General features: G+C 40.3%; 2 protein-coding genes across 5 annotated transcripts; both read right to left on the bottom strand.

Moving 5' to 3' along the window:
* Positions 1–40,558: 40,558 nt before the first annotated feature.
* COQ2 (coenzyme Q2, polyprenyltransferase) lies at positions 40,559–66,217 on the bottom strand. 2 transcript variants are annotated; one of them, XM_015542298.2, is made up of 7 exons: positions 65,937–66,217; positions 61,015–61,181; positions 51,753–51,874; positions 50,396–50,481; positions 48,620–48,753; positions 46,478–46,666; positions 40,559–44,338 (listed from the first exon to the last, which is right to left on the bottom strand). In XM_015542298.2, the coding sequence occupies exons 1-7, from the start codon at positions 66,181–66,183 to the stop codon at positions 44,174–44,176; spliced, it is 1,110 nt and encodes a 369-aa protein (XP_015397784.2). In that variant the 5' UTR covers positions 66,184–66,217; the 3' UTR covers positions 40,559–44,173. The 2 variants fall into 2 exon arrangements, with proteins under 2 accessions (XP_015397784.2, XP_042840198.1); XM_042984264.1 differs by having other exon boundaries at positions 51,753–51,796.
* A 13,070-nt stretch (positions 66,218–79,287) lies between these two features.
* Positions 79,288–118,212, bottom strand: HPSE (heparanase). Of its 3 annotated transcripts, XM_042984261.1 has the most exons (12): positions 117,883–118,212; positions 104,735–104,880; positions 102,644–102,769; positions 97,143–97,316; positions 94,978–95,146; positions 94,603–94,650; positions 93,948–94,041; positions 92,977–93,083; positions 91,159–91,273; positions 87,298–87,416; positions 86,290–86,436; positions 79,288–80,213 (listed from the first exon to the last, which is right to left on the bottom strand). In XM_042984261.1, the coding sequence occupies exons 1-12, from the start codon at positions 118,107–118,109 to the stop codon at positions 80,054–80,056; spliced, it is 1,632 nt and encodes a 543-aa protein (XP_042840195.1). In that variant the 5' UTR covers positions 118,110–118,212; the 3' UTR covers positions 79,288–80,053. The 3 variants fall into 3 exon arrangements, with proteins under 3 accessions (XP_042840195.1, XP_042840196.1, XP_042840197.1); XM_042984262.1 differs by lacking the exon at positions 86,290–86,436; XM_042984263.1 differs by lacking the exons at positions 92,977–93,083; positions 93,948–94,041.
* Positions 118,213–132,343: the final 14,131 nt, after the last annotated feature.

Raw genomic sequence — 132,343 nt, 5'->3', positions numbered from 1 at the left:
GAGAGAGAGAGAGAGAGAGAGAGAGAGAGAGAATCCCAAGTAGGCTGTGCACTGTCAGCACAGAGCCCGACCCATCTCATGAACTGTCAGATGATGACCGGAGCCAAAGTCGAGAGTCAGACGCCCAACCAACTGAGCCACCCAGTCGCCCCTGGTTTTATCATTTTTAAGTGAGGTCATTGACTATAAAAACTCATGCCCCCTCCTCACAAGGTTCCTGTGAGAGTCACTTTTATAAAGTGGTAAAGCTCTATTTAAATGGAAAGGGTTATAAAAGGTACCACATCTACCCTTGCTTTACTTCCCAGCCCAGCCTTCATCCCACAGGCCTGTTAGCAACCTCTCAACAGCATCCTCCTTCCCTCAACCTCTGGACTGGGCTGGAATCTACCTTGATACTCTCTGTACTAGGCCTCACTCCAGGGCCCTACCTGCGTGTAGCTGCTGCCCACATACCTGTCACTCACAACCCAATCTAGCCCTGATCCCCATTCTCTTCTGTTAAAATTCGGAGCAACTCAGACTGAAGGTGTAGGCAGAAAGAGTGAAAGGTCCCCAGAAAAAGAAAGACAACACATAGCTTTCTTGACATAAGAAAAAATCATTTAGGCCTCCAGCCATCTTGTGAAAGAATATAAGAATAGGAGATAATCTAATCGTATCAGGGACAAAAAAATCGGTGATAAAATTCTGTGTTGGTTCAAAGATCGGCCTGACACACATTCTTAAGCCCTCTTTGTAGGATCTAAACCCATTTGAAAACTTATATACTAGACCAACTAAAAGCAGAGAATTGATGATGCTGACCCTTCCGAGCGCTCGTGACTTCAGCTTGGACTCCATCTCCTTAAGACCACTTTTGCCCTAATTCCGTGCTGAATTCCCCACTGCTCAAGCCCCTTCATGAACATGTATGCGCCCTTAGCTTAAAACTTCCCTAATTTTGTTCAGGGAGACACTGCTTTGGGAAATATTCCCAGTATCTCCTTTACTTGTTACAAATAAAACCCTTCCTTTTCCTATTCTTTGACTTGGTTCTGTCTTTCAGCTCAGCAGCCACCAAGAGGTGGAGCCGTTGTGGGTAACAAAGGTGCCCCCAGGTAGCATTGCCAGATGAGATACACGAAGCCTTGTTAAATGTGAATTTCAGATAAATAATGAACACATTTTTAGCACAAGTATGTCCAAAATATTGCATGAGACATACTTAGAGTAAAAAATATTTTATTATTTACCTGAAACCTAAATTGGACTGGATGTCCTCTGTTTTTATTTGCTAAATCTGGCAAATTTATACCCAAAAGGGGGACAGATAAAAATACACAGGAGGAGGGGCGCTGGGTGGCTTAGTCGGTTAGGGGTCTGACTCGGTTTCAGCTCAGGTCGTGATCTCACAGTTTGTGAGATTTAGACCTGCACTGGGCTCTGAGCTGACAGCAAGGAGCCTGCTTGGGATTCTCTCACTCCTTCTCTCTCTCTGCCCCTCCCTTGCTCTCTCAAAAATAAATAAATAATAACTTAAAAAAATACATAGGATGAAATGGAATTGGGAAGATGAGTAGAACGAGGGAGTGAGAAAGTTGTGTGAAAATTTCCTAACCCATTACTCTCCTCATTTAAAAAAATCCAAAGCCTGTGGCCCACTGTAGTGCACATTTCTCTGAGCTATTCTGAAGAAAGAATAGGGAAGACATAAACTCTTTCCACTACATTGTCCAGAGTGATCTTTTGAGAGTGAAAATGTGATTACTTCCCTGCTTTAATCACTTTTGATTTTTCAGGGGTCTGCAATCTATGGCCTCCAGGCAAAATCCATCTGCCTTCTTGTTTTTGTAAATTAAGTTTTCTCAGAGCACAGCCATGCTTATTCATTTACTTTTGTCTGTGTCTGCTTTTGTGCTACAGTGGCAGAGTTGAGTGGCTACAACAGAGATTGTCTAGCCTGCAGAGCCTGAGATATTTCCTATCTGGCATTTATGTTTTTAAACCACCCAAATGTCCTTCTTCCTTCTCTTTTTTTTCCCTAGTGAAATCCTGCCCTAAATGTGCAATTTCTTTCTACTTGTAACCTAGAATCCCTGCTTCTCTGTGCTCCCGTAGTATTTACAACTCTTTAACACTTAAGAAAAAAGCATTTGTAATTACAGGTCTGGTATCTGTCCTCTCTATTAGCAGTGGTTTCCTTGGATTCCAGGACCATATTTTGTTTTCCTTTGTAGCTCCCTGAGCTACATAGGGCAAGTACCTAGTGGGTATTTGTTGAATGAATGGGAAGGTAGCTACGATGGGAAGAGTCTGGGTGTTAGATCCAGAAGGACTTATTTCAAGGTCCAATTTCTTCCTCTTTTTTAAAATGCATTTATTTTATTTTTTGAGAGACAGAGAGAGGCAGAGAAGAGGGAGAGAGAGAGAATCCAAGCAGCTCTGCACTAATAGGGGCTCAAACTCACAAACCATGAGATCATGACTTGAACCAAAATCAAGAGTTGGATGCTCAACTGACTGAGCCACCCAGGCACCCCCAATCTCTTCCTCTTATTAACTGTCTATTTATTTAACATTGATTGAGCAAGTTACTTAACTGATCCTTCGTTCTCTCAACTGTAACATGGGGATAGTAATACTTAGTGAGGCTTCAATGAGATAATACATATAAATCACGTGGTATATTATTTCCTCTTTCTCCACCCCCCCCCCCCCGCCTTTGAATGAGGGAAGAGAGTAGAGGGAAGAAAAGGGAGCAGTGGTTTCCAAAGAAGGGGTAGGTAGAGGAAGTAATAAGGAGACCAAATGGACTGTCTCTCTGCCTGGGGCTAGTTCTCTCTGAGCTTGGGGACAAGATTAGGTACAGATACATCTGTGCTATGCTCTGGGGATAGTCACGCACCACAAACCAAAGTTCTGTCTGCACAGAACCACAAATAGACACAAGCCTCAAGTGGAGATGGTGATCAAGATGCTCAAGCACCATGGTCTCCACAGCTGGTTCTGATGACCCTTCTCCAAACTGGGCATCTCACAGGCTGGGTCTTCCAAGTCCATGCTGTGCATAAGGAGAGCTCTGCCCTACTTTGCCCCTGGCCTTCAAATCGTTGAGATAGAAACATCTCCCCACCTCCTCAAATTAGGAAGTTAGCTCTTGAACCAGTGAGTCAGAGAATAAATCACAAGGGAAATTAGAAAATATTTTGAGAGAAATGAAAACAAAAGCACAACGTACCAAGACTTGTGGGTTGTAGCAAAACACAGCTAAGAGATAAGTTGTACAGTGAAAAATGCCTGTATTAAAAAAAAAAAGATCTCAAAACAATAACCTAACTTTATTTACACTTCAAGAAACTAGAGAAAGAATAAACTAAGTCAAAGTTACCAAAAGGAAGGAATAATAAAGATTAGAGCAGAAATAGACAAAATAGAGAGTAGAAAAACAATAGAAAAAAATAAACAAAATTAAGAGGTTTTTTTAAAGATCAATAAAATTGACAAACCCTTAACTAAACTAAGAAAAAAAAGAAAGAAGACTCAAATAACAAAAATCAGAAACAAAAGAGGAGGCATTATAACTGATACCACAGAAATAAAAAGGATCATAAGAGACTGAGACTCCTATCAACAATTATATGCTAACAAATTTGATAACCTAAAAGAAATGGATGATTTCCTGCCAACATACAACCTACCAAGACTGAGTCAAGAAGAGTTTAAAAATCTGAATAAATCTATAATTACTAAGGGTTTTGAATCAGTAATCAAAAACCTCCTGGGGGTGCCTGGGTGGCTCAGTCGGTAAACATCTGACTTCAGCTTACGTCATGATCTCATGGTTTGTGAGTTCGAGCCCCGCATCAGGCTCTGTGCTGACAGCTCAGAGCCTGGAGCCTGCTTCAGATTCTGTGTCTCCCTCTCTCTCTGCTCCTCTCCCACTCACAATCTCTCTCTCTCAAAAATAAATAAACATTTTAAAAAATCTTAAAAAAAACCCAAAAAACCTCCCAACAAAGAAAAACCCAGGACTAACTGGCTGCATTGGAGAATTCTACCAAATATTTAAAGAAGAATTAACACCAATCTTTCTCAAATTATTCTCAAAAATTAAAGAAAAGGGAACATGTCCAAATTCATTTTATGAGTCCAGCATTACCTTGAGATTAAAATCAGACGAAATACTAAAAGAAACTCAGGCCAATATCCCTGATGACTACTGATGTAAAAACCTTCAACAAAATACACTAAAAACTTGGATTGTGAATAACTTGCGCTGCGAGTGTTCCATAAGATAAGCAAATGTTTCTTTTTTATAAAAAATTTTAAGCTTATTTACTTATTTTTGAGAGCAAGAGAGAAAGGGAGCAAGAGAGAGAGTGTGAGCATGAGCAGGGTAGGGGCAGAGAGAGAGGGGGACAGAGGATCTGAAGTGGGCTCTGTGCTGACAGCAGAGAGCCTGATATGGGGCTCAAACCCAAGAACCACAAGATCATGACCTGAGCCAAAGACAGATGTTTAACAACTGAGCCATCCAGGGGCCCTGAGCAAACATTTCTAATAAATTTCAACTTGATAAATGAGCAATGTCTTGCAATACAAATAGCATGTGATGCTGAATGTCACATGATCACAACTGAGCCAATGGTTCTTGAACTTTGCTTTGATATATGAGTACTTTGGATTACAAGGATGTTTCCAGAATGAATTATGCTCTCAAACCAAGGTTTTACTGTACTAGCAAACTGAATTCAATAACACATTAAAAGGATTTTCTACTATGACCAAGGGGGATTTATCTCTGGAATGCAAGGATGGTTTAACACACAAATCCATCAAGGTAATATACCATATTAGCAGAACGAGGGAAAAACCCCCACATGTTCACTTCAATTGATGCAGAAAAATATTTGACAAAATTCAATACTCTTTCATTTACTCAAAAAATTAATATTAGAAGGAAATAACCTGAACATAATGAAGGCTATATGTGAAAATTCCATAGCTAACATTATACTCAATGGTGAAAAACTGAAAGCTTTCAGGAACAAGGCAAGGATGCCCACTATCACCACTTCTGTTCAACATAGTACTATATGTCAGAGCAATCAGGCAAGAGAAAGAATTAAAGGCATTAAAATTGGAAAGGAAGAAGTAAAATCATCCTATTCAAGATGACATAATCTTATATGTAGAAAACCATAAAGACACCACCAAAAAACTGTTAGATCTGAGAAGCTAATTCAGCAAAGTTGGAGGATACAATGTTCACATGCAAAAATTAGTTGCATTTCTATATACTAACAATGAATAACCTGGAAAGGACATTAAGAAAATGATACTATTGTAAATGGCATTAAAAGTAATAAAATACTCAGAAATAAACTTAACCAAAGAGTCAAAGAACTTGTACATTGAAAACTACAAAACATTGCTGAAAGAAATTTAAAAACATACAAATAAATGGAAAGACATCCCATGTTCATGGATCAGAAGACTGAATATTGTTAAAATGTTAATACTACTGAAAGTGATCCACAGATTCAATGCTATCCCTATAAAAATCCATTTCAATGACATTTTTTTTTTGGAAAATAGGAAAATCTATCTTAAAATTCATATGGAATTCCAAAGCACCCTGAATAGCTGAGACAATGTTGAAAAAGAAAAATAAAGCTGTAGGCCTTGTACTTTCTGATTTCTAAACATATTAGAAATCTACAGTAAGCAAAACAATATGGGACTGGCATAAACACAGAGATATAGACCAGTAAAACCGAATACAGAGCCGAGAAATAAACTCTTACTTATGCAGTTAACTTATCTTCAACACAAGTGTCAAGACATCACAATGGGGAAAGGATAGTCTCTTCACTAAATGGTTCTGGGAAAACTGGATATCCACACGCAAAAAAATGAAGTTGGACCCATCATATGCAAAACTTAACTAAAATTTAACTCAAAATGAAAGACCTGAAACTATAAAGCACCTGGAAGAAAACATGTGATACATTATAATGCTGTATTCTGGAGTGATTTTTTGGGAATCACTGTGCCAAAGCAGTCAATAAACGTAAAAGTAGGCAAATGTGAATATATCAAACTTCAAAACTTCTGTGCAGCAAAAGAAACAATCAACAGAGTAAAAAGGCAATATATAGAATTAGGAGAAAATATTTACAAATTATATATCTGTTAAAAGGGTAATATCCAGGATATATTCCTACAGCTCGACAACAAAAGCCAAACAACCCAATTAAAAAATGGATGAAGGACCTAAATAGACATTTCTTCAAAGAAGGGCAACAAATATATCAAAAGATGCTCAACATCATTAATCATCAGGGAAATGCAAATATAAACCACAATGAAATATCGCTTCACATCTAACAGGATGTCCCATATCAAAAAAAAAAAAAGAAAGAAAAGAAAAGAAAGAAAGAAAATAGCAAGGATGTGGAGAAATTGGAACCCTTGCACATTATTGGTGGGAATGTAAATTGGTGCAACCATTTTCGAAAACAGCATGGAATTTCCTTAAACACTTAAAAATAGAATTACAATATGATCCAACAATCCCACTTCTGGGTATGTATATATTAAAAAAACCCTGAAAACAGTATCTCAAAGAGATATTTGCACATCCATATTCCTCGTAGACTATTCACAATAGCCAAGAAGTGAAAGCAACCTAGATGTCCTTTGATGGAAGAAAGCATTAAAAAAATATGGCATATATATAAAATGAAATATTTTTTAGTCTTAAAAAATAAGGAAATCCTGTCATATGATACAATGTGGATGAACCTTGAAGACATTATGCTAAATGAATCTAGTCACAAAAAGACAAATGCTGGGTGATGGCACTTATATGAGGTGTCTAATGTGGTTATATGTGGTTAAGTTCATAATGACGGAAAGAATGAAAGTTGCCAATGGCTGGGGGAGAAAAGAATGCGGAGTTATTGTTTGATGGGTGCAGAGTTTCAGTTTGGAAAGATGGAAAAAGTCTTAGAGATCTGTAGAGTGAAGCCGGCTGCACAACAATGTGAACTTAATGCCACTGAAGTGTACAATTGAAAATGATGAAGATGGTGAACTTTATGTTATGTATATTTTACCACACACACAGATAGTCCTGAATGTCATCTCCAGAGATCCTGAGACTGTAAACCCTGGGGCCCAGGAATCTGCATTTTGAGCAAGCAACTGAGGTGATGTGGATAGGGGCAAACAAGGGGTTAGACATACAAGGAGATAAATTACCATCTGGGAACGCTGCCTGGAGGACATTTGGCAAACTGCCCTATGGAGCTCTGGGTGACTGAGAGACACTCAGTTTTTATTGTGTTGATAACTCACGGTTGAACACCACCTGTGCACAAGGTGTCTCGTTAGGATATGGGCGGGGAACACAGAATCCAGTTTTAAACTCAGGGGAGATGGTCAAACCAAGTATAGAACCAAGAAGCGCAAAGGCACCCTTTGTGACTTCTAGCACTTTGACACTCCCTTTCTTTTCCGAGCATGGGGCAATGACGCCCAGTTCACAGGTCGGTTTTGCACACAAAATGAGATAAAACATGGGAAAGTGTTGTTTTTTTTTTTAATTTTTGCAATCAATTATTCAGTGTTTACTTTCAGGGTGAGTGCTGGAGTCTTGGCTCCATAAAGTGCCAGGGCAGAAGTTCTTAGTCCGGAGTACATATTTAACACTACCTGGGGAGTAAAAAAAAAAAAAAAAAGTCCCTGTTAGTCTCCTCCCCTCGCAGATGCTCATTCAGTTGTTTGAGGAGGGGCCTGAGTATGGACATTCTTTTTAAAAAGCTCTTAGCGTTTTCAACTGGCAGTCAGGGTTGGGAATCATTGTGCACTGTAACACACAGGAGAGAATGGTGCATTCAAACTGCTTGGATGAGAAACACTCACAGAGAAGGTTATGTTCGTGCTAGACTTTTAAGGGATATGTAAAATTTGAGGAATAATGTTTTGGGCTGGGCAACGTGTACACATGATATAAAATTCAAAAGTCTGAAAGTATCTATCGTGAAAAGTGTATCTACCTCTCTCTCTCCGGGCCCCCTCCTCTATTCTCTCTGGAGCAAAAAGTCTTACCGGTTCTTGTTTATATTACTAGAGACACTCTCTCAGTTGCTATTAGGAAATTTGTCAGTTGGCAACGGGAAAGGAGAAAAAAGGAACAGGTATTATTTTCTGTTATACCATCTTCCAGTAGGCACAGAATGGCATCTAGATAAGTATAGCTTGATGGGGAAGTTCATCTTAATAAAAAAACCAAAAAGTGGATTCTCAGAATGAGTTTGTTTTTGGGTTTTTTGTTGTTTGTTTCTTTTTTTGGAGTAGTGGGGTTGTTCTTTCTTTCTTCCTGTCATAGTACATTCTGAGTAGCTTGATTTTTAAAATTGCACTTTTTATTTTGAACGAATTGTAGATTCACATGCAGTTGTAACAAACAATACAGGGATAGCCCACATACCCTTTGCCTAAGGGGCTTAACTTTAATCCTGGTGCTAATCAAGATATTTCAATCCAATTCTCTGGCACACTAGGTTTTTAATGTTTATTTATTTTTGAGAGAGAGAGCGCGCGAGCAAGCAAGCAGGAGTGGGGGAGGGGCAGAGAGAGAGAGAGAGAGAGAGGGAGACACAGAATCCCAAGCAGGCTCCAGGCTCAGCTGTCAGCACAGAGCCTGACATGGGGCTCGAACCCACAAAACCCAAAATCATGACCTGAGTGGAAGTCAGACCCTTAGCCAACTGAGCCACCTAGGAGCCCCATGGTACACTGGGTTTTTAAAAACTGAGAAACTTAACAGAAACCCATGGGGGAGGGGAAGGGAAAAAAAAAAGAGGTTAGAGTGGGAGAGACCCAAAGCATAAGAGACTCTTAAAAACTGAGAACAAACAGGGTCGATGGGTGATGGGAGGGAGGGGAGGGTGGGTGGTGGGTATTGAGAAGGGCACCTTTTGGGATGAGCACTGGGTGTTGTATGGAAACCAATTTGACAATAAATTTTATATATTGAAAAAAAATAAAAACTGTGCGTGGGAACCGAGAGTGAGTAGCAGGGAGGGGTAGGGAGTGAGGGAAACAAAGTGTTTCGGTTTCCCTTGTTTCTGAGAAATCAAAACTAACATACTAATGTGCTTATTTCTCCGTGGGACAGGTGCTGCCCCTCTTTGTTAACATACTTGTCCGGGGTGTGTGTGTGTGTGTGTGTGTGTGTGTGTGTGTGTTCGCGCACGCTGTAAATCATGGCCGCACCAGGTGAGGGACACCAAATGGAGCATGACGCTTTCTCTCATGAGGTTGGTTGAATCAGCAATTTCTACTAGCTGTGCCCAGGCTGCAGGTTAAGAGCTGAGCCCTGCTGTTGCAAATCCCATCTTTCTGATTTCCAGACTCTCAGGAACAAACAAATGTAGGCAGCAAGCCATTCTTGACTCTTGGGTTCCCACATCGTTTCTGATTTGTTACTGGATTCCTAAGTAACGCATCCCCTCTGTTAAAAGAATCACAAAACGGTAACGGGGTAGCCCCAGTCCCTTCCTGCCTCTTCCTTTTTCAACTGCATTGGCAAGAAGGGACACCTAGTTGGAAAGACTGAAAGGGGGTTGATCTTCCCCCAATTCACCTTCCACTATTTATTGGTTGTCTTGCATCGCAGGTGTTTTATTGATTGAAAATGCAAATTGCCGGGGTTGAGATTCTGTCAGTTCTTTGTGACTTCTTGAGTTATGTATACCCTCCCTGTGGATGAACTTGGCCCAGCATTTGGTTCTTATGCTGTCATTGTTTGTGATGATACTTCTGGTTACAATAATACTATTTATATGTTACTTTTTGTGAGGAAGCAGGCACAGACAAATTGGGCTTCATGACATACATTCCTTAAGATATTTAAGGTATACAACAGGGGAAAAGAGTGGAACCCAACCATTAATAAACATGATCCCTGGGCTTTGTAATTATGTGAAATAGAAAACTAGGCAGATATGTGAAATTCAGGCACATTCTTTTCTATATTGATAAAAGCTACTATTTATTGGATGTTTGATATAATCTGGCAGAATGTTTAAAATAAATCTTTTTTTAATGTTTATTTATTTTTGAGAGAGAGCGAGAGAGAGAGACACAGAGACAGAGCATGAGCAGGGAAGGGGCAGAGAGAGAGAGGGAGACACAGAATCCAAAGCAGATCTGAGCTGTCAGCACAGAGTCCTACCGATGGCTCGAACCTATGAATTGTGAAATCATGACCCGAGCTGAAGTCAAAGTTTTAACCAACTGCACCACCCAGGCATCCCTCAGTCTCATTTAATCCCTGCAATAGGTCTGGGACACATGCTGTTACTGTCTCCATTTTATTGTTGGAGCTACCAGTGTTCAGGAAGGCCAAGTGATTGCTCAGGGTCCACATGGCTGGTGGGTGAAGCAATGTTTGAATCCAGATCTATCTGGTGCAAAAGCAGGGACTCCTAACCTATTGGTGCTACCTACAGCTAGAGAAGCCTTTGGACCCCTTCTTAGAAAAAAATGTTTTTAAACTCCAAAAATAAAATACAAAGATTTACAAAGAAAAGCAGTTCTATTGGAGCATAGTTCTCAATTGTGATATGCAGCCTTGGGGGTGACCCTCAGTGATCCTGCTTTTGGTACTCGTGCCCTGGAATAGTTCCTTCCTCCTGGGTTTGAGCTGGACCTAGGATAATGACTCACTTCTAATGACAAAATATGGCAGAAATTATGGGATATCACTTCTGAGATTAGGTTGTAAAAAGACTGTGGCTTCTTGGCTGTTTCTCCTTGCTCTCCCATGGATTACTTGTACTGCAGGAAGCCAGCTTCCCTGTCCTGTGGCAGCTCTGTGGAGAGGTCATGTGGCAAGGAACTGAGGCTTGCTGGCAATCACATGCGTGAGCTTTGAGGCAGATTCTTTCCTGTCCAGCCTCAAGAAGACTGAGACCCTGGCTGACACTTCGATTATAGCTTTGTGAGAGAACCTGATCCAGAACCACCTAGCTAACCTGTACCTGAAGTCCTGACCACAGATACCGTGACAAGTGTTTGTCGTTTTCAAGCACTGGTTTTGGGGTAACTTGGTATACAGCAATATCTAGCTAACACATCAACACGTTAAAATAAAGCAAATTCGGGATATACGTGTGGTATTTGGTGATGAGAAAGTATGTTTCAAATATATGCAAATTAAAGTTAAGATTGCATAGTTTATAAGACACAACAATATAAAGGCTGTTGTTCTTTAGCCTGAATAAGAACATTAAAAAGTGGGCCAAACTTTGACATGGGTAGTAGCCACATTTCTGTATTTGATGCTATGACCTCTCCCAGGGCTAGCCACTTCCCAGAGACGGTAAGTGACGGTAAGTGACGTACCTCTCACATGCAAATCGGTCGATCCAGAGCCCATACCCTCTCATACTCCAGGCTGTGTCCACTGGCCCTTATCACCCAGACCAGGTACCGGACAACTAGGGACAGCACTTACACCCCAGAAATCACTGAAGTTACTGAAACTAACCAATCCTAAACCTGCTTACCCTGCCTCACCTGTTCCTTCCCGGGGAAACTACAAAAGGCTCTTGTTCATGTTTTCTCCTTACGAGCTCTGCCTCCTGACAGACTCCAGGGCTTTCCTTGCGACCCTCCCTACCCCCCAACCCCATGGTATGATGTACCTTTTCTCTTGGGACCCATAAGTATAACTGTTATGGACCGAATGTGTGTCTCCCCAAACTCTTGTGTTGAAGTCTTAATCCCCAGTGTGTCTGCATTTGGAGATGGGGCCTCTAAAGAAATAACATTTAATGAGGTTATAAGGGTGGGGCCCTGATCTGAAAGGATTAGTATCTGATAGTCCTTATAAGAAGACACAGAATATCCTCTCTCTCTGTCTGTCTCTCCTTTTCTTTTTTCTTCTGGTGTACTTGCACTGAGGAGAGGCCCTGTGAGCACACAGGGAGAAGGTGACTGATTGTCTACGATGCAAGGGGAGAGCTTTCACGAGATACTAACTCTGCTGGCACCTTAATTGTGGACTTTTACCCTCCAGAACTGTAAGAAATAAAATTTCTGTTGCTTAAGCCACCCAGACGGTTTTGTTTTGTTACAGCAGCCTGAGCAGATCAATAATCAACTATCTTGTCAATGGCAATCGTCTCCTGATATCCTGGCCTTGCCATGCTCTGAATAATTATTTTAAATATTAATTTAAATTATTAATAAAAATAATAATTCTAAAACCCTATTTTAAAAGAATAAGGCGATGTGCATGTCATAATAGACATTCAGTGCATTTTCATTTTTGGTTTTGATATTACGAGGGTTAAGAATGCTGTTCCACAAAACTGTATTATTGCAAAGGAAGTGAAAGCTTCCATTTTTCAAACCAAATGTAGGAAGCTTCTTGCAAGGAGTGCCAGAATCATCCAAGACTTAAGTACAACTCTATTTGAAATAACATTTTATCAAAGATCAATAGAGTAACATCAACAGTTCCTCAATAGATGAACTTCTATTAAAAAGAAAATGATTCTAAATTCATGGTCAGCTTCGATGCCATGACAATAGAAATAGGTCTTGAGAGTTTTACTAAGTGTTTCTACATGTTCTCAGCTCAGTTCAGATGCTCTCTCTTTTTAAAGAAATAGGGAATTTTGTAGGTATGAAATGACCAAGAAGCAATGTACACCTCTGGACAGCCAATGTAGAATATAGGACATCTGGGCTTGTAGCTCAATAGCAACGATACACAAGAACTGCTCCACGGATGATCTATTAGGGATCTGAACACCTCAGTAGATTTGAAGTAGTGATGAGTGAAGTTATACTTCAAGATATTTCTAACAAGTGAGTTGGATATGAAAATATCTGTGATTTCTACCGGTGAAAATGTCATGGGTTCTGTGAAAACTCCTGGAGTTTGTTGCCTGCATTCATTATTGAAAGAAATGCTCAATTTCTTTTTCAGGCTAGTGACCATAAAGATGTATTTTCCCCTCATTCATGTTCTTGGGACCCAGTTTAGGACTCTGTCGTAGAGCTGTGCCACTCATACTTCCTTTTCCATGGTTAGGCACTAAGGTGACAGTGAATGACCCATGAGCTTAGTTGTCACAGTTATAAGTACCTAACCATGGTGATGTCAAGAGTAATAGATCACAAGTATATTTCTAACATAGGATTACAGAGAAGGGAAATGTAGGTATGCTCCCAAACGTGTGACTGTTCTTTTTTTTTTTTTTAATGTTTATTTATTTTTGAGAGAGAGAGAGAGAGACAGAGCGTGAGTGGGGGAAGGCCAGAGAGAGAGGGAGACAGAATCTGAAGCAGGCTCCAGGCTGTCAGCACAGAGCCTGATGTGGGGCTCGAACTCACAGACTGTGAGATCATGACCTGAACTGAAGTCAGACACTCAACCAACTGAGCCACCCAGGTGCCCCGAAGTGTGACTTTTCTAATAGTTCCAGAGTATGCAGGAGAGTGATCATACAGGGTTAACCTGAGCTGGGCCAGCAAGGGAAGGATGCTCGGGACATTATAGGGGCATTCATGGCCAGAGTCCTATTAAGACCAGCAGAGACCTTGAGACTGAAAAAATGATTTCTCCCTTCTTCCCCTTCTATGTAATTAAAATTTAAAACTATAGCAAATCATAAAATAATTATTAGGCAGCCAAGGTTTTAATTTTTCCTGTGGTGACAAATTTGATACTTTGGGGAAAATATCTAATTATATTACCAAAAACATTGGATACCTCTGCTTTAAGTAGCCTATTGGGTAATTCAGCTCTGGTTAGGGTATTGCAAATGAGAGAAATCCAGTTTCATTTTGGAGCTCAATCAAGCTCACTGCCCAAAGGAGCAGAGTTCCAGTGATGGTACCTGGCTGTGATGGTTTCTCTTCCTGGATCAGGCGTCTGCTGGGTGGCCTGGACAGGGAGGGCTAATCCAGAAAGAGCACACTTTGGTGTGAGGTGTTGTTCCTGTCATAACCAAGGCACCAGGACCTGTGTTCTCCAAAGGTGATGGAAGAGCATAAGCTTTACAGAAATCAACAGATAAATGGCACTTAAGTTAAACATTGAATAATCACATTGAAAAAGCCCAAGAAAATCTGCAAGTAGTGGTAAGAGCTACGAACCAAGGAGGCCCATCCCAGTGTATTTGACATAAACCTTGGGTAGCTTGACAAACACCTTATCAAAACTGAGAGAGGGCAGTCAGCAGGATCGGAGTAGTTCACCTGGAAACAAGGGTGATTCCTTTAGACCCCCAGGAGACTAGAAGAAAGGTTCCCACCAGTTCCTAATAGGAAAATACAGATATGTACTCTAAAGCCAGCACTTCTCAGGCGCCTTAGGTGGGTCAGTTGGTTAAGCATCTGACTTTGGCTCAGGTCATGATCTTGTGGTTCCTGGGTTTGAGCCCTGCTTCCGGTGAGCATGAACCCCGCCTCTCTCTCTCTCTGTCTCTCTGGCCCTCCTGGGATTCTCTCTCTTTCTCTCTTCCCACCCCCTGCCGTGGCTCACTTGTTCCATAGATCTGTCCACTGAAAGAGTCTAGAAATAATGATGCTCCAGTAGCAAGAAGTATGACTAGTATCCAGGTCTTGGTCTTTAAGAAAGATTCCTCTCAGTAAAAAGAAGCCAGACTTACTTGGAGAAATGGCTGATTCCATGTCTGGGGCAAGGAAGGTACAATGTGAACCTAGGACATTTTCTTGTGCCAGAAAGTAAGGAAGGGTTAAAAACAAAATGATGAAAACTTCAAAGGACACAAACTCCAACTTGAAGGGGTCTTATTGACCAAATTTGGAACAATTTAAGCATTAAAAAAAAAATGAATGAATTATAACTCATTGAACCAGTAACAACCCATGAATCTATAACGTTACTTAAAAAAGGAAGTGGGAGAGGTGCGTGGGTGGCTCAGGCAGTTAAGCATCTGACTTCTGCTCGGGTCATGATCTCGTGGTTCATGAGCCTGAACCCCACATCAGGCTCTGTGCTGACAGCTCGGAGCCTGGAGCGGCTTCAGATTCTGTGTCTCCTTCTCTCTCTGCCCCTCCTCTGCTTGTGCTCTGTTGTTCTCTCTCTCAAAAATAAATAAATATTAAAAAAAAAAAGGGAAGTGGGGGGAGAAAAGAGGGATAATAAGAAAAGAGAAAAATAAAAGGGACAAGAAGAGGGAGAAGAACACCAATTAATAATATAGAAAGAATAATAGAATTTAACAAATCATTTTGTGCTCCAAAATAGATTTAGGCAGTGACCATCAGTGGATTAGGTTAATTTTCTTAGGGAATGGAATATCCCCATGGTGCCAATGGATCACCCCACAGATTGTTTACTAATTGCAAAGGGGAAAAGTACTGTTACCATAGACAGACCTGGCACTCATCATCTTAGACAAGTGACTGAACTTAGTATCATTAACAATGGGGCATTTTGATCTTATGCTTCCCGATGAAGTGCGGCATGAAGCTCAGGGCATCAGTGATGGAGAGCAGGCTTCCCCCTCTGTCTGAAAGTAGACTGTTCCTTATGAAACCTTTTGTAAACCCAGATGGCTTAAAGTGGAAAGTATCTCCCACTTTCTGAAAGTTTGCCTTATGCCTCTTCGCCTTTTTAAAAGACCGTGCCATTAGTACAGTAATAATTCTTTACATAAAAGAAAAATTCCTCTTCGAATTTCTTTTGGTTAGCTAAACAGGTACTACGCTAGGTCTTTCGTGAAGTGGCATAACGTGAACTTTCAGAAAGTAGGGAATATTGTATCCCCCCCCCCCAAATTAATTTAAATCAAGTTAAATTAAGCCTTCTGACCTCACTTCTAGTTTGAAGTTTACAGTCTTGTGATTCCATTTTAAAGAATCAAAGGCTGGGGCACCTGGGTTAAGCATCTGACTGCAGCTTGGGTCATGATCTCCGGTGTCTGAGCCCCATGTCAGGCTCTGTGCGGACAGCTCAGAGCCTGGAACCTGCTTCAGATTCTGTGTCTCCTTCTCTCTCTGCCCCTCCACCACTCACGTCTCTGCCTCTCTCTCTCTCAAAAGAAAATAAACATTAAAAAAAATTTTTTTTAATGTCAAAGAGAGTAATTATTTACACTTTTGGTTTTTAGTCGGATTCTTATTAAATCTCTTAATTTAAAAATCACTGTATTTATAAGTTTGATTTATTAGATTTGTATTCATTATTTAGATTCCCAGGAAAGCTTTAATATTAATCAAATTGTTATATACTTATGAGGAAAATAAAATATCAGATTTATAAATGTACCTTAAAAGGTGTTAGGGAGTTTATGTAATAACATTTATAAATGAAACCAAATAATATTTAAAGACCTTCAAAGTCATTTTTAAAATTTGTTATATTTATAAAAGAACAATAAGAATTCTAAGTTGAACTTAAAACCTTAAAGTAAGCTAAGTTTTTAAATTGCAACACCAATACATTAAATATTAATTTTTAAAACTGAAGTAACTTCTGGGGCACCTGGATGGCTCAGTCGGTTGAGCGTCCAACTCTTGATTTCAGCTCAGGTCATGATCTCACAGTTTGTGAGATGGAGCCCTAGTCAGACTCTGTGCTGACAGTGTGGAGCTTGCTTGGGACTCTATCTCTTTCCCTCTCTCTCTCTCTGCCCATCCCCCCCATAAATATAAATAAATAAACAAATAAATAAATAAATAAAGTGTCTCTAAACTGTAGCCACCACAAACTCCGGACTTAAAAACAAACAAACATATAAAAACAAAAACTAAAGTAACCCCTGAATAATCTTTTTCTTTTTAAAAAAAATTTTATTTTATTTTATTTTATTTTAATATGAAATTTATTGTCAAATTGGTTTCCATACAATACCCAGTGCTCATCCCAAAAGGTGCCCTCCCTTCCCTCCCACCCCCCATCAAGCCTCAGTTTGTTCTCAGTTTTTAAGAGTCTCTTATGTTTTGGCTCCCTCCCTCTCTAACCTTTTTTTTTTTCCCTTCCTCTCCCCCATGGTCTTCTGTTAAGTTTCTCAGGATCCACATAAGAGTGAATAATCTTTTTCTATGCACAAAAGCTAACCTCAAGGGCATCATAAGACTCACACTGACAATTTATGCTTGAGGTCTGTGGCTTCTGGATAATGTGCACAGCATTGCATGCTGGAACAGGAGGGGCCGGGTATAACGGGTTAAACTGCGCTCAAAGGTAGAAAAACGCAGCCTTCCTTTTTGTAATTATTCTCTTGTTCTGAAAGTCCCATTTCCTCTCTGATGGGGAAGTGGGATGGTGGAATTAGGGCAGATCACCGAACATAAACTTTCCAATTCGTGATAACCAAAGACAACTTTTGAGTTACCCAATATTTTCTGGGTTAGGTGCTCGGTCTTTCAGGTATTTTCCTCTCTCCCCTATCCCTTAGCCAAGATGGCGTCTGGGAGGGGAAACGTTTGGGCATCCACATGGCATTTGGCGAAGTGATGACTGGTCCAAATCAGGATTTTGTTTTTCCCAGTGGACCCTTACTAGGCTCTGGTTGCACTGCTGTATCCCATTTAGACCAGGATATTGGTCCCTGCTCTTGCTGAATCCTCTTGGCATCCAGTGGCAATCTGGCATTGACTTGGGTCTCTGCAGGTTCACTAGGCCTTTCTACTTTTGATGGCACACAGGAGGCACCCTACAACAGGACACCTCCCATTGTCTTAGGGAGCCCTTCCAGACTCTGCTTCTGAGCTACTCTCTTTGTTCTGCTTATCTCCTACTCCAGACATTTCCCTCGGGATTAAGTTCTCCTGTCCTTGAACCATGTCCTGTGTATCAGACTGAGAGGTGCCTTATTGGTCAGTAAGTCTTAAGTCTTCCTTTGCTCCTGCCCCAGAGTCCGGGGCCAACCCTTCTTATTCCAAGCAGAGTCCCTGGCCTGGCTCTGCAGAAATAAAATATATCAAATCTATGAATGTCCTGCATTGCTTAAGAATTCACAAAACAGCATTTGACAAAGATGTAATAAAAATTGTTAGGATCTATGAAAGTTATAGGATATTAATTCTTTTAAAATAAAAATGCTAACTTTATTCCTGATAAAATTAAAACAAAAACAAACACTTAAATGTGAAATAATTTGGAAGAGACGTTTACCTATAGACCAGAGCCACTATTAGCCAAATCATGCCTCTATGAAAATTAGAGAGGAGCTGTTGCCTCTGAGGAAGATTGCAGCCTTAAGCAGGGCTCCCACGTTGGCAAAGGAGGTGGAGTCCACTCTAAATTCAGTTCCCACTCAGCCTTCAGCTGGTTGCCCCTAGGCAAAACATCCAGCCCAACAGTACACGGTGGCCTGATGAAAATGATGTCTCAGAGCAGAGTTTTATTAACTGTCTGCCTTTGGACAAACACCTCAGCCCTTAAGACTTTTCTATGTTTCATATAACAAAGTGGAACACTCATTACTGACCTCAAAGGCCCTTTTTATCTAAAAAATACCATGTTCTAAGCATCAGCAATTTTTTTTAAGTGGAAATCGTCCCAGAAAGCAGAGGAAGTAAGTACCAAACGCTAGCCACAAGAAGGAACTGATTGGAGAAGTAGAAGTGATATGAACTCACAGGAAAAAAGTGATCCGGTTCTTCTAGGGTTCATGGTAGTCAGCAAGAATTGGGGGTGATCAGATACATGTCCTAGACTTCGGTGAGACAGATTTGAAATTTTTTGATAAATGTGAGGAGTCCCTGAACAGAGACCCGGAAAAGGAAGATGACAAGTGTCCGGAAGAAGTGCTTCAAAATTAAATTCTAAATCTTGTAAACAAGGATGATGTTGGGTAGGAAGAAAAGGAAGAGTTATCTAAAGAGGCATGCTTGGCAGCCTAGCTCTCTAGAAAACTCAGATATCGGGGCGCCTGGGTGGCGCAGTCGGTTAAGCGTCCGACTTCAGCCAGGTCACGATCTCGCGGTCTGTGAGTTCGAGCCCCGCGTCAGGCTCTGGGCTGATGGCTCGGAGCCTGGAGCCTGTTTCCGATTCTGTGTCTCCCTCTCTCTCTGCCCCTCCCCCGTTCATGCTCTGTCTCTCTCTGTCCCAAAAATAAGTAAAAAAACGTTGAAAAAAAAAATTAAAAAAAAAAACAAAAAAAACCTCAGATATCAAAGAACATTTGCAAAAGATGGAAGAGGATTAATTTCAACTGGCCCTGAACTGAAAGGCAATTGTCAGGCAACTCGATCCTTAGAATGATGTGATACTTGTGAAAAATTTCAAAGGCAATAAAAAGGACTTACAAATCAAACTTATTGAGATATAATTTATATACAATAAAACACATACATTTAAGCGGGCAGTCTGATGAGCTTTGACAAGTGTATACAGCCGTCAAAATACAGAACATGTGCAATGACCTGAAAGTTCCCTGTGCCCTATTGCACTCAGTCCTCCCCCAGGCTTCCTGGGAGACCACTGATCTGGTTTCTATCACTATAGATTAGTTTTGCTTATTCCAGAATTTCCTGTACATAGAATTATATTGTCTGCATGCCCCCCTTTGTTTTCTTAGCATAATTGTGGAAAGAACTAAGAACAAAGAAAGGTTTTACCCTTGGGGCTGAGGATTTGGAGTTCATCAAAAATGAAGAAATGTGGAATTCCTTTATATTGGGTTAGGATGCTCTGAGATGAAGGAGGACTTTTGAGGCCATGTGTGTAAAGCCCATGGACCTTAAAATTGAAGCCTCATAAAACTTCATCAGCCTCTGGCTGCTGCCCAACAAACTTCCACCATTTCCCCATTGATAAGAGGGAGGGAGGAGTTGGTAAGAGATTATTTAAAAACAGTGTGGTACCACCAAGGCCGGCTGTTGATAGCTGGTTTCAGAGTTTTGACCATAGATATAATATAAGGAAGAGACATCCTCTAATCTAGTAGATTTTCAAGAGGAGCTGACTTGGTTTTTTTGTTTGTTATTTTTAAAGTAGGCTCCATGCCCAGCATGGAAGTCTGGCCTTGAAGTCACGGCCCTCAGCTCAAGACCTGAGCTGAGATAGAGAGTCAGACGCTTAATCAAGTGAGCTACCCAGGCACCCCATCAAGAGGAGGTGAATGTTCATGCTATTTGACCAAACCAATTGCAATTGAATGCAGATACATTTTGCTGTGAGTGTCCCCTAAGAAATTGGAAAGAAGCTTCCCATCTTGTCCCTTGCCCTGAGTACAAAGACACTTAGAGTTAAGAAATCCAAAGTATCTCAACTGGGAATGATGGCTCAGGTAACAAAGGTTCTAGGACCTCACTTAATGGATTTCAAGGCAAGAACCAAAGCTAATGTCTTGTATGGTGGAGCAGTGTTCCCATGGGACACCTGGCTCTGATCCCAGGACTGCAAGCCTCACATAGGATTTGCCACTGAGAAAGCCAAAGAAATATCCTAGGACAAGGTCCAAGAAATTCTGAATATTCTAAGGCATTAGAATTTCACGAGCGGATTTTCCTCAGAAGAGAAAAATGAACAGTTAACCAATAGCAAGTCACCAAAGTGTCATTCCTATTTTCTTAACTTTTCAAGTTTGTTTTGAGATCAGGAGACTTGGAGTCCTTATCTCACTGTGTCCCCTAATTTGAAGAGTGTGATTGATTAAGGTGTCAATCAGGACATGGTGAACCATCTTGAGATACCTGAATATTTTGCCATCATGGAAACCCACAGCTACCTCTGGACTAATTATTGGGAGGGAATTGTGAGAGAGGATAATGGGAAAAAAGAATCTCTAAGGCATCATCTTTGGGTAGAAAGAATTTCTTCAATAAGAACTTACATGTGTATATATGTTTGGCATGGAAAATACTTTTTTTTTTCCTGTAACCCCATTTTTAGTATTAGTTTCTTGTAAAGAGTTTCCTAGAAACAAGGTGGGGATTTTACTAGATTATGATTTGAGGACTATCTTATTTTGTGATGCTTTGAAAGATTGTCCCCTACTTGGTCAGTTTTGCCATTAAGACCTCTATGTCTTATTTCCTATCCTTGTTCCCACAATAAAGATGGGATTTCTGTATCATTAACTATCTTCCCAGCACACAAATATCTAAAAAATAAGGCTTTCTCGGAAAACAACAACAACAACAACAAAAGAAAAGCTAGACTAGGAAATAGGAGCTTTGAGTATCAGTAGGTGCAATGACAGAGAAAATATAAACATGGCTGCTGCTCCCAAGGAGTTTATAATTAGAATTGTAATGCATATTGAGAGTTATCAAGCCTAAGAGTGTACTAATTAGCAGAAACAGAATATTATTCACTTTCTTTCAAAATTATAAGTCCTATTAATGTTAACCAATTGCCAGATTTTAGTTACCACTTCTAAGAGAGCATTGTCAATACCACAATTAATTTATTCTAATAGCAATGTTAAGTGTTGGATTGTCACAGACTATGAGTCTAGAGTTCTCTCTTGTCCAGCAAGAGAGCAGATGCAGAACTGAATACAAGAGAGGCTAACGTCCGGGAGGAGACAAGAACCTGGAGCAGGGATTTTTTCTCCGTATTTGTTGAGTTCACAAGCTATTACCCATGTGGTGAACGTGAAGAAAACAAGATCTTGCACACATGAACATGGAGAAAAAGTCAGACAGTAATCATTAAGTTGTGTGTAAGAAGCGAAGGGTCTGGGGGGGGCAAGTGGAGTTTGTGATCAAAGTACAGTAGTATATTGGTGTCAGATGGAAAGTACTTACGGTCCCACTACAATATCTTGCGAGCTAACCTTGGGTGTTTTTGCCTTGTGGTGGAGGCTTTCTGCCCTAAGCTTTTCCTTAACCCATTTATGTAAGTAGCACCTATTTCTGCACATTGGATAAGTTTACTTGGTAATGAGAAGACATTGAGATGCAAACATTTAAGTTGGCATCGACACCATTGGAAATGATATGAATGTAAAGATTCAACAAGATGAAGGGACTATTTTTTAGATTTATGTACACCTGACACAAACTGAGATTAACATATGTAACCTGTCTGCCAACCTTACCCTCCCTCCAAACCCATCTTGGAAAGGGGCGATCATCTAAAATTCAGCTATTTGCAGACAAGTTTTCTTGGGAATGTAACAGTAACTGAGGTCATTCTTTTACTATAAGGTTTAGAAGAACCAAATCTAAAGTATGTGATAAATCCCATGCAAACTATTAAATCTTAGAAAATGTAGGCTTTTGTTTTAGGTAGCTTGAAATAGCAGAAACAAACTATCTTATTTTTATAGTCTATTTTTGATATGTATACTTAAATGTTTAAATTTATAAGAACTGTTTCCAAAGAGATAAATTCATAGAAACTTTATTTATTTATTTATTTATTTATTTATTGAGAGAGTGGGTATGTATGAGTGTGGGTGAGGGACAGAGAGAGAGAGAGAGAGAGAGAGAGAGAATCTTAAGCAGGTTTCACACCCAGCATGGAGCCAGTCACAGGGCTTGATCTCCTAACTGTGAGATCATGACCTGAGCTGAAATCAAGAGTTGGACACTTAACCGACTGAGCTACCCAGGCGCCCCACAGAAACTTTATTATTGACTTAGTTTTAAATATTATCTTTAGTAATTTTTTAGATTTTAATATATGTTTTTATTTTCTCAAGTATTAATGTTTATTTTTGAGAGAGAGAGTGACAGAGCATGAGTGGGGGAGGGGCAGAGAGAGAGAGAGAGGGAGACACAGAATCCTGTGTCCAGGATGTCCACCAATGTCACCAAGACACCCAGCAGACAGACTCTAGGAAGGTATTTAAAACCAGCTTTCAGAACCTGGGCTCAGAGGCAGATACCCAAGTGGGGGGCGCTTGTTGCAAATGACAACTGTCGTCTCATGATAAAATGAATATTGGATTTCTCCTCACATTGGACTCCTTTCTTTAGATGTTTCTCACAACATGGAAGCCAGGTAAGTGACCGTGATGAGCTTTGTACGTCATTTGTGGAGCTGGTAAACAGGGATGACAAAAGTCAGCTTTGCAGTTTCAAAAGCCTCCGAATATCCTCTCTGTTTTGAGTTTATCATCATCATTAGGGTTAATTATCTCTAGACCAAGTTATTTATACAGGCCAGTCTGCAGTGGAACAGGCGGGAGATGGTTTAAATTCACTACGTTCTCTAGAGAAGAATGGCAAATTTGGTTGTTGTTGTTGCTGCTGTACCAAATGTGGTTTTATTGATTCAACAAATTTGTTTAAAAGAAATACATTGAGGGGCACCTGGGTGGCTCAGTCAGTTTAGCCTCCGACTTTGGCTCAGGTCATGGTCTTGGGGTTCGGTTTGTGAGTTCAAGCTCCACATTGGGCTCCCTGCTGTCAGCGCAGAACCCACTTTGGATCCTCTGTCCCCTTCTTTCTGCCCCTCCCCTGCTCGCACCAGCTAGGGTGAAGAATCAGACTTCAAGCACCAGAAGATGGTTGTACAATTATTATACATCAGTGAGAGGTTACGTTGTTCCTAAGAGGAAAAAGATGGGAAAAAGGGGAAGAGACAGAGGATGTAAAGTAGAGAGGCAAGAAAATGCTGCAATACAGGACAGTCGGGTCTCTATCTGTGGGTTAGGGTAGGGGTGTGACGGGCCCTGACTGGCCCTGGAGAGATGGCTGTGCACTTCCATCAGTGACATCATGTGGAAAGCTCAAAATAACCCAAGCTTGAAGTATTTATACCACAGAAATCAGTGAATGCTACAAATCAAGGCTCACCAACTTCACCCATCCTCCAAGTGTTTGTTAGAACACTTCTGGGTCTGGGGTAGGAGTATAAATAGAAGCCAACATAACATATGTCTAAGTATTTAAGAGTTGTAAGTCAGGGGCGCCTGGGTGGCTTGGTCGGTTAAGCGTCCGACTTCGGCTCAGGTCATGACCTCACAGTCCGTGAGTTCGGGCCCCGCGTCGGGCTCTGTGCTGACAGCTCAGAGCCTGGAGCCTATTTCAGATTCTGTGTCTCCCTCTCTCTCTGCCCCTCCCCTGTTCATGCTCTGTTTCTCTCTGTCTCAAAAATAAATAAACGTTAAAAAAATTTAAAAAAAGTTATAAGTCAGGGTTTATTTAACAAAACTGTTAAATGAAATATATGTTACCCTCCTACTTTGACAAGTATACTTTTAGAATGATCTGGAAGTGTAGGTTCCAATTTAGCATCCTCAGACTACTTGGGCTCCATAACAGAATACACAGACCCACCTGGTTCCCTGTATGAGCCTCCCTAGGTTGTAGGCAGTGCCTCTTCTATTTCTACCCATGGCCCCATCCCACACTGTGAAGGGCCTTGTGTGCACATATAGGGACAGCCTGAGCTGCATATCTAAGCTCTATCTACACCCCCTTCATAAAACATGTGTCTGTGGCACCATTGGGGTCTATGAGTGTGTACTGTCTCTGGGCAGCCTGCCCTTGTGAGGACTGAACCAAGAAAGAGGCTGTACAAGTCCCGAGGTAGGCTCAGAACTGTTTGGGCAGATAATCCTGGGTTCTCGGGCACCCGGAACATGATATAGAAGGGAGTGGTGCAGGACCCACGTGGGCATGTCTCCTCAGCTTCACAGACTCCTTGGCCTGTAGGGAGGGTATAGTCAGAAGAGGGCCAGAGTAAGTCTCTCTAAAGCACAGGGTATATAGTGTAGGCTCTCTTCCTGCTACGTCTAAGGAGGTATTGTGCTGGGCATTGCTCAATGGACTCCTCTCTATGGATCCTCCAAATTCTAAGCAAACTGCACACAAATTATGAAATGCCTGGGTTGCTAGGTCACCCCCCCCCCCCCACACACACACACTAGAAACTGGAGAACAAGTGAGTTCTGGGTCCTTGGTTGAGACAGAATGAAATAGAGGCCATTTATATAGACACATAGAGCATCAGGAGCTAGAAGTTCCAGCTAACCTGAATTGAAAAAATTTATTTTTTTCCACCTGTTCTTGCTTTTTCGGGGACCTCAGTCCACCAACCATCTTCTTCCCTATATCTTCCACCCTAATTCTTCAATGGTCCCTTCCCGTCAGTATTTACATATGTTTAAACTTTTCTCATTTGAACTCAACAACAACAAAACTTCCTTAGACTAGTTCTCTACTGTCAAGTCTTGTCCTATTTCTTTCTGAATACTGAGAGCCAAAATTCTTGAAAAGTTGCCTCTATTTCTTTCTTTAACTCTTACCTTAAATCTGGCTCTTACTGTCATTATGCCATCAAAATTCAGAAGACGTTTTCCAGCCCTTCCTTTGTTTGACTTCTCTCTGGAATCTGGAACGATTAACTGTTCTCTCATTTCCTGATATGCCCCCTCTTAAGCTTCCAGGAACTCATTTTTCTGATTACTTTCTAATACCCTACCACCTCTCCATCTCCATGGCAGCCTCTCTTCCTCCCCCGTGCCTTAAATGCCTCCTGTCTTCAGGGCTCTGCCCCAGCCCCTCTGCTCTTTTCACTCCATTCTGTCTCTAGGGCAATCTCTATGTGTGGATGAGTCCCCAGCTTTTATCTTTAGACCAGATCTCTTTCTTTTGATTTCTAAGCCTGAATATTCCACTCTGGGTCCACCTGGAAATCTTGCAGTCACCTGAAACTCAACATATCCAAAACTGAACTCATCTTCTTTCCCCTTCACTTAGCAAATGCCATCCTGTCTCCCAGTTGCTCAAGCCAGAAACCTGTTCCTGGTGTCCCCCTCTCTCTCACTGAGCTCAGACTGGGCATGTTGCAAACTAACCTAAATCTAATTGGCTTTTAACAACTGTTAGATTCTCAGTGGCAGATGTTGAAGGTCTTTAATAGTTAAGAGGCTGGTGAGGATTGCATGTTGTTGTGCCTGAAATTTACTTAAAAGTTGGCATGTTACTCTAGTGTCAAGCCTCAGACTAAATTCCGCTCCACCTGTCATTTTAGCAAGCAGGCACCCTGTTTCCATAAGCTCAGCTCAATCCGTTAGGTATTGTACTAGTTGAGATAGGGCAAAGCTGATGTAACAGAGACCCAACAATATTATAGTAGTTTAAAGCAACAGTTTAAGGTGAACATTTCAAGTTGGCAGGTGGCTCTACACCATGCAGTCACTCAGGGACTCAGGTTCCTTCTAAAATGATGCCCCACCATCTTGAGAGACTTTTGTTCTCCGCAGGGCCAAGGTCCTAGCCATTCAAATGGGAAGAAGGGAAGTCTTAGGTCTTAGGGTTTAGGCCCAGAAATCTAGGCACACATTCTTTTACTCACATTCCATCAGACAACATATAGCCATGTGACCACACCTATTAGGCAGGCTGTAATGATTGTGTAGCCACACACCTAGGAAGAAGGGCAGAATGGATTTTTTGATGGGCAACCGGCTGTTTCCACCACTGGCACACTGCCAAATTATCTTGTATGAAAAGGTTAATCAAAGCAGATGCAATAACATTGTACAGGCAAGTTCAGCTCAGTTACGAGTCAGAATAGGTAGCAGAATCTTCCTTCGGGTCTAGATCAGAAGCAGAGCCAAGAATACCATTATAAATGAATTGGTCTTCTGGGCTTATAAATTCATATCTTCCTGTACATAAAAGGGCAGAGGTACCTTCACAGTATTGCTAGTTGATATACATATCTTAAGTATCACTTGTTTTGCCAATTAAAAATTATCCTATCATTTCTTAAGCTTACTAACAATTAGTCTATTGAAATGGAAAGTGTTGAAACACTTCTAATAGGTCCTCTGGAATATGAAGACCCGATAAAGGCATTTCAAGTATAGCCTGGAGAGTAAATTCCTGATTAAGGGAGTTTAAATGCTGAATTACTTTCTCTAGATTAAAACTAACACACACACACACACACACACACACACACATGACAACATTGTCCATGCTCTTAATGTATATCGAAAACATTTACACACACACACACACACACACACACGGGAAATATAGAAGATAAGGTATCACAATAGAGATAGTAATTAGCAGGTAGGGTCTATTCTGTCCAGTTATCAACATAAAAATATTTCTAGAGAGATTGTATAATTCAGGGTCTTATGAAGACAAAGATCTATATGGAAATATGTTGTGTTTCTATACACTAATAATAAAGTAGCAGAAGTAGAAATTTAAAAACAATCCCATTTACAACTGCACCAAAAAATAATAAAATACGTAGGAATAAGCGTAACTAAAAAAGGCAAAAAACCGGGGCACCTGGGTGGTTCAGTCGGTTAAGCGGCTGACTTTGTCTCGGGTCATGATCTCACGGTCCGTGAGTTCGAGCCCCGTGTCAGGCTCTGTGCTGACTGCTCAGAGCTTGGAGCCTGTTTCAGATTCTGTGTTTCCCTCTCTCTCTGACCCTCCCCCATTCATGCTCTGTCTCTCTCTGTCTCAAAAATAAATAAATGTTAAAAAAAAAATTTAAAAAAAGGCAAAAAACCTATACTCTAAAAACTATAAAACATTGATGAAAGAAACTGAAGGTGATACAAAAAAATGAAAAAATATTCCATGCTCCTGGATAGGAAGAACAAATATTGTTGAAATGTCCATACTACCCAAACCTATCTACAGATGTAATACAATCCCTATCAAAATGCCAACAGCATTTTCCACAGAATGGAACAAATAATAATAAAATTTGTATGGGACCACAAAAGACCCCTAATAGCCAAAGCAATCTCGAGAAGGAACAAAGCTGGAGGCATCACAATCCCAGATTTCAAGATATGCTATAAAGCTGTAATCAAAACAGTATGGTACTGGCATAAAAGTAGACACATAGATCAAGAGAACAGAGAGCCCAGAAATAAACCTATGCTTATATGGTTAATTAATTTATGAAAAAGAAGGAAAGAATATCCAAAGGGAAAAGACTTATCTTCAACAAATGATTCTGAGAAAACTGGAGAGCTGCATGCAAAAGAATGAAACTGGGCCTTTCTTACACCACACACAAAAATAAACTCAAAATGGATTAAAGACCTGAAAGTGAGACCTGAAACCATAAAACTTCTAGAAGAAAACATAGGCAGTAATTTCTTTGGCATTGGCCGTAGAAACATTTTTCTGGATCCATCTTCTCAGGCAAGGGAAACAAAAGCAAAATTAAACTATTGGGACTACACCAAAGTAAAAGGGTTTTGAATAACAAAAGAAACCACTGATGAAAAAACCCAAGGCAACCTACTGAACTGGAGAAGATATTTGCAAATGATATATCCAATAACAGGTTAATGTCAAAGTATATAAAGAATTTATAGGGGCACCTGGCTGGCTCAGTCTTTTAAGCGTCTGACTTTGGCTCACTCAGGTCATGATTTCACAGTTCATGAGTTCAATCTCCATATAGGGCTGTTAGCACAGAGCCCACTTCAGATCCTCTGTCCCCTTCTCTCTTTGCCCCTCCTCTGCTCATGTTCTCTCTCTCAAAAATAAATAAACATTAAAAAAAATTTTTTTAATGGACCTGAATAGTCACTTTTCCAAAAAGGACATACAAATGGCCAACAGACACATGAAAATGCTCAACATCACTTATCATCAGGGAAATGCAAATCAAAACCACTATGCAATTATCACCTTACATCAGTCAGAATGGCTAGAGTCAAAAAGATAAGAGATAACAAGGGTTGGCAAGGATGTGGAGAAAAAGGAACCCTCATACACTATTGATGAAAATACAAATTGGTACAGCTACCGTGGAAAACAGTATGGAGGCTCCTCAAAAAATTAAAAATAGAATTACCATATGATCCAATAATTCCACTATGGGGTATTTATCCAAAGAAAATGAAAACACTAACTTGAAAAAATATATGCACCCTTCTGTTTATTGCAGCATTATTTACAATAGCCAAAATATGGAAGCAACCCAAGTGTCTATCAATAGATGAATGGACAAAAAAGATGTGGTATATAAATACAATGGAATATTACTCAACCATAAAAAAGAATGAGATCTTGCCACTTGCAACAACAGGGATGGACCTAGAGGGTATAATGCTAGGTGAAATAAGTCAGTTAGAGAAAGACAAATACTGTATGATTTCACTCATATGTAGAATTTAAAGAACAAAACAAATGAACAAAGAGAAAGAGATAAACCAAAAAACCAAGACTCCAAAGAACAGAGAACCAACTAGTGGTTACCAGAGGGGAAGGGGGTGGGGATGGGTGAAATAGGTGAAGGGGATCAAGAGTACACTTGTCATGATAAGCACTGAGAAATGTAGAGAGTTGTTGAATCATATTGTCCACTTGAAATGAATATAACACTCTTAATTATACTTCAATTAAAAAAAACTGGAAGAAGAAGATGAAGAAGGAGGAGGAGGAGGAGGGAGGGGTGGGGAGGAGGAGGAGGAGGAGGAGGAGGAGGAGAATGAATCCGCTCCTCACTTTACACAATTCTAAAGGTCTTTTTGTCAATTTCCAGTTCCTCTCCTCTAAGGAACTGGCCATAACTGTTAACCTCTGTGGCCAGAGGAATATTTCCGGGATGGCCTGGATCCTCTTTTCATTGTTTTACACAGTTCTCATTGCAGTTTGGGGATGTCCACTTCCTATTTCTGGATCTTTATTATAAGTAAAAAGTGGTTCTTGCTTTTTTCCTTCAACCCTTGCTCAAAATACTCTGCAGCCGCTGAGTCCTTCTTGATTCCTTTGTGTGTAATTGTATTATTGCCTCTGAAGGGGCAATCTGACTGATGGTCAAAGCAAGGACTCTGGACCCTGATCACGGGTGGCAAAATCCCAGTGTTGTCATTTACTCCTTGCATGACCTGGTGCCATTACTCAACTCCCTCTTCCTCTGTTTCCTACCTGTGAAATCAATTAATAAGTGCATAGTGGTTAGCACTATAAGGGTGTTGGCTACTTACTTTCTCCTGATAGACCTATAGGTTGTGAGACCTTAAATCTTCTCCACATTTTACTTTTATTTTAAGAAGTAAACCAGTAACAAATACTTTATACTTTATCAGTCTTAATATGTCACATGACCTACCTCTCCATTAAGTAGCTGCAGGGTGTAGGTGATGGCTGCTGGGGTTTTTTGAAGTTTAACAGGCTTGAACATGTAATTCTAGCATGAAAGAAAATTGCTTTTTTATTGCCCTTTATCTGTTGTTTGTCTTCTAAATATTTACCTGATTATTAGTCTTTCTATATGAAGAAATAAAGGGGTAAAAAAAAAAAAAGAACTGAAATAATTTTTTAAAGAAAAAAGCCTCAATGGGCAGTTGTTGAAAGAAAGTCTGAAAGTTTCCACGTTGCCTGTGCATTAAGTTTTCCTATATACTATTTGTTCCCCTTAATAGTCGTAGACTTTTACTGGTGTTAAGATATGCTGAAAATTCTGAGGACATTATTTTGAAGTCAAGTTTGTATATGATGGACTTTATGTAATTTGGGCCATGAGGCTGCTTCACATTAACTATTCATCCATTGAGTTTATGGTAAATATTTTACTATCTGATTGGAACCAGTACTAATGGCTAAAAGATATATAAAATTTACAGTGTACTTTATCAAAGAATTACACATAGATTAACATACGTAATTCAATTCTGAATTAGAGCCCAAATCAGGTAAGATCTCTGCAACTCATTTTTCTGTTTTCTTGTATTCCTAGGCAATGCCGCTGTTGGAATCATGGCAGGACAATGGATTAGAAGGATTCTGGTTTGCCTGGGATTTCCCTAGTGGTACCACAGAAAGTCTCCTATTGCAGGAAATCCCTCAGTCCCAGGCAAATCAGGACCTCTGGTCGCCTAGCTAAAGGGTAAGGAGGCCTTGCATGCCAGCCTCAAAAGGTCTGAGTTTATTGGTACAGCAGCACTGTGAACAAATAGGCATCAGGTACTGTCCTCCAAACACAGGTTCCTAGAAGCCTCTTCTCCCGAAGGAGAAAAGAGGAGAAGTAGCCATATTTATTTCCTTCCAAATTGCAAATTTGCCCCCAAGGATCTTGAATGCCGTGTACCTTCCTCAACACTCACATCATGGCAACCTTCAGCTGGACTTACATGTCTTTCAGACCAGGGCTGAGGTATTTATCACCTTGTGCCCCACATGGAGACAAAAGATAATAAAGGTTAAGAGTAGGGGAACTCAAGCCCCTGCTCTGCCTCTTACTAGCTCAGAATTCCTCTTCCTATGAGGCTCTGGTTAGATCCACCCTGCATTTGAGGACCTCTGAGTCTGCAAATTCACTTGGCTCAAGAAACTGAGTAAAAAAAAGGCAGTGACTTGCCACTGAAATAACTCAAGCCTGGTTTTGGCTTCCACACTTAGAGTACTCCCTGTGGTGTAGCTCAAGCCATATGGCAGCTGTCCATCTATTTTGATCACTTAGCTGCTGCCAAGATGTTTACGAGCCAAAGCATTCTGATTACTGATATGTCCCTGCACCCTTTGTGATAAATATGGCCACACACCTTGCCTTTGGCTATCAAATGCTGCCAGTTGGCCTCTGATACTCTGGGATCCCATCATCCCCGGTGAAATCGGCCGACGCTTCCTCATGATGACACCTCCTACAGTCACGGCTCGCCTATAGAAAGAGAGCAACGGCACAGCTTTTCAGGGATGCAGTTGCCTCAGTGAAGGGAGTTGTCTTCCAGGCATTTTCCCGGAACACAGATGGGAGGTGGATGTGCAGGTTGTATACCATAAATCCAGTCCAACATTCCTAACTCTCGAGGGGTTTGCCTGGCTTCCTCTACATCATGCCAGGAAACTCTTAGTAAGTGCACTCCTACCAGTGAACTTGGCCTGACTCGGCATTATATTCCACACTTCTTGTTCTCATATTTTTAACATGAACTCCCACATACGTTCCTCGGGTTTCTGAAGCTATATATTAGAAAAATATGGCCGTTCTTTGGGCATGTAAACTATTTCTTCCTGGGTCAGAGTGTGTACCGGGCCTGTTGAATATGCTGAGATTTAACTCTAGTTATGCATCCAGTCATAATAGGAGGTGGTTGGGCTGGGCCTTGAGGAGAATGGAGTTGAAGATCGCTTTCAAGAAGTCTGCCCTAGATGAGGTTTTCACAGGTATTTAAGCAAAGGAAGGTTAGTTTGCTTGGACTTAGTTTGCAAGCTGCTTCCATAGGACAGAGGCTCAGAAACTGTAAATTCAACCATTGTCTTAATTCAGCAACCCACGCAATTAAATTTTATGTTAGTTTTCAGCAATATCAGCCCTCTGAGTAAAAAGAAAAGATTATTTTAGGGCCGTCAAGGAAGTTTTCTGGTTCTCCAACTGTGACTTGAGCTGAGAGCTCAAAGAGTCGAGTTTGTCATTTTCTGAGTATTCAAGTGCACTCCCAAAACTCGATCTCACACCACACTCCTTAGAGCCGTCAATTGCTACAACAGTCAAATGCGATGACCGCTTGGGATCCTAAGACACGCTTCAGTTTGCATTTCATCACAATTAAACACAGGTGATAGTAGGCCTGTGAGGTCCCAGCATGCCAGGGATCACTAGCTTCCCATCTCCCATTGGCAACAAGCTCAGCGCTGTGCTATAACCAAAAGGCATGACGAAGCCAACCCCCACATCCCACCTTTACAGGTCTACCTCCTGGGGCTGTGCCCAGTGCCAATTCTGTGTCAGTCAGACTGTACCGGGAGAGTCCAAGCAATATTCGACTAGGGAAAAGTTTACTATAAAGAATTATTCATTATAACAGGGTGATAACTATCAGGAATAAGGAGAATGCGAAAGAATGCCCTAGGGAGGAAAGTACCCAAAGAAGACACCAACTTGGAAGGAGTCCCTCTCCTGGAACTGGGACTCAAATCTGGTTGGGGAGTGGTTTCAGCCCACTAGATGGTGGCCAAGTTGCTGGGTGGCCCTTGGCCGAAGCTGGTCTATAGATACTGGACAAGCAGGGAAAACCCTTCTGGAGGGTAGGAGAGCTGGACTGGCAAGAAGGAAACATCCTCTGGGGTACATGTGGATAAGGCTGACAAACCACTCCAGAGTGCAGAAAAATGGAGGCTGGTGGACAGGACCGTGCAGGATTTAGGCCATCACGAGCCCATTTTCCAGCTGAGAGTCTTGAAGCCTAATGTCAGGATGGTTGCAGCTAGGTGGTCGCTGCGATGGGGCTGACAGCTTGCTTTAATGTGCACTCTGGTTCAAGGCTGATGCTCTTGCTGTTCTTTCTTCCTGGAACCTTGTTGCTCCGGCTTTCCCCGTCACATCATTCAAGCCTCTGTCCAGCTGCCGCTCAGAATTTGTTCCCTGGCACTCTATCAAACAGCCTGTGTTCCCTGTAACTCTTTCCCTTTATCAAGCCTTGTATTTTTCTTCATGAAAACTTACCACTATGCCAAAATATATTATTTTAAATAGCATATTTATTTATTTATTTATTTACCAATGCACATTTATTTAATGGTTCACTCATTCACCAGCTCTAGGAAGGAAGGGACACATCTTGTTTGTTGAGGCATCTTCAAAACCTAGAACAGTTCATGGTATGGAATAGGTATCCGATAGACATTGATTATGTGAATGACTGTAGGTGTCAGAAAAGGGGTAGTTCTTCTGCAATATAAGGCCATATGCAGACAGACCTATAGCAATAGAATTTTAGCCCTTAACTGAATTAGCACAGCAACGAAGTGTTTGCACTTCGGTTATTCTCACCCCAACTTGATGAAAATGAGTTCCATTTGCTTTGTGTGTGGTATAATTAATATACAGTAAAATTTACTTTTGTGTGTGTGTGTGTGTGTGTGTGTACAGCTCTCTGAGTTTTGACAAATATATACAATTTTGTAAAATCTCTGCAATCAGGGTATAAAACAGGGGTGCCCAGGTGGCTCAGTTCGTTGAGCATCCGACTCTTGATTTTGGCTCAGGTCATGATCCCAGGGTCATGGGATCAACTTCCAAGTCAGGTTCCATGCTGGGTGTGGAGTCTGCTAAAGATTCTCTCTCCCTCTGCCTCTGCCCCACTCACCCACTCTCTCTCAAATAAAATAAATAAATAAATAAAAATTTTAAAAAAGATATAAAACAGCTTCATCATTTCCCAAATTTCCTTGTGCTCTTTTGTGTTTAACCTTTCCCTGAACTCCAGTTACTGGCAACCACTGCTCTGTCTTCTGTCCCCACAGTTTTGCCTTTTCCAGAATGTTCTAAAACTGGAATTCTAAAGTGCATTGCTTTTGGAGCCTGGCTTCTTTCACTTAGCATTTGAAATCCACGCATGTGACTGCATGTATCATCAGTTTGTTCCGTATTATTGCTAATACACACACATACACACAGCACAGCACAGTTTGCTAACCTTTCACTAATTGAAGGACATTTGATTTTTTCCAACTTGAGTGATTATGGATCAAGTTACTATTAACACTCATGTACTGGTTTTTGTGTGAACCTAAGTTTTATTTCCTCTTGGGTAAATACGTGGGTGTGGGATTGCAGGGTCATATGGTCAATGCATAGTTAACTATAAGAAACTCTTTTTTTTTTTTTTTTTTTTTTAAATTTACATCCAAGTTAGTTAGCATATAGTGCAACAATGATTTTGGGAGTAGATTCCTTAGTGCCCCTTACCCATTTAGCTCATCCCTCCCCACCAACAACCCCTCCAGCAACCCTCTGTTTGTTCTCCATATTTAAGAGTCTCTTTTGTTTTGTCCCCGTCCCTGTTTTTATTGGACTGTTTTCCAAAGTGACCACATAATTTTGCCTTTCTACCCGCATTTTCACTACCACTTTTTATAATGTAGCATGGCTATGGAAATAAGATCAGAAATGTGACCTTTTTGTTCTGCTTGATTTGTCCCTATTTCAAGGCTTTACACTTGTGGTTCCTTCTTTCTAGGACACATTTACATGTGTTTTTGTAACTTTCATTGACTTTTGACTCTAGACAAGGGCCTGTCTACACACATAATAAAGACCAGCCAGAAACAAAATGAAGAAAACCAGAAACATGAATGGGGAAAAATTATAAAGCCAGATATCTTTTTCCTAGATTCTTCTGCATATCCTGAGACCACAACAATTTTCAATGAATAATTAGTTTGTGCTAAAAACTTTCTCATTGGTAACATGTTTTAAAGTGAATTTAAAATATTTATAGAGTATTTAGTTTTAGTACTAAAATACTGATCGCAGGTAGAAACTCACTCTTGATTCTAAAGTGTTAATGTTGTCCTTATCTATCTTGGAGGAAGTAACATAAACCAAAAGCAATCTGTGTTTATGAGGCATTCCCGAAACACGGCCTGACCTTGGATACCAGTAATTCTTTCCCAGATACAGTTTCATATTTTTGTGGCCTAAGTATAAAGGAAGTAAGAGTCATGATAACTTACTTTCGTTACATTGCTCAATGATGCCTAAGGAAAAAGTTAAATAATAACCTTAATTTTTACAAGAAGATTCTTAGAGCTTCAAACCAAGGAAAACAAATCCAATTAGCATTTGCATTGTTACTTTTGATTTCTTTGCACTGAATTTACACTTTATTAGTGAGTTAGACTATCCCCTTGAAAATTCATCCATCATCTTAACAAGTTCTTCATTTTGTGTTCCACATTCCCCATTGCCAATAAACCAAAACCATTTAAGAAGGTCAGGCTTAGGAACTGAATGTAAAACTGTTCTCCTAAAATAGCACCTTGAAATCAGCTGTCTCTTAAGTACTTCTTCCTACATGTGTTTTAAAAAGAGAGAGAGTTTGGACAGGAAAGCAAACCTGAAAATGCCTGCAAATGGAGACAATATTTAATGAACACATCCTGCGCTATTAAAAGCTTCACATATATGATTCATTCAACAAATATTTAGTGAACACTTCCTCTGTGCTAGGCACTACTCCAGACTTTGGAGATAAAGTATTGATCAAGACAGAAAACATCTGTGCCCTCACGGAAATTAGATTCTAGATGATGAGGTCAGACAAGAAAGAAGTAAAAACAAATTATATTGTATGTCCCGCTATGGAGAAAAGTAAAGCAGAAAAAGAGAAAGGGACATCTGTCTATGGAAAGTGTGAGGTTTTAGAGAGGGGAGACAAGGTTTCACTGAGATGATGCTATGTGGGCAAAGACTGCAGGAGGGGGAGGGCAGCCTGGATGGAAACGGGGAGAAGCCCCTTCGTGGGAAGGACAGTGATGTGAGGGAAGGCTGGAGCCGCTCTACAAGGCAGAGAGGGATGGGGTGGCAGAGTCAGGAGGTAACAGGTGGCTGGGGCAGACGGGTCCTGAGGGCCACGCATAGGACTTTGGCCTTACACTGACAGAACTTGGGAGCCACTGAGAGGTTCTGAGTGGAGGCATGGCAGGTGCTGGCTTATGTTTTAACAGGATCCCCCTGGCTCTTGTGGTGAGAACAGAATGCAAGGGGCAACAGAAGACCAGTTAGGAAGTGCTAATCCGGGGACAGAGGGTGGTACAGTTGGTAAAGGGGAGGTGCTAAGAAAGGTGTGGTTCTGCATACCTTCTGAAGACGGAGCCAAGAGGCTCTTCTAACGTCTTGGATATGGAATGTGAGAGAAGGGGAGGAGTCGTGGACTAACCCAAGGTTCTGGCCAGATCAATGGGAAGCATGGATGCCACTACTGAGATGGAGTGAAGGGTGGGAGGAGGTGTGAGGGGGAAGGTCGGGAGTTCAAACAGGTTAGGCTAGAGGTGCCTCTTTGGCATTCAAAGAGAAATATCAAGCAGGCAGTTCAGTATCCAGTTCTCCCCAGTTCAAGTTCAAGGGGGGAGTATAAGCCAGATTTAGTTGGGATTAATAAACATACAGACTGCATTTAGTCCCGAGACTGGAGTTTATTTTCTTGTGCAACCCTCACACTGCCACCGTGAGGTAGATATTATTTTAATCCTCATTTTAGATATTAAAGAAATTGAAGCCAGAAAAGTTTAAATATTTTGTTTCAAGTCATACAGTTAGTGACCATATGAACTTAAATGGTCATTCTTGGAGTGCCCAGGTGGCTCAGTCAGGTAAGCCATAGAGTATTGATTTTGGTTCAGGTCGTGATCTCAGGGTTCCCGGGATTGAGCCCCTGAGGGGCTCTCTATGCTGGGCATGGAGCTGCTTGTGATTCTCTCTCTCTCTCTCTCTCTCTCTCTCTCTCTCTGTGCCTCCCCTGCTTGCTCACTCACTCTCTCTCTCTCACAAAATAAATAACCTTAAAAAAAAAAAGCTCATTCTTACCTCAATTCTCATCTGACAATAACTTGTGATTCTAAGTAAATTATTTCTCCAGGCCTTAGCTTCCTCACAAACAGAATTAGGGGATAAACAGTTTTCAGATGGGACTGTGTGAGAATTAATTTCGAGGCTCCCGAGAAGCCCAGCGGGGGCTTTTTTCAACAAGAAAGGGGTGCTCAGAAGGGAGGATTCGGGTATCTCCATCCTCTGCTTTCATCTGGGTTCATACATTAGGGCCATATGTAAGATTTTACTTGAAAAATGCATTTCTGCTGCCTGTTTCACAGCAGTTAGAGAAACCCACTGGTCTAGGTGGTCTCTATGACCTCCACCCGCTGCAATAGTTCCATTTCTTCACCCGAGAAGCAGTCAGTGCCTGCTCATGCTGTTCTAGTCACTGTGCTCTCTGCTCTTACGATTCTCGCTCAACGTTGAGAGTGAAGGAAAGCTGGGGAGCGTTTCCTATTTTCTGATTAAAGTGTCAATAGATGAGGAGGAATAACTGAATATCTTTATATCTAAGTGGCACAATGCACTATCTTGCCTTGTAATTGCCAGGGATTCAAAAATTGTGTCTTAGTGTTGGCCAGACTCTGAGGAAAGAGGCCCTCATGTACCACAGATAAAAATATAGACCCTTTCTTAAAAATGTGCACACCACCATGTCTCACCCTCTACCCCCACCCTACACTCCCTGGAAATACGCACACAGAGATATTCTGCTTCTAGGAAGTTATCCTATGGAAGTAACCAGAGATGTGCCCAAAGATATGACTCTATTCGCAGCACTAGTGTTTGTGAGGGAGGAAAAAAAGTAAAAATCCTATGTAATCAATAATACGATTAATTAAATAATAATAGTACATACATATGATAACCTATGCAACCAATAAACGCTCATATTTTGAAAGGTTTAGTGACATGGGAAAACATTAAGTAAAAATAGATTTTGAAAAAGAAGTGCAATGTGACTCCAATTTTATTAAAAATATGTCTATATGCCTATTAAAAATCTAGAAGAGTATCAGTCTGGTAATAGTGCATACCTTTGGATGATGAGGTTAAGCCACCAATTTTTTGTGTGTGTGTGTGTGCTTTTCTGTATTGCTAGACTTCCCACAATGTACATGTTACGTTTGCATTAGGAAAAAAGTGCAGTAAATATTATTTTAAAAAGAAGGAAAGAAAGCTATGGGCAACATTTTATCTCATGCCTTTTATCAATTTTTCCCGAGGACAAGAAGATGGTGTTGCTATTTCCTGTCATATGTTTCTGATAATAAGGAAGGTGTGGCGATTCATTGCCCAACATTACAAGAAGACTTTGCACATCATTGGTTAAGAAACTATGTTGGCTTCACAGGGAGATGAGGAAGTGACTGTTCTACAGTGTGACTTACTGGTAGCCTTTAAAAGCGTGTCTCAACTTTGGTACTCTGTTGGGGGTTTATTTTCTTTGTTAGAATTATAACTCTGCTGCAGATGTGGGCAAGGATTATCACTTAAAGGAAGACATGGAAGTCTGAAACTGCAGTTCCAGACCTTCCGTTAGTACGCAATCTCATGTTTTATTTTGGAAAGAAGTTACTAAAATAATGATAATCTTCTTTCCTTTGTTTTTATAGGGGTTACAAATAGGTTGTATTGAAGTCTATTTTTTAAAAGTAAATATTAAAAAATGAAAATAATACTGGAAGAACTGTTACATTCATAGATTAACTTGAAACATGAAATTTAGGGGGCGCCTGGGTGGCTCGCTCAGTTAAGCGTCCGACTTCGGCTCAGGTCATGATCTCACGGTCGGTGAGTTCGAGCCCCGCGTTGGGCTCTGGGCTGATGGCTCAGAGCCTGGACCCTGCTTCCGATTCTGTGTCTCCCTCTCTCTCTGACCCTCCCCTGTTCATGCTGTCTCTCCCTGTCTCAAAAATAAATAAATGTTAAAAAAAAATTTAAAAAGAAACATGAAATTTAGGACAAATGCCCCCCTAATTATATTATAAAGCATAATAACTTATTAACCCATGACATAGCTTTCTATCTGCTTCTTAGGCCTTCATTAGATAGATATTTCTACATAGTTCTAATCATGTGTACATGAAAATGTGTATTTTTATTATGGTGTCTCACATGGTGATTTTTTCATATGTTGTTGAATGGCATTAATAATTTAAGTTTATTTTCAGAGAGAGAAAGAGTGCAGGTCCACAAGCAGGACAGGAGCAGAGAGAGAAGAGAGAGAAGCCTAAGCAGGCTCTGTGCTGTCAGTGCAGAGCCTGACATGGGGCTCAATCTCACGAACCAGGAGATCGTGATGTGAACCCAAATCAAGAGTCAGTTGCTTAACTGAGTCACCCAGCCTCCCTGGCATTAATAATTTCTAATGGTTGTACCTAACACTAGGTCTTGGAAGTACTCAAATATTAGCACAGTAGCACTGCGTAATGTATAGAATTGTTGAATCAACTGTGTTATACACCTAAAACTAATACAATGTTGTATGTCAACTCTATTTCAATAATAAAAATTAAAAAAAGTTAGTAGACTAATGTATGATAAATTACAAATACTTATTGAGTGCTTACAGTATGGTGTGTTGGGGCTACTTTAGTGACTAAGACGAAGTCCCAGTTGCCATGGAGTCTATATTCTAGTAGATGGAGACTGATGATTTCCATGAGAAGGGTAGCCCCGTTTGAGGAACTGAACCCACAGAGAGATCACTAACTGACTCAAGTTCACCCAACTGGCAGGCAGAGATTCTAACCCATACAAGCTATTTCCTGGACTTGCATTCTTAGCAATTGTCCCACTGGTACCAACCAAGTGCTCTGGCAGGTCAGAAGACAGGTCAGTCAGAGCTGGAATAGTTGTTACATTAGTTTACTTTTGCCTCTATAACAAATTACCACAAACTTAGTGACTTAAAACAACACAAATTTACAATCTTACAATTCCAGGGGTCAGAAGTTCAAACTCTGTTTCACTGGATAGAAGTCAAGGTGTCAGTTGGGTTGGTTCCCTAGAGTCTCTGAGGGGAGACTCTGCATCCTTGTCTCTTTCAGCTTCTAAGAGCCACCTGCATTCCTTGGCTCATGACTCACCCTTACTTCACTCTAACTTCCTACTTCCGTCGTTTGACCTTCTTGCCTTGCGATTACGGTGCGCCCACCTAGATAACCAGGATAACCGCCCTCTCTCAAGATTCTTCTTAATCACATCTGCAAAGCCCCTTTAGTATATAGTACATATATATACATATAAGTACACATACTATACATATACATATATACATATACTATATATGTACTATATACATATATAGTATATATACTATACAGTTAGTATAGAAGGTAACATATAGACTGGTTCTGGAGATTAGGACACGGACACTGGAGGATTTTATTCAGCCTACCACTGTTGGGATTGCTTTAAGGGCTAAAACATGTGCTTTAGGACAAGAAGGTAGGATTGGGTGGAAAAGGAAGAGCTTTCAGGTGAACTGCATTTGAAGAGTTGTCTTTTCCATGCTAGGCTTAGTACCAGGACTTTGTATTGTTTGCTAGGGCTGCCATAACAAAATACCACGGATTGAATGGCTTAAAAAACAAGTTTATTTTTTCAGTTCTGGACGCCAGAAATCTGAGATCGAGGTGTGGGCAAGGTTGGTTTTTTTCTGAGGGCTCTCTCCTTGACTTGTTAAGTGGCCATCTTCTCTCTGTGCCTTCACAGTCATCTCTGTGTGCGAGTGTCAATGTTTTCAGACTTCCTCTTATAAGGACACCAGTCACAATGGATTAGGGCCTACTCTAATGCCTCATTTTAACCTAATAACCTCTTTATTGACCTCATCACCAAACACGGTTACATTCCAAGTTATTGGGGGATAGGACTTCGATATATGAATCTGGGGCAATACAATTCAGTCCGTAATAGGCTTTAACATATATGCCAACTGTTTCACACTCTACAACTACCCAGTTTGGGCAGGTGAGAACGAAGCGGCGGAGGGCAGGTCATCACTTGCCTGAGGTCTCCAGCTGGCAAATACTACAGGGAGGACTCATGCACGGGCCTGCCTGCTCCAAAGGCCAAGCCCTCGTCATGGACCAGCTTCCAGGACAGTGGCAATGGCAGAGCTGGGCAGATGAGTGTGGCCTGTGGATAGCGAAGAGTGGGTGAGAGTGTGTCGATTTGGGGGAAATAGTAGGGTGTGACCTGTGGAAGGCTTTACAATCTGGAAGAGGCATAGAGCGATCTCACGAAGTCCAGGAAGAGGAGAGCTAGCACTTGTGACGTGTTATTTCTTGATTCTGTATTTTCTATAGAATAGAAATTTTCTATAGCTCGTATCCCACGTCTACCCTCACCATAAACTCATACTAGGTAACTGTTCAGTTTACAAAGTCCTTTCACATGTCTTTCTGTTTACAACCTCACAACGATTTTGCAACAGAAAATTAGGGCAAGCACCTTCTCCACTGAATGAATCTCCCAAAATAAGACTGGTAATTTCACTATCTGAAGTTACAGTACCTGCCATGGCCAAGCGGGAGACAGACACCCTGGCACTAGATCACTAGATGGAGGACAGCTGCACTTCCTTCCAATGCTGAATTGCTTGAAGTCCATGATTTTAGAGGCTAATAATCTACTTCCTCTCCCCCCTCCCCCACCCCAATCTGCTCCTTACTTATTAATACTACTTTTTCAGCTTTATACCTGGGAGAAGAAAGAAGAAATGAAATGAAAAGGAACCAAAATAACTCTGTTAAGTTTAAGCAGCTTTTTGAGAGCAAGGCAATCTATGAATTTTAACCTATATTCTCCTGTTCCTATTTATCACAAATGACTGCAGCTTTGCCGATTCTAGGATTTGTCCCATGTTCACTTTCATCAACCAACTTAGGAAAATAAAATCAAAACACGTTGTACTTACCCTCCGTTAATTGGATCAGCGCTAATGGGTTAAGATTCTAAGCATTTTAAAATATAGGTTGATCTGCAAATTATGTAGCTAGTCCAGAACAGATTACATAGACTTTGGCAAATTATACAGCCAGTTCTCAACAGAACTATTGCCCCTTTTAGACACTGGAGCTTTTTCCTACATGCAAAAGGCATTCTGCTTTAAGGTTTCCTTTAGGGTACAATGTAGGGGATGCCACACCAGGCCTCTCTGTGCTAAGCACCGATCCCCATTGGCCAGGCTCCTCCACCATTTATCCTGGCCAACATTCTTCTAGAGCCCACGCATGGGAAAAGGCATTCAGAAATCAACATTTTTTGCTATGAGAACTGGTATATTTTTAAGAGGCATAACCCTTTTCTAAGCTCAATTTTTTCCATTTCTCATTTCTTTCAATATTGAAGACATCCCTCCATCTGTATATACTCCGTATTTCTATTATTGCATTTTTTAGAAAAATTGTGTAAAAACGAACAAAACCCAGAAATCAACAGATTTAAAGTTTATCTATTCAGATGCAAATCATAGGAGCTAATCATATTTCCCTAAAAGTAGGGGACATTTCTATTCTCCCCTTCAACTCACTGTTGCTATAGCAGAGTAGAATCATGGATGCTACTTCTATTAAGTCTAAACACTCCTGTGGTTCAGTATTTGCTGAATAAACAGTTCACTACATTTTCCTGTGCTTATTTATCAGGGCCTGCCTGGTGTGTCAGCTACATTTACCAACACGACCATTATCACCAATATGCAATTTAGTGTTCACTGCTGCCCACAATCCACACACACAAATAGCCGCCTGCCTTACATCCCACGGTCCACGAGAGCCACTTAAATCCAGTAAAATATATTTTAGGTGAATACTGCTAGGTTCTGAAGAGAAAAAAACAATAAAGAACACGGAAATACAAAGTGTAGGTAGCATTTGTTATGAAATTTTACAAGCAGTGGCTGAGAAAAGCCCGAGAAGGTAACATTTAGGAAAAGACCTGCTGTGAAGGACTGACATAATTCAAGGACAGCATTCCAGGCAAAGGGAAGTATACATGCAAAGGCCCTGGGGCAGAAGTCCACCAGCCTGATGAGGAACAGTGAGGAAGCCAGTGGAGCTAGAGAGGAGTGTGGGAAAGTAGTCTCAGATGAGGCCAAATCATGAAGGGCCTAACAGGTGACAGGAGTTTTGGTTTGTCCTGAGGGACCTCAAAGGATCCTGGAAGGTTCTGAGCAGAGGAATGACAGAACTTCGTATAGGTTTTAAGAAAATCACTCTGGCTGCCGTGCTGAGAATATGCCGTGCTGAGAAGACAGCAAGGGAAGAAACTGTTAGGACATTTAACCAATATGCCATTATCCTATAAATCATAATCAAGTAAGATAAAAAAGAAATCAACAGGAATTAAAACAGTCCCTGGTGACTGCCTGCCTATTTTGGTTACCATGGCTGTACCCAGAGACCGGATGTGTGAAATAAATGTCAGGACTGGTAACAACAGAAGTCCGTATGGATATTGTAGATAAAAGCTTTTATTTACTTAAATTCTCCTAAAATATAAAAAACAGAATGGTTTCCTAACTTACAGCTTTTGGCAGTGAGTAAAGGTCATAACAAAGCACAATAAACCCCAACTTGCCAGCTTTTAGTTTTCCCTAAAAGTAAAGTCCATTTTCCTACATTCATTCATTTAGATGAGATACAAATCAGGTGTCTTTTAAAGTGCCCAAACTCCTACCATTACCGTAACTGCAGATGGGAATTATGAGCAGTTAGAATGCATCCACTTAAGTACTCAAGGTCACTCAAATCCTAAAGAGTTCCTGGTTTCTGAGACAGGGGAAGGATATTCCTAGAAAATACTTGAACTAAATCCAGGCAAATATGGTGTACGTCTTCATCTCGTGGTTCTTAATTCTTTAACATATTGCAAGACTGTTTATTCAAATCTAATTATGTGGTAATAAGACCTGAGAGTGTTTTGTAAAATTTGTTTTAAACATTCCTAGATCCACTTCATTTGCTAATTTTCTATTCTACTATCCATACTTTCCTTTGCTTCATCTGTCTTCTTTTCTTTCCACAAATTCCCGAGGACAATCCCTAACAAAACTATTAGTCCTAGTGTTCGGTTGGAGGTAAATTTATCCCAACAATCCTCAGGTCTGTGGATATCTAGAGTGTAAATCTGTAAGAGAAGATCACAATGCTGCATTAGTATTTAATATAAATTTTCTGGCATCACAAATAAACACATCAGTACAGAGAAGAAAATTGCACTCTCTTACAGGATTTTAAGCAACGGGAAGCCTTTAATGTACCCCAAACTGTTTCCAGTGTAGAAAAATCTACCGTTATCTCTCACTGGCTAGGTATTATCTAAGCTGTGTCCTAAAAACTTCCACTTGAGGGGTGCATGAATGCTTTGAAAGGCAACCCACATTATTTTTAGTTCTAACTAATTAGAAAGCTCTAAATATTTACACTGATCTAAAATCTGCCTCCTACAATTCCTACCCTCCAGTTCTAGCGTTATTCTTTGGAGCAATGGTTCCCAGCAGGTGAACAAATCCCATTTGGGAAGGACAAGTCTATTGTGCAGGGCTGTCTAGAGCACTGAAAGGTATTTAACATACCTGACCCTCACTCACTAAATGACTGTGGATACCCCGCCGAGTTTATTTATGATAACTGAAAATACCCCCATGCATATGGAAATCTCCTTCCCATCCCCACATAGAGAAGGGGATCTGGCAATCTAGACCTGCTGTTAGTGACCTAGAACAAATACATGCCTTTTTCTCCACGGCAGTCCTGCAAATATATCAAAAAAGTGTCATGTCCCTGTCTTATTCATTCCTAGGCTTAACCGTTAGCATCCCTCATTTCCCCAAATATTCTTTATTATGTGGCCTCCAGACTTCAAATCATCATGATTTCTTTTTTTCCAAATACTAGAAGTCTATGTCCATCTTAAAATATTGTGGCAAGGACTGGATAGAAGACCACAAATGCAATTTAGAATTTCAAGATGGGTTTAAATATTGCTTACAGTATTTGTAATTGCCCTCGTAATTTTTGCCTTTGTCCACTAATATCCAGGTGCTTAAATATGGCTAAACATCCATTATCCTGGCCAGACAATCAGTTGATGGTGACAACCCCCACAGTGCTGTGTTATGAGCAAAAGGGGATGTTAAGAAATTCTGAGGAGGAAAATGGTGAAATCTAGAGAATTCTGGAGAATCACCAATTCCTACCGTTTAAAATTTCATTGTGAGGAAAACCATGAAGGTGATACAGCATGAGGTTTACTTTGTGGACATTAGGTTTTGGTTTCCTTCTTACTATGTTATGCAAGTCTTGTTTACACTGATAAGTAATTTGCAACGATGTGTATCAAACAGATCATCTACAGAGAGGCTAACACCCTTTTGAATCCATTCAAAGAAAGTAACAGTAACACTGATACAAAAATAGAGTCCATTTAGAGGCGCCTGGGTGGCTCAACTGGTTAAGCGTCTGACTCTTAATTTTGGCTAAGGTCATGATCTCACAGGTCGTGAGTTCGAGCCCCACATCAGGCTCTGAGCTGACAGTGCAGAGCCTGCTTGGGATTCTCTCTCTCCCCCCTCTCTCTGCCCCTACCCTGCTTTCTCCCTCTCTCTCTCAAAATAAATAAATAAACTTGAAAGTTTTAAGGAAAAAAAAAAAAAAAAGAGTCCATTTACAAGCAACCTACTTCATTAAAATTAGATTTGGTTCATTCATTTTACAAAAGTAAATAATGTAGATCCCAATATAAGCTTGTGGGTGGTGGCTGAACACGCTGAAATGACAGTTTCCCACTATGTAGGCAGAATTCTGTCTGACATGTGAGCACTTCATGTCCTATCTGGCCTTGACTGCTAATGCCAGTGGAACCCATCCCTATGAATGATTAGTTTGCTAACCATCACAGCAGCCCACATATTGAAAGTACAGTTATGTTGATCAGTTTGGTTTCAGAGCAATTCAGCTCAACCCACAACCTTCAGACATAGCTGAAATTTTCCCAGACATCAATCAGAAGTAATTCCAGAAAAATCAGAGGGGAAAAAAAAATCTAGGTTTAGTTTTAGATTATTTCTCTAAACTAATACAGTGAGCTTTTTTAGATGATATGTTGAGGCAGGGGAAGGGGTGGTTCAAGATAGTATAAGCCAAGTAGTTGTTTGTTTTAAAGAAGTACGTTGCTTGGTAAACAAAGAGGTTGTTTCTGTTTAAATAGTTTTTACAATTTATAATCCAAGGAAAAATGAGGGAAAGTGTAAGAAAACGGTCAAACCTGGTGTGCCAGATGGGCTCCTACAGCAGCCAGAGCAGTGTAGTAGGGCACGGTCTGAGCACTGTTCACTCCCACCAGGCTCAGCGCCCCCAGCATCGCCACACCGAAGCCACTAAGCCACCGCTTGGTGTTTTCACGGAACCGCAGCGCCGTGGACTTAAGACCAATCAGAGCATCATCTCTTTTGTCCTAACATCAGAAAGTAATAATAAACTGTGTGGTTTTTATTGACATACCACAAAATTCACCATTCTGGTTGTATAACTATCACCATTATCTAATTCCAGAAGAAAGGGTCTTTATCTTCCTCCCCCTATCCCCCCAGAAGAAACGGTCTTTCAAAGGACATACGCTGTGAAAGCTGACAGTAACTTAGAAACACAGGCTGATCAGTAATGAATGTGCAGGCCAAATCCAGGTTAAATGTCACTGCTAAAACTATCTTCCAGCTCTATACATTGCTACATGTCACTGTATTGCTTACCACCCTATGAATGACTTTTAACTCTACACGGACCACATTAGAGTAAAACTCAAGTCTAACTGTTTACACAGCTCCTTCTTCCCTCTGAGTTCTCAAGTCTCAACAACTTCTTGTACATTTTAGTTTCAATCTTGAAGCCGCAGATGCAGAAAAACGCTTCACTGGTACCTGACCACATCTATTCACATTTCACTACTAGTGTGGTTTATTCCTCACCTCTCCCATCAAATCCTCTAAGTAAAGGTCGATTCTGGTGATACACTCCCATCTACCTGCCCGATCTCTTCCAGCAATTTTATTTCTAAGAACTTTCACATACTGTTGTGATTACAGCCACATGATGTCAGAGGCTGTAATGCCCAACTCTGCACCCAGATAGCTATCTGACAGGCTATCTTTTGGGCTTCCAAATCCAAGTAACAACAAATGCAGGATTAATGTATGTTTTTCCCTTCATACTGTAAGCACCTTCAGGTGCAAACTGTCTTTCATTACACGCAGTACCAAAGTGTGAATGAGTATGTGGTGTTTTACTGAAGAAGTGAATCTAACTGGAGTACAGATATCCTCATCATTGGTTCCAGACATTACTGTGAAAAGTATAGGCATCTCTTCTGAACTGTCAGTCAAGTTTCACTTCAGGAAATCAGGCTGATTAGGGACCTAGCAATCTTCTTCATGACAATACAAACTCAGTGGGGGAGAGGGGTAAATGAAAGAAAGCAGGATGAATTCCAGACTGGAATATCAGAAAACATTCCATCGAACCAACACATATTCTTCAAGTAAATAATTGAGAAGACAGTTACATTTCAGAAAAATACTGAGAAGGAACTGTTTCAAAGTTCGTAATGTAAAAGGAAAATTAAGAACATAAATCAAGAAAAGCAAAAGTGGGGTTTTTTTATTAGCCGTATGAAAAAGGCAGTATCAAAAGCTATAAAAATGTTTATATTCCTTAACTAAGTAATACACTCCTAAAAATTTATCCCCAAACACATAAAGATATTAGTGATTAGAACATTATTTATAATTGCAAAAACTCTCAGAACTTAAATGGCTCAAATGGACAAATTATTAAAAAGATTTATGGCAAAAAAAAAAAAGATTTATGGCATATTAAATCAATGGATTATTATTCTGCAGTCTTAGAGTGGTAATGACAAAAAATATGGGAAAGTGCTTACTACCCACACGACTAGGAAAAAGATCTGCCTGGTAGAGGCCTCCACAGAAGGGAGGAGAACGTGGCAGTTAAAAGTGCAGACTGTAGAGACTGTCTGGGTCTGAATCTCAGCTCTGCCATCCACTAACTGTGTGACACAGAATGGTTCTCCTCCACATGTTTCCTCATCTATAAAATGAGGATAACAAAAGCACCTTCCCTCCCAGGTTGTTATGAGGATTAAATTAGTATTTGTAAGGTTTTTTTTCAACTGTGCCTGGCAATACAGTATATACAATTTAAATGTTTGTAAATTAAAGAGTTGATCTCTTTGGTAAACATACATATACAGGAAACAAAAATATCTTGTTGGTGCCAAAGAAGTGTGAATGATTTTCTTTTCAGAAAACATACTTTCCCTTTAATGTGGTTCATAAAGTTCCTAAACGGCGATAAAAACTAAACCAGAGTTAAGAAAAAAGATATTTTTTACCTGGTGAGCGTAGATAGTATCATAAATTAGCGTCCACATAATTCCAGAAAAATAAAGAGGCAGACAAACAGATGGGTCGCAGGAGCCCTTGATAGCAGACCATCCAAGTAATGCTCCCCAATTAAAAGTCAACCCTACAATTGGTGAGACAGAGGGAGAGGGCAAAGACACTTTAGACTCCCAAAGAGGGGAGGGGGCATTGGCATGTACCAAGTGCTTCTACGCATCAGGCTCTGTGCACTGTTTGCTACTAGGTCGATTCCTGAAATTCTCTCAGCTCTCTGTGGTGGTGACGAGCTACTCTGCACAAAAAAGGAAACGGGTTTGGAGAGGTTAATTGACAATTCAAATAACACGGGTAATAGAAAAAATACTATCACCCTAATAGGAGGTTTCACGAGAACATTCCCCCTACCTAGCACGGTGCCTGGCAGTCAACGAATGGTAGAAGCTGGGGTTTCAACTTAGACCTAGCTGAGCCAAAACCTTGTGGTCTGTCCTTTAATCACTCTCCTTCTCCCATAAGTGACAGAAACAAGAGTACAGACGGGAACACTTATTCATTCTGTAAGCCCATCCTCTCTGAGGACTGTAAACGAACATCGACATGCGGACAACTCCCAAATCTCTATGTGCACTCTGATCGACTCTACACTTCAGACTGGACCTGGAACTGTCTGCTTGACATCTCTACCTGCAAGTCCCTCAGGTACCTCATACTCAGTGGGTCCCACAGGTCTTTTCTCAGAAACCCCCTTTCTTCTTTTATTCACTGAAAAAAATGGTTCAAGCATCTAGAATACCTTTAGGAATATTCTAGCTTATTCTAGTAGAAGGTATTTTTGCAATAGATTTTGATTTACCTACCCGTCTTTTGTTTGCTCTACCAACAAATATTTATTGAATACCTGTGACGTGCCAGGTGCTATGGTAGGTGGTGGGCCATCCACATGTAAAGAAAGCTTTATCTGTTAGGCATTTATTATTTATAACTGGGGAGACAGAGGAAGCCCCCAGCATCTTCTTGTTTAGTTACTGCTGGTGAAATGAGGAAGTGCCACTCCGGAGTGTTGTGGGAGCCAGAGGCGAAACTGGCTAACTTTCTCTGGGAGGGCTAAGGAAGACTTCACAGACAGGGGCTGTCTAAGCTGTCACATACTAACCCTTCCTGCCTGAGTGTGCTTTTCACCCCAACCCTCCAAGTGCTCAGGGCATCCAGGTCAGTCACCTAAAGAGAAGGGTATGGTCAAATCTGTTAATTTTCTTCTTCATGACATACCAGATTTTAAAAAAAGCATTTCAGGAAATAATAATGATGATAATCTTTATTATTATTTTTTTTTATTTTTTTTTAACGTTTATTTATTTTTGAGACAGAGAGAGACAGAGCATGAACGGGGGAGGGTCAGAGAGAGAGGGAGACACAGAATCTGAAACAGGCTCCAGGCTCTGAGCAGTCAGCACGGAGCCCGACGCGGGGCTCAAACTCACGGACCGCAAGATCGTGACCTGAGCAGAAGTCGGATGCTTAACCGACTGAGCCACCCAGGCGCCCCTGGATAATGATGATAATCTTAATAAATATATAAGGTTTCTTAGCCAATAAAAATGGCTAATTACCCTCCCTTAAAATATCAAATTCTATTCTTGGTTTAGAAAACTTTATGACTGACTGGACATTTTATCACTGCCACATTACACACACACACACACACACACACACACACAGAAGTTTGAGGGTATCCAAGGAAATACTTGTAGTTATTTCAAGCTCACCCAAGGCTAATTGAGGCCAGTATGTAATTCTTTTCATTAGCGGGTAGATGATGACAAGAAGTACGGATGCTGCTCCCAGAGCTATACTGAAATCAAGCAAAAACATTAAAGATTAATGTCACCATCTCTTAGAAATTGCTAAATAAGACAACAGTAATAATACTAATTGGAAAATGATTGATCTTAAATTATATATTTTGTTGCGTAAAATTATTTTCCTGGACCTTGATTAGGATAAAAGATGATTAGAAGGTATTTTAAGTATTATAAAACAACCAAACAAAATAATAATGCATATAGTGCTTTCATACATTAGGTGCTGTTCTAACTGCTTTGCATATGCTAACTCGTTATAATCTTCACGACAAACCTAAGAGGCAGACAGTCTTATTCTACTTGCTTTTGCAGATGAGGAAACTAAAGCACAAAGAGATTAAGTACTTTCTCGACTGTCACAGAGCCAGTCAGTAGCAGGGGCAGGATTCAAACCTAAGGCAGGATGGCTCCAAAGTCCAACTTAACACCCACTCTATGCTAGTGCCTCTCTAAATGTTGTTTTAGATTACTGGAGATGTCCAAACAGAATCAGAGTCAACACACTCCTCCCTATGTGCACGATGGGTGCTACTCCTCAGAAGAGGACAAGGTCACAAAGCACCTATAAAAGGATGACAGCATAAGATGTTATTAGGCACCAGCTCATCTAACACCGCCCTCTCAGGACAGACCTTCCAAAAGCATTTTCATGTGATGCTATCAGGGCAAAGTATGCAGTTAAGTCTAGTTTCTATAAAGTGACACTTATTTTTTGTCCTTTTTTTTTTTTTTCTCATTTAAGTACTTTCTAAGCAGCCATCTGACGCACAAAAGTTTAATTCTGTCTCTATTTAAGAGACATAAGAATGAATTCTTCCATTTTTTTTCCTTTGTCATTGATAATGAACATGACTCTCGGAAAGACCCAGTTAATCTTTTTTGCAAAATGAGTATAATTACTTCTATCTACTTTAGAGATACTGTCAGGATAAAAAAAATTTCACATAAGGGTATATACGCACATCCATGTACGTATCCGGAAAAGCTATGAAGGTGCCGTGTGTTCCCCAGGGAACATGCAATGAAAGTATAATGGTGGCTCAGGATAAATTAAATGCTGGTCTTCCAATTCCTTTGGCTGAAAACATTCCTGATTTTACAACATGTGGCGACTTATTTATACTTGCTAACTTACAGATGCTCAATAGGTAACCAATAAACAATTCTGTGACAAAGATATTTCTATTTTATTTATTTCTACTTTCTCCACTTCCAAAAGAGAGATTTTTATACACGATTCTGAAAGAGACATTCACTATACCTGTAGTCATTCAGACACAGAAGAACACCCAGTGCCAAGGTCAGCTGTCCCCCGAGGAAAACAAAGGATTGAAAAATTGAGATGTCTCCAGCAGCTATTGGACGATTTGCTGTTCTTACAACCTTAATACATAAAACCAGATACCTTAGCCTCATGTAATGGTTCCATCATGGATTTAAACATGCAATCAAGAGAATGGCCATGGCAAGCACTAAAGCAAAAATATGAATAAAAAGTGAAATCAACATTGGAAACACTGCCAAAAATGAAAACTTCATATTTAAAACAGCTTTGAAAAGTACCAAAAATTCCCACCACTCATTCCACTTCCTTTCCTTCTCCCATCTCCATCTCCAAACAGACAAAACAAAGCAACTTCCTTATCTGGCTATTTAGCTACCCAGCTTATTAGCAAGTATATGCCTAATTTTCAGAGAGCAAGGAGAGACAATAATAATGATAATTCTCAGGAAAAAGGAAATTGCAATGAATGTTTTGATTACAGGAAGCACTGCAATTAGAAATCAAATGTAAATACAGAAAGAAGACAGATTATCTGGGTTTGAAACTGGGAGTGCTTTTGCCAGGCTATTTAAGAATGCGCCTATAATCTAATATTAATTGTACCCAAATGTAAAGAGCAGACTCAATGTAAGAATATGAACAGAGCTATTATTTGGACAAATAATATACATTATTCTTTTCCTGTGTAGAGATCATGAAATGTGATTATTATACACTGAACCATTAAAAAAAAGAAAAAGAACATAACCAAAATTGTCATCATTGTTAGAAGAACTCAGGATCTGGGATCCAAGAGCCCAGTGTTCCATCACCTACTGGCTGTATGAATTTTGGCAAATTACTTAACCTCTCTTGGGCTTAGGTTACTTTCCTGCTAAAAGAAAAACAGAAAGAGAGGAGAAGAAGAGGAGAAAGGGGTACTAAGAACACCTACCTCATACAGTAAATGCAGTGTCTAAAGCATGTAAGTATGTAATAAATGTTACCTACTATTAATATAACATATTTTTGTTTTGATTCTGATTTATATCAAGGGTTAGCAAACTATGGCCTGTGGGCCAAATCCAGCCTACTGCCTATTTTTGTTTGGCCCATGAGTAAAAAGAATGGATTTTACTTTTTTAGACAGTTGAAAGTAAGTTAAAAAAAAAAAAAAAAGAGTAATGTATTATGATATGTGAAAATAATACGAAATTCAAATTTCAGCATCCATAAATAAAATTCTATTGAAACGAACATATTGTTATATGGCTGCTTTTGTGCTCCAACAGAATCAAGCAGTTGCAACAAAGAAGGTATGGCCCACAAAGCCTAAAATCTTTACTATCTGGTCTTTCACAGAAAAAATTTGCTGACCCAATTTATAAGCATGCCTCACTGTGCAGTACAACAGTTTGTCAAAAGCTACAATGACTCACCTTGGTTTGAGTGCCAGAATCGGATCTTTTATCTCTGATTTTGTCCCTAGAGTCTTAGTTGGAAATATATCTATGTCTTATATTTGTTGTAGGATGTTACAATTATTCCGGCTAGTACATGAGTGCTCACAATGTGACACTATTCTGACAACTATGTATTCATCACACCACTGGATCCTTACAACAACCCTGACTTCTAGCCACTCACAAGTTCCTGCCATTTGTTTTAGAAAACTGAGGCAGAAGAAGCTCGGTAACTTTCCAAGGTCACAGATGGTTAGTAGAACAGTCTGTCTAGTCCCACTGACCACACTACTAACCACAGATTATACTGTTGCTTCAGTGGTGATAATTAATTAACCTAGCTAAATTCGAAATAATTAACCTAGCTAAATTCGAAAGCTGAAAATAAACAAGCACTCCATCAAAAGACTAAAAATGATGTAATATGATGATCAAAACATATTCCATGTGGTTTTTATGAAACCAGATTGCTCACAGCTTATAAAATTAAATCATTAATACCTGTGCCTTGAGATTATTTTAATGTTTATGGACCTAACGTTCATTGCATGGTTGGCAGATTATATATGTCAAAAAAACACATTAACCCATATATCCGAATAGTAATTCAACTTATCATTTAATATATGAGCAATTTACTTATTATCTAATGTACTAAACAAAACCCAAGCCACAAACATATCTTTATTGATATAGAGTTTTTAAGAAACTATGAGATAAGCATGACAACATGGCCAAGCTTTTTAACTCATCCTTTAACATGCAAAAATCTGTGGGAATGCAAGCTGGTGCAGCCACTCTGATAAACAGTATGGAGTTTCCTCAAAAAGTAAAAATAGAACTACCCTATGACCCAGCAATTGCACTACTAGGTATTTACCCAAGGGATACAGGTGTTCTGTTTCGAAGGGACACATGCATCTCAATGTTTATAGCAGCACTATCAACAACAGCCTAAGTATGGAAAGAGCCCAAATGGCCATCGATGGATGAATGGATAAAGAAGATGTGGTATATATACAGTGGAGTATTACTCGGCAATCAAAAAGAATGAAATCTTGTCACTTGCAACTACGTGGATGGAACTGGAGGGAAATTAGTCAGAGAAAGACAAATATCATATGACTTGACTCATATGAGGACTTTAAGAGACAAAACGGATGAACTAAGGGAAGGGAAACAAAAATAATATAAAAACAGGGAGGGGGACAAAGCATAAGAGACTCCTAAATATGGAGAACAAACAGAAGGTTACGGGAGGGGTTGGGGGAGGAGGGATGGGCTAAATGGGTAAGGGGCATTAAGGAATCTACTCCTGAAATCATTGTTGCACTGTATGCTAACTAATTTGGATGTAAATTTAAAAAAAAAATGCAAAAATCTGTTGTGTTCCTTTAGGCTAATAATGAACTATCTGAAAGAGAAATTAAGAAAACAATCTCATTTACAATTGCAGTGAAGAATAAAATACCTAGAGACAGATTTAACCAAGGGGGTACAAGACCTGTATATTGAAAACTACTAAACATTAATGAGAAAAATTAAAGAAAACACAAATAAATGGAAAGATGTCCCATGCTCATGCACTGGAGGAATTCATATTGTTAAAATGTCCATACTACCCAAAACAATCTACAGATTCAATGCAATCCCTATTAAAATTCTAATGGCATTTTCCACAGAAATAGAACAATTCTAAAATTTGTAAGGAACCATGAAAGACCCCAAATAGCCAAAGAGAAAGAAGAACAAAAGAAAGAAGAACAAAAGAAAGAAGAACAAAGCTGGAGGCATCACACTTTCTGATTTCAAACTAGACTACAAAGCTACAATAATTAAAACAGTATGATTTTGGCATAAAAACAGATCAATGAAATACAACAGAGAGCCCAGAAAGAAATCCACACATATATGGTCAATTGATTTATGATAAAGTAGCCAAGACTGTAGTATATTCCCTATACAATGGGGGAAGAACAGTCTCTTCAATAAATGGTGCTGGGGAAACTGGACAGCTACATGCAAAAAGAATAAATCTGGACTCCTATCCTATAGCATACACAAAATTAACTCAAAATGGTTTAAAGACTTGCACGTAAGACCTGAAACCATAAAACTCCTAGAAGAAAACACAGCAATAAGCCCCCTGACATAGGTCTTGGCAATGATTTTGTGGATCTGAGACCAAAAGCAAAAGCGACAAAAGCAAAAATAAACAAGTGGGACTACATCAAACGAAAAAGCTTCTTCACAGCAAAGGAAACCACAACAAAATGAAAATCAACCTACTGAATGGGGGAAAATGTTCGCAAATCAAGTACCTGATAAGGGGTTAATATCAAAATATATAGAGAACTCATATATAACTCAATAGTAAAAAAAAAAACCTAAAAAAATCCAAATAAAAAATGGGCAGAAGATCTGAATAGACATTTTTCCAAAGAAGACATATAGATGGCCAATAGGCACATGAAAAGATGCTGAACATCATTAATCGTCAGAGAAATGCAAATAAAACCACAATGAGGTATCACCTCACACCTGTTAGAGTGGCTAAGAGACAAAAAGACAAGAAATAACAGAAATAACACCTATCGACGAGGATGTGGAGAAAAGAGAACTCCTGTGCACTGTTGGCAGGAGTGTCAATTGACACACCCCCTGTGGAAAACAATATGGAGGCTCCTCAAAAGATTAAAAATAGAACTCCCCTCTAATCCAGGAATCCACCTCTGGGTATTTATCTAGGGAAAACAAACACATTAATTCAAAAAGATATATACACTCCCATGTTCACTGAAGCATTATTTACAATGGTCAAAATATGGAAACAACCTAAGTGTCTGTTAATGGATGAATGGATAAAAAGAAATGTGGTACACACACACATATACACAAAATGGAATACAATTCAGCCATTAAAAAAATCTTGCCATTTTGCATCTCAAGGTCTTTATGCTCAGTGAAATAAGTCCTACAGAAAGACAAATACCGTATGATCTCCCTTACATGTGGAATCTAAAACAAACAAAACAAAAACTCAAGCTCATAGAAAAAGAGAACAGGTTGGTGGTTGCCAGAGGCTGAAGGGCTAGTGGAATGGGAGAAATGGGTGAACTGATTTTTTTTCCTCCAGTTTAAATAAATTGAACAACAATTTTTTAGAAAAGAATTTCGATTACAAAAGAGAGATGCAGATAGTATTTTAATGTCTTTTTTTAAAATTTATTTTTGAAGGAGAGAGAGAGAGCATGAGCGGGGGAGGAACAGAGAGAGAGGGAGACACAGAATCCGAAGCAGGCTCCAGGCTCTAAGCTGTCAGCACACAGCCCGATACGGGGCTCGAACCCACAAACTCTGAGATCATGACCTGAGCCAACTGAGCCACCCAGGCACCCCCCAATAACATTTTAAGTCATGTTAGCAAAATCTCTTTAATAGTTATAAAATACTCATTTAAGAGCTTTGTTATATGTCTATACAGAATCTGGACTCAGGGCGCCTAGGTGGCTCAGTTGGTTAATATCCAATTTCGGTTCAGGTCCTGATGTCACGGTTCCTGAGTTCAAGCCCCGGGCCAGGCTCTGTGCCGACAGCAGGGAGCCTGGAGCCTGTTTCGGATTCTATGTCTCCCTCTCTCTCTGCCTCTCCCCTGCTCACACTCTGTCTCTGTCTCTCTTTCTCAAAAATAAACATTAAAATTTTTTTTTAATTAAATAGAAACTGGAATCTTCTAATCAGAGAAAAATGTCATGGGGGAGATATACCTAATCAATAACCTTTTACCTAAGGAGAAAAAAAAATCACTTAAAGGGAAACTAAAATCGTTCTATTTTGTTAATTAAAAGCTGGTTGGTTTGAATATTTTTTTAATTAACCTTTTTCTTTTGAGATAACTGTAGATTTATATTCAGTTTTTAAAAACATCTCTGCATTTTGGGGTGCCTAGGTGACTCAGTTGGTTAAGCATCTGACTCTTGATTTCGGCTCAGGTCAGGATCTCGTGGTCATGAGATCCAGCCCCACATCGGGCTCTGCACTGGGCATGGAGCCTGCTTGAGAGTCTCTCTCTCCCTCTCTTTCTATCCCTCCCCTGCTCTTTCTCTCTATCTAAAAAACAAACAAAAGAACCCCCCCCCCCCGCCAAATCTCTAGTTTTTAAAAATATAGAGATTGCATATGCCCTTTATCCAGTTTCCCCCAAGAGTAACTCACATTTGCAAAACTCTACGTTACAGTAAAATACTACAGCCAGGACTTTGACATCAGCTGCTCTAAACACGTTCAAGAACTATTTTGAAGCGATACATCCCAGAAACTGCAATCCTATGGTCATGCAGAAGGAAAAACTAACCAGGTGTAGGAACCCCAAATCAACCAAGCATGCTTCTCCTGGCATGGACTAACCTATCCCAATGGGGCCAGCGGGACAGAAATGTGTTTATCAGGCAGTTCCTGCCACTTGCCACTATCCTATCTTCCAGCCACACACCAACCACAATGCTCCAGTTGTTAAGCTTTGTACTTCATCTTACAGCCATGCCTCCGTATCTACTGTTCCTTCTGCACAGAGTGACCTTCGCCCTACAGCCCACCCTTTTTTGCCATCTTGTTCTGACACAGTTCAAAGTTCACGCCCCTGGAAAGAAGTTCTCTCTGCTTCTTAGGCTGAGGTAGGTGGTCTTCCGTAAGTTCCCTTGTGGACGCCACTCTCACGATAGTGCTGCTGTAGTGTAACCATGAAATTGTGAGGTCAGAAATACTGTCTCTCATCCATGCAATCCTAAAACCTGTCACTGCGTCTCACGCACAGCAAGTATTCAATAAACATTTTTTTGAATTAAAAAATACATTATGATACCGTTCTTTTTTTTTAACGTTTTTTTTTTTTTTTTTTTTTTTTATTTTGGGACAGAGAGAGACAGAGCATGAACGGGGGAGGGGCAGAGAGAGAGGGAGACACAGAATCGGAAACAGGCTCCAGGCTCCGAGCCATCAGCCCAGAGCCTGACGCGGGGCTCGAACTCACGGACCGCGAGATCGTGACCTGGCTGAAGTCCGACGCTTAACCGACTGCGCCACCCAGGCACCCCTGTGATACCGTTCTTATGAACTAAAAATCATTACAGGTGTGCCCTGCTGAAGCAAAATTCTGACCAGTATGAAAGGCAAACTAGGGACGATTATTCACTTTATATAAATGTATAGAAGAGTATTCACTTTATATAATTCACCATGGCTTTATTATTTTTTTTAATGTTTATTTATTCAAGAGAGTATACGCACGTGCATGGAAAGGGCAGAGAGAGAGAGGGAGAGAGAATCCCAAGCAGGCTCTGTGTTGTCAGCGCAGAGCGGGAGGCAGGGCTTGATCTCATGAATTGAGAGATCATGACCTGAGCTGAAATCAAGACTAGGATGCTTAACTGATTGAATGACCCAGGGGCCCCCACCATGGCTTTCTTCTAAATCGAAAGTTTACTGAGGAGGGCACCTTTTGGGATGAGCACTGGGTGTTGTATGGAAACCAATTTGACAATAAATTTCAAAAATAAATAAATAAATAAATAAGTAAATAAATAAATAAATAAAGTGCTAAAAAAATAAATAAATCAAAAGTTTACTTGATTATTTATTCAAAGATTTAATGAATGATCTTGTACTTGTTATGCACAATTGCTAAGGTAAAAGGCAAACAAGATGGATGCTTCCCTTGAGAAAGTAACAGTCTGTTGAGGAAGAAAGAAATAATTATACACACGCATTAGAGTATGCATAGAAAATAATTGAGAGAAATACAGTGCATCAAATGGTTACATGAAGTTTCTCTGGGCATTTGGGAGAGGAAATAAGGAACACTTGTACTTTCTATACTTTCTATTTTGGTACTGTCTGAATTTTTCAGATTAAACAAACAAGTACTATTTTTCTAAGGAGAAAAAATAATAACAAAATTGTGCATTTTTTAAAAGAAATAATCACAGCAAATGCTAACAGGGGCTTCCTTGGCTTGTTTAAATTAAGATTTGATCCTGCCACTTGCAGCGACATGGATAGAACTGGAGGGTATTATGCTAAGTGAAATACGTCAGTCAGAGAAAGACAAAAATCACATGACTTCACTCATATGTGGAACTTGAGAAATTTAACAGAAGACCACGGGGGAAGGGAAGGGGAAAACATAGTTTCAAACAGAGAGGGAGGCCAAACCATAAGGGCTCTTAAATACAGAGAACAAACTGAGAGTTGATGGGGTGGGGGTGAAGAAGAGGAGAAAATGGGTGATGGGCATTGAGGAGGGCACTCGTTGGGATGAGCACTGGGTGTTGTAGGTAAGCAATAAATCACAGGAATCTATTCACAAAACCAAGAGCACACTGTACACACTGTATGTTAGCTAACTTGACAATAAATTATATTAAAAATTTTTTAAGTAAATAAATATTTGATTTATAGAAGAATAGTTACAACTCTAATATATATCCTAAAAAATATTTTTAAATGTTTATTTATTTTTGAGAGAGAGACAGAGAGAGAGAGCGTGAGCAGGGGAAGGGGCAGAGAGAGGGAGACACAGACTCTGAAGCAGGCTCCAGGCTCGGAGCTGTCAGCACAGAGCCAAATATGAGGCTCAAACTCAGGTGGTAAGATCATGACCTGAGCCGAAGTCGGTGGCTTAACCAACGGAGTGACTCAGGCACCTGTGTAGTTGATTACCACTGCCTCTTGTATCCCACATATTTCTTCTGTGGTTTACTTTTAATTTTGCCATTCTTGAATAATAATTTTTTTTAAGTTTATTTATTTTGAGTGAGAGAGAGAAAATGCAGGGGAGGGGCAGAGAGAGAGGGAGAGAGAAAATCCCAAGCAGGCTCCACGCTGTCAGTACACAGCCTAAGTGGGGCTTGATCTCACTATTGTGAGATCATGACCTGAGCCGAAATCAAAGAGTCCAAGACTTAACCGACTGAGCCACCCAGGTGCCCTGAGTAACTTTGTTTTTTAATGTTTATTTATTTTTAGAGAGAGAGAGAGAGAGAGAGAGAATGAGTGAAGGAGGGGCAGAGAGAGAGAGGGAGAGAGAGAATCACAAGCAGGCTCCAGGCTCTGAGCTGTCAGTGCAGAGCCCGAAGTGGGGCTCGAACTCACGAACTGTGAGCTCACGACCTGAGCCGAAGTTGGAAGCTTAACCTACTGAGCTACCCAAGTGCCCATGACTCTAATATATATCTTACAGGAAAGAATGATGGTTGTTTTGGATCCCCGAAGGTTCAGGATGAACTTTTCCTTCACTCCTCACATCCATACCTTGGCCCTCTAAATTCTAACTCATTTTGTAAAAATGAAGTACACACCCTGCCTGCATGGCTGCTCCTGTCGAGAAAGGAAGTACATTGCACTTTGCGACACCCGCCATTCAACTGAAAAATGGCACTTATTATGCTGGTACACTAAAGTACACTAAAAAAACCTTTGCTTTTTGTCGAAAGTGATGCCACCATGTTACTCTGCAGAATTGAGAGGAGCCTCCCTATTCCTTTCCGGGAAGAAACTACCTTTTTTTTTTTTTAATTTTTTTTTTTTTAACGTTTATTTATTTTTGAGACAGAGAGAGACAGAGCATGAACGGGGGAGGGTCAGAGAGAGGGAGACACAGAATCTGAAACAGGCTCCAGGCTCCGAGCTGTCAGCACAGAGCCCCACGCGGGGCTCGAACTCACGGACCGCGAGATCATGACCTGAGCCAAAGTCGGCTGCTCAACCAACTGAGCCACCCAGGCGCCCCAAGAAACTACCTTTTTATCATAGTCCCGGTCCCACATGTCATTAATAGTACAGCCTGCTCCACGCATCAGAACAGCTCCAGTGCCAAAGAGGGACAACATGTACCAATCTGGAAAACAACCTGGTTCAGCTGCTAAACCAATGCTCCAAGTACATGGCAGGTACAACAGCCAGGTTCCTAAGCAAAGATAAAAGACAAAAAAGATGCATATTCAAGTTAGTTATCTGTCTTTAGTTTAAACACTACATCCCAGAGAAGTAAAGAACACAAAGTCAAAAACACATGACAAAACCGTGAAAATAAATTTACAACTCATATCACAAAGGAATCTTCGGCCCAAGATGTAGGGTTCCTAGAAACTGGAAGGAGATCACTAGTCCAATGGAAAAACAGACAAAAAAGATAAAGTTCACAAAGAACTACAAATGATTCTTCTTTATATGAAAGATCACCTTTGAGAAATACACATCAAAATTACATTGAGATAACATTTTTCACGTGTCAGATGGGCAAAACCCAAAGTCTGACCACACACCCCTAAGTGTCTGATACGCATTTCTCATGAGGTCACCAAGTGGTCCAACCCATCTGGAGGACAACCAAAAAATTTTTACCCTGTGTGCGCTCACCCCCACTCACCAAATACATGTATTTGAATGTCAGTATGTTCATAGACCGTGTCAGGGAGGATACATTAGAAACTGATAATAATATTGGTCTCTGGGGAGGGGAACTGGGTGGCTGGGAAACAGGGGAGGAAGACTTAGTTTTCATTCTACGTCTTTGCACTTTCTGAATTTTGTGTCATATGCATGCATTACCTCTAAAAAAAGTTAGTAAAACTTTCTTTACTGTTGTTAGCACAATAAAATAAAATAGGCTTGAGGGAGGGAGATCATTAGCCTACTGTTTTTTAAATATTTTGCAGCTACATGCACAAATGGGATTCGTTCTTGGCACACAGCCCAAAAGCTAGACAAAATTAAGCTAAAACCAAATAGACCCTACAGATGGGAGACTTCACATGTGAACTCTGATATTCTACTTTCAAAAGAAAATATTTCAACAAATGTTTGGCTATGGTGCCTATTAAGATAAATTCTGAGCTTTCCTTCCCAATTCAGCCACGTACGAGAAAAAGGGATGTGGCTAAATAAAGGTGAGATCCTATACAAAAATGGCCGAATGACAAAGTGCCTATAATCATATTTATGCTTCATAAGTTTAACCTTTATTCATTTACAGGAATTTATAAAGCACATATGGGAACTAAGAATACAACAGTGACTAAAAGAGAGAGCCTTTCTGCCTTCACACAGCTTATAAATGAAAAGGAAGAAATACAACTAAACAAATAACAACAACAAAATAGATCAATTCAAAAACAGGACAAATACAGGGTCCTATAAAGGCATAAAACAGTGCCACCCAAGTCACTGGGGGAGGGATCAGGGAGGACACAGAAGAAAAGATAAGGAGAGGCTGAAAACAAGAAATTTGAGTCCAGACTCAAATTCGGGTTCAGGGTGTCTGGGACTGACTCGTATTGGGTGTGTCCCTTATAAAACAACAGCAACAACCGCTCACATTTACTGCAGGTTCAGGAAATGTTAGCCACTGTTTTAAATGCTTTATTCATGCAAACTCATTTAATCCTCAACCACACCCTTACAGAGTAAACTCTATTACTGTTTCTATTTTACAGATGAGGAAACAAATGCACAGAGAGGTTACGTGAAACAAGTGAAACAACGGGTTTAACTACTTCCTTTTTCCTGGACCTAAGAGGACAGCTCAGAGGGGCAGGGTTACTCTGAAACAAAAGAATACCACTTGAAAGGCATTATTTTCCTGGTGCAATGAGAATGAGTCTATTTAAAAAAGAATTCTGGAGAGAAAAGATGTGTAATCACCTATAGCATTTTGTGTCAGGAACAAGACTTCCTTTGCCATCAGTCTATATTATAGGTACTATAGGCATTTACCTATAGGAACCGGTAGGGCATCCCTATGGATGAGGGGGGTTTCTATAATCAAGGGGAAGGTCAGACATTCGGTTTGATGTCTGCCACTAATAAGTGGAGTGATGCTGGACACTAAAGTATACTAAACTTTAAGGTTCAGTCTTCCTTGAGTACAAATGAGGGGAAAGAATATCTACCTCTCAGAGTTCTTAGGAGAAAACAATACTAGTGATGATGAATATAAAAATAGTAATAGCAAATATACAGCTGTTACTATGTGCTGTCATGGAACACTTGATTCTCACGACAAACCTATGAGATAGGCACTATTTTCAATATACCCACTTAACAAATACAAAAGCTGAAGCACAGAAAAAGTAATTTGCCCGAGGTCACAAAGGCAAAAAGTGGCAGAGTTGACATGTAAAGTTAGGTTTGTAGACTTTGGTCTGGTTCTAGTCTATCCAAGGTCAATGCTGAGTGATAACTCAGTATACCTAAATCTCTACAAACACTTAAGTTCCTATTGCTCCTTTGTGCTCCTGATTCTCAGCAACAGCTCTTTCCTTTCTTCCCTATTACACTGTCCTTATTCTCTCTTCCATGAAAAAGGATGCAGAGGTGATGAGGACGCAAACAGAAAGAAAGGCCTATTGTAGGAAAAGGAAAAATTCTCTGGGAGATGAAACAAAATGAGCAAGTTCTGAGAGGTGTGGGCAGAATGGGCAGACCAAAAAGCCTGTGTAAACTGACTCCAAGAACTTTACTAAATTACATATTATCTTCAAGACAACGTAATTACCCATAAAGGCAGTGAAACAAAAATTACACCATCAATTTAGTGTAAAGAGTGCCACCTGCTGAAACTTTCTGGAATACTATAGTTTGTGACACATCTGAAAGAAGCTGCAATCCATTCTGAAAAACAATGAAACCCACTTTGGTTTATAAAAACAAATCAACTATAGCAAAGTAAAACAATGAACATAAAACTTACCCCACAAAAGAAGAATTTAAATAAAGAAATACCAAACTTATAAACTCTGTCAATTTATTGTTCCTGGCATACAGTAGGGCTCAAAAAGTGTTTGTTGAATGAATTGCAACACAGTACTATTAGTAAATAGTCTTAAAAAACCCTACAATTATCACTTTATTTAGAACTAGAGCGTGCAAGCTGGTATCTTCTTAACATACATAACTATTACCCCAGTCTTCTCCAATTCCCTCTTCTCAGGTATTAATGCCAAACATTTTCTTGAGCACTTATTATGCCAGTCATTGTTCTAAGGACTCAACACACATTTATATAAAATAATTTTCATGACAACCTTATAAAGTCCATATTATCAGTATCTTCATTTTATAGATGAGAAAAGAAGAGGTCTGATTCCAGAGCTTTACTTGGAACAACTATGTAGCTAGCCTCTTATGTGGTGGGATGGTCAGCCACTAATGCAAAAAGCCAGAGGTTTATGGATATGGGAATAATGGCAGCTGTTGATCTGTCCTGGATGTCTGTAAGCCTACACTGCAGCTCCGTCAGACACCAAAACAGAATTATAGTTATGCTTTAGATTAGACCTAGGCTTGGAAATTTATGCCTATCAACTTGTATCTGGACCCAAAATGCAAGGGGTCATGATGGCAGGACTGTCCCTATTATTTAATTTGCTTTTATACTTTAATAGCTAATCGTCGTAACTCTTAGTGCTCCGATCCCAAATAAGTAGTGCATAAACCTAGAATACCACAAGCAAGACCTACATTTGGGTCTTGGCTAGGCCAAGGTGGAGTGAATGCATCCAGGCATCTGAATGTATTTCCCTGCATTGCAATGGCAAATGCTTTCATCTTAGATGACCTGGAGTTTAAGCTCTGCCCCTCCCTCACCACTGTCCATCCTTCTTTGGTTCAGCTCTTATCCAGCCTCGCCTCCCAGTATTTTCTACACCCACCTGCCATTCTAGATCAACTCATACTCTTGATGTTCCAACTCTCCACCCTTGAGTCTTTGCAAAAACATTTCCCCCAACCACGAAGATATCTCCTCTGCAAAATCTACCTGTCTCTGAGACACAATTTGCTCTTGACACTTTCTAACAATGGAGATCCACACTAATTACTCCTTTTCCTACAGCACTTGGCCATCTGTACCACTAACGTTTGATCTCCTTCTTTCCCAGCTCACCCAATAATTTGTCTTTTTCCACCAAGACTAGGAGTTCCTTGAAATTGGTGTGTATAGCTCTTTCCGTCCCTGAGGCTAGGTGATATGGTCAGAATTGGTTTGATACTATTGCCAAGCTATGTAGGAGGCACTAGACAGAAATGTCCCATTTTTGTGGCGCTTAGACTGTATTGGAGACTCGATCAACCAATAAATGCATCAGGTTAGTGGTGAGTATTGTGAAGGAAAATGGAAGGTACAGGTGTAAAGCATGAGGTGGCAGATGTTATTTTAGATAGGAAGGTCACGGAAATCTTCGGAGGCGATGGTTAGCTGACAGGCGGTCCATAAGTGCTGTACCTGCTGCGTTCACCTGAATTAAATCTTTTGTGTTAACGGGTGGTGGAGGGCAAAGCTAGAACTCAGCATCAAAACTAGGTTCACCTGGTCTGGCTCTGCTTCCCTCAGTTGTAATAACAGTTCCAGGTTTTTGCCTTGGGAGCCTTAAAGAATTACAGGAAGGATCAAACATAATGAATGTGGACGTGTTTCGATATTGTAAATCTGTGCACAAAAAGGGACACAAGAACGGAACTTCCGCTCGATTCACTGTTTACACAAGGGCCAACTTTTTGCCCGTCCCGAGCACTCAGGATTCAGAGGGATGTGAAGGCCCGCGAGCCACTTCAGGGACCTCCCCTCCGGGCGTTCCGAGACTATCGGCCGCCTGGCAGCTTCTCCGCTACTCCGGCTTCTCCCCTACTCCCACATCCCCGCGGTGCGTCCGCTCGCACTCACCAATAGGCTTGTCCAAACGCATGAGGCGCAAGTAGGGCTGCAGGGGGCGGGGCGCCGAGTTCACGACCGCGGCGGCCGACAGGCTGAGCCGACGCCTGCGCGGTCCCTGCCCGGCAGAAGGCTGCCAGTGCCTGGCGCGGGGCGTGCCGGCCGCGCGCGCGAGGGCCAGCGCGCCGGAATCCCGCAGCCACGCCTGCGTCATTACCCGCAGGCTCCGCGCGAGCCCCGCGCCGCGAACACCCAGCATGGCGATCGGGAGGGCGGGGCTCCATACAGGCCTGAGGTCGTTCTCTGGCGTCAGGTCGCGGCAGGCTTGCGCAGTGACGTCAGTGGATGACGGTCCACGCCTGCCGGACTGGGTGGAGTTGCGGTCTGAGCCTTTCTAGTTATGGTGAGGTAGGGATTGTCGTGGTCGCTTTAACCCGGGGCGGTTTCTTAGTTAAGGGGAATTCCCATTATCCGCTTTCTCAATAAATGAACAAGGATGGTGTTCATTTATTGGGAACAGTTATACCAGGAAAAAAAGAAAGCCTCGGAAAACCTACCAAAACATTGATTGCGGGCAGGTGTTTTCTTTTTAAAGCTAAAAGGGCGCCAAACGCCAAATGTAAGAATGTAAATTAAAACCGCACTCAGAGTTAAGGGACATTCATTACACAAGTGAAAATCCTAACTGTGACAGTCAATTCAGAGGACTTTTCTGTAATCAAGAGGCAGTGAGCCTTGTGGGATGGTAAGAGGCTGCAGCTAGAACATCTGGTGGTGCTCTTAATTACAGCCAATTCGTGGATAGCGCTGTCTGCCAGGCACTGTTACGGGCACTATGCACGTATTATCCCATTTAACCACTTAGTGACCATGGGTAAGTCACTCATCTGCATTGTAGTATTGTAGAGAATTGCGTTAGTCTTTTTTTTTTTTTTTTTTAATGTTTATTTGTTTTTGAGAGAGAGAGAGAGCACAACCAGGGGAGGGGCAGAGAGAGGGAGACACAGAATCCGAAGCAGGCTCCAGGCTCAGCTGTCAGTACGGAGCCCGATCCCGAGCTCTAACTCACAGACCGTGAAATCATGACCAGAGCTGAAGTCGGAGGCTCAACCGACTGAGCTACCCAGGCACCCTCAATTGCTTTAGTCTTTAAACCCCTTTCCTTAAAACCAGAACAGTGATTCTGTGATATCGTGAGGATCCAGTGGTGGTGGGGAGGGGACAGTCCTTGATAATTCTACAAAACTAGCTCACAACTTGTTCACTGATTGCCCACAGAGGGATCAAGGCATCAGGAAGTTTTACTATATAATTGTAAAGGAAAAAACACACTTCCTCCTGTATGTGTTACCTCTACTCTCAGTACTCCGCTACAACACTACATCACTTCTGAAACCAGATGTGTGGGCTTTCCGCATATCAAGTACTTCGTTACAAAATGTGGACTCCTAACATTTAACTCAATTCTGGCACCTGCTATCTAAAGATACCATCAGATCCCCCAGGTTAAGGGCTTGGCCCCACAGGACAGTTCCTTGCCCCACTTCAGATGCTAAATGCAAGTCCAGGTTATGACCTGTGCTTCTGACCTATTGGCTGTAGATTGGAGGTTCTGAAGACCCCTTCTTCTCTTTGATTAATTTGCTAGAATGGTTGACAGAAGATAGGAAAATATATTACTTACTGTATTACTGGTTTATTATAAAAGTGTGTAACTCAGGAACAACCAGATAGAAGAGATGCTTAGGGCAACATATGTGGGAAAGGGCCCAGAGCTTCCATTTCCTACTCTCCCTAAACTCTCTTCATGTGTTTGCCAACCCTAAAGCTCTCTGAACCTTGAGGTTTTGGGTTTTACTGTGGACACTTCATTACATAGGCATGATTGATGAAATCCTTGGCCATTGATGACTGAACTCAATCTCTAGTCCCTTTTCCTTCCCTGGATGTTGGATGTTGGGCTAAAAGTCCCAATCCTTTAATAACACGCGGGTTGGTTCCTCTGGCAACCAGCTCCCAGCCTTCAGGACTTTCCAAAAGTCCCCTTGTTAACAAAACCTCAGGTGTGCTCAAAAGGGGCTCCTTATGAATGACAAAAGACACTCCTATCACTGAGGAAGTTCTAAGAGTTTAGGAACTTTGTGCCAGGAACTAGAGAGAAAGACCAAGTATATTTATTATACCATAGTTATATATATATATATATATATATATATATATATATATATATATATATATATATAATATTCAATATAATCTATAAATATTTATTTAGAGAGAGCACAGTGGCATTTTGAAGCCTAACTTGTACCTGCTCACTTTGCAGCTTGCTCTCAGAAGTTAGAAACAGATAAGCTCACTTTTAAGAACAGGTAACTGGAGCATATTGATGCACAGTAACCCAGAGACTGCCAGTCTTTTGAAGCCAAAATAAATACATTAAGCACTTCAATTAGATAAAACAGATAAAGCACTTCAATTAATAACTTGTAAACCTGCCTCTGGGGATGAGGAAAGCTCTAAAGTGACAGCCCTTGCTGATCCAGCCATGTGGCATCGACTTTTCCTACCTATTCTCACCCAGTTATAAAAGTTACAATATTTTGCTGGATCAGATTTGTGACAGAAGGACAGAAGGTCTTGGAGGTTATTGGAGGACAGTGAAAAACGTCTGAGGCTGCATTAGTCCTGGGATAAGGGTGCTTTTGGGGGATCTGCATCTTTGTGGGATGTCTTGGGTAGTTGGAAGACAGGGCCAGCATTACTGGAGGGGAACTCCTGGCCATTCAGCCATTCTTATACACGTCTTGCTAAATTAATTAAGCAAGGAAGCCATTAAATGGATGTAGCTCCAATGCTGTGACAGCCAAAATGTAAGCCTATAAAATGCCATAGGATTATGAAATCAAAATACTAAGAACAACCAATCACAGATAGCCAATTAGGCTTTAAGCTATAGCCAATCAAATAATTTCTTTGCTTCTACACTTTTCCCATGTAAGACTTTGCCCTGGCTCCTGTCCAGGGAGCTTTCCTAACCACTTGCATTTGGAGCTGCCCGATTCAAACCAGTAAAGGCTCAAATAAACTCTTAAATATTTTAATGTGTCTCAGTTTCTCCTTTAACAGTTTCAGTGCATTTTACATCTGAATTCTTAAACTCAAGCCCAACAAAGACATTGCTTTGGCCTTTGGAAAGATGGGTTTCTGTAGGCATATCGAGGACTTAGATTGTCCCTGAAGCGGAATATACCAATATAATGTGATCCTTAGTTATACGTCTTAGAAGCCTCTCAGTATATATTTAGATTTGGGGGAGAAAATCCCACCTTTTCCTTTCCTTTTCATCATTTTTAGGAGATTTAAATTTGGAGTGAAAATGATACACATTATCCTGTCTTTGATGAAAAGAACCCAGGGGAGATACAAAGAAAACTGAAGCCTCCAGACAGTCTTTTTCTTGCAGCTCAATGCAAAAAAGTGCTCACTGCAGATGTGGTCCCACAATCGTCATCATCAGTGAGTGCCCTCATCTGGAGCTAGGCTTCCAGCTTGCTTGGTGGGCTCATTGCTCTAGAGCAATCATTAGACTTGTGAGCAGAGCAGGTTTTATGTTTGTTGGAGAAACAGCCCTAGAACTGGATTGGGGTCCGGGGGAAGAGATGAAGGGGAAAGTTGAGTTTCTGAGTTTTCTATTTTGTTTGACCATACTCTCTACCACTGAAACTCATGTGAGAGAGCAGTGACTTTCCATTACTATCACTCTGGCTTTCAGAGTTATAGACCTAGTCCTTCAGTTATATGCAATTGTTCCCTCCTTAAACACCGGGAGAACTTTGCTTATTCTGTTTTACAGAATTTAAGTAATTTTCCTTTGTATTATACTAATTTTATGTTCTCATTTTGATTGTAAACCCCTTAAAGTTAGGTATTTAACAAAATTTAACAAGGTGTTTATTGAATTCTTGTTTTATGAAAGCACTGTGCGTAGCACAGGGTATGTCAAGGGGGAAAGCGCTATTGTCAAGGAGAACAGACTAGAGGGGACAACAGACAGCATTTGATACTAGGTGGCAGTGCTGTGTTATATAGGCCCAGGGCACTGTAGGCGCGCTCAGGAGGAATATCCTGTTGAGCTTGGAGTGGTGAGGTCAAGAAAGTCTTCCAGAAGTGATGTGTGGTCTGAGATCTGAGGTTCAGGTCCAAATTAACTAAGCCAAGATGGATAGGAGGAGGAGAGGAGATGGAGGCGGGACGTGCTAGTCTAAGAGCACATACAGGGGCGCCTGGGGGGCTCCGTCGGTTAAGTGTCCAACTTCGGCTCAGGTCGTGATCTCACAGTTCATGGGTTCGAGCCCCACATTGGGCTCTGTGCTGACAGCTCAGAGCCTGGAGCCTGCGTCAGATTCTGTCTCCCTCTCTTTCTTCCCCTCCCTCGCTTGCACTCTGTCTCTCTCTCTCTCTCTCTCTTGAAAATAAATAAACAATTTTTAAAAATAAATAAAATAAGAACACATACAAAGTTCTGAGAAGTAGGGAAATAGATCCTCCTGAATTTCTCAGGGCTCCTATGAAAAGAACTGGCCTTCTGGGCTACAGAGATGTGTATAGTATAATGATAGAGAATGTTCACCTTCATCCCTCCTAGAAATATTTTACTTTTTATGTACCATGAAGATCCAATCTATAACCCTTTGTCTAGTGAATTGCTCTGATCCAGAAAGATAATAAAATTTCTTATCTCCCTGAAATGGACACATGGTTAAGCCCAAACTAGGCTCCTAGGTTAAGCTCTGTGTTGTTTCCCCAATAATTCCCAATTCTATTCTCTGAAACCAACTGTGTGTCCTAAATTCAACTCATTTCTGTAATTCACTAGACAGAGTTAGTGCAGACCCCATTATTTAAGTCAGTCCCCCAAGACTACCCCTACTTCAGATGCCAGCAACAAAGGTCTTCAGGATAACTCTGCTTCTGCCTTATGGATTACATATTTAGGCATTCCTGTGATCCTCCCTCAGGTTTGAAATCCAGAACTCAAGGAAGCATCACATTTATGATTATATTTTATTGTAAAAGATATAAATGAACAGCCAGATAAAGAGGCCTACATAGGGCAAAGTTCATAAGGGTTCAAAACACAGAAATGTCCCTATGGAGTCAGATTGAACCACTCCCCCACCATATCAACATGTCCAACAACCAGGAAGCACTCTGAATCTTGCTGTTCCAGAGTTTTTTAAATCAATTCTTCACTATAAAGGCACTATTGATTAAATCATTGATCATCAGTGATTGGTCTTAGTCTCCAGCCTCCCCCCTCTCTCCTGTCTCCTGGGGCTCTTTCCTGGGTCTCTAGCTTGCTGCCCTACTCTGCAAATGTGGGACTTGCCAGCCTCCATACTCATGTGAGCCAATTTCTTAAAATAAACCCTATATATATGTATATCATGTATATCCACATATATAATCTGGTTTTATTTTTCTAGATACTTAAAACAGGAGCATAATACCTAGTAGATAGCGAATAATTCATTCACTCCACAAATATTTGTTTAAATGATGAGTTAACCAGAACACTTCATTTTATGGTAATCTGCTCCCCCTCCAACCCCTCTGTTCTCCATGCTTTCACTTTCCAGTGGTTTCACTTACCTGAGGTCAAATGTCATCCAGAAGCAGATGATTTTCCTCCTGACAAATCATCAGAAGGTCAGCCTCTGATGTAGCCTCAGGCTACATCACAGTGCCTACATAATTTACTCCATTTCATCTCATCATGCAGGCATTTTATCATCTCCCAAGAGAAGGGTGCCCTACAAGAAGAAGAGTGACTGCAGTACGGTAAGATATTTTGGGAGAGAGAGGGAGACTACATTCACATAATTTTTATTATAGTATATTGTTATAACTTCTATTTTATTATTCGTTTTTAATATTAACTCTACAAATTTTAAATTAAACTTTATCATAGGCATATGTGCATAGAAAAAAAAAAAACAGTGTATTTAGGGTTTGGTACTACCCATGGTTTTAGGCATTCGCTGGGGGTCTTAGAAAACTATCCCCTGTGTATAAGAGAAGACTACTATATATGTATCCTTTATTTTTACAGATTTACCTATTTTAAGTACTTCTATGTTCATCATAATATTTGATCCTTAGACCAATTTTTACTTCTCTACTACATTTCATCTGATTTTGGGGTGAGTCCTAGAGATGTTTTAGATTTTTTAAAAGATATCATTTGACTCCCCAAATGGGACAGGAAAGTTGTGAAAGTGACTTTTGAGCTTAAATAAGTAGAATCATTATCTGTAATTGCTTCAGGCCTTAAAACAATATTACTTGAAGTCGATATTCCTTACAGAAATTGTAACTGGCAATTAAGGGACTATAAAATGATAGCTGCTGAGGAATATGAGAACAATAAAAGAAAAACCCTGGGATGCACCCCGTGTGCTTCTCACCAGTACTGGCAGACCTGTGCTCTCATTGCATAATGTAGTAAACTCAGCAACAAACCCTAATTTCCATCTTTCCCCCTCCACTCTCCCTGATCTCTCACCCCTGCTTCCTGAAATCTCCTCCTTAAAATTACCTACCCTAAGTCCTCATCTCAGGCTTTCTTTGGACAATCCCAGCACCTGACACCTAAGCATGAGAAAGGGCTGAACCCAATATACTAGTGGTTCTATATCCTGTTTCTAGACTCTCTAAAAAGCTGATTGTTGCCTTACTCGGAGCAGTGGACCTGAATTGGCAATTCTGTTAATTCTGGCCAGCGGAGTAAGTTTATAACTTTGCGATAGAGAAATGATATTTTTATCCAAGATGTAGTTATATAGATTTTACTCTCATTTGGTTTTCTTTTTTAATATATGAAATTTATTGTCAAATTGGTTTCCATACTACACCCAGTGCTAATCCCAAAAGATGCCCTCTTCAATACCCATCACCCACCCCCCATCAACCCTCAGTTTGTTCTCAATTTTTAAGAGTCTCTTATCATTTGGTTTTTAAAGATGTTTACATGTTTAGGGAGCTTAAACAAAATAAATGCTTAGGACACTTAAATCTACTAACTTTGTGTGTGATTTATTAGATGTGTAAGAATTTTAAAAATGTGTTTGAAATAATATGTTAAATATGTGAGTTTGCCTTACTAAGTTTGGAGTGCTGTAGAATGGGATAAATTAGCCTTGTTATTGTCCTTTGAAAGGTCTATGGGAATTGAAATAGATAGGTAAGTTGGATTTAACAAAGTAACCTATCCCCGAAAAAAAAAAGTAACCTAAAACCAATTAAAAAAAACCCAAAAAACCTAGCTGGCTATCATCAAATGTATGAAAATAAAGAACAAATCTGATTTAAATCAAGAGTGTCATAAAAACCTATGCATTTAATATTATGATAATAATGACAATAATAGAAAAGGTTTTTTAAATAATGCTAAATTTTTAAGTATCTAAATTTCTCCAGGGTTTTCCAAGCCATAAGTCTGTAAAATTGAGAATGTTATAAAATTGGAAAAGGACAAGACCAGAGTATTTTATCCTTGAAAGAAACCTAAGTCTCTAACCCAAACATGGAGTGTGAGTTGGTCTGCACCTCATCAGTAACATTTTCTGAAAGATCACTAAAGATATCTGCAATTTAAAGGAGTTATTCATGCTGCTATTTAATTTTAAACACTCCTGCTTTGATTTTGTATTGCACTGTCAGATTAGACAAGTGGGTGTTTGTGTTAGTTTTGTTGGTGATCAAATTAAGGCCAGAAGGACAATTAAAAGATTGACCAACCATGAGGTGATTCAACAGATTGATGACATACATCAGAGTTTTTAAAAGAGAAAAGGAAAATGAGTAAGTACCATTACTGAATGGACAAGCGCTGAGCACGCAAGTTTCACAACAGGACTTAGAACGTACCAATATCAGGGAGATGAAGTGATAAAGGACAAAAATATGTTTGAACCAATATAAGAAGATGTAGGAAATAAACGTATTTGATTAATTAAATACCAGTGAAAGGGCGTGGGCTTAAAATGTCTCACTGACACTATAAGCAAGAGTTTCCTCTAAGGAAGCTTAAGAAAACCTTAATGTTAATACATTTAATATTCATCAATATTTAAGAGCATTCCTTTCCTCACATAACCATGTCCCCATAACCATCTGCCATTAGTAAGAGCTCACCAGTAATCATTTTTAAAAGACTCTCTTTTTTTCAGATTTTTAAAAAACCTTTATTTATCTTTTGAAAGACAGAGTGTGAGCGGGGGAGGGGCAGAGAGAGAGGGAGTCACAGATTCCGAGGGAGGCTACAGGCTCTGAGCTGTCAGCACAGAGCCCAACATGGAACTCAAACTCATGACCATGAGATCATGACCTGAACTGAAGTCAGATGCTTAACCACCTGAGCCACCCAGGTGCTCCTTTAAAAGACTCTTGAATGTTAGTAGACAATACCTTCTCAGATCAAAGTATCATTAACTTTTTTTGCATATTAAAAATTAAAATGCCTAGGCTAGTTTCAAATTTGTTCTTTTCTGTCATTAAGGAAACATCTGAGTGGCTACTGTGTGCCAGATAATATGATAATTACAGGAATGCAAATATGATTTAGATATTGTACCTCTTTCTTATAAGCTTAGAGTCAAGTTGGAAAGACATATGGATCCAATAAAATGCATCATAAGTGACATAGTAAATGTTCAACTGCCAAAGGAACAGAGAAATGGGACTAAAGCTTCTTAAAGGACAGGGGAGTTATGGAAACTGGTGTTTGAGAAGGTCTTATTTATTTATTTATTTAGTCCATGTGTGTACATGAGCAGGGGAGGGGCAGAGAAAGAGGGAGGGAGAGAATCCCAAGGAGGCTGTATGCTGTCAGTGCAGAGCCCAATGAGGGGCTTGATCCCACAAACCATGAGATCATGCCTTGAGCCAAAATCAAGAGTCAGAGGCCTAACTGACTGAGCCACCAGGTGCCCCAGAGAAGGTCTTAATAAACATGAAAGTTTGATTTAAAGAAGAGTTAACACCTATTTTCTTGAAGCTGTTCCAAAAAACAGAAATGGAAGGAAAACTTCCAAACTCTTGCTATGAAGCCAGCATTACCTTGATTCCAAAACCAGACAAAGTCTCCACTAAAAAGGAGAACTATAGACCAATTTCCCTGATGAACATGGACTCAAAAATCCTCAACAAGATACTAGCCAACCGGATCCAACAATACATTAAAACAATTATTCACCATGACCAAGTGGGATTTATACCTGGGATTCAGGGTTGGTTCAATATCTGCAAAACAATCAATGTGATGCATCACATCAATAAAAGAAAGGACAAGAACCAGATAATCCTCTCAATAGATGCAGAGAAAGCATTTGACAAAATACAGCATCCTTTCTTGATAAAAACCCTCCAGAGAGTAGGGGGATAGAAGGATCATACCTCAAGATCATAAAAGCCATATCTGAAAGACCCACTGCTAATATCATCCTCAATGGGGAAAAACTGAGAGCTTTCCCCTGAAGGTCAGGAACAAGACAGGGATGTCCACTCTCACCACTGTTATTCAACACAGTATTGGAAGTCTTAGCTTCAGCCATCAGACAACACAAAGAAATAAAAGGCATCCAAATCAGCCGGGAAGGTCAAACTTTCACTCTTCACAGATGACAGGATACTCTATATGGAAAACCCAAAAGATTCCACCAAAAACTGCTAGAACTGATTCATGAATTCAGCAGTTGTAGGATATAAAATCAATGCACAGAAATCGGTTGCATTCCTATACACCAATAATGAAGCAACAGAAAGAGAAATCAAGGAATCAATCCCATTTACAATTACACCAAAAGCCATAAAATACCCAGGAATAAATCTAACCAAAGATATGAAGAATCTATACACTGAAAACTATAGAAAGCTTATGAAAGAAATTGAAGAAGACACCAAAAAAAAAAAAAAAAAAAAAAAAAAGGAAAAATATCCCATGCTCCTGGAAAGGAAGAACAAATATTGTTAAAAAGTAATCTACATATTCAATGCAATACCTATCAAAATAATACCGACATTCTTCACAGAGTTAGAACAAACAATCTTAAAATTTGTATGGAACCAGAAAAGACCCTGAATAGCCAAAGCAATCTTGAAAAAGAAAACCAAAGCTGGAGGCATCACAATCCTGGACTTCAAGATGTATTACAAAGCTGTAATCATCAAGACAGTATGATACTGGCACAAAAACGGAAACTCAGATCAATGGAACAGAATAGAGAATCCAGAAATGGGCCCACAAACGTATGGCCAATTAATCTTTGACACAGCAGGAAAGAATACCCAATGGAATAAAGACAGTCTCTTCAGCAAATGGTGCTGGGAAAACTGGACAGCAACATGCAGAAAAATGAACCTGGACCACTTTCTTACACCATACACAAAAATAAACTCAAAATGGATGAAATACCTAAACATAAGACAGGAAGCCATCGAAATCCTAGAGGAGAAATCAGGCAAAAACCTCGTTGATCTTGGCCGCAGCAACTTCTTACTCAACATGTCTCCAGAGGCAAGGGAAACAAAAGCAAAAATGAACTATTGGGACCTCATTAAAATAAAAATCTTCTGCACAGCAGAGGAAATAATCGGCAAAACTAAAGGCAACTGACGGAATGGGAGAAGATACTTGCAAATGACATATCAGATAAAGGGTTAGTATCCAAAATCTACAGAGAACTTATCAAACTCAACACCCAAAAAACAATCCAGTGAAGAAATGGGCCCAAGACATGAATAGACCCTTCTCCAAAGAAGACATCCAGATGGCCAATGGACACATGAAAAAATGCTCAACATCACTCATCATCCAGGAAATACAAATCAAAACCATATTGGATACCAACCACCTCACACCTGTGAGAATGGCTAACATTAACAACCCAGGCAACAACAGATGTTGGTGAGAATGTGGAGAAAGAGGATCTCTTTTGCACTACTTGTGGGAATGTAAGCTGGTGCAGCCACTCTGGAAAACAGTATGGAGGCTCCTCAAAAAATTAAAAATGGAACAACCCTACAACCCAGCAATTGCACTACTAGGTATTTATCCAAGGGATACAAGTATGCTGTTTAGGAGGGATACATGCACCCCAATGTTTACAGCAACACTATCAACAATAGCCTAAGTATGGAAAGAGCCCAAATGTCCATCAATGGATGAATGGATAAAGAAGATGTGGTATATATATATATGATGGAATATTACTCGGCAATCAAAAAGAATGAAATCTTGCCATTTGCAACTACATGGATGGAACTAGAGGGTATTATGCTAAGCGAAATTAGTCAGAGAAGACAAATATCATATGACTTCACTCATATAAGGACATTAAGATACAAAGCAGATGAACACAAGGGAAGCAAAAATAATATTAAAACAGGGAGGGTGACAAGACATTAGACTCTTAAATATAGAGAACAAAGTGTTGCTGGAGGGGTTTGGGGTGGGGGATGGGCTAAATGGGCAAGGGGCTTAAGGAATCTACTCCTGAGATCATTGTCGCACCATGTGGTAACTAACTTGGATATAAATTATTAAAAAAATAAGTAAATTACTAGATTAAAATAAATGAATAAATTTAGTGACTAAACAAAACAGAAAACATGAAAGTTTGCCACACAGAGAGGAGAGTTAGGAGACTGGTCTGGGTGAAGAACAGAAGGAGCAGCACCAAAGGTTCAGACCCCCAACCAATGTGTTGGCGGAAGAACAGAATTCATGGTCAGAGTAACAAGAGTTGAGGCTGAAGAAAGAGGCAGGTGCCAGGTTATGGAGCACCTTATTGTGACTATATATATGAAGTGGGGAACCATTTAAGAATTTTAAGCAAAGTCAGGGAGAACAATTAAGAGATTATTATAATAATACAAGTGAGAGCGGGGCGCCTGGGTGACTCAGTCGGTTAAGCATCTGGCTTCGGCTCAGGTCACGATCTCGCAGTTCGTGAGTTCGAGCCCCGTGTCGGGCTCTGTGCTGACAGCTCAGAGCCTGGAGCCTGTTTCAGATTCTGTGTCTCCCTCTCCTTCTGCCCCACCCCTGCTCCTGCTCTGTCTCTGTCTCTTAAAAATAAATAAATGTTACCAAAAAAATAATACAAGTGAGAGATTAGGCTTTAAATTTATTAAGTGGCAGAGGGGACAGCAAAAAGAAAAACTGGACATGACTTTGTTCATGATTGAGTTGACATGATCAGGGAGGAAATGGTGTTTGTGCCTGATGAGCTCTTTTCTTCAAGGTCAGCTCTTCTGATGTGGGGGAAGCTGAAGGGACAGAAAAGTAGGAGGTATAAACAAAGTGCTGAACGAAAATAAGGCTTGCAAATGGAGGGATCTGCAGGCTTTTTTTTTTTTCCAGGCTTAAGTTTTATTAAAAGAATAATCATGCAATATCGAGGTTATAAAAATTACTTTATTTCAAATGTGAAAATATAAAAAACTACGTATATATAAAATCTAGGGGTATTGAAGCATTCAGACTCTGGGTTGTCTTTATCTCTTTATAAATGTACTTAAATTTAATAGAGACAATATTCATAGCAGACATAAATATAAAGAGAATTCTATCTCTAGAAATTAAGATATAGGAGAAAACAATACCTTCTGTCACTGATAAAAGCACAGAAACATAGTGGTCAGTGCCATGGACTTCCCAACACGTTCTCCATTCCAAAAGACCACTAGGAGACAATTACAGGGATCTCACTGATGTTGGAGTAACTGGGGAGAATGGCCACATGACCCATTCCTGACCAATAAGACATGAGGAGACACGAGGTGTGGTTCGCTGAGAGAACCTCTGAGAAAGGGTTCTGCAAGTCTATGAAGGAGATGCAGAAAAAGTTGCTCATCTTCTTTCTCTGGCTGCTGCTGGGTCCGAATGGGTCTATGGCATGGCTCCAGCCATCACGTCACCAGCTGGAGAATGAAGCCAACACTAAAGGTGACAGACCAGAGATAGAAAGGACCTGATTCCCGGATGACATCCTGAGCCCGCCCTACTTCAACTTCTTGTTATGTAGGATTATAAATGTCCTCATGGTCTAAGCCATTTGAGTCAGGGTTTTCTGCCACTTGCATCCGAAAGTTTCCCAACTAAAACAAGAACTAAAGGTGGATTAAAAGTAAACATCGTGGGGCGCCTGGGTGGCTCAGTCAGTTGAGCGTCGGACTTCAGCTCAGGTCACGATCTCACGGTTGGTGAGTTAGAGCCCCCCTTCCGGCTCTGGGCTGATGGCTCAGAGCCTGGAGCCTGCTTCCGATTCTGTGTCTCCCTCTCTCTCTGCCCCTCCCCCATTCATGCTCTGTCTCTCTCTGTCCCAAAAATAAATACACGTTAAAAAAATAATAAAAAAAAAAAGTAAACATCAACAGGTAGTTATAATGTATCGAATTACATTTTCTCCTCTTGGTAAGTAGGTCAATTTCAATTACAGTCGCTTTAAAATTTCATTTGAAGTTTACATAATCCAGTCCCTCTGAATTGTCGTTAATTCTTTTTTTATACTATCACTTCTAACCATCTGTCCTCTCACGCGGTATTGTTGACAAAGAACAGCAAAAAGAGAAGCAGCAGATAAATCTAGCTCTCTGTTAAGGTGAAAAGAGACCCTCTCATTTATAGACAATTTGAAGATTGTGGCAGTAAACTTTTTCTGACGGGAGCCCATAGAAACAGCATATAAAGAATCCTGCAGTCTTTTAATAACTGTTTTTTAAAATAAAAACAACGAAGCACTTTCTTAAAAATAGTGCTGTATCCCTCACTTACTTGCCTCCTGGCTATATTGGGAGCATCCATATACCTTTTTAATAACTTTAAGTAAAAATAGAACATGCAAAGCACTGAGTGTAGTGTTTGGCACCAGGTATTATTATTAGCAGTGGTCTACTTAGAACAAAAGACTGTGCTAAATCGAGCACCGGGAGTGTCCCGGTATCCCTAAAGCTTCCCTAGTTGATCTGTAATGTATCTGCTTGCCTTCCTATAGCTTGGGTTTTGCTTTCCTCTTATCAATACACTTGAAAAATTCAATCTCAGGGATGGTGTATGCCTTTCATTTTCAGAGGCAAGCGGTAACTTTGGCATTTCTTATCACAAAAAATCCATATGAGAAAGCTGGCAAGCCCAGTGTACTTCCTGGGCGGAGAGGTTTTTCTGTCAAAGCTGGGAGGGTATGATCATCTACCATCTTCAGAGTTTGACCATTGAGTTGGACAGATCTGCAAAGGGGAAAGATAAACCCAGGTTAGCCAAGTGGTGTATGCTCTACCTTCTTTGCAAAAGTTGTGACATCTTTTTAAGGCCAAAAAAATGGTGACAGCCTGTATTATATAACTTGTTTCAATTCTATATTGGGTATTTGACCCAGATGATCTTTAAGCTACACTGGGAGAGCTGAGTCATTCTGACAGAGACCATATGGCCTGCAAAGCCTGAAATACTTACTATCTGGCCTTTTATAGAAAATGGAACACACATAATCTATACAGTAGGCACCACTATGGTGGTCTAAAAAGGATAAACATGAATAACTTCTGGATTTGTGGCAATTTTATTTGATGGTAAGTAATTGAAAACATTTTTAGATAAAGCAAATAGGTAGAAGGGAATGTAAATATCACAAATTTAACATGCAAAATGACATAAAATTTCCCACTTGTCACGGTGCCCATAAACCTTCTCACTCCCTTTCTGCCAGGCGATATGCATTCATTTTGCATTTCTTATGTTGTTAAGATATTCTGGTAGAATATATATTGCTGGAGTGCAACAAAATTATTTTGTAGGTTAGGGTTAGGTTTAGGGTTCACCAAACCAAAAGCTTCCAAAAAATAGATGTTTTCTTTGCATTCCACTGTTGGAATTCAAATTCAAAACCAAGTCAAGAAATGTAAAAAATATCTTGAGGACAAATGTTATTTTTTATGCACATTTACTATTGTTTAAATCAAATTAATACATGCTCACAGCAACAGATCCAATATAAACAGAGACTTAAAAAGAAAACCTTCAGTCTGCTTTTAGTTCCACTGATAGTTAATTCCATAATTCTAAACATGGCTTACATTTCTATGATCTTGATCTCAAGTGATTTTAACACTATGAAGTTTTTACAATACGAAAATAATTTTTATTTTATATTATTTTCTTTTTAAAAATATTTTGAGAGAGAGAGCAAGCAGGGGAGATGCAGAAAGAGAGGAGGACAGAGGATCCAAAGTGGGCTCTACACTGACAGCAGAGACCCTGATGCAGGGCTCGAACTTACAATCCATGAGATCATGACCTGAGCCAAAGTCAGACACTCAGCCGACTGAGCCACCCAGGTGCCCCCCCCCCCAAATTTTATTGTTGAAAATTGGTTAATGTCAGAGTTATATGTATGTAATACATGTAATATATGTAGAACACTTGTAAGATTGCCTTGCATATAGTAAGCACTACAAAAATATCTATGATCACCATTATTCTGATAAATGTAACTGGTTAATTCATCATAACCATTTTTTTCTTTTTCTTTTTTTAAGTTTTTATTTTGAGAGAGAAAGAGCAGGGAAGAGCAGAGAGAGAGAGAGAGGGAGAGAAAGAATCCAAAGCAGGCACCATGCTGCAGCACTGAGTCCAATGTGAGGCACAATCCCACAAATCTCCACATTATGATTTGGGCTGAAATCAGGAGTTGGACACTTAACTGACTAAGCCACCCAGGTGCCGCTCATCATAATCATTTTTAATATATCCTTCATCTCTTTTATGTATGTACACCCATATTTTCATTTAAACAAAAATGAAGATATAATACGTAGTCTCTCCCTCTTTTTTTTTTATGTTTATTTTTGAGGGGGGTGTGGCAAAGAGAGGAGGACAGAGGATTCAAAGTGGGCTCTGTGCTAACAGCATAGACCCCGATGTGGGACTCAAAATCACAAACCCTGAGATCATGACCTGGGGCGAAGTCGGGACACTTGACCAACTGAACCACCCAGGTGCCCCAGTCTCTTAAAACTTGATTCTTGGGGCGCCTGGGTGGCGCAGTCGGTTAAGCGTCCGACTTCAGCCAGGTCACGATCTCACGGTCTGTGAGTTCGAGCCCCGCGTCAGGCTCTGGGCTGATGGCTCAGAGCCTGGAGCCTGTTTCCGATTCTGTGTCTCCCTCTCTCTGCCCCTCCCCCGTTCATGCTCTGTCTCTCTCTGTCCCAAAAATAAAAAAAATAAAAAAACGTTGAAAAAAAAATAAAATAAAAAATAAAAAAACTTGATTCTTTTTCCCTTAGCACATCTTAACATTTGCTCACACCATTAAACATTCATCCACCACATCATTTTAACAGCTGTACAGGATTTCACTGTGTGAGCATATTAGCTTGTTAGTTGTCTAGTGTTTGGTTGTTTACAATTTAGAATTATCAAAGATCCCTCAAACTCAGGGCACCTGGGTGGCTCAGTCGATTAAGCATCCAACTTCAGCTTAGGACGTGATCTCACAGTTTGTGGGTTTCAGCCCTGCGTTGGGCTCTGTGCTGATAGCTCAGAGCCTAGAGCCTCTTCAGATTCTGTGTCTCCCTCTCTCTCTGCCCCTCTCCTGCTCGTCTCTGTCTCTCTCAAAATAAACACTAAAAAAAAAAACAAACCAAAAACCAAAAACCAAAAAACAAAGATCCCTGAAACTCTATCCTAAGTATCAGTCAGCAGAAAAATTAGTTTCCATTTAACCTTTGTTAGGTGCCCCGCTCTGGGGGCTGTACCTAAAGTCTTAAATAAAAGATAACCATGATTGTGCTAGAGGCCATCAAACCTGCACTGCATTTACACTCGGTCCACATGCGCGTGAGTTTTGTTTTAGTACCTATATCACATCAATTTTTAGAGGAGATTGGGGAGGAAATGCCATGACCATCATCAGGAAACCACAAACAAAAATAGGCCTTGAAAACATCTCTGTATGTCAGTAGTAAGAGCTGTTCTGCACGCAATTGAGAACCATTTTCAAGGGTACATAAAAAAGTTTCAGAAATGCTTTAGGAGAGGCCATCAAGCTTAAAGGTAAACTTCATCATTATAAATTAATACTGCTGTGGGTTAAGATGATAAAACATGGGCAAGATAATACCCTATACCATCTGGCTATGTTGTTTAATCGGCTGTAAAAATCACTAAAGTATGCTATCAATATATTGAGTATAAGCTTAAAGCATGCTGATTATTTCTGCATCAGGCTGGGTAAATCAGGGTAGGATTTTATTCAAGATTAGTATCTTGTTTCATATTTTGAGGTCAGTAACATGATGATAAGAAATAGAAGGCATGCTTGTCAAGTTTCAGATGAAACAGAGCTGAACAGAATTAGCAAGCAAAAGTAATCTGAATTAGGGATTCTGGACAAAATTGATCTGAGATAAATATAGGATACTGCTTTTATATTAAAAATATATTCACTCAACGCTTACTATGGAGGACCTTCTGTTGGTATTATACAAGTTGTTCAACTAAAAAATGATTTTTTGGGGGGGCGCCTGGGTGGCTCAGTTGATTAAGTGTCCGACTTCAGCTCAGGTCATGATCTCACGGTTGGTGAGTTCAAGCCCCGCATCAGGCCCTCTGCTGACAGCTCAGAGCCTGGAGCCTGCTTTGGATTCTGTGTCTCCCTCTCTCTCAGCCCCACCCTGCTCACACTCTGCCTCTCTCTCTCTTTCTCTCAAAAATAAATAAACATTAAAAAATGATTTTTTTTTTTAAAGATGATCATCTGGGGCGCCTGGGTGGCTCAGTCGGTTAAGCGTCCGACTTTCAGCTCAGGTCACGATCTCGCGGTCCGTGAGTTCGAGCCCCGCGTCGGGCTCTGGGCTGATGGCTCAGAGCCTGGAGCCTGCTTCCGATTCTGTGTCTCCCTCTCTCTCTGCCCCTCCCCCGTTCATGCTCTGTCTCTCTCTGTCCCAAAAATAAATAAACGTTAAAGATGATCATCGTTTAACCCTCTGAGGTCATTAGAATACACAAGTGTCCAGACTGTACACTCATCAAACTTATCTGGGGTACTTTCGCAACATTTTATTTTATTTTTTGCAACATTTTAAAGAGATAAAAGTATAAGTAATATACACTCATCACAGAGAATTTAGGGTAAAAAAACATAATCCATAATTTCACGAATTTTCCATTAATAATTGATAAGCATGAAATGTGTGATCAGAATGCAACAGGGTCTGATAAACAAAGAGAAGAATCATTGAAGAAATGGCATATTTAGCCTGGAGAGACGACAATCCAATTGTCCTTCAGATATTGGAGTTATTCTGGAGGAAATGAGGTATTTGGTATTGTTCCAGATTAAGGGTAGCAAACTCAAGGGCCCACAAGAGCCAAGGAATTTATATGTGCAAGTGCAGTAGGACAGGGTCATAGAGGTAACAGGATCACGGAGGGACTGTGAAGAACCTGTCTCAAGTAAACAACCCCAATTCAACTCCATCAACTTGGGGAAATAAGCCCAGAGTTGCTAGAGTATCTATCTTTTATTTATTTTTTTTTATTTTTTTTAATTTTTTTTTTTAACGTTTATTTATTTTTGAGACAGAGAGAGACAGAGCATGAACGGGGGAGGGTCAGAGAGAGGGAGACACAGAATCCGAAACAGGCTTCAGGCTCTGAGCTGTCATCACAGAGCCCGATGCAGGGCTCGAACTCACGGACCGCGAGATCATGACCTGAGCCGAAGTCGGACGTCCAACCAACTGAGCCACCCAGGCGCCCCTAGAGTATCTATCTTTTAAAGAAAAGATAGAAATCCAGATATTTTCATAGTTGTCAATTTTAAAATGTTCGTAATTTAGTAAAAATAAGAATACGGAGCACATGCCAACCTCCCCTACCACGAGAAAAAGAGGGAGAAAAAGCTCTCTAAACCCACTTGTCCATAGGCATGAGGTGCAGTTTCCAACCTCTGCTCTCCAGGACAGAACTCAAAACAGGAGATGAAAAGCAGAGAGAGGCTCACATTACCCTTGAGAGGACAGCTGCCTGGAGAGGCTTCGAGATCCAACAGATGAGCCATCAAACAGCTGAATGGCTTAAACTACCCATCTAAGGTTGGACTAAAATATCTCTTAACACACTTCCAACTCTACAACTATTATTCAGTTACTTCAGAAAAGCTTTTCCCTTGTCAGCATCAGATACAAATATGCTAAAAATACCCATTTCCAAAACTTAGAACCCAAATAAAAAAAAAAGTATGGGTTACCCAAATATGTATTATTTACTTTACAAAAAAGAAAAGGTTTAAACAGCAAGAAAATGGGTAAGTAAACCATGATATTTCATAAAACATGTAGCCCATTAAAAATGTCTACAAAGGCTATGTATGGAAAGACATTTTGGAAAACTTGTGGGTGCCCTCCCTTTTTCTTTTCCCATTAGGCATTGTGTGATTACAGTTGTGGTAAAATAAAGCATAGGGGAAAAATAAACAATGGTACCCAATGTTAATGATGTTTGCCTATGGAAGATAGGTCTTTGTAGAAAGCATGCTTACTGTCCTTTGGCAGGTTCTGATGCTAATTATCACTGAAAACATCACTCATTTGCAGAGACAGGAGGAGATGATGAGAATGTTGTTAAACTCTTATAATTTTTTATTCTCCAATGTGAGAAGAGTCATGATGAAAAGAGCTCCTTCCAACACACATTGGACAGAATCTTACAATGGTTTTGGGCCTGACTCTTCAAGGGTCATAGTTATTTAGGGTATTCTGTTGAATACGGTCTCTTATAAGACATATCCAATGACTGGCTTTTAAAACCATAATGATTATGACCAACTTCAAATAATTCACCTCAAAGCTATACTTCTGGACATTTTATTTTCTTACTCTAGCCAATATAAAACTACTTTAACACGGTAAGAGAGTGACACTCAGCTTACATGGTGTAATATTGTGCCCTTAGTACAATCATACTTAGGTATGTTTTGCTTTACTGACTCTGTTACCAAGAATTATAACTCTTTTTTGAGCAAATAATCTCAATGTCTTGAGGGGATCTTGAAGTATCAAGTTGTTTTGAAATGCAAAATATTCCCTAAGTTAACTGCTAAATGTTTTCATATCCTTCTGTGTTGGACTCTGAGTGAGTTATACCTGTATGGATAAGTATTCATCTATAAACTTCATGAATATTAAGAATTGTTAGAACTTGAAATCATTGACATTTTTTTTTGCTCCCTATCAACACTCTCTATTCTGATAAATACCAATGAATTTTGTGAAAGTTCGAAATGAAGAAAGGAAAATTACTCACTTAGAAAGTAATCCATCAGGCCCTAAAGGTTTTACGAGGTATTTGTCCACTTGTTTGTCAAATAAATGATACGGCAACTGCAAGCGTTTGGTGACATTATGGAGGTTTAAGGCATACAGGGTTAAATCTCCTTCTTTATACCTTGGGCTAAAAGCAAATAGATTAACTCAATAAAAATAGTTATCTAACTTAAGCAATTAAAAACTCAATTACAAACATAATCATGGAGACTAAGTATTAGTATCTATAATGATGATGGGCCCTCTTTTTATCCTTCCTTTCATGATTACATTGGACAACTCATGTGGTCCTATTTGAAAAGATAATTTAATTTTTAAAAAAATTTTTTCTTAATGTTTTTATTTATTTTTGAGACAGAGAGAGACAGAGAATGAGCAGGGGAGGGGCAGAGAGAGAGGGAGACACAGAATCCGAGGCAGGCTCCAGGCGCTTAGCCATCAGCACAGAGCCCGATGCGGGGCTCGAACTCACAGACTGTGAGATCATGACCTGAGCTGAAGTCGGACTCTCAACCAACTGAGCCACCCAGGCGCCCCTGGAAAGATAATTTATACAATATTTTTCTTCACACTACCATTTTCTGGGTGACAGCATTCTGAGATCTTTGCTGCTTAGCCAGACTGAGTTGCCAGGAAGCTGGTCAGCCCACCCATGCTCAGACACAGAAAGGTTAAATAATAAAGTGAATTTTGTGGGTTCCTATGAATTCAAATTATAAACCATACAAACAGCAGCTTTTTCTATCATTACTTTAAAAAAAACTAAAACAAACAATAAAATTAAATCTATTGACACTTTTCAGAATTTCCATCCAGACCCTTCCCCTACTTCCTAGTGGGTCCTCACTATTTAAAGAGTTCTCATTCACCAGAAATGACAGATGGCTTTTTTTTTTTGTAGCTATAGTTATTACTTTATTATCATCCTATCAGGAAGGACATATTACTGATTAAAACTTGACTGGAAAAGGGTGTGTTACATACTTACTGGTTGATGTTGGTACAGTGAAGGTATACTCGAAGTTTCCTGCTGTCTGGACCTTTCACGCTTGCCCTTAATACACTGGTGCCCACCAATTTCTTGAACAGAAGAGATAGCCAATAATCCTAGTTGGGTGGTTGGGGAGAGGAGGGACAAAAGTAGATCTTTACTTATTTCTTTATTTATCAAAAACAGTGTGAGCAAATAGTTAACCTTACAAAGACTGTGACTGTTATCCTAGAGGTATTTAAATGGAATACATCTTTTGATCCATGTTCCCACCATGAATCTGAGGGCAATTTCTTGTTCGCTGATTTTTATCACGGGAGGACTGTATTCCCACAATTCTGAAAGCCATGACCACTAGGGAGTTATATCTTCAAGAATGCAATTCATTGCTGAGAGAGTTTAAATGTTCTTTATTATCTATCACCAAGAATTCAAAGCAAAGCTCAAAGCAGAACTTTTAGGTATGCACATGTACACACACTCACCTACACACAAAGGCAGGTTTTTACAATAAAACTTCTGTCTGCTTAAGAGATTAAAATACTTTATTTCTTTACTTTTTTTTTTTTTTTTGGTTTTTAAGCAATCTCTACACCCAATGTGGGGCTCAAACCCACAACCCGGAGATTGAGAGTCACACACTCCACGGACTGAGTCAGCCAGGTGCCCGTAAAATAATTTCTTTTAGAACCTTATAATCCCCATTCCTGAATGGGTTAGGCAACAATCATCGCTAGCTATCAAGGTTCTTAAAAAAAAAAAAAAAAAAGGAGAGAGAGAGAGACAACCAGAGATCATGTGCCTGTTGATGGAAGCATGCCACATCTCCTTTGAAGAATTATTGCAGGGGCGCCTGGGTGGCTCAGTCAGTTAAGCGTCTGACTCTTGATCTCAGCTCAGGTCATGATCTCACGGTTCATTGAGTTCGAGCCTCGTGTTGGGCTCTGAGCTGACATCATGGAGCCTGCTTGGGATCCTCTCTCTCCCTCTCTCTGTGCACCTCTCCTGCTCTCTCTCAAAATAAATAAATAAATAAATAAAACACATTTTAAAAATTCTTTTAAAAAAAAGTTTTGTATTGCAAAACAAAACAAAAACCAAAAATCTGAATAAGCTCAAGCCTCTAGATCTAACTGCCAGTTTACAAGAAACAGAGGAACATACTAAAGGACAGTGCAGGAAGAAATGTAGCAAAATTCAGAATGTGGGAAACACCACAGAACAAATTGCCTGCTCCCTTTCAATAATTAATTCCATAACACAAAAAAGGAGTGGGAAGGGAAACTTCAAGATTAGCAGACTTAAGAGATATTTCAACCAAATGCAATATATAGATGTTGTTTGCATCCTGAAGTGACTAGGCCAACTATTAAATACATTTGAAAAATAAATAAATAAAAACATTTGTGACAGTAAGGAAAATGTGAAACACCCACCGACTAAACATTTGATGATATTGAGGAATTATTGTTAATATTTTAAAGTGTGATAATATTTTATGTTTGTCTAAGGGAGATACATACTGACCTACTGATGGATAGTGATACATCTGAGATTTGCTTGAAAGTAATCCAGTAGGTGGGAGGTGAGGAGTGGGTAGAATTATGGATTAAACAAAACTGAGGATTAAATGCTTTTCTCTCTACTTGAAATTTTCCGTAATAAAAAGTTTGTTGGGGTTTATTTATTTATTTATTTTAAGAGAGAAAGAGAGAGCACACACATGAGTGTGCACACAAGGGAGGGGCACAGAGAGAGCAGAGATCAATCTCACAACCTTGAGATCATAACCTGAGCTGAAATTCAGAGTTGAAGGCTTATCTGACTAAGCTACTCAGGTGCCTAGTTGTTAATTTTTTTGAAGAATATACTCAATGTATATTCCAACTCTTCCTTCTTGAGCTGAGGAAATGTAGACTCAACAGGGCAAACAGCTTTTGTTTCTCTGCTTACATTCAAATTTTTCACTGGAGACAAGAGCAGAATCAACTAAACATTTAAAAAGGAGACATAACTTCAGCGTGGTTTGGTGACTGGTAGGATAGAAAGCATTCAGGCCTCAGAGCCAGGATTTGTATGGAATTCTAAAGTAACATGGGACAACTGTGTGACAGCCAGCTTATCCCAAAACCTTGTCTCAGTTTGAACTTCCTCATCTGGACAATTGATCTAAGATACCTGCTTTGCCAACTTCCAAGATTGTTATACAAATCAAATAAGAAAACAGCCATGTATGTTGGATTTAAGACTGATTCCCTTGGACCCTGCAGATGTTAAGGGTACCATTTACTCTTGCAAGTTTTTCTAGATGACTGTGAATCTTGAGGAAGGGGGTGCCTGGGCGGCTCAGTTGGTTGACTCTTGATTTCGGCTCAGGTCACGATCCCAGGGTCGTGGGATCAAACCTCTCTTTGGGCTCAGCACTGAGCATGAAGCCTGCTTGGGATTCTGTCTCTCCCTCTCTGCCCCACTTCCCTGCTTGCGCTCTCTCTCTAAAACTAAAATATTAATTAACTAATTAAAAAACAAGCAAACAAAAAAACACAAAGGATCTTAAGCCAAAGATTTATGTTTGGGCACTGAAAAGATATAGACAACGTGGTACTATTTACAAAGACTGACAAGATAAGCTGGCTAATTTCTAGGCAAAGTAAATTTTGTAGAAACTATTTATGTACCTTCCTTGTTCAAGGTCCATTTCAGAAAGGGCCAGCAGCAGATTTGGGATATTTGTCTAATGAAATTATCATGTTTGGTTTAACTCTATAGTTGATTTATAATATACTTGGCGAAGATATATTCCACTTGTTACAAGGTCATTTTGTAAAAATTTTTTAAAAGTTATGAACCAGGTGCTTTGTGAGTTTGGACTACTATAGATTAAAAGCAACTTTGTTGGGAAATCTATCTACAAACCACAAAAACCTAGCTTATATTTTGGCATGTGCTTTCTGCCAAACTTTCTTAGCTTTCCTACAGTATTCAAATAATTCCCTTAGGAATTATTCTTTGAAAATACATATCTTCAACTGCCACTTTAGACTACAAAAATCAAGGTCCTACTTCTCAGGGCTGTATCTATACTATTCCAAGTTTTAGACATATATTTCCAGGTAGCTTTTTATATAAAAAGTCTACATCTCCTGATTTAGCACCAGATGCAGTCAGAGGTAGGGTAAAACTGACACTGTATTCATAAATATCTTGAAGATTATTAACAAGATAGCCAATTCTTAGGGTGAGATTTTTGAACAAATACATAGTACTGATTTATCTCAAAGTTAAATAAATTATAATTTCATGCATAAAAAACTTTTGAAGCTTTGGATACTGTAGGTAATTTTAACTTTGATTTAATTTGCAAAACATTGTTTTTGACCCAAGTTTGTTATCTTGTAAAATCGGAGTCACAAAGTTTCAAATTGTCCCTTTAAAAAAAAAAATCCCGGGGTCCCTGGGTGGGTCAGTGGGCTAAGCATCTGACTTTTGATTTCTGCTCAGGTCATGATCACACAGTTCACAGGTTTGAGCCCCACATTGGGCTCTGTGCTGACAGCATGGAGCCTGCTTGGGATTCTCTCTCTCTCTCTCTCTCTCTCTCTCTCTCTGCCCCTCCCTTGCTCACTCTCTCAAAATAAATAAATAAACATTAGGAAAAAAACCAAACCCATAACACACCCCAGGTGGCACACATTAGAATGGATGATCTCTAAGGTTTCTTCCAATTCATCATTTCAGGGTCTACTTGTTAAGAATACTGAATTTATTGACAGGATTGACTTTTATTAGGAGCTTGATACAGGGGTGCTCAATATACTCTATTCTACTCATAGCAATAGGAAAATAACAATCACTTACAGGTAAAGGTTCGAAGTTTTGATCCACTAAGTGGTAGTTTCCGGCTCCAAAGAGCACTTGCCTCATCACCACTTCTATGCCCATTCTAGCCGACAGGCCCAGTTTATCCAGCCACCTGAAAGGGAGGGAGGCCCAGCTTTCTTCAGGTTTGGAAAACAAAAAAACTCAATTCTAATTACACACTATTCTGATTTATTCATCTATGTGGGAGGAATTGACAGGAAACCAGAAAAGTGGTATTAATTACAAAGAAGCTATTCAGATGAAATGGAGACTATCCTTTCCTTTACATGTTCCCACACTTGAGCATGATAATAAATCCTAGAGTACTATTAATATGCCATATGAGTTTCTTTCGGGGTAAGAAAACTTCTGCAAAGCAGAGTAGACAAATTCTCACCCTACAGGCAATCGTTCTCCATCTTGCTGGATACCCTCCCCACTTCCCCACTCCCAGACCCATGTAAGGGCTAAAGAAAAGCCTGCTTGTAGTCCACAGTAGTACAATGTGAAATAAGTAAAATCACACCTAGACTTTTATGGCTGTCCCCCTCCACTCCCTCCATCTTTGGTGGATGGCAAAACAAACACCTTTATCCTTCATTCTCCTCCTCATGCCCCTCATGAGCAAAAATGATTTTTTTTATTATGGATTTATAAGAATGAGGATAGGAGAGGAAAGAGAATAAGTCTCAGTGTGAGGATATAGAACTATAGATTAAGAGGGTTAATGGAGTTATGGAATATAAGTAAACCAGTTGTTTAAAGCAATCAGATTTGTAATAGGTACTTGTCCAAAGGATACAAAAATGCTGATTCAAAAGGGCATATGAACCCCAATGTTTATAGCAGCACTATCAATAATAGCCAAAGTATGGAAAGAGCCCAAATGTCCATTTACTGATGATGAATGGATAAAGAAAATGTGGTAGATACATACAATGGAATATTACTCAGTGATCAAAAAGAATGAAATCTTGCCATTTGCAACAACGTGGATGGAACTAGAGGGTATTATGCTAAGTGAAATAAGTCAGAGAAAGATAAATATCATATGACTTCACTCATACGTGGAATTTAAGAAACAAAACAGAAGGACATGGGGAAGGGAAGGAAAAATGAAATAAGATAAAAACAGAGAGTTTGTTCTCTGTAGAACAAACTGAGGGTTGCTGGAGGGGAGGTGGGTAGGGGAATGGGCTGAAGGGTGATGGGTATTAAGGAGGGCACTTGTTGGGATGAGCACTGAGTGTTGCATGTAAGTGATGAATCACTGGGTTTTACTCCCGAAACCAGTACTACACTGTATGTTAACTAACTTAAATTTAAATAATAAAAAAAAAAAGCAATCAAGTTTCTGGTGGTTGGATAAAGAGGTGATTTAGTAAGTCTTGAAACTCATTGGTAGTTCCTCTGGTGAGACCTCACACTTCCGACTCTAAACTCCTTGGGAATCTATGAATAAAGCTACTATAAAAGTACACTAAGAATCCTTCTCAGACTCAAACCTCTAGAGGCACTCTTTTGCATTCGCTTTCTGAGGAAGGAATCCTTGGCATATTTATGGGCCATAATTAAGGAACAACACTTCTAAAGCAATTCATTCATACGATGATTAATTAGGGACACCCATTAAAGATGCCCAACAAACTTGAATAAAATGATTTCTTACAAAATGCGGCATGAATTTTGGGTCTCAGCCCTAGAAACTTTCTTTGATCAGCTTTTTGGCTGATGAGCCATCTCAGCAGAATCTGTTTAATAAAAGGCCAGGAGAATGCTGCAGCCTGGCCCCTGAGGCGGTGCTGCTTCACTCACATAAAGCCAGCCGCAAAGGTGTTGGACAGCAATGGCGCTCCACCCCCGTATGCAGAGCTTGTTTCTCCTAACCAAACTTTCTTGTGGGGTCTCGTCTCCTCAACAACCTGTGGAACAGGAAAGTCCCCATTATATTTGCAAACAAGCTGACCAAATACGGTGTTGAAGATTAATGACGTTTAAAACTCTGTGTTCCCAGACTGATTTGTCCAATATAGTTACAACAAAACATGTTCGTGGTCATTGAGGTCTTGGGCAATTTACTTTTATTGGAATACTAAATTGTGGAAGGAATTTAAATAATCCCATTCCTATGGCCCGTGAGGCTATTCCATAAGGAGGTATTTTTAATTTTTAATTGATATGCATGGATAACATCTGATGCTAAGGGGGACTGGTGGTGAATAAGTACCTGTTATCTAAAATTGGAAAAACATGTAAATTTATATACTTATAGAATTTAGAATTAGCTAGACTACACAATAAGGACTGGTTTTACAGACGTGCCTCCTTATCTGCGATTTTGCAGTTTCGGTTACCCATAGTCAACCGTGGTCTGGAAGCAGATGATCCTCCTTCTGACCTATCATCAGAAGGTCAATAGTAGCCTAATGCTATGTCACAATACAATTGTCATTTGCCTCACTTCCTCTCATCACGTAGGCATTTTATCATCTCACATCACCACAAGAAGAGTGAGTGCAGTATGAGAAGATATTTTGAGAGAACACATTCATATAACTTTTATTACAGTATATTATTATAATTGTCCTATTTTATTATTAGTTGTTGTTAATCTCTTACTGTGCCTAACTTATAAATTAAACTTTATCATAGGAATGTATGTATAGGAAAAAGTATATTTAGGTTTTGATATTACCTGTGGTTCCAGGCATCTACTGAGGGTCTGGGACCATATACCCTACAGATAAAGGGGACCACTCTACATTAAAAAAAAAAAAGACTATTACCTGGAAAATTTTTTGCACAGATGAAGCAAAAGTGTCTAACACATCAGGGTTTAGAAAATCCTCCTTGGTAGCAATTCGTCCATTCAAGTAGTAGCTAAATTATTCAGAAAATATTCAGAAACAAACAAACAAACAAACTTTACTTTCTGCTTTTAAATTAGTTGGCTCCCTGGCTCTCCTTCCTACCTCTTCCCACCCCTCTGTTATTAAGAAGAAGAAGAAGAGGAAGAGGAGAAAGAAGAAGGAGGAGGAGGAGGAGGAGGAGGAGGAGGAGGAGGAGGAGGAGGAGTTGTTCTAGTAAGAAGAGACCAAGATGAAAGGGAATCAGTTACTCTGTTTTGAAAAGACATAGTCACAGTGCAGGTACTTACGGGTTACCCGTTCTTTGGCAAGCATATTGATCTTAGCTACTTATCTGCTCCATGATTTAAATGATAGTATGCCTTGATCTTATAGAACCTACCACATTATTTAAAATAAAGTTAAAACTTTTGTTTTATTAATATTAAGTGTGTAGTACAGTGCTGCTTGAGATATTATTTGTTTCTTATTGGAACTATGCATTAGCAGTTAAATGAAAACACGTTTTTGAAAACTAAGTAATAAGTAAAACTAGCATTAGTTTCTTAGTACTAAGAGCAGGAGACATACTTACTGGTGCCATGTAACTGAATCAATCACTTCTCCCCCAGCCTTCAGGAAACTAGAAAAAGAAATCTATTATGATCTTCACTTAATCCTCATATGCACAATATATATATGTACACAATATATGCACAGGAGTTTCATTTCTTAGAAATGGGCTGGTTACTGCTTTAGCATCAGGCCAAGTACAAACTTCCTAATTCTTATACAAATTATATTGTAGGTTCCATTTGCCCCCAGATTCTTGGTATTCTGAGCCAGTCAATCTTTTCCTCTTTTGGTAAAACATTTGCTTAGGTAGCAAATGGTTTAATAACATGAGGATTCTCCACCAGAGAGCAATATTATTTTTAAGAAAAGGGATTCTGCTTCCTCTAGTTCCTACCTCGTTAGCATCTTGACAGTCTTTCCTCGAGGCTGGCCAATATCAGGACCATAGAGATTCACAGTTTTGAAAGTGGATTTTGCTAGAAGTTTATGCAACTTGACAAAATCTTCTCCTAACTGCAATCCATCGATGAAAATACCAGCCTTCTTCCGGAAACTGTTAGGTTCTGAAAGACAGCAATTCTCAAAATAATCACGTATCTAGAAATTTTGCATTTAAAAGCAAACAAAATGGCAGCATATAAAAGCAGGAAAACATTTCCCAATTACAAAAATTTAGAGTCCAAAAGGCAAGAATAGTAAAACCTCCCTTTTTATAAAGAAGATACTTCAGTAAAACAAAAGTTTAAATGACAAAACTGAAGTGTGAGAGAGCATTAAAACAATTTGAAGTTAATTAATGGGGATACTAAACTAATGGGTATTGTGGAAATATTCTACATCCAGTATTTAATAAACTAATTTACTTTAAAAAGACAAAAAGTTTGGGTAGGAGGGGAAGACATTTAAAAATTGATTTCTCAATGCCATTAAAGGCCTTATTAAGACTGTTCATTCACAGCCACCTGGGTGGCTCAGTTGCTTAAGCCTCAGACTCCAGCTCAGGTCATGATCTCGAGGTCTGTGAGTTCCAGCCTCACGTCAGGCTCTGTGCTGACAGCTCAGAGCCTGGAGCCTGCTTCAGATTCTGTGTCTCCCTCTCTCTGCCCTTCCCCTGCTCTCTGTCTCTGTCTCTCTCTCAAAAATAAATCAACATTTTAAAAAATTGAAAAAAAAAGACTGTTCATTCACAAATCAGATGTACAGGTGAGCTTAGAAATGGCCATGCTGAACACAAGGGAGGGGGACACAGAAGTGTTCAATCTACTTCCCCAAAACACCTTGCCCAGGCTCTCCCTTCTCCTTGTCTCTGGAAAACAGACCTCTTCCTTGCAAAATGGAGCCCAAGGAAGAGGAAAGCATGATGGCATAGCTCTTTTATCTTACTCTGAAGAGCACGGGTGGGGAATGGGTACAGTAGAAAAGTAGGGAGGGAGGGATAGATATATAGAGATGCGTAAGGATGGGTTCAGATGACCCATTGTCCACGTGGCTGCCATTATTCAAAGTTGTTCAGCATCTAGCTAAGATATGGTTACGGTTACCTCTACCCCTATATTCTATGTTTTGTGCTTTAATTTGCCAGTAACTCTCAGCAACCTGATCTCTAAATCTGCCTCTAGACATTACTATAATACTTACCACTATAGACATATATCTTATTTCTTTGCTTGCCTTCTTGTTGATCTGCTTCCCTTCCTCTAGAATGGATCTCCCAGGAAAGCAGGGACCTTGCTCAGGAGCCAGACTACCTGGGTTCAAATCCCAAGTCCTCCACTTGGTAGCCCAGCATCACACAGTTATTTATCTAAATTTTTGTGCCTGCTTTGGTCACGTGTAAAATGAAAGTCATAATTGTATCCACCGCAGGGTGGTTATAAAGATAAAATAATACTTATTAAATGCTCAGAGCTGTTCTGGGAATGGAGTATGTGTCCATGATATCACTACATCTCATTTCCCATTTTTTTTCAGTTCCATTGGCTCATGTGTGGAAAAAGCACCATAAATATGTTTAAATGAATGTGGCTGATCATTAGTACTTTAGTTAGAATTTACAAGTTCCTTGCAAAAAAGTGAAGAAGGAAGGAAACAATCAGGAGCTTGACCTGGGTAGGATTCTATACTAGGAATTTCTAGCTTAAGCATATCATGACGGTTAGGATGGAGTTGCTAAGATAAACTGACAAGTGGAGAAACAGAGAAAGAAATGGAAGGGGGTAAAAGCAAAGTGCCTGCTTTACAGTTTTGCTGAGTCCAGCCTGCCATCCATAATAGGATTAAGTGACCCTAAAAATGTCAAGTGAACCTGGGAGCTGTGGAAGTTTCTGGGTCCAACTAGTTGTCTTCAGCTCAAGTAAAACAAAACTGGGATTAACAATAGGTTCTGGGATATATAAAGGAGTTTTCTGCCATAAGCAGAAAAGTTGCACTGTTGAGCACGGGTACAAGTGTGCCAAGCCAGAAGAATATTTGCTAATATTAAAAAGAATGTCATAAACAGGAACAACTAATGCCAAAGGGTAATCTCCTTATTAGTGAAATGTCCCTGGGGGCACTTACCATTGCCTAGTTCCCAAGAAATGTTATAATTCTTGGAAGAGCAATAATCCAGGAGCAACTGAGCATTAGAACTGTTCCACTGCAAATCTGCTGTTCGTAGTAAGGCATTTAGACCAAAGATCAAGTCCAGTCCTGAGCAATTTGCAAAAGTATACAGCATATCCACAGAGCTCCCTAAAAAAAAAAAAAAAAATAGTGGCAATTTAATGGTTAGGTCAGCACCACAATAATGAAGGCCTCCAGATTTGTTCTCCAGTGAATTACCATTTTGGTTGTAAAATTGAGGGAATTACAATCCTGAGTTATAAGTGAGAGACAAAAAATGCACAGGCAAATTAAAAGATTAAAAATTAATATGACTTAATTACTTCAGCTTTTGAATCAACTTTCCATGCTGAACCATGTAAAGTACCAGAAGCTTTGGTCTGGTACTCAGGTTTTGTTGATTCAAATGACCTCAGGTGACTTCATGCACAGGCCAGACTGTCATTAGTCAACATAAGCCCCACTCCTCATAATTTAAACATGTCTACTCACAAACTCAGTCACAAAATATTTTGGTAAATTTAGCTATATTTAAAATTATTTTTTGGAAAATTCATGTATATGACTTATTAATTTTAAATAATTAAAATTAGACTTTAAAAATTGGCCTAGGACTATAGATCTGTGGTTTCCAAACTATGTGCCAAGGGATTCTGGCAAACCTCAATACATTCACTACATGGTTGTCAGATTTAGCAAATGAAGATACAGGCATCTGGTTAAATTTGAACTTCAGACAAATAATGAATAATTTTTAATGCAGGTCTATGCAATATTTGAGAAATACAATAAAAAAATTCACTTATCTGAAATTCAAAGTTAACCAGGAACCCTACTCACAGGGGCACTACAGGAGCCTTTAAACATGAGGGAAACAGGGTTCCTGGGTGGCTGAGTTGGTTAAGTGTCTGACTCTTGATTTTAGCTCAGGTCATGATCTCACAGTTTGTGAGTTCAAGCCCTGTGTAGGAGCTTTGCACTGAGTTCGAAGGCTGCTTGGGATTCCTTCTCTCCTTCTCTCTGCCCCTCCCCCCCTCACTCTCTCTCTCAAAATAAATAAATAAACTTTAAAAACAAATAAAGAGGGACACCTATGTGGCTCAGTCAGTTAAGCCTCCGACTCCTGCTCAGGTCATGATCTCACGGTTCGTGGATTCGAGCCCCGCTTCAGGCTCTGTGCTGACAGCTCAGAGCCTGGAGCCCGATTCGGATTCTGTTTCTCTGTCTCTCTTTGTCCCTCCCCTGCTCACGTTCTGTCTCCCTCTCTCTCTCTCTCCCTCTCCCTCTCTCTCTCTCTCAAAAGTAAACATTAAAAAAAATTGTTTAATAAAAATAAATAAACAATTCACAAGGGAAATATCAACCGTGTTGGACACAATGAGAACTATTACTATTAGGTTGTTTGGACCTAACAACTTAGTAATTGAAACACTCAGGTATTTCCTTGGGGCTAAGTAAGATGTGAAAAAAACTTACTGAGTCACTACAGTGCCATAAACTTTTGGGAACTTTTGAACTCCGCTTTTCTAACCATTAGCTTGTCTAAAATCACTTCTTCAGAGTGGCAACAATGTCGGTCTGAATATCATCTTTAAGTCAGGTATCATATGCAGAAGTCTGTAATTTTCAGGTATAGTTAGAGTCATCTGCTGAATAGAAATTCACTCTCAAACTCTCCTAGTTTAAAAACATCTAAGTGAGGGGCACGTGGGTAGCTCAGTTGGTTAAGCGACTGACTCTTGGTCTTGGTTTCAGCTCAGGTCATGATCTCTCAGTTTGTGAGTTCAAGCCACAAATCGGGCTCTGTGCTGACAGTGAGGAGCCTGCTTGGGATTCTCTCTTTCTCCCTCTCTCTCTGCCCCTCCCCACTCATGCCTTCTCTCTCTCTCTCTCTAATAAGTAAACTTAAAAAAAAATCTAAGTGAATTCCTTGGATCAGCATAACAATGAAACCTAAATTTAATACCAATAAAGGCTGGGGGCAGAACGGCTGTAGCAAGTTGTTTGAGTTATTTAGGGTGTTTGCTGTGTCACCCACTTCCACAGGACTGCTGCCTATCATCAAGGAGTTACAGACAACAGGGGCTGAAAAGCTCTCCAGTCCTGCGGCTCAGCATTCCACTGGATCTTGAGCCACACTTTGGGCCAACACAGAGCCTCCAGGGTTATTGACCTCTCTCCAAACCTCCATCCCCATTTTTCTCTGAGGAAACTGGCACCAAAGAAATGAAGTGCTTTGCCCAATACACATGGCTATTTGGTGGCAGTGCCATTACGAGAGCCTGTTGTCAAGGGGTGACTCGACTGTCTTAGTCACAGCTCCATGTTAGACTTGCGTATTGCAAAATCATGCTGCACAAAGTTTCCTGGATCAGGAATCCTAACACCTGAGTTCCAGCCCTGCTCTCCCGCTTACAGATTGTACAATGAGGTGACCCCTTTGCCCTGCATGAGCCTCAGCTATGCATCCACGATCCTGGAACTAGCACCATCGTGTGCCTACTCACAAAATTGAGGTTGAGACAACATATGTGAAAACTCTTTGTAAATCATAAAAAGCCCTTATACATATTAGGCACTGTTATCACATACTCCCTCTATGGCATTTTCACAAAGCCTGGAATGTTCGCATTTTGGAGTATTTATTCAACTTATACTTTACTCTTTTTCTATTTCCTTTTTCCAAATGCAATTGGAATTTACACAGCTTAAAATTCTATTGTACACCTCCTACAACAGAATAGTAACATCTCCTAGAATATGGGCTGTATACTACTCAGTTAGACTCTACTCTTAAAAATAAAACCAACCAAAACACCATCCAGCCTACTCCCTCCTCAAAATAAGAATAAGAAAACTCACAGCTAATTTTCTAATTCCCAATCGTTACCCAGTCTCTTGTCTCTTACTTTATGAGAGTGTAGAAAGACCCCTGGGACAAAAATAATCTAAATGGCACATTAAAAGCTGGCACTGAATAAAAAAAAACAAACAAGAAGAAACAAAACAAAAACACTGGCACTGACTCTTTCCCTGGCATTATGCCTTGTCCGTTTATATAAATGTGTGCAGTTCTAGTGAGTGATAGAGGTGGAGGAGTCAGGCGATGAGGAAGAGAGGTAGAGAAGAAGGAGAACAAAGAATTAGCTCATTAAATATGATTATTGTAATAAGGAAGTTCATTATGCAGTCAGCCACCCCCAGAATTACATCTATAACATTGCTTCCTTTTCCTGCCTAAACAGGTTTACAAAGTTTGTAGTCTTGTGACAAATGTTTCTGTCATCTTCTACTTAAGTGAAACCCACCACCTAATGGGTACTGTAATTAGAAAACTTACCTATATCTTCTAAGACACCTGTTTTAAGGGTGCAGGCCACCGACTAAGCAATTAACCTCTCCTTGCCACAGTGGACTTTTGCTATTTCCTCCATTGGACAATGCCAGCCCAAGGTACTCACACATTACCAACCTCAGTCATCAGTGTGGAACGATGTGTGAAAACATCTATTAGCTTCTGAGATACTTATCACTATATGGAGTTGGTGCCCAGATGAACACAATAGATTCCCATCTATATGTTTCTAAGACACGTATATTAAAATAAAAAAATTCAAACCAGGAGTCAAATGTTTCCAAATACAAATCAACAATCTGTATTTGTTAAATATTTGAGCATTGCCAACAGGGTAGCTGCAATTATAATGACCCAGTTACATAGTTAGTGAAGGAACTTCTTCTGGGACAGGAACTATTGAAGGTCCTAGTCCCAGAGGCAGGGGAAGATGGTAGAAACGTACTATCTTGACTCCAGAAAGATCATGTGAGCTAGGAAATCTTTTTTTTTTTTTTTTTTTTTAGAAAAATTGAAGATAAACTAGTATAAAGTTTAACATGATACAAAATAAAGTAGAAATCAATAGATTATCTAATTCCATGGAATCTTCTCTTAGCAGACCTGTATCATGATTTATTACAGGTGAGACCTTACTGATACGGGTCTCCTGTCACTCCTTTCTTGGGATCTGAAACAGGCCTGCCTTATGCCAAATTCCATTCAACCACAGGTCATTGAATTAAAATGTCAGAGTAGTCCCCCTCCTTTAAAATGTAATAAACAATTTAGAGGACTCTATTAACATGTAAACTATTTTCTGATTTCTTATGTGTCACATTTCTTTCTGTACCTTATAAATAAAAAATACAAAAATTAAAATCCACTGGATACATTGAAATCCAGACAGTATACAGTAAAATCCTACAAAGATAAATAATCTACTTTCAGTAATGTACTCTTAGAAATGCCGAGGGACCCAAATTAACTTCAAGATAATTTATTTTTCAAAAATCAAAAGAAGACAGTTGTATCTGAGCAGATTATTTCCTTAACTGAGATCTGGGGCAATATCATCCCTTAGTTGGGTATAAAACATCAACTTTCAGATAAAAATAGTTCTCATAGTTAAGTAAGGATTGCTTGGTTCCAGTTGTTTTGAAGCCCTGCATGCCAACATCATCCCATTTTGAAGACTGGATAACTGTTTCAGTGAATGGAAAGAAATTCCTGGTTAGTCGAGCTAGGTCTACACAAAGCCACAGAGGAAATAAAAAAAGAGAGCGCTTCTTGATGGCCAAGACTGTCTGATATGACTCAGTCTTCCACTACCTAATGGTACACCTACTCATGATAGGGGTTGCTTCTGGGAGGAGAGAGAGAGAATGGATGACGAGGTGTGAATGGTTTTCACAAATTACTCTTTAAAAAAAAAGAAAAGATTTTATTTTTAAGTAACCTGTCCACCCAGCGTGGGGCTCGAACTCACAACTCCAAGATTAAGAGTTGAGTGCTCTACAGGGGCGCCTGGGTGGCTCGGTCGGTTAAGTGTCCGACTTCAGCTCAGGTCGTGATCTCACGGCTTGTGGGTTCGAGCCCCACGTTGGGCTCTGTGCTGATAGCTCGGAGCCTGGAGCCTGCTTCAGATTCTGTGTGTGTGTCTCTCTCTCTGCTCCTCCCCTGCTCATGCTCTGTCTGTCTCTCTGTCTCTGTCTTTCTCTCAAATAAATAAACATTAAAAAATTAAAAAAAAAAAAAAGAGTTGCGTGCTCTACAGATTGAGCTAGCCAGGCACCTCCACTATTTATTCTTCATACTTTTGTATTTTACTGTTCCATGAGGAATCTATCCATGTCTTCCTTGACTTCCTAGTTCTTCAGAGCAGGAAAGGTCACTATTAGCTCGTGAATGAATGATTTTTCACTTCATGGCTAATAGGCAAAGTCAGGTGAAGAAAAGAAAAACAAAACAGAAATTCAAGATTTCCCATTAACTCCTGATAACATTTGAGTATTATGCAGCTTTATACAACTGCGGTAGGGCTTATGTGATTCAAGCCCAAGTTCAAACTATCCATGTATTCTGGGGGCTGGGACACCTGCAGGTGCCTTTCATCTCTTACTTGAGTAAGTGCTATTGTTGAACTTTTTCTGATACTGTTCTCTGAGAAGCAATTGCTCCTGGAAGGGCCATTCCAACTGTAATCTCTTCTCTATGTCGGAAGGGATGGATCCAGATTCACACATATCTGCAAAGGGAAGAAATAGTTTAGAGAATCTGTTTTCACGGTGAAAAGGTTGAAGGCCCACACATTTATTTAGTTTCCTATTTATGTGACTAAAGCAGGATAATTATGTTCCTGGTTTTTAGGTAGGAGATCAGAAAAAGATATATTCTGTTACATGTCAAATTTGCAGCTAACCAATCACCACACACACACACACACAAACAACCAAGGGCAGGTTTCCTAAGAAACACTGGACATACATTGGACACAGATCTACTGGACATAACTTCAAGTTATTTAACAATTCAGAAAATTCCTCAGAAACTTGAAATTACTAGAGAATCCCACTGAAGAAAACAGTTCAGGGGCTCCTGGTGGCTCAGTTGAGTAAGCATCCGACTTTTGATTTCGGCTAAGGTCATGATCTCACAGTTTGTGGGTTCAAGCCCCATGTTGGACTCTGCACTTCATAGCGAGGAGCCTGCTTGGGATTCTCTCTCTGCCCCTCCCCCGCTTGCACTCTCCCTCTGTCTCAAAATAAATAAACATTAAAAAAAAAGATAACAATTCGATTCTCTTACAGTTCGCTTTCAAAATACATAAAAATTTGTTTCGCTGGACTATAGCTGCTTTGTGATGATTTCCTCTTGCCGTAATAGTAGGACAGGAAATGGTGACTTTTTCTATTCCTTCAAATATGTTATCCTCAAAGCTTCTGAGACCACAGCACGTGTGCTTGGAAAACTCAGCCACTAAACTGTCGGTTGACTGTGCTTCTTTATCACAAGGCAGCACAGCCGCTGCACGCCTGCTGCCAGGACTGGCAACCCGCCCATAACTTCATTTCTAGGAAGCTGCACATTCTGACTTTCTGGCAGCTGGTGCCTCATCCATCCCCAGGCTCACAAAGGATGCTTCAGAGGCACTGGCACCTCCCCTCTTCCACCACATATACACACAGGATGGAGAAAATGGATGGGGAAAGGCCAATTTCCTGTCTGAACTTAAGAGACCTTGCAGATACACATGACAGATGGAAATGGTCAAGTCCCAACATCAACTATTCCCATATATTATGTTAAGAGAACTCTCCTGCTTTTGTTTTCATTTTTTTCTAATTAGTCTTCTATTAGTTTTGGCCCAAGTACTGATGAACTGTTCTGGAAACTTCCTAACTGAAGAAAACAGAGGGAAAAATATGTAATGTATGAAATAAGGACATATTATTCACTAATATATACATTATACTGACATTATTGTAATTCAGTGATGCACACCTTATTTCTCATAATTGGTAAGATAATGACTCAACTTCCATTTGATGTCTGCATAGCACTTATGAAAGACATAGAGCAAATCCTCATTGCTCACTAAGGCAGGTTTCTCAGGGGGAACCAACAGACCTCAAATATCAGAATCACCCGAGAAGCTTCTAAACTCATAATCTAAGGTTGGAACACAGAATCCAAATATTCAAACTCACCCCAGGTGACTGTGGATTGTCAATAACGTTTGACAATCGCTGCCCAATCAATGAAGTCTTAAAATCCATTCTAAGAAGCAGAGTGAACCTCCACAGCCTCTTGTTATACCCTTCATCCACATTCTATTTTCAAAATAAATGGGTTTTAGTCGATCGCTTATGTCTTCAGCTGGAAGTACTCTTTTCAGATTGACACATTTCTACCCACACACTCCTGCTAAGCAGCTGTGTCCTTCAGCTACAACCATTGTCCTATTTACAGCACAATTAACTCTCAGTTATGCCCAGCACACATTTTTTTTGGTGAGGTTTCACATTCATGAAGACACCAGGAGGAGGAAACCTGCCCACTGCCTCCTCCTTTTGTGTGGGTGCCTTCATTGGCCAGTTGGGAGCCCTTGATTTCTTATTAATTGTTAGATATCAGCAATAACACTTCTCTGAGAACGCTCAAGCCTGACTCAAGTGAATCAAAACATATCGTGAATCTTTAAAAAGTTCACCCTGGTTGACTTGAGACTGCCAGTAACTTCTCTCTTCAAAGGTTGGTTCTTTCTTGGGATCAAAAATGAGAAAGTCTGTCTTGGTGCCACCAAATCTCAGGTATGCAGGAGACAAACCTCTGGCCAAAGTACGAAGCTTTGTAGAACTGTTGGAAGACAAGCAAGAAATTAAAGTTATTTTTTTTCCAAGACAATCCAGTGAAACATGTTTACTCTCTTCTCTCTAGATGGACCTATTTCTTAATATCTAGCTATACAGGAGGGAGGGAGGGAGAAGTCCAATGGCTATCACCGGGAAATCTTCTCAGTCTGAATCTTTTTTTTTTTTTAAGTTTATTTATTTAGAGAGAGAGAATGGGGAAGGGGCAGAGAGAGAAAGAGAGAGAGAGAATCCCAAGCAGGCTCTGTACCATTAATGCAGAGCCCAACGCAGGGCCAGAACCCATGAACCGTGAGATTATGACCTGAGCTGATATCGAGAGTTGGATGCTCAACCGACTAAGCCATACAGGCACCCTTTAGTCTGAATATAATTGCAAGGTCGCACTGCTAGGCACCTGCAGGCACCTGGGACCTCTGACTCTGGCAAGAACTTATATTTTAACTTACAAGTAGGCTAGCATTCAGTACTTTCAAAAAACTTGTAACCTTTTATGATTGATGGAGGAAAAGAGGTTAAGAGAGTAGAAACTGTAGGAAAGATGACTCTGTGTTTTTTGAAAAATAGACTGTCTATTTATGTTTCAGAGAAGTTCATAAATGACTTAGGATTCTTCCTCTTCTCCCTAGCTCCAGCTTTCAAGGAAAACATACTTCTAAATTTAAGTCAAATGAATTAGATAGATAAGATTCTAATTCCTATCATCAACAACTCCAATTTGAGCAATTTTTTTTATTTTTATTTATTTATTATGTATGTATTTATTTATTTATTTATTGAGAGACAGAGTGTGAGCAGGGGAGGGGCAGAGATAGAGGGAGACACATAATCCAAAGCAGGCTCCAGGCTCCAAGCTGTCAGCACAAAGCCTGACTCGGGGCTTGAACCCACCAACCGTGAGATCATGATCTGAGCCGAAGTCAGATACTCAACTGACTGAGCCACCCTGGCACCCCTTCAATTCAAGCAATTATAAATGCATATCTCATCAAGTCAAAAATGCTCCTGATACGTGCCTAGTATGTGCTCAGATGGTACCAAATGCTATAGAGTGGAAGTAGAATGATTTATAATCCTTTCTCTCAGAAAGGTGAACATGTCATGAATATTTAAACAAAATTAAGAAAATAGGAGAGCCAGATAACAGGGACGGCTGCCATACATTTCTGAAGTCTCATACATGTGATTGTGGCCACACTGTGCTCTGAATTCTCTTAAAACACATAAAACCAATGTTTTGTAGTTCTTTGGAATGGTCCAATTAATTAAATTACATGTAGGTTCTTTCAAATTGGAAAATCATTCTAGGAGGAAGGACTAATTGACAATACCTCTTAACATCATAATAGAGACCTTACCTAAAATTTAAAATTTTTTAAATCTAAAATTTTAGGATATTGCTTAACTATATACACTGCTATGTAAAATGTTTGAAAGATGTCTTCAGGGATGTCTGGGTGGCTCAGTCAGTTAAGCGCCTGACTCTTGGTTTTGGCTCAGGTCCTGATCTCACGGTTCATGAGTTTGAGCCCCATATTGGCCTCTGTGCTAAGAGCACAGAGCCTGCTTGGGATTCTCTCTCTCCCTCTCTCTCTGCCTCTCCCCTGCTTGCTGTCTCTCCTTCTCAAAATAAATAATTTTTTAAAGATATCTTTATTTATGCTTAGGAAAGAGAAATTCAAAGATGAAAATAGACCAAAGGATAAGTCTCCTGCATTAAAAACTTCAGTGATTCCTCCTCACCATTTTTACTGTACTACAGGCACTTTTGCCTTCATGGTCCAATTCCTCCACTAAAAAATACTGAAAATTATATTTTATGATATTTCTATAAAGACAAACACTATTGTATTAAAATATTTTCTTTGACCTAAAAGTTCATTTTCTTTGGATCTTGAAAGAACTTAGAGGAGCTCCTAGGTGGCTCAGTCGGTTAAGCATCAGACTTTGCTTAGGTCATGATCTCAAGTTTGTGAGTTTGAGCCCCACATTGGGGCTGTCAGCACAGAGCCTGCTTGGTATTCTCCCCCTCTTCATCTCTGCCCCTCCCCTGCTGAAGCTTTCTCTCTCAAAAATAAACAAATAAATCTTAAAAAAAAAACTTAGAATATTTTCATGGGTGCCTAAATATGTCGTAGGTCCTAGAATGAGGAAATGCAGCACAAAGTGAGGCTTCCAAAATGTTATCAGCCTGGGATTTGGCGCTGACGGAGACATCTGTTGGCACCAAACAACACCAGGAAGGATGGCCTCTGCTATGAAATCCTCAAACCACTTGAAAATAAACGGAAATGCTAACTTGGACTATGTAAGGATCAGAAGAAACCCACTTCCACTTTGCTACAAACCCCAATAAAAAAAGCTGTAGGGAGGGGAAGAGAGCACTGTTGTTTGACGGGCACAGAGTTTTAGTTTGGGAAGATAAAGTTTGAAGATGGGTGATGGTAATGGTTGCACAACAGTGGATATACTTTAAAAAAAAAAACTTTTTTAATGTTTATTTTTGAGAAAGAGAGAGACAGAGTGCGAGCAGGGGAGGGGCAGAGAGAGAGGGAGACACAGAATCCGAAGCAGGCTCCAGGCTCTGAGCTGTCAGCACAGAGCCCGATGTGGGGCTTGAACTCACAAACTGTGAGATCATGACATGAGCTGAAGTCAGACACTTAACCGACTGAGCCAGCCAGGTGCCCTAACAGTAGATGTACTTAATGGCACTGAGTTACACACTTAAAATGGTTAAATGGTAAGTTTTATGTTTGGTATATTTTATCACAATTAAAAAAAAAAACCTGTATCGTGTGATTTCAGCAATGAAAATAATATATATAGAAGGAGATAACGGGTCATTACTATGTACTGAGATGGATGGTAGACTCTTTTCTGATTTTATGAGTTTTCCATAATAAGCAAATGACATTTTAATTTATACAAGGTAGTTTTGTGTATATGTTTCTATTTTTTTAAGACTAGGTGAAGAAACCAAAATTTAGTGAAGGGACACATAGCTATCCATTCATTAATCAATAAATATACATGGCAGGCCCACTCTGCCAGGCATTATGCTAGTTTCTGGGGATACAATAGCAAATAAAACAGAGATTGCTCTCATATAATTTACAATCTTGCATATACATATACATACATACATATATATGTACATATATATACATATATGTACATATATATACATATACACGTATATATATATACATATATACTAGCATTATGCTAGTTTCTGGGGATACAATAGCAAATAAAACAGAGATAGCTCTCATATAATTTACAATCTTGCATACATATATATACATATATACACATATACATATATATACATACATACATATATACATATACATACATACATACATATATACATATATATATATGTATATATATACGTATATATATATAAGCAAGTAAGTAGGCAATTCCAAAACAGTGTTATGAGAACATACAAAGGGGACCCAGACTTTGGGCTGGGGATCATGTGTGGTTAGGGGTTTTCGGGAGAAGTAGTTTCAGTGTTAGACATTCAAAAGGAATAAATCTAATCCAGATCAAAGATAGATGGGATTGAAGCAAGTGTTCCAGGTGTAGGGAAATGTCCATAAAGACCAGAGGTAGAAGAGAATATGGCACCGCTGAAGAGCTAATGGGTGTAGTTACAGCCTACAGATTGAGAGCAGGGAGAAGACAGACTGGAGAGGCAGATAGGGCTGTACCACGTAGGGACTATGAGCCCCCATGTCCTGGAATCCAATTTTCTGTGAGGGCAATATAGAGCTATGGAAGGATTTAAAGCAGTGGAATGGCCTCACTAGCCTTCCATTTTAGAAAAGAATCTCAGGCTGTAGTGTAAATAACTGAAGAGAAGGACCAACACTGTGGTCACATTTATATAAACTGAAAGTGATGGGCTGAGGTAAGAGAACAGCAGTGGGGATGGAGAGAGGTGGATACATTCAGGACACCTGTGGAGGTAGAACTAGATTCGGTGTTTAATTGGATATTGCAGAAGAGTCAAGGATTACCCCTGGGAAGCATGTTGGAAAATGGTAATATTTGCTGAGATGAAGAACAGGTGATAGACTGGAGATGGCCATGAGGGCGGGGAAGGCACGCAGTTTTGTAGAATTTGAGATGCTAAAGGAAAACCAAAAAAAAACATACTTCCATCTGGCCCTTGGTCATGTGTAACAGGAGCTCAGGGACACATCTAGGCGAGGTGCAGGATGTACAGTCCTCGATCTAAATGTCGGTGACTAGTAACCCCCAGCCCACAGGTGCAGAGACACAGCCCTAAAACTGATACAAGGTACTTCCTCAGAGTCTCTTGAGACTGGTTCTTTTCCCCTGCCTTTGGCCAGGCACTGATTTCAGTCCTCGGCATTTTGATTGCATTGGATGACAGAGGAAGCTCATTTAGATTTGTTATGTAGCTGGTATTCGCAAGCAATACCAGACACTGGTGCTCTCTGGGAAATGGAGGGAAAACCAGCACAATGTAGAAGGAGCTATGGTACCTCAAGATACATATCTGTGCACAGCCCGTGTCAGATGCCTGAGTCCCAGAGCCTGCTTCCCAGAGATAGTGACTATACCACCTCGGGTCACTCTCGGTCACATTGCCCTGCATGTTCTTCAAAGGATTCACCACTTTCTGAAATTAACTTACTTATTTGCTTGGTTTACTACCTGTCTCCCCTCCACCCCTGTAAGCTCTTATCTGTCTGACTCATCAGAATCTCCTTAGCACTACATAAGTGCAAGGCACACAGCTGGCGCTTAATAAATATTTGTTAAGTGAATGAATAAGCGAGTGCTCCCTGGTGAAAGGGCAAGTAGAGCCAGACAAAGACTGTTTTCTGAGCACAATAGAAACTCAGTGCTATAGCTCCTGCCAAGTAAAGGAAGTCACGTGTTGCAAAGTGTTGGTATTAAAGACCTTTTTCACTATCTCCTTTGCAGGGGAACATTTCCTTATTTTGAGAATACAAGACTGATGTCCTCTGACAAAAACCAGACTTTAAACAGCTGCAAAACGAGTCCTAAAAACAAAATTGATCAGAGATACACTGTTTCTATCACAGACAGAAAAAAGAAAAGGGGGCGGGGCCTCTACCACCACCACAGCGGTATGGAAATAACAAAAGGACACATAAAAGCAGCCGCAGATATTCTATTTACAGAGCAGTTTGTTAACAGAAAGAAAAGACTACAGGTATTTTTATCTTACCTTACGTGTAAAAATAAACTGCTTGTCTCTGACACAAAAGCAGAGATGCGCTGGAGCCAGCTTGTACTGGCTCATACCAGCTGTGAGAGCCAGTTGTTATATTTTAATTTTTTTTTAATGTTTTTTATTTATTTTTGAGACAGAGAGAGACAGAGTATGAACAGGGGAGGGGCAGACAGAGAGGGAGACACAGAATCGGAAGCAGGCTCCAGGCTCTGAGCCATCAGCCCAGAGCCCGACGTGGGGCTCGAACTCACGGACCGCGAGATCGTGACCTGAGCCGAAGTCGGATGCTTAGCCGACTGAGCCACCCAGGCGCCCCGCCAGTTGTTATATTTTGAGAACAAGCTGTTAAACTCTTGGCAGTTTGAAACCAGCCATGGTGGGAGTATATATACCACAGAAATCAGAAAAAAAGAAAAACAAAAACACAAAACACCGTAAATCAGTTTCCTCTCGTCCCGAAGAGCCAATTGCTAAACACTTCCCAGCATACCACTGCATGAATTCGAGCCCTGAAAGTGGGTGAGACCACTCAGGAGATTCCGTGATGTGAAAAGAAGGCCTAAGCCAGAGGCCTGAGGAACATCCAACATTTGAGACAAACTAGAGAAAGAGACGAAGTGTTAAAGAGGCACGGGAAACCCCCAGAAATGGAGGCAACATAAGAGTTTCAATCGTCAACCTTGCCAAATGCTTCCAAGAGCCTCCATTACTTTGCTCGGGCTGTGGTAACAAAGTACCACAAACCAGTGGCTTACACAGGGAAATTTACTTTCTTTAAAAAAAAAATTTTTTTTTAACGTTTATTCATTTTTGAGAGACTGAGAGAGACCGAGAACAAGCCAGGTAGGGGCACACAGAGAGGGAGACACAGAATCTGAAGCAGGCTCCAGACTCTGAGCTGTCAGCACAGAGCCTGACGAGGGGCTCAAACTCGTGCACTGTGAGATCATGACCTGAGCCAAAATCAGACACCTAACCGACTGAGCCATCCAGGCGCCCCATAAATTTACTTTCTTTTAGATGTGGAGGCTAGAAATCTGAAATCAAGGTGTTGGCGAGGCCACGCATCCTCTAAAGTTACCGGGGAAGGATCCGTTCCAGGTTCTCTCCCAGCTTCTGATTTCCCTGTGGCAGCGTTTACTCCAGTCTTCACACAGTGCTCTCTCTGTGTGCATATCGGTCTCCAGATTTCCTCTACTTGCAAGGACATCAGTCATAATGGATTAGGGCCCCTTCCATTCTGGTACGACTAGTTCTTAACCAATTATATCCTCAGTGGCACTATTTCCAAATAAGGTCTCATGCTGAGATACGGGGTTAAGACTTCAATGTATGAATTGTGGGGGACACCAGGAAATTAAACCCATGAATGAGACCAAATAAGATACAGACTGAAAGGCGTTTATTGGATTGTGCAACAAAAGGCCATTGTGATACTGGAGACATTGATTTTATGACACCACGATAGGGACATCGTGAAGGTGGACCAAAGAAGGAGTGGGCAGGCAGTAAGGAAGGCCACAAAGGGGAAGAGAGAAAGAGGGCAGTTACTGCAGAGGCATACATACAGGGTGGCGTTTGAGACAGGAAAGACTTGAGATTTTTCTACGCTGTGGGGAAGGACTCAGTCAAAAGGGAGACATTAAATACGGGAGAGAAGAGAAGAGATGACTGATAGAGCAAAGGCCTTGGGGAGGCTACAGGGCACACAGCAGAGCTAGAAGCGCTGGTGTGAGGAGAGAGAAAGGAAGAAAGCTAGACGTGGCCATGGTATGTAAGCAGATTTGGTGGCAAGAAGAAAAGGAAGTTCTTGTCCAGTGACTTCATTTTCTTTGGGAAACAGAAAGGTGGTCATACATGGGTTAAAAGTGATGAGGTGGAAATGGGATCAGAGTTGTAAGGACGTGGAGAATGAGAGAGGCAGAGAAATGAAGAATTAAGGGGTAGCCCTAGGGCCAAGTAAGTCTGGAGGCCACGAATTTATAGGGCAACCCATGTGGCTGGGACATTCCCCTCTGCCCCAAGAGCTAAGAGCCCAGCTATTTAGGGAGGCACACTAAGACAGGAGGCAAAGGCAAATACAAAAAAGTGGCTTATTAATAGGCACTATAATTCATAATCAGGCAATATTTTTCCTCCCCAGACTTCGTGGTAACCTTCCCCTGAAAAGGGAAACTGTAGCTAGGTTCGGAGCTATAGGTTTGGGTTTGGCAGGAAGAACCATGGAGCAGCAGTTTGGGGGTGTTATCACAAGAATGATTCATGTGGCAAACCAAGAAGCCCAAATGAGATGTGGAAGAAGTAGAGACAGGAAAAGGCTGTCCAGTGGAGGTTAAGTAACAAATAGTTGTGGTGGATCCACAGAGTGAAAATGTAAGAGGGTAAAGAGTGTGGTCCATGAATGGGAGATTTTCATTTACGACTTCAGATGTTAAAAGGTTCTTAATGATGAAAAGAGGCATGGCCGTGGCATGAAGTGGTTGAAATGGGGTGAAGCGGTGTGTGCTAGCAAGCTGGCTCCCTAAAAGCAAGTGCCCTGTTTTTTAGCACTTGCCAATTTCCGTGGTGTAAATACCCACCAGGGCTGATTCAAGATGGTAGCATTGATGCCAGTGAATGTGGAATTGGGAAGAGCTGCACACATTTCATAAGATAGTACAAGCTGGTTCCAATATAACAGTGAGTGACGAGTATTATGAAGCATGGGTGTGAAGAGATTGAGAGACAGTTTATTCAAATGCACTTGAAGTCATCTAAGATGATGGTGGAATGTGGGAGGGGAGAGAAAACTGTGAAACCAATGCCAATCTTTCATCGATAAGGAGAATGAGTCAGAATAAAGCACAGCGCAGTGATAAGGAGCATAGGATGAGAGCCAGACATAGAGGAGTGTACCTCACACTGGAGTCATGACCGTCATCTCTAGCATGCACTAGGTTTGTGCAAACTCAGTGTTTTGGACACTTGGCATAAAATATTTTACTCGATCCTGAAATAAACCAGAGAGGTAGGTATCATTATTATCCTCTTTTTACAGACAAGGAATCTGAACAAAAGGAGGCTATTGCCCAAGGTAACAATCCAGTAGGGGTTTGAACTACATTCAAAATGGTGGGCAATCACCTAGAAGGTGCATTGGTGAATGGGAAAAGGGCTGCAATATTGGAGAATGCATAGTTTCTACCCCAAAGGGCTACCTCAGGGAAGTAGGCACATCTCTTTCTCCACTTGGGTCTTTAGAGAAGAGCCAAGTTTTAGCTAGGGTGGGAATAGTCTGTGAGGAGGATAAAGCAGGGGTACTATGCAAAGGGCTCCAGAGAGCACAATGAAAGGTTTGGGAGAGAAGGGAACAATGAGCACTTAATCAGGGAGAGAGTGCTTCTTGGGGGTCAGGAAATGTGAGTCTATGGCTTGTAACTGTTCTCAGTTCTGTTTCTCTGGCTGTGGTTCATTCTCTCAGCAATAGGCACGCAGAGGGCCTGAGGTTATTTCCAACATCAGTTTTCAAAACGTGCACCTGACGTTGATTATAAGTGACTTTCCAAATAAGAAAAGCAATTTTGTCCATGAAGATGCAGGAATCTGATTACTGAAAGTCATTATTAATAACTATTCATCAGACTGGCAAAAAGGAATGAACTTTGTTGGAAAAAAATAAGCAAACCTTTATGAAAAGCAAGCACAACTGCATTATTACTGCTGTCGACATTTAGCACCACCTTTCCCGCTCTGTAGTCCCTACGAACTCTAGCACTGACTCGCACTCTCCTTTTTTACCTCGTGTTAGAGGACTGTGCTTGTGTCTGTATCTTGTTTGCAGTGTGGGCTTCATTGCCAAGATGGTAACCACTAGCCAATGTGGCTAGGATTTGAAATGTGGCTAGTCTGAATTGAGATGTGCTAAGAGCATAAAATAGACCCCAGATTTTGAAGACCTGATGTGAAAAGGAGTGTAAGAGATCTCATTAATATTTTTATATTGATGACATGTTGAAATGATAATACTTTGGATATTTTGTGTTACATAAAATATATTATTAAAATTAACTTCACCTGTTTCTTTTTTAAATATGACTTACCAAAAAATTTTTTTTATTTTTATTTTTTTAATGTTTTTATTTATTTTTGAGAGAGAGAGACAGAGAGCAAGCAGGGGAGGGGCAGAGAGAGGGAGACACAGAATCCCAAGCAGGCTCCAGGCTCTGAGCTATCAGCACAGAGCCTGACGCTCAAACTCACAAACTGTGAGATCATGACCTGGGCCAAAGTTGTATGCTTAACTGACTGAGCCACCCAGGCATCCCACCAAAAAGTTTTAAATTGCACACGTAGTTTGCATATGAGGCTCACGTTCTATCTGTTGAGCAGTGCTGGTCTCAACGCTCCCTTCTTTGAGGGTCAGTGCCTGTTCAGAGCTCTGCACATCAGCTTAGGAAGTTTTTGATCAGGTTGTTGATTACCTCTGGGAAGAAGGCAAACTGAAAAGATGTTCCTTTCCAATTCTAGATTGTTCTATCATTGGCACTTAAGTTCTGTGCACTCTACGTTCTCTAACTGCAAATGTGGAAAAACAAAACAAAACACATCTGTTTGCTGTGATGGGAAACCAGACCACGCCATCTGATTAAATTTGCTTAGGATTCTGTTGAAGCACCTCAGAGGTTTGGGCCCTGATTCTCCTACTCTCAGGTCAGTGCTTCTTTTCATTATATCAGTCTCCTCAATTTGTTTCTGGACAATCTTTTTCCTCTATACCCTACCCTACTGCTTTAAGAAATATAAACTGCTTACTTTGTTTTTGTATACTCTTGTCCCTGCAATTAGTATCTAGGTCCAGACTCTGCTCCTTCATGAATAGCTGGCTGACTAGGGGCCAGTTACAGAGTTTCCCTAAACCTCAATGTTTTCTTTTCTTTTCTTTTTTTTAAATTTTCAATGTTTATTTATTATTGAGAGACAGAGCGTGAGCAGGGGAGGGGCAGAGAGAGAGGGAGACACAGAATCCGAAGCAGGCTCCAGGCTCTGAGCTGTCACCACAGAGCCCGATGCGGGGCTCGCACCCACGAACCGTGAGATCATGACCTGAGCCGAAGTCAGACGCTTATGCAACCGAGCCACCCCAGCGCCCCTCTTCATTTTTTAAAATGGAGATGATAATATCACTGACCTCATAGTTTTGTAGGAAGGAATAAATGCATTAACACCTAGGAAATGCTACAAACGGGGCCTGGCATATGACAAAGGCTCAATTATTTTAATTACCCTCTCCTTATTACTGGAGCTTTGCTCTGCTCAGCCGTTGCCATCTTTGCCTGAGCGGCTTCCCCTTTGAGGAACAGTACCAGAACAACACCCATCTCACAGCTATTAAGCTTAGTGTTGCCTTCTGAGATGGCCAGGTCACTTTGGGCACTGTGCTAACCACCCTGGCGAGAGGGACTCTCAGACCCTCATTCAGAAGCTAGGTCTTAGCTGAGAGCGAGAGGGAGGGAGCTCCTGCTTATCTGAGCCTCAGTCTTTTCAGATCTCGGCTGGGAATAGTATGGAAGGGCTTGCAGATGCCCCTGAGGAACAGGCATGGACGACAGCCGCTGCCAAGGGAGTGGACTGGCGTGGTCAGGAGCCCGTATGAGCAGGACTACACGGAGTTTTATCTACTGCACAATATAGTCTTTTGGTTTTCATTACCCTCCAGCCTTCAACCAAAAGGTGGGGCCAGCGGGGAAGAAAGAGTGCTATGGAAGACAAGAGACAAAGGTATCACCCTAGCTGAACTGCAGACTGGAAGTTCTGTGTGTGTTGGGGGTGGGGAGGATGAGGATGGCGCTAGCCCATGTGTTAGCTTGACTGCAGGGCGATCAGGCCTGGACCCTAAAAGTCATGCTGTAGGTTTTTTCCTTTGGATGTTTTTCTCCAGGAAGAATCCCCAGATGCCCTTCCTTGGGGAGGGGTGGGCACAGGCTAGCTGCAGCAGCAGAACAGGACTTGAGTTCTCCCATTTCAGGAAAGTGGTTTAGTCAGTGCCTCTGTTTTTAGCAAGGCACCTCCACACCCTCTCTTTTCCTATCATCACCCCACCACCACCTCCCAAGCTAGCCTGAGGTGCTCACACAAGGGGCCCTGTAGTTCAGCATTTCTGCAGAGTAATCTGTCTCCAACCACCTGCTGTGTGGTATTCAGCTTCCTATTCCCAAGGGGAAGGGCAAAACATGGGGGTTCCTCTCCACCAGGAAATTCTCCCTCTGCTACCACAGGGAAAGATGGAGGTTAACTCTGATGGAAAGAAACACACAGAGAACTGGTGAGTGGTTAGCAATACTCCTCATTTTCCAAGAAGAAGCAATGACCTTAAATTTTGAACACTCTGTGTCAAACACTGTGCTAAGTACTTCTATACTGTCTCATGAAGTCCTCAGAACAATCCCACCAAAAGGCTTTAGAAGTTCTATTCTACAGGTGAAGGAATTGAGGCTTGGAGTTGCCAAGTAACCTGTAACAAGCAAGCCACCCAACTCTGGCAGAGATGGGAATCAAGTTAGTGTGGTCAGACTGCCAATCTCTTAACCATTAGGCTACCTGCTTTTATGGGCAGAACAAATGACTGAAATTAGCAATGGCAGTTCAGCTGACAGAGTGGGCGCAGAAAGGACAGGGTGTGGGTGTTTGGCAATGATGAGATTCCCAGCTGTGTGTGTTGGTTGAGGTGTGGCCATCTCTGGAGGCTCTCATGATCTAGATGAGTGGCCTAGATGACCTGGGACTGTCCCTGAAGCTCCCTGTCCTGGGATCAGCCTGCATTTAGGAGGCGGGGGCCAGTGAACATGCACCAGTTTGTCTCTTTCAGGGGAGAAAAAATTACAGCTGATTTTCCAGTCTCGTGTTGGAAACATATCTTTTTATTAAGGCTCTGTAAGTCACTGCAATAGTCTCCTAGGTCTCCTTTACTTAATATTTAGATTTTTTTTTAAGTTTGTTTCTTTATTTTGAGAGAGACAGAGGCAGTGAAAGTCGGGGAGGGACAGAGAGAGTGGGAGAGAGAGAGAATCCCAAGCAGGCTCTGCACTGTCAGCACAGAGCCCCATAAGGGGCTTGAACTCATGAAACCGTGAGATCATGACCTGAGCCCAAACCAAGAGTCGGAGGCTTAACCAACTGAGCCACACAGGTGCCTCTAATACTTAGATTTTTTAAAAAAATATAGTGTAATCCTGGAAATCTCTGTACCTTGTGCTCAACTTTGCTGTGAACCTAAAACTGCTCTTTGAAAGTTTATTTTAAAATATATAAAATTATATTTTACACACACACACACACAGCACACACACTTACTCTTCTTTGAGACTTTTAACATCTGCCTTTTTTCTTTTTTTCCTTTTAACCTTCCTAACAGAGTTTAAGCGAAGGACGCCTGGTCCACAATCTTACCTGTCCTACACTGTGCTGCAAATTCAAGGGCTCACAGGCTCCAGGTACACTTGCCCGAGTCCCCTCCTCCAGAAGTGTTTCTGGGGCAGGTGGCAAGTTTCTTTTCCAAATTTCCCCGTAATACCTGGCCCTCAGTTGGCGCTCAGGCAGCACTCGCTGAATGAATGCAGGCGGGAACGAGTGGTTTGGGGGCGGCTGTCACAGGAGAGGGAGGGAGGAAAGGCGGGATGGAAGGAGAGAGGCAGAGACAGAGAGATAAAGGTTCCCGGGCGTGGCTGTCAGGAAGGCAGGACCCAGGGACAGGCAGAGGCCGGCGCTTACCCCAGGAAGGTGAGGAACCGCGGGTCCGTGGCCAGGTTGGCGTCGATGGTGAAGGACAGGAAGGCGGGACTCACCAGGTGCACCGGCCGCTCGGTGGAGAAGTCCAGCTCCGCGGCGTCGTCCGCCTGCGCGAGTCCCGCCGGGGCGCGCGGGGAGAAGGGGCCGAGCGGCCCCAGGAGCAGCAGCAGCTGCGGCAGCGGCGGCCCTGGCTTCCAGCGCAGCGGCATCTCGGGCTCACCTGGCCGGCCCACCCGCGGAGCACGTCGCAGCGGGAGCCGGGACCTGGCGCACTTCCTCCCGCCGCCCCACAGCGCCCTTTTCTCCCTCGCGCCTCACCCCTCCCACCGCGCCCTGCAACCCTCCCACTCCAGCCCTGCATCCCTCCCCCGGCTCCCTGTTCTCGCCGCCCCGCCTCCCCCGCTCACTCCCACTTCGTAGCACGCTTTCCCCTCGGGGCCGGTCACGCCCACTTTCGAAATCACCCACCCGCGCTCGGAGGGTGCGGACGTGGCCGGATCCGTGAGTCCAGGAGGCCTGGAGGGGGAGCGCCCGCGGACCGGCGCTGGGCATCCCGAACCCCGGAGCGCAAGGTCGTGGCCCGCGTGCCCCACTTCCAGGCGTCATCGGGGTGGCGCCGGGTCTTCTGACCCTCAGCTAAAACCTCCAGTTGAGCCTTGGCCATTCCCCCTCGCATCTGGCTCAGCAACACTTGCTTGTCACTTGATTAACCGTGTGTCCTCTGACCAGAGAGCTGTTTCCCAGGCGTGTTACTTTTACGTGAAAAAATCTGACCCGGGCGTCGGTTCACCTACAGCTAGAAAGAGATCAACCCTGAAAAATTCCTTACCAATTTAACCATGGAAACAGTACTGGGCAGAGCCTTAACGTGTCAGGTGCTCCAGCACCTGAAACTCAGGCCGTGAAGCCTCCAGACAAGTCCGGGGTAGTGACTGTCTCTTGGATTTGGAGCCAATGCCAAATTTCCCCTCTGTACATTTATGTTTAGCTGTTGGGCAAACTCTTTCAGTTTTCCCCTGATGCCTTACACTGATAAATAAGGGTGACTAGCACCTCGCACTTAGGGCTTATTCTAGGCCAGATGCCCTAAGAAGTGCTTTACTTGTATTCTCTTCATTCCCACAACTCTGCCAAGTGCACTTTATGCCCCGTTTACACATGAGGGCCCGGACTCTGTCCAAGTGTCAAATTGGGATGTGAAGAAAGTTACACAAACCCCTAGCAAATGGCATCCTGTCTCAGCTGAAACATAACTTCCTCAAAGAAGCTATGCCTGAACCTCCAGGCAGCTGAAAGTCCCCATGACATACTCTCACTGCACCCCGAATTGGCTAGAACTTACCACATTTGCTTGTATTGTGACTATTGCTCCCATATTGGGCTCATCTGCTACATTACAGACTCCATGAAAGCAGAGATGGGGTTTGTCTTGTCCATTGCACTCACTAAACCTCATGACTTTGTGCTTGGCACTTAGCGGGCTTCCAATAAATATCTGTTGAGTTAACAAGTGACACCAAAACCCTTAGAATTTTCTAATGAGATTGCACCACCTATAAAGCAATAAATAAAAATGGATTGGGGCACCTGCTTGGCTCATTCGGTAGAGCATGCAACTGTTTCTTGATCTCAAGATTACGAGTTCAAACCCCATGCTGGGTGAAAAGCTTACTTTAAAAAATAGGTAAATAAAAACGGATTCTTTTAAAACGTGTATCTAATTTGCATAGATGTGTATATTAGGGAACTTAAATTTAACTATATAGTTAGTTGAGGAAGGTGACGGTTTCAGAATTGTGTGTATCAGTTACTACTTTGCAACTTGAATGAAATTTATATCCTGCAACTATACATAAGAAAAAAATTCATACATAAACCAAGTTACCAGGACATCACATGCAAGTGGAAAAGCAGATACCTTGGCTCTTTCTCTGCCTTGCCACGACATTGACCCTACATGCCATCCCAAAGGGCAAAAGTCACAACAGTTTCTTTGGAATATTTGGGTGATTTGAAAAGTGGATCATTGCCAGTTTTCTAAACAGTGAGTCCTCGTGACATCCTGAGATGTGGACCAATGCAGTTGACATACAAGTTACTAATATAGAAACTGAGAAAACATAAATGAGGAAGCAAAGGAGAGCAACTTGCACGCGTGATGGTCTGTGTTGTAGATGACATGAGTTTCTGGCTCCTGGATCTAAGTTAGTTTGATCCATTATGCCAGAGGAAGGGACTACATAGGCACATAGCAGGGAGGGAATATGCAGTGAAATTAATAGAAATTATCATTTCAGAGACACTTTGTAATTGGATACCTTTCATTTTTATGGCAAGTTCCAGCTTATATACATCCTAGCTAGAGCCCTTCTACATGCATCCTAGACCTGCAGCTTGAAAGGCTGGATCACTTTTTCAACCTCCCAGAGCCTCAATTTCCTCATCGGTAAAGTGGGAATAATAATGCATATTTCACAATGCTTTTTTTTGAGAATTTACTTAATATGTGTAACACTTCTAGCTCTGTATACAATATAAAGTAGGTGTTGGACAGATATGTTTTTATTATTACTTCATGTAATCTTTTTTTTAATGTTGATTTATTTTTGAGAGAGAGAGCACAAGCAGGGGAGGGGCAGAGAGAGGGAGACAGAATCTGAAGGAGGATCCAGGCTCTGAGCTGTCAGCACGTGGGGCTCAAACTCACGAACCACGAAATCATGACCAGAGCTGAAGTTGGATGCTTAACCGACTGAGCCACCCAGGTGCCCCACTTCATTTGATCTTGACAATAAACTTGTGAAGTAGATTTAGACCCAGGTTTCTGATTCCAAGTCCAGAGTTTTTCCACTATGTCGCACAGATTTGGTGACTCACAAATTATGTGATGATAATGATTTAGAAATAAAAATCTCAGGGGCGGCTGGGTGGCCCAAGTGTCTTCAAGGACACTTGAAGTCAGTCAAGTGTCCGACTTCAGCTCAGGTCATGATCTCATGGTTCGTGGGTTTAAGCCCTGTGTCGGGCTCTGTGCTGACAGCTCAGAGCCTAGAGCCTGCTTCAGATTCCATGTCTCCCTCTTTGTCTGCCCCTCATCTGTTCATGCTCTATCTCTCTCTCAAAAATAAATAAATATTAAAAAAAAGAAATAAAAATCTTCAAATGAACTAGGACAGTTCGTATGGATTATTTAATAATTATAAAGTGGTATCATTTCCATGTGGTCTTTGGACTGACTTTCTCTAGTGGCATTGGGTTTTTAGGGACTCACACAAGGTTTACATGGTCAATAACTATAAACACTCATAAGACAATAGGCTGATTTCAGGGCATCTTCAGAAAAGAATAATCTCTTCACTTGTCTATCTAGAAAACTAAGGTTTTTCTGACATAGAAATCCCTCAGTAGGGGCAATTTCTGAAGCATATTTTGTTCCCTCTAGGCTGTATAAATTGTTCACATAAGCTATATTGTTTTGAGTTATTGGGTTAGACTTACTAAATTTAAGTTTTTGTTTAAATTTTCTGGTTATTGAACTATACTCTGAAACAAGGAGAAACTCCAAGTTAAATGTGTGGTAGGGGCTGGAAAGAAGGACATTAACACGTATTCGGTGCATGCTGTTTGTTCTTCAAGGTGCTTTCACGTATTTGTCTATTCATCTAATCAAATATCTGTTGGGTGCCTACCATGTGCCAAGCACTCAGCTAAGTAGCAGTAAGCTTACATTCTCTTCTATTAAGTTAATGTCCATATGTATACCCTATAGATATATATTTCTCTGTAGGAAAGTGGCTACTTGGAGCCAGTAAGTAAGCCAGAGTGTGCCAGAGAAAGCAGGAATGTCCCTAGAATAAGGACTCCTAAGTTCCAGGGGTCACACACACACAATAGCCAGGTGGGTTATTATGGTGTAGGCTGAAAGATTATTCAAAAGTCCCCAGAGAAGAGCTGACTGCCCAATTCTGGTCACCTGTCTCTGGGATGATGAAGGCCCTGGAGACCCTATTAATTAGACTCATGCTAAAAAGACACAATAACGTGAATTAAGCGGGATGTTATTTGTTGTTACTCCCAGGCTTGGTAAATGGTGTAAACAATATAAACATGGGGAAGAGAAGGCAGAGTTCCAGGAAATGCATTGGAAATAGAGAAGTGATTGGGGTGGGGACATAGGGAGGAGATGTCCTATCCTAGTATATGTAGGCAAGACTCTCTATTCTGTTCTTCACTTTTGACCAGGCAGCTAGGTAGTTTTGGGCTCCCTCAAGAAATGACTGCTATGCTACTGGGTATTTACCCAAAGACTACACAAACACTAGTGCAAAAGGATATATGCACCCTTATGTTTATTGCAACATCATTTAAAATAGCCAAATTATAAAAGTAGCCCAAGTGTCCATTGATAACTGAATGGATAAAGAAGATGTGGTACATATATACGATGGAATATTATTCAGCCATAAAAAAGAATGAAATTTTGTCATTTGCAACAACACGAATGGAGTTAGTATAATGCTAAGCAAAATAAGTCAGTCACAGAAAGACAAATACCATACGATTTCATTCATATGTGAAATTTAAGAAACAGAACAAACAAACAACAGCAACAACAACGAAAAAGAGCGAGAGAGACACAAACCAAGAAACAGACTCTTAACTATTGAGAATAAACTGATGGTTACCAGAGGGGAAGGTGGGTGGGCAGATGGGTGAAATAGATGATGGGGATTAAGAGTACACTTATCATGATGAACCCTGAGTAATGATGTACAGAATTGTTGAATCACTGTATTGTACACCTGAAACTAATATAATACCGTATGTTAACTATACTAGAATTAAAATGTTAAAAACTTAAAAAACAAAAAGAAAAGAGTGCTATGAAGAGAGCTGAAAGTATTTCCTGCTTTGTTGGCTCCAGTTAATCAGGAAGATGAGGCGTATAGGAAATAGTCCTTGCAGTGGAAGCAATTTAGCAGGAGTGACTGAAGCCTTATAAGAGCTACTGTTTACATCCAGCAGAAGTGCATGTTGATTGGTCAATGAGTTGGGCAGACAATTGCTTCTACAACTTTTATTGAACAGTTGGTTCAGGCATGATTCTGCAATTACTTGAATATTGCACAAGGCTTTGTCCTTAGTTAATAAAATGAAAAGAAAATGGAAAATACTATGCATGAGAAACATGGTCTCATTCACTTCCTTCTTTGAAACAGGTGGGAAATCATTAGGTGTGCTGATGGAGACAAATCTCTATCCTTGATCTGATGTTCTTCAGATGTAAGCTGACCAAATGTGCATTTACTTCTGAAGGAAAAACTCATATTAAAGTACTTACTCAAAAATGCTAGGGGACACCTGGGTGGCTCAGTTGGTTAAGCCTCTGACTTCGGCTCAGGTCATGATCTCATGGTTTGTGAGTTCAAGCCCCACATTGGGCTCTGTGCTGACAGCTCAGAGCCCGGAGCCTGCTTTGGATTCTGTGTGTCCCTTTCTCTCTGCTCCTTCCCTGCTCACACCGTCTCTCTCTTTCTTTCAAAAATGAATAAACATCTAAAAAATTTTTTTAATGCTAGAAATCACCTTATTATAATTTCAACTTAGACAAATAAACTTTATTTAAAAATTTATGAGGCAATTGGGGAAACATGGACTGGATAGTTAATGACATCAAACAAGTTATTGTTAATTTTCTTAAGGTGGGATAATGGCATTGTGGCTATTTTTCAAGATTCCTTATCTTTTAGAGATGTAGGCTGAAGTGTTTGTGGGTACACTGATGTGGTGTTTGGGATTTGCTTCAACATTAGCTCAGCAGGAGAAGGGAAGTGGGTACGGGTTTGGGTGAAAGAAGATTGACTGTGGGCAAACAATTATTGCAGCAGGACAATAGGTATGTAATGCTTGCGGCATCTCGGATACCTGTGCGTTAGGAGGAAGTATGTGTTGTCTTTTCCCCAAATGGAAATGGCTTTGTTTTGGTTTCTGTTTATGAAGTGAATCTGTGTTCTTTTTTAAAAATTAGTATACCTAGAAGCAACTCAAATGTCCACCAATGGGTGAATATGATATAAACAAATGTCGTATATACTTACAATGGAACATTACTGAGTCTTAAAAAGGAAGGAAATCCTGTCATGTGTTACAACATAGATGAGCCTTGCAAGATAAGTGAAATAAGTTGTATGATTCCACTTATATGAGGTTCCTACGTTAGTCGAATTCATAGAGACGGGAAGTAAAATGGCGGTTGCCAGGGGCTGGGGTGAGTGGAGAATTGGGAGTTGTTTAATGGGTACAGAGTTTCAGACTTGCAAGATGAAAAAGTTCTGGAAATCTGGTTCACGGCAACATGGATATCCATATCACTACTGGACTGTACACTTGAAGACGGTTGAAATGGTGAATTTTATGTGATTTTTTTTTACCACAATAAAAAAAAATTTAGCTAGTACTTTTAGAAAAGGAATAAAGAAGAAATTAAGTATCTCCCTAATCTTGCAGCCTAGAAATAATTAGCATTAATGGGTATGTATCCTTCCATACATTTTTCCTGTGGATACACACACACATACATATACACACACAAACACTATTTTAATTAAATATGGGATCATACCCACTTAACAATAAAGAAGATACCTTTTCATTCTGTAAATAGGTTTCCATGCTCTATTTCAATGGTTGCAGAGTTTTCCACCAAATTAGATGTATGGCAGAATAAAACTTTGGCAGTTGTTTCCAAAATTTTTGTTCTCAGGACTCCTTTATGCTATTAAAAATTATTGAGATCCCAAAGAATTTTTTGTAGGTTATATCTGTGATATTTAATGTACTATATATTAAAACTGATCAAGTAAAAAGACTTATTAATTAATTTAAAAATAACTATAATAAATACATTTCATATTAATATAACTAACATTTTTAGGATAAATAGCTATCTTTTCTAAAACAAGAACATTAGTGTGAAGGGTGGCATTGTTTTACATTTCTACAAATCTCTTACCTAGCTTAGTAGAAGACAGCTAGATTCTCATATCAACATCCGTAGTCAGTTATGACATTACATATGCAGCTTCTAGAAAATTGCACTGTACTCTTATGAGAGAATGAAAATGAAAAGATCAAATAACATCTTGATATTATTATGGAAAGAGTTTTGACCTTGCAAGAGTGTCTGGGACCTTTCATGGACTGTGGATCACATTTTAAGAACCATTGTTTTTTAGATACTACTCTATGTCCTTAATTTTTTTTTAAATTTCAGCTTTATTAAAGTATAGTGACAAATAAAACTGTAAGATATTTATGGTGTACTATGTGGTTTTTTGATATATGTACACATTGTGAAAAAATCCCCCCATCTAGTTAATTAACACATCCATCACTGTACACATTTACCTTTGTGTCGGGGGGGGGGCATTTAAGGTCTACTTTCTAAGCAAATTTCAATTATACAATATAGCATTATTGACTATAGTCACCATGTTTCACATCAGATCCTCAGACCTTATTCATCTTATAGCTGAAAATTTGCATCCTTTTACCAACCTTTCCATGTCCTTTTTTTCTTTCTAGCCTTCTCTTTTGAACAAGTAGCCAGCCAGGCTCATTGTGGGGGCTGCGGGTTGGGGGTGAAAAGGCAGGAGAGAGGAAAGAAAGCTTTCATTTCCAAAAGTCTAAACCTAAACCCATGAAGGAGATCGTATGAGGGGCATCAGAGGTGACATTTCACTATAGTGCAGTCTTCCGACCTTGTACGCATCTTGACATACATAGACAATTACAGCATTTGCAGGGCATTCTGGGGAAAGTGAATGCCCTGGAGGAAATCTATATATACACTTGGTGAAAAATGCATTCTATTTTGGATATTATATAATTACGGTAAGAAAAATAAGTACAGAGCATATGTTTGCTAAATATCTGATTTATATACAACTTGCAAATACTGTCTCTTCCATTTTTTTAACAAAAGACTGGAGTTTGATTTCATGGACAAAACTTTTGAATATGCACGTTTGTGTTTCAAATAGCTTCTCCCCATCTTGATCAAAAATTTTAAATGATAATCTCTTCAAGTTATTTAAAAATTTTTTTTTAATGTTTATTTTTGAGAGAGAGAGAGAGACAGAGTGTGAGCTGGGGAGGGGCAATGAGAGAGACACAGAATCCGAAGCAGGTTCCAGGCTCTGAGCTGTGAGCACAGAGCCCAATGTGGGACTTGTACTCATGAAGCGTGAGATCATGACCTGAGCTGAAGTCGGTCGCTTAACGGACTGAACCACCCAGGCGTCCCAATTCAAATTCTATTTTTATTGAAATATAGTTGACACACAATGTTACATTAGTTTCAGGTGCACAATGCAGTGATCTGACAAGTCTATATGTTATGTTGTGCTCACCGCAACTGTGACTACCACCTGTCACCATACAACGCTATTAGAGCACCACTGACTATGCTCCCCAGGCTGAACCTTTTATCCCTGTGACTTATTCATTCCATAATTGAAAGCCCGTACCTCCCACTCCCCTTCACCCGTTTTGCCCATCCCTCTACCTCCAAATTCTTGATAAAAATTTTTGCTAACACAAGTAGATAAGAAGCAATTTTCATTTTTTTAAAATTTTTAATGTTTATTTATTTTTGAGACAGAGAGAGACAGAGAATGAGCAGGGAAGGGGCAGAGAGAGAGGGAGACACAGAATCTGAAGCAGGCTCCAGGCTCTGAGCTGTCAGCACAGAGCCCGACGCGGGGCTCGAACTCACGAACTGCGAGATCATGACCTGAGCCGAAGTCGGATGCTTAACCGACTGAGCCACCCAGGCGCCCCGCAATTTTCATTTTAAAAACAGTTGTAATTATATTTAAAGAATCTCACAGCAATTCCTTCTCTTTCATGGCAAAGATAATGTTGGAATTTTCCGATAAAGAGAGTGGACTTTTAGATACAAAGAACTTTTTCACAGGAAGCATTTCAAAATCCGATAAAGAGAGTGGACTTTTAGATACAAAGAACTTTTTCACAGGAAGCATTTCACAATAATGATGAAGCTGCAATTGGCAGAAAGAGCTTGCGGATGACCAGGCAGCGATGGCCCAATAGATGTTCCGGCTGACATCAGGGTGGGCGGATGCCTGGAGGACACGTCTTGCCCATCCCCAGTCTGCTCCCTACATGCACCGCACCTTGGCATTGCCTACAAACACCCAGCACTCAGATATTACCCACAGAAGAGGGAAAAGTCTTAATTGACAAGGATTGCATTTACCCACCTCCTATGCAATGGGTTCAAAATAAAAGTTGTTACAGAAAGTGTTCTGAAGTTTTATATTTAGTGCACACCTCAGTTTGTGCTCTGAGACTCATTTCTGCCACAGTGTTTATTTAGCTGGTTTCCGAACATTTTGTTATGATAAACAACACTTTGGGAAACTTCTTTCCACACACTTTTTTTTCAGCTACATTATGATTATTTCCTTAGATTCAGTTGCTGAAGCAGATTTGCTGGATCAAAGGTTTGTGGCCTCTATCTATCATCTATCTATCTGTCACCTATCATCTCTTTACATTTTGCTTTTTTTTTTTTAAAGGTCTTTGTTACATGTTGGTCGAATAATCTTAAAAGTCAACTACTGGGTCACCTGGGTGGCTCAGTCAGTTGGGCATTTGACTCTTGATTTTGGCTCAGATTATGATCCCAGGGTCGTGGATTAGAGCCCTGAATTGGGCTCCTTACTGAGCATGGAGCCTACTTAAGATTCTCTCTCTCTTTCCCCCTGCCCTTCTCCCCCATGTGTGCTCTCTCTCTCCTAAAAAAAAAAAAAAAAGTTGTTAACTGCTTAAAAAAATAAAAATAAAAATTTAAGGAGCGCCTAGAGGGCTCAGGTGGTTGAGCACCCAACTCTTGATTTTGGCTCAGGTCATGATTCCAGGGTTGTGGGATTGAGCCCTGAAATGGGCTCCTTGCTGAGCATAAAGGCTGCTTAAGATTCTCCCTCTCTCCGTTTCTCTATCTCTATCTCCCTCTGCCCCTCTCCCCAACTTGTGCTCTCTCTCTCTCTAAAGTAATAAGAAAAAAATGTTTTAAGTTGTTAACTACTCATATTTTTTTCTATCATTTTATTGAAAATTTGCAGATACATAGAAAATTTGAAAGACTTATATAGTAAACATACATGTAACCACCACCTCAGTTCTGCAATTAACATTTTGCTTTTTGTTCTATCATGTCTATCTGCCTAACCATCCTTCCAACAGTCCATCTTATTTTTCAATTGGGATACAATTCTCATATCATAAATTCACCCTTCTAAAATGCACAATTCAGAGGTTTTTCGTATAGTCACATAATTGTGTGGCCATCACCACTAATTGCAGAATATTCTCATTACCCCATTAAGCAGTTGCTCTAAATCTCCATCTGCTTTCTGTCTCTCTGGATTTACCTATTTTGGAGATTTCCTACAAAATAAATCATACAATATGTGACCCTTTGTGTCTGGCTTTTTTCACTTAGCACAGTGTTTTCAAGGTTCATCGGTGTTGTAGCATGAATCAGTACTTTACTCCTTTTCACGACTGAATAATATTCCATTGTATGGATATACCACTGGTACTTGTCCTTTTATCAGTTGACAGACATTTGCATTGTTTCAACTTTTTGGCCATTATGTATGATGTTCCTATGAACACTTATGCAAATTTTTGTGTACTTATATGTTTTCAATTCCCCTGTGTATATACCTTGGGAGTAGTAGATGAGTCGTACAATAACTCTATGTTTAACATTTTGAAGAATTGCCAAACGGTTTTCCACAGTGACTATATTACATTCGCATTAGCAGTAAATGAAGGTTCCAATGTTTCCACATCCTTTCAAACACTTGTTATTTTCTGTCTTTTTGATTATAGTCTTATGGAAGTGAAGTGATATTTTCTCGTGGTTTTGATTTGTATTTCCCTAATGACAAATGATGCTGAACATCTTTTCATGTTCTTATTGGCCATTTGTATATTTTCTTCGGAGAAATATCTATTTAAGTTCTTTGCCCATAATCTTGTTCTTTTTTTTTTTGATATTACAATGTAAATTGCAGAATCCAACATGCATTATAATCATTACCTAGAGTTCAGTATTTGTTTATGGTTCTTTTTCTTTTTAGGTAGAATTTACAAACAGCATGTTAAAAACAAGACAATAGGCCTCAAATGGAGTCACTTATACTAAATCCCATATCACCAAATCCAGACTTAATTGCAGTTTCAGCTTTCCCAGAGACGGCATCTTAAACCAATTAATCAGGAATCACATGATTGGCACTAGTTAGGTAACCTGCCTGAGAGACCCCTAGTATCCCCTAAAGAAGAATGACCTTGGGGTGCCTGGGTGGCTCAGTCGGTTAAGCATCTATCTGACTTCGGCTCAGGTCATGATCTCACAGTCTGTGAGTTTGAGCCCCACGTCGGTCTCTGTGCTGACAGTTCAGAGCATGGAGCCTGTTTCAGATTCTGTGTCTCCCTCTGTCTTACCCTCCCCCATTCATGCTCTCTCTCTGTCTCAAAAATAAACGTTAAAAAAAGAAAAAAAGAAGAGTGACCTGGCAATAACTAATGCACTTTTTTTTTTTTAACCTGGTGTATGTTCCTTGTTGCCACTCTTTCTGCCTATAAAAGTCTTTCATTTTGGGGACACCTGGATGGTTCAGTTGGTTAAGCATCCAACTCTTGATTTTGGCTCAGGTCATGATCTTGCAGTTCTGGGTTTGAGCCCTGCCTGGGCTCCATGCTGAACAATGAAGTCTGCTTGGGATTCTCTCACTCCCTCTCTCTCTCTGCCCCTCCCCTGCTTGCACTTTCTCTCTTTCTCAAAATAAATAAATAAACTTAAAAAAACAAAAAAAGGTCTTTAGGGTTGCCTGGGTGGCTCAGTTGGTTAAGTGTCCAGCTTCGGCTCAGGTCAAGATCTCACGGTTTGTGGGTTCGAGCCCCACATCCGGCTATGTGCTAAGCTCAGAGCCTGGCACTTGCTTCAGCTTCTGTGTCTCCCTCTCTCTCTCTGCCCCTCCCCTGCTCGTTCTCTGTCTCTCTCTGTCTCTCAAAAATAAATAAACGTTAAAAAAAAAGTCTTTCATTTTGTACTGCACCTCGGGATCCTTTCTATCTGCTAGATTGGATGTTACCCAATTCATGAATCATTGAATACAGACATTAAGATCTTTAAAATGGACTCAACTGAATTTTTTTTTTCCACAAATGCACAAACCCTAAGTGTAACATTGGATGAGTTTTGACAAATCTGTGAACCCAAACCTCTATCACTTCAGAAATTTCTTCAAAGCCTTTCTGGACAAACCCCTGCTCCCATCCCCAGAGGTAATCACTCTTCTGCTTTTATTCATCTTATATTAGTTTGGCCTGCTCTATAAGCACATATTACATAGTCCTGTGTAATGCTCCTCTCGCTCAGAATACTATCTTTGAAATTAGGCTGTCGCATGTATCAGAGTTCAGTCTCTCTCTCTCTCTCTCTCTTTTTTTTTTCCTAAGCAACCTCCATTATATGAATCTATCCCAGATTGTTTATCCATTTTCCAATGGATGGGCATTTGAGGTTGTTGCCCATTTGGGGCTATTATGAATAAAGCTGCTAAGAACATCCTTATCCCAGTCTTGTTGTGGACATATATTTTCATTTCTCTAGGGAAAATAGTTGGGAGTGAAATTGGGTCATAGAGTCTTGAGGGAAACTGCCAAAAGTTCTTCCCAGTGATTGTACCATTTCACACTCCCACAAACAATGTATCAGGATTCTGGTTCATTCTATGTCCCCACCAACACTGAGCATTGTCAGTTTTAAACACTGTAGCCTTTATATGCCTGGACAAGACAGAAGTATAGTCCTATCTCATTGTGGTTTTAATTTTCATTTCTGTGATGACTAATGTTTTTATGTGCTTGTTTGCTATTTGAATAGCTTCCTTTGTGAAATGACTGTCCAAACTTTAGTTAATTGCATAGCATTTTAACATATGTTGGGTTGTATGCCCTTCCAGATAGTAAAAATTTAAAAAAAATGCATGGTGCTATGAATTCACATTTTTAAATGTCTGAAGAGCCAAAGAAATGCAAAATGTATTGGCAAGATGGGCCCGCCTAGGTGGCATGTCAGAGTTCTGTAAATTAATGTTAAGAATTGGGGCCTGATAGGGGCGCCTGGGTGGCTCAGTCGGTTGGGCGGCCGACTTCGGCTCAGGTCATGATCTCGCGGTCTGTGAGTTCGAGCCCCACGTCGGGCTCTGTGCTGACAGCTCAGAGCCTGGAGACTGTTTCGGATCCTGTGTCTCCCTCTCTCTGACCCTCCCCCATTCATGCTCTGTTTCTCTCTCTATCTCAAAAATAAACGTTAAAAAAAAAAAATTAAAAAAAAAAAAAAAAGAATTAGGGCCTGATAGAACTCACACCCAAGGATGTGGACTGTGACTAGAGTTACATTAGGACTTTCAGAGAATCTGGGGCACTTTTGCCTTTGTGAGAAAAAACATTAGAAATTGTATTCTACTATTGTATTGGTATAAAGATGACTACAATCCAAGCTTGATTTGGTATTACATATTCACTATTATTACATAAATATTTTTCTTCTTATTTTAAAAGAAATTCCAATTAAAGTATATTTGTGGGCACTCAAAAGTATTGTAGGCCTTAGACCCTGTGCCACTCTCAAAAATGAATGTCATTCTTGTTATTGACCACCTCTTTCTTAAATAATGGCAGAGAAAACTATGGTAATTATAAAAGGGAACTCACCCTAGGTCTGGGTTGTCAATATATATATATATATATACATATATATATATATACACCTATATATGTGTGTGTGTGTGTGTGTGTGTGTGTATACATATATACACACGCACACATATTGGCCTAAAGGTCTGTAGTTCAGGCTCACTGTCCAGGCTGAATCTTCTGGTTGTTCTGCAACCTTTCAAGCATCTAAGAAGGCAATTGCCTAAAGGGTGGGACAATGTAATCTTTTCCTTGGTGGGGAAGCATCAGTATCAGAAAGCATCACGTACAGGAATGTTTAGGAAAATCACACCTATACATGAATATTTTGGAGTGAGAAAACTGTACATATTTGTTACTTAAGGGTTTAAGTGATTTTGGCCTGTTGGAGTAATACTTTCAGCTTTGTAATTCCCAGTTAAATGTATCATCCAGCAACTGATTTAACTCATGATTTTAGTTTCAGATGTTATACGGTTAATCTATTAGATTTTAACTTGCCTAAGAACATAAGGTTTGTTGGTTTAAGTAGTACTTGAAAGAAAAATCAACTACATCAAATGTATAAATATAGCTGGAGATACTTAAGGGGATCTACTCACTCTAAAAGTCCTTCTTTAAGGTGAGGGTTAAAATTGTCTAG

The sequence above is a fragment of the Panthera tigris genome, chromosome B1 (genome assembly GCF_018350195.1).
Source record: "Panthera tigris isolate Pti1 chromosome B1, P.tigris_Pti1_mat1.1, whole genome shotgun sequence".
In the NCBI taxonomy this organism is placed as follows: domain Eukaryota; kingdom Metazoa; phylum Chordata; class Mammalia; order Carnivora; family Felidae; genus Panthera; species Panthera tigris.
This window is presented reverse-complemented; position numbering and strand designations above follow the sequence as displayed.

Excerpts from the sequence above, each read along its gene's own strand:
- COQ2 (XM_015542298.2), bottom strand. The coding sequence starts at position 66,183 with ATGCTGGGTGTTCGCGGCGCGGGGCTCGCGCGGAGCCTGCGGGTAATG. Across the intron at positions 61,182-65,936 it reads GCGTTTGGACAAGCCTATTG|GAACCTGGCTGTTGTACCTG; the intron begins GTGAGTGCGAGC and ends ATCTTTGCTTAG. Across the intron at positions 50,482-51,752 it reads CTGTGTCTGAATGACTACAG|TATAGCTCTGGGAGCAGCAT; the intron begins GTATAGTGAATG and ends GCTTGATTTCAG.
- HPSE (XM_042984261.1), bottom strand. The coding sequence starts at position 118,109 with ATGCCGCTGCGCTGGAAGCCAGGGCCGCCGCTGCCGCAGCTGCTGCTG. Across the intron at positions 97,317-102,643 it reads CAACAATAGCACTTACTCAA|GGAGCTCTGTGGATATGCTG; the intron begins GTAAGAGATGAA and ends TTTTTTTTTTAG. Across the intron at positions 94,042-94,602 it reads GATTCAGTTACATGGCACCA|CTACTACTTGAATGGACGAA; the intron begins GTAAGTATGTCT and ends TGAATAATTTAG.